At 44.1% G+C, this 138,859-nt stretch overlaps 15 protein-coding genes and 1 pseudogene across 20 annotated transcripts in view; 4 read left to right on the top strand and 12 right to left on the bottom strand.

The window, feature by feature from the left end:
- The window catches only part of LOC133911897 (uncharacterized), a 9,239-nt gene extending 8,052 nt beyond the window's left edge, over positions 1–1,187 (bottom strand). For both annotated transcript variants that reach the window (XM_062354355.1, XM_062354356.1), the window contains exon 1: positions 966–1,187. The gene's annotated coding sequence lies outside the window, so the exon portion shown is untranslated. The remainder of the gene's footprint in view (positions 1–965) is intronic.
- A 5,710-nt stretch (positions 1,188–6,897) lies between these two features.
- LOC133911896 (uncharacterized) lies at positions 6,898–12,677 on the bottom strand (annotated as a pseudogene).
- A 6,946-nt stretch (positions 12,678–19,623) lies between these two features.
- On the bottom strand, positions 19,624–23,687 carry LOC133911895 (uncharacterized). Its single transcript, XM_062354354.1, has 7 exons — positions 23,405–23,687; positions 22,178–22,532; positions 21,746–21,973; positions 21,310–21,664; positions 21,103–21,227; positions 20,846–20,981; positions 19,624–20,174 (listed from the first exon to the last, which is right to left on the bottom strand). Exons 2-7 carry the CDS (start codon positions 22,519–22,521, stop codon positions 19,935–19,937), a joined length of 1,428 nt encoding a protein of 475 aa, XP_062210338.1. The 5' UTR covers positions 22,522–22,532; positions 23,405–23,687; the 3' UTR covers positions 19,624–19,934.
- Positions 23,688–38,178: 14,491 nt separating this feature from the next.
- Positions 38,179–44,093, top strand: LOC133911894 (beta-glucosidase 6). 2 transcript variants are annotated; one of them, XM_062354352.1, is made up of 13 exons: positions 38,179–38,598; positions 39,767–39,833; positions 41,411–41,469; positions 41,579–41,654; positions 41,813–41,884; positions 41,966–42,053; positions 42,155–42,410; positions 42,512–42,627; positions 42,729–42,952; positions 43,175–43,209; positions 43,289–43,391; positions 43,486–43,594; positions 43,697–44,093. In XM_062354352.1, exons 1-13 carry the CDS (start codon positions 38,443–38,445, stop codon positions 43,869–43,871), a joined length of 1,536 nt encoding a protein of 511 aa, XP_062210336.1. In that variant the 5' UTR covers positions 38,179–38,442; the 3' UTR covers positions 43,872–44,093. The 2 variants fall into 2 exon arrangements, with proteins under 2 accessions (XP_062210336.1, XP_062210337.1); XM_062354353.1 differs by lacking the exon at positions 39,767–39,833 and having other exon boundaries at positions 38,511–38,598.
- Positions 44,094–47,335: 3,242 nt separating this feature from the next.
- Positions 47,336–52,142, bottom strand: LOC133911893 (probable mitochondrial-processing peptidase subunit beta, mitochondrial). The gene is made up of 9 exons (XM_062354351.1): positions 51,352–52,142; positions 50,378–50,542; positions 50,139–50,276; positions 49,903–50,054; positions 49,695–49,803; positions 48,728–48,826; positions 48,443–48,508; positions 48,249–48,356; positions 47,336–47,852 (listed from the first exon to the last, which is right to left on the bottom strand). The coding sequence occupies exons 1-9, from the start codon at positions 52,015–52,017 to the stop codon at positions 47,766–47,768; spliced, it is 1,590 nt and encodes a 529-aa protein (XP_062210335.1). The 5' UTR covers positions 52,018–52,142; the 3' UTR covers positions 47,336–47,765.
- A 10,421-nt stretch (positions 52,143–62,563) lies between these two features.
- Positions 62,564–66,562, bottom strand: LOC133911892 (microtubule-destabilizing protein 60-like). 2 transcript variants are annotated; one of them, XM_062354348.1, is made up of 8 exons: positions 65,475–66,562; positions 65,326–65,377; positions 65,156–65,233; positions 64,070–64,189; positions 63,670–63,768; positions 63,406–63,560; positions 63,119–63,184; positions 62,564–62,962 (listed from the first exon to the last, which is right to left on the bottom strand). In XM_062354348.1, the coding sequence occupies exons 1-8, from the start codon at positions 66,413–66,415 to the stop codon at positions 62,851–62,853; spliced, it is 1,623 nt and encodes a 540-aa protein (XP_062210332.1). In that variant the 5' UTR covers positions 66,416–66,562; the 3' UTR covers positions 62,564–62,850. The 2 variants fall into 2 exon arrangements, with proteins under 2 accessions (XP_062210332.1, XP_062210333.1); XM_062354349.1 differs by having other exon boundaries at positions 62,564–62,949; positions 65,475–66,561.
- A 4,818-nt stretch (positions 66,563–71,380) lies between these two features.
- On the bottom strand, positions 71,381–77,127 carry LOC133911891 (SNAP25 homologous protein SNAP33-like). Of its 2 annotated transcripts, none has more exons than XM_062354347.1 (6): positions 76,962–77,127; positions 75,251–75,625; positions 72,238–72,328; positions 72,040–72,164; positions 71,857–71,954; positions 71,381–71,746 (listed from the first exon to the last, which is right to left on the bottom strand). In XM_062354347.1, exons 2-6 carry the CDS (start codon positions 75,581–75,583, stop codon positions 71,647–71,649), a joined length of 747 nt encoding a protein of 248 aa, XP_062210331.1. In that variant the 5' UTR covers positions 75,584–75,625; positions 76,962–77,127; the 3' UTR covers positions 71,381–71,646. The 2 variants fall into 2 exon arrangements, with proteins under 2 accessions (XP_062210331.1, XP_062210330.1); XM_062354346.1 differs by lacking the exon at positions 76,962–77,127 and adding an exon at positions 76,536–76,757.
- Positions 77,128–77,270: 143 nt separating this feature from the next.
- On the bottom strand, positions 77,271–80,198 carry LOC133911890 (uncharacterized). 2 transcript variants are annotated; one of them, XM_062354344.1, is made up of 4 exons: positions 80,042–80,198; positions 79,347–79,477; positions 79,071–79,280; positions 77,271–78,964 (listed from the first exon to the last, which is right to left on the bottom strand). In XM_062354344.1, exons 2-4 carry the CDS (start codon positions 79,468–79,470, stop codon positions 77,598–77,600), a joined length of 1,701 nt encoding a protein of 566 aa, XP_062210328.1. In that variant the 5' UTR covers positions 79,471–79,477; positions 80,042–80,198; the 3' UTR covers positions 77,271–77,597. The 2 variants fall into 2 exon arrangements, with proteins under 2 accessions (XP_062210328.1, XP_062210329.1); XM_062354345.1 differs by having other exon boundaries at positions 79,071–79,268.
- A 2,350-nt stretch (positions 80,199–82,548) lies between these two features.
- On the bottom strand, positions 82,549–84,001 carry LOC133911889 (B3 domain-containing protein Os03g0212300-like). Its single transcript, XM_062354343.1, has 4 exons — positions 83,773–84,001; positions 83,393–83,656; positions 83,169–83,312; positions 82,549–83,063 (listed from the first exon to the last, which is right to left on the bottom strand). Exons 1-4 carry the CDS (start codon positions 83,854–83,856, stop codon positions 82,773–82,775), a joined length of 783 nt encoding a protein of 260 aa, XP_062210327.1. The 5' UTR covers positions 83,857–84,001; the 3' UTR covers positions 82,549–82,772.
- A 3,300-nt stretch (positions 84,002–87,301) lies between these two features.
- Positions 87,302–91,876, bottom strand: LOC133911888 (plant intracellular Ras-group-related LRR protein 7). Its single transcript, XM_062354341.1, has 9 exons — positions 91,669–91,876; positions 90,029–90,098; positions 89,511–89,557; positions 89,255–89,363; positions 88,965–89,050; positions 88,568–88,658; positions 87,988–88,073; positions 87,659–87,745; positions 87,302–87,576 (listed from the first exon to the last, which is right to left on the bottom strand). Exons 1-9 carry the CDS (start codon positions 91,765–91,767, stop codon positions 87,463–87,465), a joined length of 789 nt encoding a protein of 262 aa, XP_062210325.1. The 5' UTR covers positions 91,768–91,876; the 3' UTR covers positions 87,302–87,462.
- A 5,214-nt stretch (positions 91,877–97,090) lies between these two features.
- LOC133910472 (uncharacterized) lies at positions 97,091–97,540 on the top strand. The gene has a single exon (XM_062352860.1). The coding sequence runs from the start codon at positions 97,091–97,093 to the stop codon at positions 97,538–97,540; it is 450 nt and encodes a 149-aa protein (XP_062208844.1).
- Positions 97,541–100,574: 3,034 nt separating this feature from the next.
- Positions 100,575–102,232, bottom strand: LOC133910471 (UDP-glucose flavonoid 3-O-glucosyltransferase 7-like). Its single transcript, XM_062352859.1, has one exon. It carries the CDS (start codon positions 102,081–102,083, stop codon positions 100,575–100,577), a length of 1,509 nt encoding a protein of 502 aa, XP_062208843.1. The 5' UTR covers positions 102,084–102,232.
- Positions 102,233–102,727: 495 nt separating this feature from the next.
- On the bottom strand, positions 102,728–106,773 carry LOC133911887 (UDP-glucose 6-dehydrogenase 4-like). Its single transcript, XM_062354340.1, has 2 exons — positions 106,604–106,773; positions 102,728–104,428 (listed from the first exon to the last, which is right to left on the bottom strand). The coding sequence occupies exon 2, from the start codon at positions 104,396–104,398 to the stop codon at positions 102,956–102,958; it is 1,443 nt and encodes a 480-aa protein (XP_062210324.1). The 5' UTR covers positions 104,399–104,428; positions 106,604–106,773; the 3' UTR covers positions 102,728–102,955.
- A 5,748-nt stretch (positions 106,774–112,521) lies between these two features.
- On the top strand, positions 112,522–116,901 carry LOC133911886 (probable leucine-rich repeat receptor-like protein kinase At1g35710). Its single transcript, XM_062354339.1, has 11 exons — positions 112,522–113,017; positions 113,656–113,803; positions 114,462–114,533; positions 115,047–115,118; positions 115,371–115,442; positions 115,532–115,675; positions 115,832–115,912; positions 116,039–116,110; positions 116,211–116,282; positions 116,394–116,465; positions 116,589–116,901. Exons 1-11 carry the CDS (start codon positions 112,927–112,929, stop codon positions 116,677–116,679), a joined length of 987 nt encoding a protein of 328 aa, XP_062210323.1. The 5' UTR covers positions 112,522–112,926; the 3' UTR covers positions 116,680–116,901.
- A 9,139-nt stretch (positions 116,902–126,040) lies between these two features.
- LOC133911885 (probable galacturonosyltransferase 14) lies at positions 126,041–131,993 on the top strand. The gene is made up of 6 exons (XM_062354338.1): positions 126,041–126,695; positions 127,804–127,862; positions 127,974–128,129; positions 128,901–129,488; positions 130,463–130,765; positions 131,108–131,993. The coding sequence occupies exons 1-6, from the start codon at positions 126,407–126,409 to the stop codon at positions 131,441–131,443; spliced, it is 1,731 nt and encodes a 576-aa protein (XP_062210322.1). The 5' UTR covers positions 126,041–126,406; the 3' UTR covers positions 131,444–131,993.
- A 799-nt stretch (positions 131,994–132,792) lies between these two features.
- On the bottom strand, positions 132,793–136,822 carry LOC133911884 (heparanase-like protein 2). The gene is made up of 10 exons (XM_062354337.1): positions 136,532–136,822; positions 135,924–136,147; positions 135,779–135,815; positions 135,456–135,636; positions 134,871–135,019; positions 134,489–134,722; positions 133,963–134,152; positions 133,739–133,864; positions 133,556–133,655; positions 132,793–133,312 (listed from the first exon to the last, which is right to left on the bottom strand). Exons 2-10 carry the CDS (start codon positions 136,137–136,139, stop codon positions 132,923–132,925), a joined length of 1,623 nt encoding a protein of 540 aa, XP_062210321.1. The 5' UTR covers positions 136,140–136,147; positions 136,532–136,822; the 3' UTR covers positions 132,793–132,922.
- Positions 136,823–138,859: the final 2,037 nt, after the last annotated feature.

Here is a 138,859-nt window from a genome sequence, read left to right as displayed (position 1 = left end):
GTAGCATCCCTCACCTCACAAAACACTGGGAAGCTGAATAAGCAAGCAACAAACAAAACTACCCCTATGGCCCCAAACAAAGAATGGAACACTCGGGCAGAACAACACCTACATCGGAGGGTTCGCAAAAGGAAACTACACATATACAGCACTACTATAACCTCATTGGACTACACTTGACAGCCAGCTTTAGCTCACAACACAGACCCCATTCCCCTTAGGGCACAAAATCAAACAAATAGAAGAGAGTTTAGCTACAAAATGTCGATAGTAGCAGAAACATCACTCCATATACTTGCTAAGGCCAAAGATCCAGCCTTTTGCCCACCAGCGGCTGTCTAAAGCTTTGAAGATGCACAAGAAACAGCAATGAAGCAGCTTGAACGTTGCGGCATCCACTTGATCAAACACTTTAAGAGCTGGAAGCTCAAAGGAGCAGTGGAAAAAGTAGGTGAAAAAATAGAAGGGGGGGGGGGGGGGGGGGAACAGGAACAAAGTGTGCCGCATCTGCGAGGCATCCCAAAATCCCCACTAGGAGATCCCCGAATCCCGGAGCACGCAGCAAGGAGCAGCTCAAGCTAAGCAAGCTCCAACGCTCCACGAGCCACCTTGAGCGAGCAGGAACATGAGCTCAGGCGAACTGAACCCCAAGCTTGAATCCACCAAACCCGACCTTCCCACACAAATTACCCACCAGAAACCTAAAATTTAGCATCTGGTTGAGCACATGCGACCAAAGCACCACGAGATCGAGCAGCACTGAGCTCTCAATTTCCCCACCCACACAGATCCCCCGGAAAAACAGCCGAAAGCATTCACACCCCCCCCCCCCCCAAAAAAAATCCCCAACCCTCATCACGCCACGAACCCTCGGCGCGAGCCCCCGCCCGCCCGATTCACGCCCAGCAAACGAGCGCCCGGGGAGAGACCCCGCGAATTCCGGGCACGATTCGGGCGAGACCTACCTCAATCGGCGCGGCGCGGCGCGATGGTGTCAGATCGGGATCGGCGGCGCAGCGCGAGTCCGGCGCTCCCGTGGCCTCCCACGGCGGCACGGTAGCTAGGGTTAGGGTTTCCCGCGGCGGAATGGCGAGGGTCTCGAGCTCCGGAGCGCGAGCGAGCGAGGAGAGAGAGAGAGAGAGAGCGCAAGCGAGCGAGAGGAGAGAGAGAGAGGTACCGCTCGGGGGTGCAAGATAAAGCGTGGCGTAGTGGCCCTGCGAAGGTTTCAACGAAGGCGCCGCCGGTCCGGTTCGGCACATGGGCCCGGTTCGGGCTGGGCCGGTGGAGAGAGATCTCGACCGTTGCTGTGTGGTCGGGGCTCATATGGGACGTTGGATAGGGAGGGAGGTGACAACGGGCTGCGGCATCTCTAGCATATATTTTAAAAATTCATTCTTTACAATGTTATTATAGTATCTTTTATTTTTTAATCTTTAATAGCTAACTTATTTTTTATTTTCTATTATTTTTTATCTCTCCTTAGATCCACAATCATCTCCTAGCTACAGCTATACAGTTTGCTTTTTTTTCATAAAGTTGTTGCCGCCCCTCTCCATTCACAACCCTGTAGAAGTCAATAGTGACTCTGCTAGAGTGCTTGTTGTGGCCTCCTGATCGGCATCCAAGATTGGCACAATATTTTGCGGACACTTTAGCACCAAAAAAAACTTCTACTGGAGTTGATCTTAGAGAAGGAAAGGGACGGTAGGGACTGGGGTGGTGGGTAGGAAAGTGAGGAGTGAGAGCCATGGGGATGCGTACCCACTGTGAAAGTGGTTACATGTGAGTAGATGAAGGGGTTGATTGGTTTTACTTGTTTAGTGGTGTGAAATACATGGGATTTTACTCGCCATACATGAAAGTGAATTTTGATTATATGTCCCAAAGTTAATCAATCTTTGATAATTAGTAACTGCAAACATGTTACACACGTAAAATCAATCTAGTATATAGCAATCCAAAAAAATATGGAAGACAAATAATAAAATATTAAAGAGTAAATTTTACAAATCTACAACTATTTATACCTTTGTAACGTAAAATTACAACTTCTAAGATCTATTTCACAAAACTACAACTACTTGTACACTTAGTAATGCAAAACTATAACTTTTTAGCTTGTAACACCCATCAGCCACACACTTTTAGCATAATAGGAAAAATGAATAATGTGTAGCTAATGAGTGGGATCAGGCAAAAAAGTTATAGTTTTATGTTACTGAGGGCATAAGTAGTTGTAGTTTTATGAAATATGTCTTAGAAGTTATAGTTTTGTGTTACAAATATATAAATAGTTGTAGGTTTATAAAATTTACTCAATATTGAATGTAGTTTTAGAATATATAGAAGACAAATATTGGATGCGTAGGTATGGAAGGCGAATAATGAGAGATTAAATATACTTTTGGAAGAAGAAACGGGGTCCAACTTTGCACAGTGACCGTTTGATCAACTCAGATGGACGGTAGAGATTGTCTGAATTTGCCACAATTGATGAATTATATAGGAGTATAGATATGTTCGAAGTTGATTATCCTTTTATCATATGTCTCGTAAGAACTAATTTGTACTAAAGTGTATCCTTCATCTCTCTTATCTAATACGAAATTTTGTTACAAACTAATCCTTACAGGACATATGATCAAAGAATGATCAACTTTAGATATATTATCAAAGGTTGATAAATTTTGTGACATTAATCAATTTTCCTCTACATGAAATTTGTTGGATGTTTTATACTAGTTCATGTTTCACTCAACAATATGTAGGAAGGTCATGGAAATGTAGTTAACTCTCTCTCTCTCTCTCTCTCTCTCTCTCTCTCTCTCTCTCTCTCCCTCCAAATTGATATACTTTGAGTGTTATCAGAAATGTCTTACAATGGCGGCTAAGAGGTACATGAAGTTATCACATTAGTCGTATGGATAACATGAATATTAATTAAAGACACATGCAACATGTTGTTGTCACTAAGTTGGTTCCATAGGCCACTGAGTGTGACTTTCAAGCTTGGTGGTTTGTTGCCATTTTGTATAGGTATGTTACATGTGCTTGCATCTGGGCTAGAATCACTCATTGCCTTGTTGGAAGCTGGCTTAGAAATGACATGCATTACCTTTTGACTTCAAATAGTTAGCCAATATCACATTCATCATGCAAGAGCAACTAGATGATTGGTGTCACCTCTTTGCCAGTGCGAAACTATGTAAGTTACCTTAAGAGGAGACAATATACATCAAGTCCTCCCTACCATCTTGAACGCGTGCATATATAGATGCATAGACCCGAATAGGAGAGACCATAATTGAGGACGATGAGCGTGAACAAAATAACGCATGAAACCATCTTTAATTTTTGAATTACGAGCACGTACAAGACATGCGAAATGTTATCGTGTCTAACCAAGCAATAAAATTGGTTTGGCATGTAAGCATTTTCCTTGCAAGTGTAGAAGTAAATCCACCCATGTCTCCCTCCCACGGTCCACAGTAAATGTGGTAGATGAATTTCAGTTAGATAGGAGTGTAAATTAGTGAATCTAAGGGTACCCACCAATCCTTTTTAATTCAACTAATAATATTATTTTTCTCAAATTAAGTAAATTTTCAAAAATAAGTATAATTAATTAAACTAAAAAGATTTAATAAGTACTTTTAAATTCACCAATTTACACTCCTACTGTCAGTCATACCATTCAGCAATTTACACCACTGCTCCGGAAAGACTTATATAGTAAGTTCTCACTCACCATCGGCCTGTAGTCCCCACTTTGCACTACTCAAAAGCCAAAATAAGTGTACGGCGCTTACCCAAAGTAAAAAAAAAGAACAGAAAAAGAGAGCATGGCAGCATGACACATTGATACTGCAGCCAGAAGCCGTATGCAATCTGTTAACGAAGCAGCCAATGGGAGTAATTGTCGCACACATTGATACTGCTGTTCCCGGCGGGCACTTCTCCAAAAGTACAGCGCTTTCCATCTCGTCATGAAGTCTCTCTCACACACGCACGCACGCACGCACGTGCACATGACCTTGGGACTTGGGAGACCTGCCGGTACTGGTGGTCTCTGCATTTGGAACATTCCCCGGAGCCGGTCCATGCCAAAGCAGCACTGATCAGTTACCAACAGTTGGTGATACAGCAGTGGTAGTACCACCACTACTACAAGACAGGCATGCCATGCGTGCAGATAGATGCAGGATGTGGCAGGTTCTGTTGCCTCTCTGCAGGCTTAACTTTTCTTTTTGACTGCATGCACGTACTGGCGCCGAAACAAAAAGCAGCACGAGACAAAAACCGCACGCACTGCAAACCGGCAGCGTAGCGTCTTCGCAGCTCATTCCGATCCATGCCCCTTGTCCAATCCAATGGCTGGAGCAGCCCTCGCGTGCGTGCGTGCGTCACATGCCACTGCATGCCCGATGGCCATCACGAGGGCGTGCATGCACTTGCTCCAAGACTCTGGGGGCAAAGCGACACCTGCCTGCCCGCCTTTCCATGGAAAAACAAGACCTCTCTCACACTCACACAGATATACATGCGTAGATAGATACTCTTTCTCCTTTCCATTTGTTGTACAAGTGCATTGATAACGCTGACTTAGCTAGTACTCCTAGTGGGCTGATCATTGGTCACATCATGAGTCATGGGCATTCCCTTTCTGGTACTTTGTGCAAGTGATGAGAGGATCTATCCATCTGTTCTCATCCACCCTTTTTTCCCCTCCCATGTCCCAAAATTAAAACTGCCTGAGGTTGACTTGAGCTGCCCTTTTCAAAATCCTTCTGATTTGGACACAAGTGACTCCATCAACGCATCTCCTGGTGTACAAGTATGCAAAGGAACGCGAGGCCTTTTTAGTTTTAAAGGCCCTCTCGTAGTTAACAACGGATTATTCTTTGCAGCACCCGTGCGTGCACTAGAGAGATGACGACGTGGCTGCTGGGGATCTGACGGCGACATGCCGATCGACGCCGGCGCAGGTGCGTGCTTCGCTTCCCGTGGCATCAGCGGCACCTGGGTGTTGTTTTCTTCGAAAGGAACATTGAAAAGGGCCAAGTGGAGGTCGAGGCAGGCAGACAGGCAGGAACATTCCCGGTGTTGATTGGTGGTGGTGCTACTAGTGGTACGGCTGTGATTGACTGACTCGTGATGGGGGTACATGCGTCCGTCCGACCGTCGTCGGCTGCTCGTCGCCGCGTCTCTCGGCATCTATCATTCTCTCTCTCTCTCCTCACGGTCACGGAATGTCTGGACAGAGAGAGATGCGTCTCGGTGTGTGGTTGGTAGGGTGGTCTGGTCATGTGACGCTGGGAAAAACTATGCTTTGTTGTAGCAGTGTCTCTCTGACTCAAACAGATCAGAGAGAGAGAGAGAGAGAGAGAGTTAGGCCAGACCAGTTCCGAATCGGTTTCATATTTTTTAATGCAAGGCAAAGGCTCTGCAAGGTTCCATACTTCCATTCCATAGTGCTACTAGTAACTCGAGGGAGCACAACAGCACGTGTTTGACTAGTGTCCTGGGGAGGAGAATAATGTACTACTAGCATAAGTCGACTAGGATTCTCAGACAGGAAAAGGAGCATGCAGGCATGCGGTCCATACTCTGGGCCATCTTTTTAATCCATATCCACCCTTTATGAGATCTTCCAAGTTCCAACCATTATGAATGGATATGGGCATGCTTGGGAGTTGGGTCCGTAGTACAAGTTCTAAGTGGAATTGAGTTGCTCCTGCATCGAGTGTTTGCTTGGGTTAATCTCTTGAGTCTTGACTAAGCAGGGCACTCTCACACGACGCAGTCCTGGAATTATTGGATAAAGCGCAGAGGCACTCAGAATGTGGAGGATGAGATGGATCATGCCTATATCAGGGACAATATGGCTAAGAAACCAGAGTTATGGATCATGCCTATAGCAGGAACAATGACTAGAAAACCAGAGTTCTTCAGCGCGTAATTTCGGCACTCGTTGTCGATGGAAAAGGTACTTTTGATTTCCTTTCCAGATACATATGTTCGAGAATGCTGCACTTTGTAGTGTAGGACTGTAAGTAATACTGTACTGCCTCTAAAATCAGCAGAGCTCATCGTCTCAAAAACGGGAGAAAGAAAAGAAGGCAAAAGTTTTTGATGGGCTGCCAGGCCCAGCCTGGTTATTGGACACAGCAGGCCGACGTAATGCAGTACAGACGGGCAGCAATCAATCCTTCGAGCATCAATCAGTACAGACGGGCCGCAATCATGCATAGGACTCAACGCTACCGACACAGACACAGGTATCTATCGCTCCCTTTCTCTGGGTTTGGTATTGACTTTGGTGTAATAGCACCAGAAAATTGCCATCCTGATAGGTACCGTTGTACTAGAAACAACATATTTCACTGAAAACCACCTACGGCAAGTCATGTTTTGCGCGAGCATGTCAGCAAAATAAATACTGCATCTGAAAGAAGATTGTTTGGTTAGAGGATGAGATGAGATGGGATGATTTAATCTACTCTCTCCAATTGCAAATGTAGATCGTTTTAGATTTGTGCATAAAAATTAAGAAAGTAGATCAAATGACCGTGTTGCTTTTTATTTATTCTGTATTAGAAAAGATAACTCATTCATTTGTAAGAGTGGTAGTATTTATTAAACAAGTGCAAGACAGGAATAAAAGAGAAAAAAATACATAAAAATTTAAAAATGATTTATATTTAGAGAATAGTTGAGGAGGCTAAAACGACCTATATTTACAACCAGATAAAGTATGTATTAAGATATAACGATTTAAAATACTTGTTTAGTGAGAGAGGTGAAACGAGCTCATTTTAGGACCTCGAGCCTACTATCATCCTCACATTTAGAGTAGGATAGTTACATTTTGGGATGTTTTTTAAATCCCCTCATCCAGCGTCTAAAATAATATTCCCATATCAAACCATTCTATTTTCTCGTCCTCCAACCAAACATATAAAGAAAATATGACAAGTAGCATCTCACCAACCAAACGCTATCTAATATTATACATATACAATAGCCAAGAACAAACTCAAAGCTAGTGCTAATGATCCTCATAACTCGGAAGCAATCTGATGTAGTTTGAAGAACGGATGGTGGCCAATGATCTTCTACAAATGCGATTCCAGGGTGACCCTCCATTATGTAAATAAGATTGTTTTGTTCTGGCCTAGACCTGTATGAGGTTTTCAGCTACTAAAAATCTTTATGGTCTGAAGCATTTTCAGAGTAGTGCTATATTCCATGAGCTTAAATAAGCTTCTAAGACTTTCGCTAAGGCAAACAAAGACACTAAATAGGAAAGCAGATGAATCATAAACTAATTTTTCTTACCATTTCAGTTGTTCTTACTTGAATAGTCCAACAAGATGCATCAAAACGATTTGATTGGCATCTCCTCCCCAGCAAGCTCAAATATTTCATCAATTCTGAAATAACAAACGAAACCATCATTGTTATCACACTATTTCTTCAAAGTCCAAGGCTTCAATTCTGATATTGTTAGCATATAAAATTCAGAAGTTACAAGATACAACAAAGTAGTTACCTACTCATCTTGATGTTCACATTAGCAAGCCAACTGGTTAAACAAACCTGTAAAAGAAGTAAACAAGATAGAACCCTTGTTTAGGAAGTATGACAGCATTAGCTAGCAATATTTGATCTAATCCAAAGATCTTGTTGTACGAATTGCGATGATATGAGTATAGATTTTATTCCATATATACAAAGGCATAACAGAGTGTACTCAATATACAAGACCTTTGAAAATATTGACAATAGAGCATAAAGATCAATTTCCAAAGTCATGTAAACACTAAATTCTAGACAACAGGAATATAATTTGTAAGAAATTACTCTCAGGAAGTAAAAGACAATTGGCCCTAGGACTAACAAGATCCTACACCCTAATTGTCATAGTGAAAATATCACTGATTGGAATGATTTATAAGATAACAGCTAGCTATAGAACCTGAGCAATTTCTCTAGATTTATAACATCATCTTGGGTGATGTTATTGTCCCAAAACAAAGCATACATGTGGTGACCAGATAAAACAAAGATAGAAATGTAATTGATCAGCTACTGCAACTAGAATCAAAATTGACAAGCACACTCTGTACTGACAGCAACATCCAACCAGGAATCACCCAACAGGTAGACCCCTGGAGTTCGGAATCAAACATATGTCTCGGTGCACAAGAACAGTTCAGGAACATACATCGACTAAAACATCCAGGGCTACCACAATGCTGAGAGAGTAGAGAATACACATGTCTATCTATTGTACTCAGAAATCATGTCCGATCTCAGTATCAACATACATCATCAAGCATCTACAAGTATATAACCATGTTGTCTAGAATAGAAAGGAGGAGGAAAACTCACAAAGTAACTTGCTGAAATGCACAAATAATCGAGGCAGAGCACGACTTTACAACCAATGTCCCAGAAATACGATCACCATCCAGTTGCCGCTAGTGAGAGGGAAGATGGAGATACAAAGCCTCAACCGCACAACCACTGCAAGTGCGGGCAAGCCTCGGTGTTCACAGCTCCAATAAGCGCCAACACAGGAGCTCCACCACCAAAACACCCGAGTACCGAAGCACCAGAGCCAGAATTAGAGCCACTCTCCAAACAAGCTCAGAGATGCAACTGAAAACAAGGAGAATCAGTGGAGATCCAAAGGAGGGGAAGTTTTCTACTTTACTCACTGAGAGAAGGAGTCGACCCTCTAATAGCCGCGGCCTCGGCCTCCAATCCCCCACAATTCCCCAAGGAATCGGGGAAGGCGGTTGTGCCGCTACTGCCATCCCAGAGCCGCCGCTAGCTCTCCTCTCTCTTTCTCATTTTCTCTTGATTTTTCTTAACCCTAGCCGAGCAACAGCTGCTGCCCCATTTGCGCAACCAACCCCTCATGGGCTTGGGCCACATATCCACCAACGGGCCAGCAAAACCAAAGAGAAAGAGCTTAAAAAAAGAAAACATTAAATTTTCATATTTTCTTCAACAGATCCTTCCATAAATCCTTTGTTTACACGTGACAACTTAGTAGTCACTAAGCCCACCAAACAAAAGATAGAAGATACATCAACCATGAAAGAAACGGTTTCGTATGTAACATGCAAGAGTCTAGAGAAACTATTGAAGAGAATTTCGCAAAAGTTTGCTAATTATAAGCAGATACCTGTAGAACTTCATGCGATGGGGCATCGCCAGGTCGCTGAGTCCCTGAAATATCTGCACGCCAACTTTCAGGGAGTGGGCAAGTCTCTTCTAACTGAAGGCCGATACTCTCAAATGTGTGTGATTCCCCATCATATAGCTCATCCTCCTAATCTAATGATTCCTGATGTTCTACACCTTCCTTGAAAGTAATTGAGAGGAGTTCCAAGACAAGCAGTCTCTAGAAATGCAAATGAGTTCCATTGTCAGGAGTAGGGGTGAACAGTCTCTAGGAATGCAAATGAGTTCCATTGTCAAAAGTAGGGATGATAACGGGTCAGATTTTCCTCACCCTCCTGAGTGCTTGAACCGTTTTAGATGCCAATCGGATCTCGAATATTGGATATAAAAAAATCTCAAATATCAAACCAGATCTAGGATATCGAGTCCAGATATGGAGAGCTTAGTATCCGTTGGATATCCAATAAAATTATCAGATACATCCGATGAATATCTAAAGAGGTATCCGAAGCCTAGCCCGAGTAGTCGAGTGCCTGGCCCAAACCAAGTCGCCATTCAGCAAGCGGCAAGCCCACCACCAGTCCACCACGCCAAACAAATGAGCACAACCCTACCCAGTAGCCACCGGCCAAGAAATCCCCAATCCATCGGTTGTCTCTGTTCTCAAGCCGCCAGGAGCACAGATCTCCTCAATCCTCAATCCTCGTTGGCTGCTGCTGAATGGAGCCACCTTGACCTCGTCGTCGACCGTCTCAGCCTCGACCTCACCGCTGGTCGTCCCAGCCTCAACCTCGCTATCAATTGTCCCAGACTCGACCTCGCCGTGAATCCCTCCTAGGCCGCAGCCTCGACCTCTCTGTGACGCCCTCCCAGGCCGCAGCATTGACCTCGCCGTGACGCCCGGCCAAGGTGAGCAAGAACAATCTCCTCCACGCTTGGTGATTGGTGAATTAATTAAGTCTGAATTAATTCCAATATCCTCTTCATTTTCCATACTGGCTAATCACATTGTCTATTTAGTTTCCATGTTTTTGTTATCAGTTTGCTTTGCCTAATGAGTTTTGTTGCGATCTTTCTCTGCGCTCACCAATTTTTTTTGGGTTGAAATATCTATGTCTTGCACTGGGGAGGAATTGTGAAACTCATTCAACGGTGTTGATCTCTGTGTTTCTTATGTCTTTTGATTGGGTTTATGGCCGGACAATTAAGAGGTAAAAAAGTACTTGTATAAACCAGTGTTATGTTTGATAGACTTCAGACTTGTAGTTTACTTGGGTTGATATTCTTTTGAGCTGATGCTCGGATGCTCCTAGTTGAAATCGTATTTGCTGCTTGTGGAGCAGCAACTTGCTATTGCAATCCTAGATGAGCTTGCTTGCATATGCTGATAAGTGATGTGCCTCTTAATTTAGATGACTGAATGCATGCTAGCTATAAATCTGTTAGGCTGGCTCACCGCTCCGCAGCACAACCAGTTAATTGCGGTGGAGCTATTCTCAATGTCAATATCTTTTGGTCATCCTTTGATTTGGATTCCTGATGCCTCCTTGTGCTTTTTTATTAGGATGGCTGCTGCGAGTGGAAGTGTATGTGCAAGCACAGGAGCATCCCCTGCTAGTGCTGCTACATCCATTGGCGTGGGCCATTGAGCTACTGAGTAGTGAGCACTTTGTTGTGGACAGCCTGTGAGGCTATGATATGTGAGTCTGTGACTGAACATGTTAAATTTGTGGTATGTCAAATTTCATATTGTCCTATATTGCTAATTTGTGGTATGTCAAATTTGATATTGTCCTATATTTCTAATTTGTGGAATGGTCAAATACTCATAACATATGTAATATATATGCTTGTTACTTTTACTTAATATGCAAAGAAATACTCATGACCGATAATGTTCGCATCCGACATGTCACGATCTAAATCGATCTGTATCTATGACCGAGACTATCTGTATTCGTATCCGACTCCGAACTCTATGAGAAAATATAGATAGGATATAGGATCAGCGATATCCGTTCGTATCTGACCCGTTTTCACTATCCATTTTCACCCCTAGTGAGGAGGTTTCCCAAAAAGAAAAGAAGAAAACAGGCAAGTAAAACGAACCTGATTTCTTAAGTGCACAAGCTAAAACAAAGCTAAACTGAGTGCACAAACTTTTTCTGCGATCAGAAAACATCACCATAGAAAGCGGGATGATGTGCCTTCAACTTTAACTCCGAAACAAACATCTCAACAAGCTCCTGGGCAAGACTCTCTGAGATAACTCAAAAGATAAAAGGAAATTAAGCATAAGAATTGTATCATGTTGGATTAGAAACATGTAGGCATGAATCTGAGCAGCAAAAAAAAAAAAAAAAGGTCGGTATTTTTTTCCTCAAACATGAGAAACTAGAGCGGTTTTGCTACACTGGAAAGTGTGTCATAACTCAGAGTAGTTTTGCTAATACATCAAACTCATTTACCTCTTTAACCTTTTAGAAGGCAACGATATAGGTTACAAGATCCTTGAACGTCCAGCAGAGGAAAGGTCATAGTGACTTAGTAAGTTAATCCAGATTCCAGACATGCATGAAAAAAGAAGAGTAGCTCACCAAAGTCTAATATGGAAAACCATTTGACAACTGGTGCTCCTCCACCATCCCCTGAATCATTCATATCATCTTGAAAGTCAGAAAGTCAGAAAATTGTGCAATGGGACTATTGGCGGGCACTTTGGAAAAACAGCGCATAGAGCGGGAAGCTTCAACCAAGTCGGACAAAGCAAGGACCTATCAAGAGGGTAAAGAAGAAAATATTAGTACTTCTCATCAAACCACCGCCTTATGGTTCAGAATTTAGGACTTGAAAACACGCACTCCTTGTAAATTACCATTTCCTTGTAGGCCGACAGAAGCAAGTTACGGCATTGCTCCAAGCCAAGCAACAGGCAACACAATCACACCGCAACGGAAAATTGAACCATGAAGCTAAGAGAAGGTTCACTGAATTGCTAGCCCAGGTTTCACTACCTCCCTGCGCGCCAACTTGCCGCTGGCCTTGTCGCAGATCCCCGGCATGTCCTTGAGCGCCCCAAAATCCATCCCCGGCCTGTACCTGACCAATGACCAAGTCCACGCACCCATCGGTTACCGAAATCTCGAACATGTGGCGCCGCCGAAACGAAGAGAATGAGAGGGGGGCACCTACCTGCGGGAGAGGCGGGCGTTTACGAGCGCGGAGGCGTGGGAGCGGCCGGCGGCGGCGGCGGCCAGCCACCGGTCCTTGGCTTTGAGCAGGCGCGACCACTGGTTGCGCAGGTTGCGCAGCGCCGCCTTCCGCCACATCCGCAGCGACGAGGGCGACTGCGACGGCGACGGGGAGGCAGCAGCCGGGTGAGGCGGGCGAGCTGGGGTGCCTGCGGAGGTCTCCATTGCTTCGTCTGCCAAGGAGGGTTTTGGGTTTGCCTTGTCTCCCGGCCCGCTCGAAAGAGAGAGAGGTACCCGCTTCCTCCTGGTATCAAAGGGCGCTATTTTACGGCCACTCGATAGGAAATCAACGGTGAGATAAAAACTGAAGCATTTCAAAATTATTGTTGAGACCATTTCACAAAACCAAATGCTTATGATCGTAGTGTTCTTTTTTTCTTCTAGTGGCACCAAAATCCAAGTTTTGTTAGAAACAGTATGAGTATAAAATCAGGGCTAACTGTAATTAGCCAAGGAACATAGGGTTTTCTGCAACTATAACAGCAAAAATATCCAAAAAAATACACGCAGATTCGGCTAACATGACTGTCATTGAAACCATGAAGGCAAACTAAACAGGCTATAATTTTTCCAGTTACAACCATAACAGTCGGCCAATCAGTGTAGTGACTCGCAGGTTCAGCTACAGCCAAGATACTCTTCTGCAGCTACTGATTAGAAACCAAACAGACTGTATGATGGTCACAGGAAGTGGTACACCGGTTCCTGAACGGCTGAACCAATTGCACCCATGGAATCAGCTAGGACAGTCATTTCGCCAATGCAGACTCCGCAAATGCAGCAGCAAGGGAGCCATATCTGTTCAGTTACTACATGATAGACTACCATAAAGGCTACATTCTATCCATGATGGATTTTACAGAGTCCAAGATTAGAAGAGGGCAGAACGCTCGCCCTCAAGGTCATCACGGTGGCGACGGTTGCTCCCGGCAAGATTGTTGCACGGGCTGCCCCCAATCACGTCGAAACCACCAATACTGATGCATGACTCAACGGAAAATTAACTATCAGGAAATAGTTCCTCATCCTCATCCCTATCCCTAAATAAACGAAAATTCTCCGTTCCGGTCCCGTTCCCGCTCGCGGGGACTATTTTCTTCCCATCCTTATTCCCACGTGGGGAATGTGGACCCGACGAAAAACCCGTCCCCGCTAATCATTGAAGAGTCAACCGTCCACATAAGCCTCTCTCATATCCGACCGCCCACCTATCGTTGGGTCGTAGTGCCTTGGCCTAGGCTGATGCAACCTATTGGGCCAACCCGCACTATGCTAGGCCGTGCCTGGCTGGGCCATACGCCTGGGCCAGCCGCACACGCCTGGGCCACCGTCGCGCAAGCTATGCTGCTGCCTGCTAGACTGCGAAGCCTACTATTCACTTACCGAAATGGGTCCCCACGGGGAAACAGAGACGGAAAATGCTTCCTCGTACCCGTCCCCGCTAGATCCAATAGAGATATAATTTCTACCATTTATATTCTCGCGGGAATAAAATCTCCACATCTCCATCCTTGTTCCCTAATAAGAGAATTTTCCACGGAAAATCGGGAATCGGATCTCTATTGACATTCCTACTCGAACGTGTCGGAAGTTAGACTACAAACAGCGGCAATCTCAATCAAAGTGCCCGCTTGGTTTTGATCCCACCAACTCCTCAAGACAAACCTTCAACAGCTAGACTTGATTCGTTCAAGCTAGCTAATCCTAAGCTCTCCTCTGCTATATATAAATATATATATATACACACACACACTAGTGCATCAATATTATTATATCTTGCATTGTTTACTGTTCAAATGGATCCTATACCAAATGATGGCTTTGTGAACTTGTTGAATGCCACCAATCCCCCATCCGAAAACCCAGATCCTTTTCCACTTTCACAATACACAACTAAATTTTTCGTAGCCTCGTGTGTCCCCAACCCAATACTATCCAAAAAAAATCGTCGATTCATATGGTTTTAGTTCATACTATAAAAAGGCATCATCTTCGAGGTCTATTCCAACACGCGCAAAACCTTCTGCATATGTGGCTTCATAAGTTGGAGGTGATGGATGTGGAGATGAGGATGACAAAGAAAACAACGAAGACGAGGAAAAACGAGGCATACGCTTGTCTTGGACAAAAGACGACAGCATTAGGCTTATAAGTGTTCTTTTTCTAATTATTGCATGTTGCTTTTCTTTAATAAATATTTCCTCTTATAGTTGTCATTTTGGATGCAGTTTAGTGCTTGGCTCAACAATTCAGTTGATCCTTTGGATGGCAACTGCAAGAAGGATAATGTGTATTGGAAGAGCGTTACTTAAGATTTCAATAACAATTGTCCGCCCAACAAAAGGAGGCAACCCAAACACTACAAGGACCATTGGGAAAAGTCAAATAAAAAAGTTATTTTTATTTAAGGGTTAATTAGATTCATACCATTATAATATATCACGGTTTTGAAATATGCCATTACAAATCCGGTATTTGGAAACATGCCAACACAAATCTCTTGAAATTATATTCATGTCATTACCGTTATAAATCAGGAATATCTCTTAATGGCATGGATGCAATTTCAAGAGATCTGTAATGGCATGGATGCAAATTTCAGGAGATTGGTAATGACATGGATCCAATTTTTAGAAGATTTGCAATGGCATGTACCCAATTTTAAGAGATTTATAATAGCATATTTTCAAATATTGAATTTGTAAAGGCATATTTCAAAACTGTGATATTTATAATAGCATGAATCTAATTAACCCTTTATTTAATGGTATTTGGTGTAGGCTTCGAGACATATATGTCAGTGGTTAATCAGATGACCAATTAATGGAGAAGGCCTAGGCAATGTACAAAGTCAAAGCAAAACAATATTTCACGCTTGTGTATTGGTGGCAATTGGTGAGAGACCAGCCAAAGTGGACCAGAAGCTACAATGGGAATAAGAAAAATAAGAAAGATCTAGTTCCACTGCAAATTGCAAGAGAAACTCATCCTCTAGGAACAAAGGCTACAAAAACAAAGGTAGCCATGCCTGATACTTATTTGTCACATGATCTTCAAATGTATTATGAAACACAGACCTTACGAGCTTCAACCATAGAAAAATTCGTCGATGTACAACTCTGATTCACCAAAGAGAAGCTAGAAGAAGCTCAAGTATATGAGAGGACATCAATGGCCAAGATGTACACGTACCTCCTAATGGTAGACCTTAGTGTCATGACAGATTTGCAGCGGATTTAGCGCTAGTGGGCACTATGATATTTTGGTGACAAAATACACGGTTCAAATTATACCGATTGATAGTCTTAGCACTTTTGCTTTCAAAATTTTCTTTGCTACTATCATGCTTGAAGCAATCACCACTCACAACCTTTGGACATGGCATGCGTTTTTTGGTGTTGCGGGATCAAACAATGACATTAATGTGATGAACCAATCATCATTGTTCACAAATGTCTTGCAAGGGCGAGCTCCTCCGGTTCAATTTGCTGTGAATGAAAGGCAGTAGGGATGAAAACTGTATAAAAACGATAAAAAAAAAGACCTAAACCACTTTTAGTTTCATATTTTCTCTAGGAAACAAAGTCGATAAAGATAATGTTGGAAACGAATATGATGTCGATAATATGAGAAAACCATAAATGGTCTTGTCGGGACGAAAACATGCTGGTATCGACCGGGAATCAATAACTCAAACCCGAAATCACTGAACTATAGCTCTGAGCGCTAGCTCAGACTCATGGTGCCTTGTTTCTGTACTACTAAAAAGAATCCCCAACAAGCAATTCAGCAGTAGCTTCTTCTATTGCATCATGTGGGCTAAGTGATAGGTATTTGTTAAGTGATTCTAGGATCCTAGCTTCAGCCTACCACCGGCGACTGTGCGAATAGACAATAGGAGGCTGAGCTAGGAGGGTGGGAGCCTAGGAGGCTTGTTGCCTGTTGGGCTATGGGTCATACCTGAGTTGAGATAGACCACGAAAGTAGAAACAAGAATTCCATGTGGTAATTCCTGGTCGAAAACGGAAGAACTCAAAAACGATCAAAAAAGGACTAAATCGTTTCCACTATCGTTTCCGTATAGTTTTCTCATTTCCATTTTTGTTTTTTTTCGATATATCGTTTCTGGCTGCTACGGTTGGAAAAGTTCAAAAACAATCTCCAAAATATTGAGAACTACCGTTTTTGTTTTCATCCCTAGAAGGCAGTATAAGATGGGTTACTACTTGGTGGATGGAATATATCTTGAATGGGCAGCATTTGTGAAAACAATTAGTGAACCTCAGAGTGTTAGAGATAAATTATTTGCAAGAAAACAAGAAAGTGCGAGAAAGAATGTTGAACGAGCATTTGGAGCTTTACAATCTCGCTTCGCCACCCTAGGATATGCGGCCCGCTATTGGCACCGGTCAACCCTTAGCGAAATCATGTATACTTGCATTCTATTGCATAACATGATAATTGAAGATGAACATGATTCATATGCTCATACTGGCAGGTATGACTTGAATTATGATCAGGGCAGAGATCATCCTATACCAGAAGCAGAGTACTGCTAAGGACCTATTGAATGGTTCAACAATTTGCTAGAAAGAGATGATGACATCAATGATAGATTGAAGCATATCCGACCGAAAAAGACTTAGTTCATAATATTTGAGATAGATTTGGAGTTGGACAGCTGAACAATTAGCTACTTCTGAGGCATCTACTACATAATATATGATTCAATTTACTCTAGGAAACCTGTTTTAGTTTTTATTCATCGCATTCTTGTAGTAAAAGTACATGGGTTCCTACGTTGAATTTAGTTTTTTTTAACTCATTGACAAAGTAGAATCATATTGCATTCGGTCAACTTAAGCATGCTTGGTTCTAAACTAACGCATGAAAGACCTGAGCAAAGCTACTACTGAATTTGTGGTTGAGAGTTTGTCTTGCTTTGGCCTAAGATGGAACTGGTACAATACAATTGACTAATGAGCGGGACTCGATTCCCTGTAGATTTTCCATCTGAGTTAATTCATGAATAGTAAGCAACAACACCGTAGTTATAAACCAAATAGCAAGAAATCATTCATGAATCAATCAGGCAGCATGAGCTGACCTCGATTTTACAACGTGGAGCTCGATTTGGCATGAGGAGGATCTCCAATCATCTGACATCGAGGTTGATTTTGTGGTTGCCGCCACCAAGCTCGTCCATGGACACTCGATGTTGAGACCTACCACCGCTGGGTTGGATGGCGATGGATGCACCACCACTACCATAGGGACTTCAAGTTCTCCGCACGCGCAGGCGGCGTGCTTTGCCGTGAGCTCTTCCTCGCCTGAGGCTATTACTCCTCACAGGCGCGTGACTCGGCAGAGGAGTCGGTGGTTGCCGCGGGTGCTGGGAGCTCGGGTTGGGAATTTGGGAGAATAGGGGAAGCACTGAAGAAGTGAATTGTGGAAGAGACAAGCAGGTCGGTAAAAATGTGCATGATTTTTCATGTGCATTGTAGCCAAACATACGCTTACAAATGCTCTTAGCTAGTTAAGCATCCTTAAAATAGTTATTTTCATTGTAGGTTTAGTCTCTTGTACAGTTGCACGATGATTGTAGCATTTTTCTCTCTTTAATAGTCTGTATAAGTGTCTTTGCATTTTACTTGCCCTAAGAACCTGGAGTCCACAAACTCGGGCTGGATGTCATTCAATAACCGTGATATCGTCGTCCAGACACCTTTCGGAGCAATGGCCACGTTCTCATAGTAGAAGAAGGGTGACCCGGTAGCTTTTGCAGGTAGACGTCTGTCCACTGATCTTGAACTCTCATTTGGCGGGTTGAATCCAACCATTGGGTTTGGGAGAGGCATCGGTTCGTCACGGCTACCATCTAAGGGCCCTCTGCTTCCTTGTTCTGTACCTCCTCTATTTCTCTTTTTCGTTCTTCCTTCATACGAATTATCCTGCAGAATTACGAATACAGTTCTAGTGTCATTTTATTAAATTAAAAGGAACCAAACATTTTTGCTGATTGAAATGGACAGTTATACCAAAAGCTACCTCATGGTCGGAGAAATCGCCATAATAACCATCTCCTTAAGTCTCTGAAGCGTAGATTGGATCGACCAAAACAGAGATGCATCCTGCCATCAGTAATTGTAAATCAAAGTAGACAGAATAAGGTACATGATCGGTGAACAAGACTTTTGGAGTATGTCTAACTGGAAAGTTAGAGGAATAGATTCAGAAGATAAGTGGAACTCAGTTAGAGACAAGGCACTAAAATCTGCAAGAGATATTGTTTACTTACAAGAAATAAAAATGGTTTCATTTGACAGCAAGTACATGCTTAAATGCTCTCTTCAGATGTAAAAGAGTAAATTTCATAAGACTATAACTATTTATACCATTATAACATAAAACTATAATTTTTAAGTATATTTTACAAAAATACAAACTACTTCGATCCTTCGTAACAAAAAACTACAACTTTTTGACATGATCTCACCCGTCAGCCACACATATACCACATTACCTGATCCCACCCGTCAACTACACATATGCTAAAAAGCTGTAGTTTCTAGTTAACAATAGTCGAAGTAGTTATGGTTTTATGAAATAGATTTTAAAAATTGTAGTTCTGTGTTACAATATTTTAAGGTTGTAGGATATAATAAAATAATTTAAATTACTATTTTTAGTTTAAAATATAAATAAAATAGGTCACTTAAATATTATCGGTATACTCTAGCTCTAACTCTACAATTTTTTAGTGCTAAAGCTCTATTAAACTAGCCCTTTACATCATCACTAGTGAGTGTTTGTGTGTTGCAACAAAATCTAGGTAGATAGTTTAACAAAACGTGAACTCAAAATTTTCGATCTTCACGGTTTAGATCTCTCCTTATAGAACTGGACGGCAGTGAAACTTGTCTTAATGCTTATTCCGTCGATGCATATAACAAACGGACTGCATGAGATTCGGATAGAAATCGATAGCAATATAGACATGTAGTCATATTGGCCCTTTGTTTCAACACTACGGATTTTACCAAAGAAGCAAAATCGAGTCTAATAATCAGTCTCGTACATAAAAGTGACATTGTATGTCAGACACTGTGGAGCTGAATCAGCATCGGTCAGGATCTCGAGTTCTGGAAGATTAGTAACAATAAATGCAAGCAAAAGGTGACGTCCAAAAGTGTCAGCATCGAGAGTTTTGAACATGTTCAACTCAAAAGTAACTAAATTGATCGCAAAACATGAGCAGACCGCGGAGGACGGGTCGATGATGGCACGACTGCTGTACTTAGACAAGTGCACATGCCACCAGACTGGCCGGAAAACAGACGCAGATTCTACATGACTGTCACTGTAATTGAGAAGGCAACCTAAACAGGCTAAACATATCAAGTTATAACCATAACAGCTGGCCAAGCGGTACTGCGACTTACAAGAAGATTCAGCTATAACCAAGACACGGTTCCGCAGCTACACTGATCAAAAACCAAAGAAACCAAGCTCCGTCGCCCTTTCTTTCTCGAATGTCTCAAAGTATTGGTATATGATGGTCACCGCAAGCAGTATACCGGTTCCTGAACCAATTGCACCCATGAAATCAGCTAGGACAGTCAGCGCACCAATGCATACTCCACCAAATGCAGCAGCAGTGGGGATATATCGGTTCAGTTCCTTCTGCAAGTTTGACTCTCGATGGCCTGGCATCACCATTTGTTGTTCCTATTGAATTATCAGTGTCAGGAGTTAGCAGGTAGCTGTTGCATAATTAGTTTGCATGTGTGAAACAAATATAAACAGCAGATCAGCATGGTCCATTCGTTGCTATAAATGACAGTCAAATGGCTGGAGATTATAAGAAAGAGAACAATTGAAGTTACAGAAGCACAGAATAACAGTTTCCTGAAAAGATCCTAGATCAAAATATTAAAAGTTCATACTGACAGTGCATGAATGCTAATGTGCCTCAAGACACTAATGTTGATGGCACACAAGTCTATGCCAAGAATAAGCTCCAGCGACTTCATTAGGACACATTGTGTCTCATTAAATAAATGAGGATGGTCTACTTCTCTCAACCAATAGCATGTTCTTCCCTCCAGAGTTTCATATACTGATAATACAGATCCCAGAACCAGGCAATGTACCACCAGAACCAGTCGACCATATACAAAATAAGCATAGATCTGATGCCATAAAAGGCAAATTTGTCCATGCAATGTTATGAGGCATTCTATTGGTAAACTATGCATTGATGCACTGGACCTAAAAGCCCTCAATGATTATATATTTATATTGTGTTAAATATACTGTGTGGGTTATGATGAACTAGCCACAGTCTGGAATAGAAATTAGACAAAAGAAATTACATCATCTATATGAATTGTTTTTACCTTGAGCTGCTTAGCAACATCTTTCGCAGATGAACCTGAAACTTCAATCCATGTCTTTGAGAATAGAGCGCAAGCTGACAGCATGAAAACCACATAAAACAGTGCATGGAATGGATTTGCAAGAACATCAGCCAAACTGCATAGTTTCCAACATGTTATGGTTAGTCAAAAGAGCAGCTGATTATTTTAAGAGAAACAGAAGCAACAACCACAATCATGAAGAAAAAGACTTCACATCGAAGAAACTAATTTTTCACCTTGATGGGGCAGTAACATAGTAAGCAAGACCACCAACAGGAACCGAATGGCCAGAGTACTCGGATTCCTTCCATTTCCCAAGAAGGTTAACAAGGAAATTTCCACTGTACTTCCTGTAGAGAAGCTGCGATAGCAATGAAATATGTTAGCACTTGCACACAGATGGAAGATTTACCTTACTACCGCACTAGAATTGATGTGTGTACCTGCGATATGAAATAGAGGTTGGTAATCAGTGCAGAGTGTAGAATGATGGGCATGTTTGAGGTGTAGAACAGCTTAATTGGATAGGAGCCTTGCTGCCCACGGGCATTCTTTGATCTCACTGGAAGCACAACACGGAAGCCTTGGAAATAGATAACTATGAGAAAGACCAAGACAGTAGCAAGCAAATTGGTCACATTAGGAAGATTCTGACGGTAGAAAGCCTCACGAAGAGCACGGACTTTATCAGTTCTAGTAATCAACAGATGGAACAATGCAATGACAGCCCCTTCGAATTCAGCACCACGACCACTGTTGATGGTTGTAGGGCTAAATGCCTTCCAGATAATACTCTCACTACAAGACAGCATTTTCGCCATAAGCCAAATAGTAGCAGAATAGCACATCAACAAGAGAAATTAAGTTCAACATGCTTACCAGATATTGGTAGCAATGAACAGAGAAATGCCAGAACCCAAACCATAACCTTTCTGGAGAAGTTCATCCAGACAGATGACAATGATGCCAGCAAAGAAAAGCTGAAGTATGATAAGAATAGCATTTCCTGTTCCAAGTTGGCTTACACTGCCATACATTCCAGACAGAACATATGCCACAGCTTCCCCGATGGCAATCAGGATACCAAGCAACTTTTGTGCACCGTTCCTGAGTTAAAAAAAAAGAAGCAATATGCATCACAAGACAGTTACTGGATATAAAGAATACAAATCAGAAGGCTTTACAATTTCCTTTGACAGTTCACTGGGTAGAGGATAAGCTACAAATCATACTATGAGCAAAAAAAATCCACCAACATTTAGACTAGAGTAAATTGGAGGCTCTGATATTTCTGTAAGAGATAATACTTACAGCAGAGCACGATCCTCTCTCACACTGTTGTCAACTTCAATGATCTTTGATCCCACAAGAAGTTGCATTACCATCCCAGAAGTTACAATGGGAGTAATACCCAGCTCCATAACAGTACCACGGTTTGATGCAAGGATAACACGCATCCAGTAGAAAGGATCAGCTCCAGTAGTTGAATGAATGCCATAGAGCGGCAGCTGGCTGCACACCAGGAAAATGAAGAGGGAAATAACGGTGTAGATCACTTTTTCTCTAAATGGTATTTTCCTATCCGCGCTCTGCACTTCTGGCAAGAACGCCAGAAAGGGCCTGGCAAGATGCAGTACCCTAAAACCGCCAGCCATCTTCCTGTGCTCTGGAAGAGAACATCAAACAACATTTTGTACAATGAAATCAGGAATATAAAATTATGTATGGAACTTTAAAAACAACATCGGCTTTGTACATATAGTCCATCATGATTACGATGAAGAATATAACATGCACCCATTTCACTAAAGCATAAGTGAGCCTACCAAAGCTAGAAAAATCTTTCATATACAGAAACAGTAAACACAATTTTGAAATCAAATGAAAACAAGAATCAACATGAATCATCATAAATTTCTTTCTTCAAAAAAGCACACACAGGATTTAGTGTTCAGTCACATTCGCAACAGAAGAAGATAGTGTCTCATTCTACATCAATACTAAAAACAGCAAAACAAATCCTCTTTTCCTCATAAAGATTAAACCAAACGAACTTCGTTAAATTAAAATTGAAGCTGCACAAAAGGATGCAGGTGATCTGCAAATACGTATAGCTATTTTCCTGCCAATCTAACAACATGCAGAGATGTATCAACTTACAGAACTGAATGGCTATTTACTTAGTTCATGTAACCCTCATCTATGCCATGCCAAATAAAAAATCTTCTTTTTTCGGTTAGTTTGGATCCCAATAATTTAGCTAGTAAGTATCAATTCTACACTTTATTCATACCGCATGACCAGCCACCCCCGATTTGGTCAACCACCCAGATCAACCCCGGAAAATTATCCACGGCTCGATACCAAGCACAAATCAACAAGAAAAACTACGCATCCATCAATCATACCGCTCATCGATGGGAAACAGACGCGAATAATCGTAGCAATATTACGAACAACCCCTGAATCTGGAACTCCTGGGGAGTCGAGATCCACGCTGGAAGGAGGTTAAGGAACAGGAGCCGCCGCCGGCTTTACCTGGCCGACGACGAGACGGCGCCGAGGAGAGCAGAAGCTTCGCTGCCGCAGCCGCTGACGACGGTGAACCCTTAGGCAGGGGGGGAGAGAGAGAGAGAGAGAGAGATGAGTACGCGAACAGCGGGTTTTAGAGAGAGGGGGGAGTTGGGAACGGGGACGAAGCGAACGGCACGTTGTTCTCCATCTCCTGGGGCCTGGGCCTAGCTCGCCGCTCGCTGCAGGTGGAGCTGCGTGATCCTGGACGGAGTCGGAGCCTTCGGATCTGGAGCGGGCGGCCAAGATGGGCTCCCGTGACGTGGAGAGGGAAACGGTCAAGGTAGGATATGTGTGGATGGCTGTACCAACTGGTATGGTTCAGCTGGATAAGTTGATTCTAGATGTGTTGGTATATATATAATATTTGATTAGTTATATGAGATAATATTTATTTTTATTTGGTTAGTTATATATGATGATATGAGTTGATATAAGATCATTTTTGATTGGATGAATTTATATATATATTGTTACTTCTTTTCTGCCTTTAGTGAGTATACCTCCTTATCTCTGTTTGCTTCATGCTTCTTGTTGTTGCATACTGGTATCTAGTGATAACTCTAGTAATCTCTAGAAAAATGATTGTTTTATCAAGTTGGAGAGTATATGTATATGAAAGATAAATAAAAAAAATACAAAAGGAAGATGAGTCAATAATTTTGGCAAACTTTTCAGCATATCAGAATCTGGAGAGAGCGTCGATACATTAACCAAAATAATTGGAAAGCAGACTAATCGATTCATCAATTATTTTTTTCAGCAATAAACTTAACTCTAAAACAACATGATTGTGTTATCGCTCAAACTTTTTGATCTATTTTATGAAGATATTCTTATAGAAGGCTTTAGCTTGCAGCTTCTCTAGAAGCAAGAACAATACCAATGATCACAAAAACAACAAGAAGAACACCAGTTGCAATTTCTAAAACAAGAAGCTAAGATAGTTGATCTGCTCTTTCATCCTGATGTCCAGAACTTATATGAGGACTTCAAGCCAAACAAACAAACTGATTTGCATCAGGAATCTAACTTGAAGCCAAATACTATATACACATCAGACTCACAAACCAACATCAAAACAAGGATTTGCATGGAGACCACATCAAACTCACAAGTCAACAATCAACAAGACAAAGCTTTTTTTTTATCAATCTACAAGAAGAGATAAAACTGCTTAGCCTAGTAGTCAATACTTCAAAAAAATCGTAAGATTTCCAGCACAAAGCACCTCTAGTGCAATAACTCGAGAACAAGAAGTACCACAGTTCGTGTGTAGTTACAAAGGGTAAGAGTAAAAGCAACAGAGCTTTAAGAGCTTGGCTTCATGCAAACCAAAGGAGGAAAGAAAAAACCTTCCAGAATTCAGTCAGAAATTCAATTCAAAAGGGAATAGAGCTTTACGAGCTTGGCTTTCATGCAAACATCAAAGGAGGAAAGGAAACACTTTGAAAATTTAGTTAGAAATCCAATTCCAAAGGACCCTCCCCTCATAAACAAGCTCAAATTATAAGCCAAAATTCCAAAAATGAGTTAGTTGCCAGTTTGGAAAGAGGAGGTAAGAAACAAATAATTCAAAGGAGGTAGCGATGAGTTCTGAATCGAATAAAAGAGGTTCGCAAGCAACAGCAGTCAGTACAACAGGAAAGGGAAGAACTTTGGTGAGCGCATGTCACCTCAGGGTAAAAAAGGACCATCATTTCTCCTCAGCTTTTGTTTCTATAAGAAAATCCAACACTAGCACAAGACCACCTCATCATCCGTATCCAACTAAAATCCACAAACAACAAAAGGAACTGAAATTCTCCACATTCAGAGGGAACAAACAACAACACCCTACTCTAGTAGTCCAAGAAAGCAAGAGCAGCCCAGTAGTCGAAGAATGACTATATGAGCACCACAATTCAAAGCCTTTTGCAACCTGAATGAATGAGCTAATCTAATCCAATCCGAACCCAACCTCTAACTTGCACTACACATGGAAATCTACCCTTTTGCAAACTGAAAGAATGAGCTAATCTGCCCTTTTGACACCTCTGTCTCTATGTACAAGGATGGATGCATCCATGGAACAACAAATACACAAGTAATGTGATGGTGATCATACGAGGCGACCTCACCTCGCGATGGGAAGGATCTGATAGGTCCGGAGCAGTTGCGCGTTGCTCGGTGGGACAACACCTAGGCTGGTGGCGATGACGGTCAACAAGACAAATCCAGAGCGATGGCGGCATTGCTCGGTGGGACAAGACTGAGTTGGTGGCAGTGTCGGTCGACAGGATAGGAGCGGGGCCGGTGTCGACATCTCTGGATGGGATAGATCCAGCGCGGTGGCACATTGCTTGACGAGATAGCACATGGGCTGGTGGCGATGTCACTTGGTGGATGGCATTCGGGACGGGGCCAACCTGGACGGTGTGGTGCGATTGATTTGGCTGCACCGCGTCATATAGGATCTCTGGAGAATATTCTACGAATATGGATGGCTCGGTCCTGGATTAGATGGTTCAATTCAAACAACCAAATATGGGACATGGGCATATTTAGTACCATCTGGTATGATACCGGTTGGTACAGCCAACCAAATACATCCGCAGTGGTCACGTCGAGCACAAGACACGATGCACAAGGATAATAAAGACACGCTTCGCAGTTAGGCGATGACCTGGACTCGTTCATTCAGATAAAAAGGGGTGCACAATACTGAGCAAAATGATGGATAAACAAATAAAAAAGGTGACATGTGACAAATCTGAGTCGTTCAATCGTGATCGAACGGTCGAAAGACTCCTTGACACCAACTTGCTCCCCCCACATCCATATGTCTCCAACAACGCTCCTGCTGTTGCACTAACCCAGCTCCACTGGGCTGTCTTCACTCGCCTCGACACCACCCATCAGTCGTCCATGATTGACGGTATCCTCACCGCTCCGCTCCTATGCCCACCTCCTACGCCGGGCTAGCCCCCCTCTCCAGGAGCTCTTGTAAGCCGGGAAGCCACCGCCAAATCAACTTCCGCCACTAAATGGTCGCGTGATCGCATATGCCTAAATTTCATGATCTAATATTTAAGAAGTGTGAGAAAATATTAGATAAGCACTTTTTTGGATTATATGTCAATGCACATGCATAAATCTCAGCTCGTTAAAAGCTCGAGTCAGCTTATTTGGCTCGCGAACCGGTTAATGACCATTCACTCATACTCATTTCTCTATAACAAACTTATCATTATGCAAGTCAATCGTCTCGGTACACATACATATATCATATGTCCATATTCATATATGTATACGAGTGTTCAGAATTTGATTCATACAAAACTAATTGCATCAAACTATAAGTTCTGATCTATGACCGTAAGGCAACTAGCAACTGCAGCTTCAACTTGGACTTGGTTAGATGTTGTTGGTGTTGCTACAACTTGCAACGAACTAGTAGCTGATGTCACAATTTTCTACAACCATGTGCATCTCAAATCGGTACATCAGTTACACTAGATCTAGCATGACTAGCACGGGAAAAGGGACAAAAAGGGTTAAAGTGTACCTCAGGATGTAAGACGACATGGCCTGGCTGTCAGAGGGCTGATGATGCCGAGCAACAAAGATGAATGAGGATCTGGGTGGCCAATGACATAGATGTCGTGGATGGGGGACTGGGGACTGCTATAGACAGAGGTTGGCGTTACCGATTCACCACTCACCGAGTCGTTGGCAGTTGGCGGCTCGGCGCCTGGGCCTCGCAGCCCTCGCGCCCATGGCTCGAACGGTCGAGCCCTCATCCTTGAGCACTAGTTGCGATGGCTGTGAGAGAATAAAAATGAAATGTTGCGTTAGGGTTCCTAGGAGTAGGCTATATATTTGCTTATGCAAATAGGCTAATGAGCTGCACAATATTATATGAGCTGTCTCTTGGCTCGTTTAGTTTGTGAGTTGTTTGCGAGCTGGCTCGAGCCAGCTTGTTATCTAAATGAGATAAATCTCTGATTCGGCTCGTTAGATTTTGAAATGAGTCAAGTCGAGCTAGACACGAGCTAAGCTAGCTCGCAAGCTTAGAGTTTTTCATCCAACCCTACCTATGCACGTATACTGAGATCACTAGACACGCATGTTGTACCCATATACATCACCTACTAGTGCACCGCTATCTTAAGTTTAATTTCGTCGAAAGTGCTCGCATTGTAAATTATGGGCACCAGGCGTTAACTTTATCCTTTTCTGCTTTACTTCGGGAGTTTTGATGTGTTATAGTTTTTCAGTCTTTGACTTTACCTATCATAGAATAATTTCTTTGTCAAACTTTGTTTAAAGTGTGACAAGCAATTTATTAGGTACGAATTTTGTCAAAGATGCGGCAACCGATTGTAGTGAACCAAACAAGCTCTTAGTCTGGGCTCCAGTGAAGAGAGGGTATCAGGATGCGTGACGTTTTAAGATGGAGGTGAATTAGGATAGTTAAAACTAATCAACTTTAAAAACTTTAGAAGATTAATATATTTATCAATTACTATCTAAATATGTTGTACGTTTATTTAGTGTGTCTACTCTACTGTTCAAAAAGATTTGCACATATAGTCAATGCTAACAAACTACTCTAAAAATATAAACATGCTATCGGTGAATCAGGAACCAGGGATCCCCGAATCCCGAGGCCATGCTAGCATTTTGCCACGTGGCGCCTTCCCGTAGGCTTCATCTCCGCGAGGTATGAAAAGACTAAGTCCCAGGAGAGGGCGCTCGGGGCCATGAATAGTGGTCCCCGAGTACCCGGGTTCCTGATGCTCTGCGAAGACCAAGTGACCGGAAAGATAGTGCTCAGGGTTATGAACAGTGCCCCCCCCCGAGCACCCAAGTCCCCCGACGACCAGAAAAGCCGAGTACCGAGAAGGGTGCGCTCGGGGCCACGAACAGTGGCCCCCGAGCGCCCGAGTACCCCGAGGACCCAAGGAAGGCAGTTCCGGGAGAGAGTGCTCGGGGCTGCGAACAACGGCCCCCGAGCACTCGGTTCCCCGAGGACCAAGAGAGGGCGTTTCCAGGAGAGAGTACTCGGGGAGGTGAACACTGACCCCCGAGCACTCGATTTCTTGACGGCCCAAGAAGTCCTTCGTCGGTGGCCCCCACATGGGGTCCAATGGTGAGGTGTCAGTCTGTGAAAGGCCCGATACCGCATTTAAGAGGGTGCGTGGCATGTCACCTCCAACTGCGCCTGCCACGCTCAGTGTCAGTCCCTGCCACATTCTGGCAGAAAGGCGTGGGGACATTTAATGCACGGGTCCCATCCCGCGTCATCCGGCGCACCTTGGGATAGCATCGCAAGGCCTAAGGCGCCCCGTCTGCCGCCCTGCTGTGTCAGACGAACAAGACCGGGCGGGCACGCCGGGCTGCTCTGCGACTGCCCGGTGGGCCCTCTCCACGACGCCCGTTGCCAGCGCCATCATGACGACCGAAGACAGGGCGGGGGCGCGTTTTCAACCCCCCGTCACTTCGCGCTGGCGAGCCCATGATGACTGTCTTTCCATTATGGCCCCTTGGAACTCATGCCCTCCCTTTCGGGGCACGCTACCGCCGGTGGGTATTTAAGGGAGCCGACGGGTACGGACAAAGACAACAGAGGAACTTTTAGAGAACTCGGATACACATTTTCAGAGGCTGAAGAACATCTTCGTACTAGCACAGAAGCTGAGACCACCGAAGAACAAGGAGCCCAAAGCTCTAGGATAGACAAACATTCTTGTAACCAGTACATTCCTGAGAGACATTCTCACGGCATTTATAGCATTTACACAGGAGTAGGGTATTACGCTCAGTGCGGCCCGAACCTGTCTAAAAATCCCTCCAGTGCATTTACTGCGTTCTGCATTTGATCCTTCCACCCCACCTGCCATTGCATTTACACAATTTATTTCTCTCGCAAACATATTCAGAATCATCCCCCGGTCGAATCTCAAAAAGGGGTCCTTCAGGATCCCAGCGATAGGAGTTCACCCTCCGACACATGCAAAGGTAGGTTATAAGTATGTAAATACGAAAACGTAAAGATGACAGAGAGCAAACTCAGTGCAAGAGATTTTTATCTTGTTACATCGATGGCATAAATATCACACTTAGTCTACATTGGAGCAACCACCTACGCTATTGCTCCCGGATGGTATCCGGTCATGACCTTTGAGCTACTTAGGTCTCAAGTAGGTTGAGCCACCAAGCCACCAAGATAAGGCCTCACTATAAGACTCTCTTTTGGTCACTTGTTGTCATCTTCACTTCAAAGCTTGAGCCACCAAGACAACGGTCTCCGCGTTCCCATACAAAAGTCTTGCCGCAGCTCCATACCAAGTTAGAGAGTCACAAGTATGAGTCACCAAGGCCCACGATGTCGGCGAGTCGTCAAGATTCTAAGGCGCTGACGTACAATATAGGATCACTACTTGATCCCCTCTCTAGACAGTAATACCTAGCAATAACTCTCTCTATGGCTAATAGCACTAATAACTCCGTAATCTTATGCTAATTTTCTTAAATAATCACTTTTAACATTTTTTGTGCCTTAGATATCTCCTCAATTATATGTGAGTTTCTCTGGATTTTAGCATACTCAAATGACCGAGTGTGAGGTCTTTATAGCTTCAAACCTATAAATTAGCCATTATTGTCACAGTTTTTCTCATACAAGATGACCTGGTGTGTATCCTTTAATCATAATTTGTCATTGCTACCTATCACTGGCCGTTAACTAGGTGTTACTGATTTGTGAATTTCACCGGTGATACCTCTTTTCCTCATAGTTCAGTTCACACTTCTGTTCAGAGTTCATGCCAACCATTGCCCATTGGACACGTGGGACCGGCGGAGAATATGCATGCAGGGTTGGGCCGTATGCGGCATGTCAGTACGGAACACGGAGAATAAGCGAGCGAACTGGTTTAGGACACGACACGCGTGCGGTTTGTTTGGCAAAATTGAGATGCATGATACCAAGCGGGGTAGCCGAGGTATATCCGTCTGCATTGGAATAAGAAATTTTGGCCAACCCTTGTGTATGTAAATCCGCTAAAATTTATTTATTTGCGTTGAGATTTATGTTAGAAGAATAAGTAAAAAAATTATGAGATATGTAAGGATATTATTAGTGAATGAAAATTTCTTTTATTAATAAAGTGTGATGAGAGTCGGCCCGTTAGAATTGCTAAGTTTAGAGAAAAAATGAAGAGAAAAAGAATGCCCAAATTAATTATGTAAAGATTCCCCCTTACACGGTTAGTAGAAAAAAGAAAAGCCATGATGACCATAGGTTAGTATTTATATTGTCATTCAAAATGTAAGTGTATAAGTATACCCTTACACAGTTAGTAGAGATACATGTATTCACTTTACAACGAGGACATAAGACCAAACCTATAAAATATTGCCACAGCTGGTGGTAGCGAGTATTGCGACAAGTGACCCTGGTGACACAGTGCTCAGCCAGTCGTCTGTTATGGTGCCACTCTGGCCTGTGTGAAGGTCGGTTACCGATTAGACCGGTATTAAATACCGCTCACTTCGTGGCAAGTAGAGGGTGGTCAATGGGCCACCCTCTGGCTGATCTTTCTGAAGGGCCGATGGGTCCCCTAAAACTTCGAGGGACAACGACCTTCGGGGGTTCACAGACCTCGGAGGCAGGGCCTTCGAGGTGATTCAAGAGCCTGGGAGCTCCAGAGGGGCTCATAGGTTAGTGGCCCACGGGCATAGGCTGGCGGAGCCAGGGTGTTAGGGTACTTGAAGGTGACCCCAATAATAGCCCCTTGCGAAGGTGGCCAACAGAGCGACTAAACTTGCGGTCTTTTATAGCAGGACCTCCTGTGATCCTTGGCTCCGTTGCTGAGGGGGACCATGGACCTTCGGTTGCTTTGAATCGTTCGAGTGTCGGTCCAACGATCGGGCTAAAGGCCTAACGTCACCTGTGAGAGCGAGCATTTAATGCATCCTGCTGTTAGTGGCGTAGTCATATCTTGCCAAGCAATAGTGGGTCACGTGGCGTCTCGGTGTTAAAGGGTCGTGGAGAGCATTTCCGCTTCCTCATGATCATGAGTGAATAGATGGGGCATTCGGAGCCCCTTTTTGCAGGAGGAGTCAATAGGGCCTGTAAGGACCCTGCTTGTGAGGATGACTCCGAGGGTTTGACGTGGAGGGCTATGGTAGAATCCATGGCCTCCCGACGGAGCCGCTTCTCCTCCACACGTGCGTATTCCTCAAACTTGCACATGAGGGTATTAACTGTGCGCACTAGATGTCGGTGAAGTCGATCAAAGAGGGGCCAAGAGGCCAAACCTTAGATTTTCGTATTGATGACCGACGACTCCGAGATGTCTTTTATCTCGACCTTGGTTTGGTCAAACATCTGGAAGTACTCTCGAAGGGTTTTGCCCGATTGTTGCCTAGCGGCGAAAGAGTTCACAGAGGTCACTAGTTCGACGAAGGTGCTCTTAAAGTTGTTGCAGTAAGCGTCCCGGAGTTAGGCCCATGCGTAAATGACCCTAAGTTCCAGCGCCTAGAACCACTAGCGGGCTACCCCTTCTAGGGCGAGAGGGAAGCACTTGGCCATGATGGCTTCTCCACCTATGTTGACCTCTATGGCGAGGGCTTATGAGTGGATGAACTCATCCGGGTTCGAATCACCCTTAGACTTAGGTAGCTTGGGGGTCTAGAACTCGTTGGGAAATGGTACGGCTTGTAGGCTCGCCTGCAGGGGAGAGTCAGAGTTTAGTAGTGGAACCTCGTGCCGATGGGCCCGAGGCTCATGTGCCTACGGATTGACCGTCGATGACGCTTGTGGGCAATGATGAGCTAAGACGATTCCCTTGCTGGCCCCCAATGCCCAGGCCAGTGTGGTGGCGACCGTTACGGGAGCATTGACGGTTATGTCTGTAGGTTGCTGCGCGGCACGTAGGGCAGCCTACAGCTCCTCCAGCTAGGCTCGAAAGGCCGCCATGTGTGCCTGTTGGCCGACTGTGGCGGTATGTACAGTTGTAACCCCTTGGGTCACAGCCAGATTCTTACCAAGCTGCTGCTAAAATGCCTCAGAATCAGCGGGACCCCTAGTGCCAGCCACAGTCGGTGCCGCGATCGGATCAATAGTGGTCGGGGGGTGTTCGCCTGGCTAGGGCTAGTGTCGGCGTAGCATGTGCTTGTCTGCGGCTACCACGTGTACTTTCGCACCGACGTTGCCACAGAGTTAGCCGCTTGGGTTGTGGCCTTGGTGGCATTCTTCTTCGGTGACATCCTACCTCTCCTAGTGCTTCTCGGTCCCCACGGAAGGTGCCAGCTGTTGGTGAAAGAAAATTTCTTCCACGAACAAAGTACAGCGAGAGCCGACCCACTGGAATCGCTCAAACTTGGAGAAGAAGGGGAGAGAAAAAGAATGCTCAAATTGATAATGGAAACATCCCCCCTCGGCATGATAGCCATGGCTCAGCATTTATATTATCATTCAGAGTGTAAGTGTACAAGTGTATCTGTCGGAGGATTAACTCCTGTCGCAGGGATCCCGAGAGACCCCTTTTTAGAGATTCGGCCGGAGGCATGATCCTGAATAAGTTCGTCGGAGAAATAAATGGAAGTGGAAGTAAATGCAACGGCCGGTGGTGGGGGATGATCGACCTAGTGCAAAGGGAAGTAAATGCACCAGAGTTTAGACAGGTTCAGACCGCACGGGGGCGTAATACCCTACTCCTGTATGGATGCAATAACTTATCCTGAGGGGGATCCCTCAGGGATATATCTGGTTACAAGAATATAGTGTCTAACTAAGATCTTGAGGCTCCTTGTTCTTCGGCAGGAGCTCTGCTCAGGCTTGCTTGCAATGTTTTCGTCTGAGTGTGGCACGGTCGACTGCTTGGGCTTGTCTTTAATCCAATCCTTCAATCATTGTTTTCTTCTCTCTGTATGCCGATCCTTTTATGCACTCGCCGCCCGCGACATACCCCGAACGGGAAGGAAGGGGCACAAGTTCCAAGACACCGCGATTGAGAAAGGAGTCATCATTTCCTCTGGGCGAAGTGACTGGGGCGGTGGAAAAACGCGGCGCGCGTCCAGTCACTTGTCACTGTGGGCGTCCTGGCAACGGGCGCCGTTGAGAGGGCCCACCGAACAGCCACAGAGCCACCCGGCGTGCCCGCCCTGTCTTGTTCCTCTGCCACGGCAGGGCGGCAGGCGGAACGCTTTGATCCTGACAACGTTATCCCGAGATACACCGGATGATACAGAACGGGACCCGTGCAATTAATGGCCCCACGCCTCTCTGCCAAAGCATAGCAGGGACTGACACTGCGGCGGGAGCAATTGGGGATGTCAGGCCGCGCACGCCCATTAAATACGGCCTTGGACCTCTGACTGGTTGACACCTCATCGGTGGGCCCCTCGGGGGCCCTTCTGGGTCGTCGGGGCACCGAGTGCTCGGGGGTACTGTTCACCTCCCCGAGCACTCTCTCCCGAGCACTCTCGCACGAACCTTCAGGGAACCGAGTGCTCGGGGGCTGCCACGTGCGACCCCGAGCACTCTCTCCCGAGCACTTTTGCATTGACCCTCGGGGAACCGGGCGCTCGGGGGCTGCCGCACGCAGCCCCCCGAGCGCTCTCTCCCGGAACTTAGCTCTTCTGATCGTCGGGGGACTAGGGTGCTCGGGGGTGACCGGGCACCTCCCCGAGCACTTTCTTCCTGGTACTTGGACTCTGCGGGTCATCGGAGAACTGGGGTGCTCGGGGACCAGAGGCTGTGGCCCCGAGCACCTTCTCCTGGAACTTAGATTTTCCTCATCTCGCAGGAGGGACCTCGCGGGATGGTGACACGTGGCGGACGGCTGGCCTGACCTCGGGACTTAGGGACCCCTGGTTCCTGATACACCGACAGTATCCCTACAGGATTAGTAGGGATACAGGTCTTCACTTTACAATCAGAACATTGGGCCAACCCTAAAAAACATTGCCACGGTTGGTGGCAGCGAGTGTTGCAGCAAGTGGCCCTAGTGGCACATTGCCCAGCTGGTCATCTGTTACGGCGCAACTCTGTCACGTGCATTAGGTCGATTACCGATTAGATTAGTATTAAATATCAATCACTTCATGGTAAGTAAAGGGCGGTCAGTGGGCCACCATCTGGCTAATCTTTCTAAAGGGCTTATAGGTCCCTCAAGGCTCTGAGGGCCAGCGGCTTTCGAAGGTCCGTAGAACTCAGAGACCTCCGAGGCGATTTCGGAGCCTGGGGGCTCCGAAGGGGCTCGGAGGCTAGTGGCCCACGAGCGTAGGTTGACGGAGCCAGAGACGTCGAGGATCCTTAAAGGTAATCACTAACCGATATCAATTGGTAGGTAAATATAAAATATGAGAAATAGATGAACTAGATAGATTGTGTATTCATAAAGGACATGTAGAATTGTATTTTTCTGGCTGGATGCATTGCTGTCCAGGTAACGAGGTAACACAAAATGACAACTATTAGCTTATAGTAATTCGTTGCCGACAAGACGAACCTGTCGGTAGTACCAATCCAGAAGTAGCGTGTCCTGGTCTTCCCTCGATGATCCGTGCAAGGAATGCTGTATACCAAGTGTCCATTTGTCTATGGCAATTGCAGCCATGAGTGATTGAGCACAAAGGCAAGAACGACAAGCATGATCAGATTCAGATCGATCATGCCAAAAGACTGAAACGGCGACGTCGAAAAGTAGACGTGCGATTAATGGGAACATGTGAGGTTCTATGTACAAGGTAAATGAGTGACGATGCAGAACCCAGAAGCAGTCCTTTTCAACAGGTGAGACTGCGTGTAGAACCTCAGAATTGGGTAGATTCCTTGCTAAATCAGGCACAACTGATTATGCAAGTTTTTTTTCCTCTCTCTCTCCAGCTCAGCTCAGCTCAGACCGTATCTCTTACTACATGTAGAAAGATCATTTCAATTCCCATTCAAATTTCCTCCTGGGTATTCTTCATCGTTATCCCTTCGGAAGTGAACTTTGCCTGCAAACTTCTCCACATCTTTGCTTGCCTATCCATCTTGGATAGGACATGTACGTGTATTCAGAGGGCAAGAGGCTGTGGCTGGTCTTGACAAAAGCACAGACGACAATGCAAGCAAGCATTGAATTCATACACATTTGTACATTAATTTCAGCTTCCGAACCTATCAAATTCAATCCGGTCCTCGTACTTGTCATCTGCGTGTTTTTACATCCGAAACAGCTAGTAAGAATGCTCGATAATAGTACTATATGCGATTGGTTTGTAGGCCATATTTTTTCAGGTCAGGATTATAATAAGCGGTTTATAGCCGATAGATTATAATAAGTTGGATTATAATAAGTTAGAGGGAAATAAGCTATGAATTATTTGACGATCTAGATTATTGGAGTCTGAATTATTAGCAAAAGTCTGCAATGTCCTCAATAGTGGGCAGGGGATTCAGGTGTAAGGTGGGGAGAGTGACATTGACGGGTAATTTTCCCTAAATTTGATGAGTAATATAGTAAAAGACCAAAATAAGCTGAAATAAGTTCCTTTTCACAACTTATGGGATTATTATAATCTGAGCTTCAGCTTATAATAATCTGGACAAATAAGCTAACTGCTTGTTTCAGCTCAGAACAAATAAGCTAGTTTATTATAATCCTGAGCTAAAATAAACAGGATCTTATTATCTGGTAATGAGTCGATCAATCATGGGACAGAAAGAAAAGTTTCCAGCTGTAGTAGCCACCTGGGCACTGCCCCTCCACACTTTGCTCCTCTCTTCTCTCCCCTAACCACCAACCTCCCACAGTTGAACAGCACATTTTTTTTCTAAAATATACACGAGAGCTGCGTACCTTTGTATTAAGAATGAGCAAAATAAAGTTTAGTACAACAACCTGAAACCGGTCAAATTACACAAGCGGGATGCGGCAAGACTAGCTAATGCATAGGAATTAGCAGCAGCGAAAAAAAGGGACTAAGCGACATCAGTAGCTAGGCAATCGAACCATAAGCACGAAGGTGTTCACATAGGATGGCCAAATTCTTCGCCCCTGCAAAGCACCAACGTGCAGCTTCTTCCCTTATAAGGGTCACCAAAGCATCAGAGGTGATGCGGTGGTTATTGAAAATGATATCATTCCTCGACAGCCAGATGCACCAAGAGATGAGAAGGACAAAGGAGTCGAGACCTTTGCGGAGCTCACTGTCAACTCTGACACAGAGGTCCAACCACCAGTCGACCAAGGAAATCCCCTCAGCAAGGACCTGAACGCCAAGCAACCGCCACCAGACCTCGCGAGCCAGAACACAATGGAGGAGCAAGTGTTCTGTGGTCTCCGAAACTTGCAAGTAATGAGTGCAGGAATCCTCCATCTGAAGACCATGACGCTTCCTCTTAGATGCAGTCCACAATCGGTCATGGATGCTTAACCAACCAAAAAACTTCACTTTGGACGGAGCCCCAAGTCTTCCATAGCACTTGGCGCCAGCCAAATGTGCGGAGCCGTAGAACAGTCTCTGGTACGCCGACTTGGATGTGTAGACACTAGAGGAGCTCCTTCTCCAGGTCGCGCGATCTTGCTCATCGTTTAGGTTGACATGCTCAAGCTTCACCCAGAGCTGGATACTGAGTAATGGCAGGAATGGAGAGGGGGGGGGGGCATTGATATCTCGAACCCATCAACGATTGTGTAAGGCAGCCTTGACTGTTCTATTGACGGAGGACGGCACAATGCAAACAAGTAAGTCAGGTGCCCAGGATTGAATGGCCCATCCCTCAAGCCAAGCATCTTTCCAGAACGTGGACTCCCCATTTCCAATGTCGAACTTGACGGAAGCGTCGAAGAGGGCCGAGATGACATGGTCATGCTGGAGGGGGAGAGCAGCCCACGGCTTCGAAGGATCGGTCCACTGCCACCATAAACACCTAAGTCGCAGGGCGGTGCCGGCCAAGCGGAGATCCTGGATTCCCAATCCGCCGTAAGGGACCGGTCGGCATACTCGTTGCCAAGCGAGAGCACAGCGGCCGTCGGACAAAGGTAGGCCTTTCAGATCTTGTCTAATTGTTTGATCACCCACGGTGGAACGACAATGGACATGAGGGTATGCAGCGAGGTTGAGGAAAGCACTGATTTCACAAGAGTGACCCGACCGAACTTGTTTATAAGCTTTGCTTGCCAAGTCGTAAGTCTGGACACGACCTTGTCTACCAGAGGTTGAAGGTGGTGCTTGCAGAGACGACCAGTAGAAAGTGGCACCCCGAGGTATTGAATGGAAAAGGCCTACACCCCACAAGGTAGATGCATGTTGATCAAATTGATCTCATCATCACCACAGCATATGGGAACGGCCTGACATTTGCCTAGGTTCGTTTTGAGACCAGACACCATCCCGAAGAAGCTGAGAATGTCCAAATGGGCTCTAATGTCATGGGAAGTTGGTGATAGGAAGATAATGACGTTATCAGCGTAGAGGGAACAACAATGTGTGATTGATCCATGTCCAGAGGAGTCAATGAATCCCGCTTCACCCACCTTCGTTAAGATGCGGTTAAGAACGTCTATAACCATCACAAAGAGAAAGGGGGAGAGAGAACCCCTTGCCGTAACCCCCGGCGTGGCGAAGAGGCGACCTAGGGATGAAATTGAGGAGAATCTGGATGAAGGAAGATCCTAGAATAGCTTCGACCTAGTCGCACCATGGCTGCCCGAAGCCCCAAGCATACTAACACCTCCATGAGAAACGCCCATCTGACGGAATCGAGATGCACATCACACTTCCATCGCTTAAAGCAAGCGACCACTACGCTGCAGTGACATGGTATCATCCAAAGCCCCAACTTCCCGGTGAAATTGGTTAGTGGGGTGTGCATTGGTCCATTGCTTTCCCTATAAATACCACTCGCACAATGGCAGTTCGGCTTCGGCACTCGCCGGACACATCCACTGGGCGGTTCTTCTTTTCCTTGTACTTTGGAGGCCACCTCTCTCTCTCTCTCTCTCTCTCTCTCTCTCTCTCTCATGGGGAGGATAAAGAGTGGGCGACGCGTGACACTGCCGCTGCTTCTCCTCCTTGGAGTGGCGCTGCAAGGATGCACTGCGCAGGGCGGAGGAGGGCTCACGCGGGGGAGCTTCCCCAAGGGATTTGTGTTCGGCACCGCCTCCGCCGCATACCAGGTTGGTGGTTTCTTTCGCCATCTCTCTCTTCTTCCCAACTCATCCCTCTCTAGACTGGTAATGGCGATTCTTACTTCTAGCTCCATCGCACTACTGCACTGACTCGGCTTCAATCCTATGATTAGTTTTTTGGATTGATCCAGGCTCGTCTATGTATTTTCTAAGGCATTACTTGGACTTGCGGTACACCTGATCCTATTGTTTTGCTCTTTAGTTGTGGTTTAATACACGCCAGAAAACTAGTGATATGGTGGAACCAATCAATTGCGCTACAAGGGGGAGACGAAATCATGGGAGCCGGGAACGGACAACAGGCTGCAATGTGTTTTCCCTTCCCTTACCACAAAGTTGTATTCTTGTCCTGTGTCCTTGGGTTTGCCCGTTTCCCTTTGGACAGTGCCATTTTGGATCTTCCTCCTGGTCTCTGCAGTATAATAGTATCCAGGAGCCCTTTCAACCACCTCAAACATCAGTTTCAGGCTTTCACTATGCACGCACGTATACGGCAAAGCTGCGCAATGAGCTAGAAACATTGCTATCTCGAGTCTAGAACTGAAGCATATGCTACATCTGGCAACAGAAACTCTGCTTCAATTTTCAAATAGTGTGCAACACACCAGGCTTTTAGGAAGTAGAAACACTCTTGTATTCATGCACGATGCACACCTAACTTCAGGTTGCTAATGTCATCACACTCTACAGCAGGCTCAATATAGCATAGATTGATCATCCTGATCAAGCAGGGCAGGCATGCACCCACCTGAGTGAGTTCTTTTTTCGATAAAAGAAACTTTATTGATTCTTATCGAGTTGATATAAACACCTCTGACTCTTGGATGCACACTGCCAAAAAAGAGAGAGGAAAATGCGGAATCCAGTGGAGGCGTCCTGCTGCACCTCTGACGGTCTGCCCACACCGACGAGCTTCTCGGTGGTGGAAAAATGCGGCGGAAACGACCGAAACCTCTAGGAGTTCAGCTCAAGTTGGCTTATAATAAACCTACATTTTTTTGTTAGACGATGATAAACCTCAACCTGCTGCCGGAAGGAACGAACGAACGTACCAGCTGATTCGTTCTCATGGAAGTATTTGGCAGATGTGGATCTGCTCTTGCTAGTTGCTGCTACTATGGATCGTGCCCTTCTAATCTGAACAATTCTTTTGCAGTACGAGGGAGCCGTGAAGGTGGATGGGAGAGGACAAACCATCTGGGACACGTTTGCACACACTTTCGGTATGTATGCCGAACTTCCTCTAGTTGCTCAAACGCATGGTTCTTCGTACGAGGGACAAACGCCAGGGTTAGTTCAGGAGCCTGATACCTTACGGAAAATATATTCCATTTAGACCACCCACAGTGTGGTAAAAAAACGATGCTTCAACGGGAGAGAGAAGATCCAGGCATCGATTTTTCCATTGTAGCAGCGGATGCTGAGATGAAAAAAGTGAGCTACGAAGAAAGTAGTTGGCCAGATACCCAATCAATAAAAAATGATTTCACAACTGCTATCATGCCTAATATAGTAACCATCATGGTCTGTCGCTTCAATTCTCGTAATTGGAAAGTTACGAATGAGATTCATTATTTTGCAATGAAAACAACATTAAAAAACTCTGGACAATTTTGAAATCAGATCGAGCGTCATATATACATATGCAAAAAATTCATTATTGATCCACCGTTGATTACAAGATTTAGCTTTTAGAGAAGAAAATAGCCACATTATCTTTTATTTACTTAGTTGGTCCTACGCTCGATGCTCACACGCTGCATCCTCCTCAGCTTGATGCCGAATTATTAAGCATGGGGCCCATTTTTTCTTGTCATCGATGCCGATGCTGTGGCTGCTTAGGGACGAAAAACTAGAGCTATACGCTTAGAGCCAGTGACACGTGGTAGATACTGCAGTACCGCCCCCACTAGGGAGCAGGGGCAGCACATGTCAGAAACTTATGGCAGTCAAAGGAAAGATGGGAACTTGACAGGTTGATGGTCAACGACAACTCATAAGATCATGTTATTTTGATACCTAGATGCAATTAATCTCGTTGATCCAAGTCTTTCGATGCGGAAATTTCCGAGTCTCATAAACAGATAAACTTGCAAGGCGCAAGCTTGTACGCTTGCGTTCTTCTCCAGCTTCCGTCCTTTCTGCACAGTTTGCCCTTCTTTCGCAGTCGCTTAAACCCTGCCTTTTATGGTAGAATTTCATAACCACAAGAAAAAATTTCCTATGGTTAAGCATAAACAGCTACATTTTTACCATGCGTGCAAGCTTTGGCATTGAGGCTTGAGAAAACTCCCACTTCTGTCGAATAATATGCTTGTCCAATTATTGCCCCACAGGCAGCACTTTGCAGCTGCGTGCGATACTGCGATTGTCTTTGCAGGCAGTGACGCATGACAGTGGTCCTCCTGTGACCATGGCATGTATTCCAAGTTTGATGCACGATTTCCTTTCGTAAAGTTGGGCACATAGTGGAGCAAACAAGGGCGCAATTGGGCTTGTGCGAAGTGATTTGCCCCTACCTACCCTTTGCAATGAGTACAATATCGATCTGTACTCCAGTGATTGGGACTTGAGAGGAATGGGTAAAATGCATACGCTTTTAGCTTCGTCATTTATCTGGCCCAAAACTGTGGGTTGGATTTAAATGGACTTAGCATGTGGCAGCTGTATTAGTTGGCATTTGTTCAGACTCTAGAGTGGTGGCTGTTCTACTGATGCTCAACAGAAGAGGCTCCCGGATTTGTGGTTGCAGCAGCAGTCAGAGCCTTAACGCAAAAGTTTTGCCTTCTCCATTTTGCAGGCAAGATCATCGACTTCAGCAATGCTGATGTCGCAGTCGATCAGTACCACCGTTTTGAGGTCAGCAGTACGCTTTAAGAGTGCACGTATACATATCTCATGCCTGCACCTCGCGATCTCTATGACCTATGATATGATCTCTGTGACGTTTTGGAATTGCTATTTTCAGGAGGATATACAGCTCATGGCAGACATGGGGATGGACGCGTATCGGTTTTCGATTGCCTGGTCGAGGATTTTGCCAAGTACGTGATTTGGAACGGAAATGCTAACAATGTTGTCCTTGATGTCAGACTGATGTTGCTGACTGATGCAAAAAAAAAACCAGTCTCTTTCATTTCGGTTGTCTTCAGTTACTATTGTCATTCTCATTTTAGCCTTGTGCCGTTTCTTGTTGCTTCAGATGGTACTGGTCAAGTCAATCAGGCTGGCATCGACCACTACAACAAATTGATTGATGCACTACTATCGAAAGGTGAAAGGAAACCATGCAAACAAAAACTGTAGCACCGAATCAAATAAATGGTTTGAGCTGCTTACATTTGAAATCTTTCAGGAATTCAGCCATATGTCACCCTCTACCACTGGGACCTCCCCCAGGCCCTGGAGGACAGGTATAACGGATGGCTTGACAGGCAGATAGTGTGAGCCCTCACCCTTTAGCTTTTACTCTAGCTACACTCTTCACAATCTTAACTGATCGTTAAGAAGTAACCAATTGTCCATTTCCCTGCTCAAAATTCAGTAACGATTTCTCCGCATATGCCGAGACATGCTTCAAGGCATTCGGAGAGCGTGTGAAGCACTGGATCACGCTCAACGAGCCGCACACAGTTGCCATTCAGGGCTACGACGCCGGGCTGCAGGCACCAGGGCGATGTTCTGTGCTGCTCCATCTGTACTGCAAGTCAGGGAATTCAGGCACCGAGCCCTACATTGTCGCCCACAACCTCATCCTAGCTCATGCCATGGCTTCAGACATTTACAGGAGGAGATACAAGGTGATCACCTCTTTCTAGCCTTGTAAATATTTCATACTTCCGATTCGATTCCAATAAGACCATGATAATGAGTCAGCATTGTTTTCCCCATCAAATTGTAGGCGACTCAGGGTGGCCAACTTGGGATTGCATTTGACGTCATGTGGTTCGAACCGATGACGAATAGTACAATTGACATTGAAGCTGCCAAAAGAGCACAAGAGTTTCAGCTAGGATGGTGAGCAGCTCGACTCCATTTATGTTGCACCATTCGTCTTCTCGTGAATTATTTTTGTGAAGCTATACATGGATGGTTGCTAAGTCGGTTTAGTATGGAAGGTTCGCGGATCCGTTCTTCTTTGGCGATTACCCGGCGACAATGAGGACGCGGGTTGCAGACAGGCTGCCCAAGTTCACAGCAGATGAGGCTGCCCTTGTCAAGGGGGCACTGGACTTTGTGGGCATAAACCACTACACCACTTACTACACCAGGCATAACAACAACAGCATCATCGGAAAACTACTGAATGACACCTTGGCAGACACCGGAACCATCAGCCTTCGTGAGTTCTGATCATCTTTGCAAAGTTTACTTCACCTAAAAAGGAGAAAAATATAAGCTACTTCAGATCTTTCAGAGACATGCCAAGTCGTTAAATTTCCTAGTACTATTGTCTGATTGTAATGATCTGACTTATTCAGTTCAGAAATTCTAACACCTCGTTGATCGTATAGCTGATATAGCATGGATGCTGATTTTCTTTTTATTCTTTGCATTTTTACAGCCTTCGACAAGAATGGGAAACCGATTGGAGATAGGGTGAGTTCGGCACCACATTCTTGCATTAGCATAGCGACACCATCTCAATTTTTTTCTGAAGCTTGGTGTGGTTATGCAGGCCAATTCGATATGGCTGTACATCGTACCCAGCGGGATGAGGAGCCTGATGAACTACGTCAAGGAGAGGTACAACAGCCCGCCGGTTTACATCACTGAAAACGGTAAGAGCACATACAAAACCTGGTTACCTGGATCGATTATCCTGCTAGATTACTTATGAGTTCTGGAAGTGTTATACCGAATACTCTGATCCAGGGATGGATGACAGCAACAACGCCTTCATCTCCATCAAGGACGCCCTCAAGGACAGCAAGAGGATCAAGTACCACAACGACTACCTCACCAACCTCGCTGCCTCCATAAAGTACAAAAGATACTATCTCACATTTCCATGATCATAGAACATAACGAGAGCGTGCAGTTTGCCTCAACTCCTGGCCTGATGCTGCTGCTGCTGCGGCTGCAGGGAGGACGGGTGCGACGTGCGTGGGTACTTCGCGTGGTCTCTGCTGGACAACTGGGAGTGGGCGGCCGGATACTCCTCGAGATTCGGGCTCCACTTCGTGGACTACAAGAACAATCTCAAGAGATACCCCAAGAACTCGGTGCAGTGGTTCAAGACCCTGCTGAGCTCCAGCTGAAGGCGGCACATATCATGCTTGGCCTGGCCATCTGATATCATATGTATTCAGCTGTTGTGTTCTGCCCAAGCACATAGGATAATGCGCGTCAAGCTTCACTGTACACGTTGGGAACGGTCTGTGGTCAGCCTGTAATCCTGATTCCTGATACGATACACACGCATACAGATAAGACCGCAAAAGATGACTCGATGAACGTGCAAACAGCCTAGCCTTTCCGGCCCTCCTTTGTTCTGCAACCTTCCTTGGAAAAAACCGATAATGGTCTTCTGATCCAGTGCAGAAACCGTTTCGTCAGAAAACCATCCAATTGATTTTTTGCCACCGCCAAGAAATAGCTTTACTTATTTGTTACTTTGACCCACCATTATTAACTCAGATGGTTCTATGTTTTATTAACATAAGTGTTATCATAATTAAAAGATAAATCTTTTCAGTGGTAAATCATCAATTTATTCGAAAACACCAGCGTTACGGTTTCAATCCGTGGCTGTGTGCAGCCGGCGGTTGAATTGCGTATTTACTTGCTTGGGCGTCAGCCGACGGGTTTTCGCAGGCGCGGCGAACGCAACCCAGCGTTCGAGCGGAGCTTGCCGCGCGCGCGGCCCACGATGACGGCACCGCACGGCGCAGGCGGGGCGGGCGCCGTGCACGCGCGACTTCCACACCAAGCGTGTCGTGACTCCGCAGCCGGTCGACGGCCGTGACTCCCCTGTTCCCCGCGCCCGCCGCCCGTGGCTTGCGGCGGCTCTGCCTTTTAGCTTTAGCCCCCTAGCGCGGCGCGGCTTACGCACGAAGACCTGAAAAACGTCCATGGGCCGTGGCGCGGTTGATTTGTTTGCAGATTATTACCCTGTTTTCCCGCTGACGTATTTCCAGTTGCGGCGCGCCCAAGAGCCGATAGCTGACGAGCTAATTCGAGTGGACCTGCTTGCCGGCTTGCTTGCCTTGCAGCCCAAAAGACGGAGGGCTTCCGCAAGGCCGCGCCACCGCGCGTCGCACGCGAGGCGGATTCGGCCATCCAAATCTGCAGGCACAGACGTACGCATGGCTTCTACGGATGGACTCCCGCCTCCCCCTCTACATCACGGCCTAGACAGGCCTAGCGAAGCGAGCGAGGATCGAGCGTATGTGTGTATATATATATATATATATATTATGAGTGCATTATATATTTAATTTATCTTGTATTAATTATCTTTGTATGTATTAATAAATTACTTATTTATACTATGAGTGTATTGCTAATATATAGAAATAATTTAATATAATTTAATTTTATATTCTTATTAAGGACTCGGTTCACACAAAATTTCTCACGTGAATAGAGATGAAAGAAGATTTCCTCTCGATAACTAAATAGGGACATAGATAGAAAATTAGTCCCATTACCATTCCTTCGACCCTCACTTTTGAAATTAGATCTCGGACAAATTATAGTTGCACATATATGCTCAATGATACTATACGTTTGCGCTGAGGGTATGAAACACTCCAATCTATCCCTACCGTAAGGGTGTTGAGTATGGTGTGCGTTGAGTACGGTGTAAGTGGGGTGTGCGTTGAGTACGGTGTGAGTTGTGTGCGTCCTTCTCTCTCAAAAAAAAAAGGAGCGAGCGAGGTGCCGCCTTGCGTCGCGCTCTCCGCGGTGGACGGCCGCAGGTACCCGGTTTCCCACATGCCAACGTGCCCGCGGAGACCCCACACACACTCCAACCACGCCCGCGCCACCTAGAAACACGCCCACTGCGCACGGCGCCAAGTATATACGTGCACCTGACCGACGAGCGGGTGCATCGTCGTCATTACTCGCTTCGCCGCGCCGCGCGGCGCGTATCTCTCACGTGATTGGCTCGGCTGCCAATCGCGTCGCCCGGTAGCCGATGGCTCCCGTGCTGTGTGCTCTCCACCGGCGCATGGGGCGCGCTACATGCGCGATGGCTGCTGGCCAATATAGGGATACGTCCGGTCAAGCACCACCTCGGCAGCTACATGAGCCGGTGCAGTGCGCCAGTGCGAGGAGGGCAAATACAAGGGGAAAATACAAAAATTCCCCGAAAAATTAGTCTGATTTTGAGATTCCTTCTAAAAATTATTTTTTTGCAAAACCCCTCTAAAGGCAGTCTGATTTTAAGATTCTCCTTTTGCATTTTTCTTACATATACACATACGTATATAGGGTTGCACACTATTTCTTTCACAATTTCCGTATATTTATATACATGTGTGTATATATACGTATATAGGTTTGCACACTATTTCTTTCCCTGTTTCTGTATATATCCTTAATTATTAATTATCAAAATCTCATTAGCTAGTCCTCCAACTTTGCTAAGAATAAAGCAATTGGATTATATACAGTAGAGGATTCGACTATATTAAAACTCACCTAGTCGGAAATGTTTCATGCTATTCTTCCTGGCTGGGAATCTTCTCTGACTAAATAAACCTTTTCTAGTAAAAAAAATTCTCCAACTGAATTGAGTTCTACTTGCAGAGATCAGAAATTACATCCCGACCTCATAAGCCCAAATATAACCTTCTTATTTTCTGTGTCATCAAATAATATCAAAATAAATTGCATGACTTGTGAGGAGAGTTGAAGCAGTTATATTGTCAAAGACAACTCCAAAGTTTGAAATTTGTTAGTAATATATATATATATATATATATATATATATATATATATTATATATATATATATATATATATATATATATATATATATATATATATATTCGCTTATGATTTTTTCTTTCAAGATTTTCTCATACGAGTTTACAACAAAGCAATAATCAATATATATTATATTTTTTCTTTTTTTCTAGGTTTTTAAAAGAGGTTTAATAGCATATTACTATTACTTTCATCGTATTTTTCTTATATGGTTTTTTGATGAATTCTCAAGATGATATATGTGAATCAACATTGATCAAAGGAAAGAGTTAGAAAAATAGTAGTAACTAATGCTGGCAACCATTTGATAGTTGTTCAATCGGCAACTACCCGATGGTTGCTCATACACTTTAGATTAACCTCAACAACTTTCACTTTCTTTCAAAGGTGATATTTTCGTCGTGAAAGGATTTTCGTTCCCTTCAGCACTCCAACGATTTCCCTTCATGATAAAATTCTCAGAATCATTCTCTTCAGGACGAAATTCTCAGAACATCTATTCCAGAGCAATGCCCCGTATCTATCTCTTTCTTTACATTGCAATCAACTTTCAACACCGTTGCTGCAGAATGCGGACAGTGTTGAACCGGCTGACTCATTGCCAGGTGGGCACAAACAGAAAACCCATTCGCGATCGCCAACCACAGCAGTGTGGAGGCGAGCAGGGCGAAATGTGAGCCCAGAGCCGCCACTACACCACACAAGGTGAGCCCGCCACTGCACCTCGACCAAGCCACCTTCCGTAGCACCACGAAATTCACATCTCAACAAAGCTAGAAGATAACCCATTGAAACAATCACCGAACAAAAGAACTTCATATAAGAACAGTTGCACCTTTGCGCAGTTACCAAAAGGGCAACAAATGACATGGAAGCTAAACTTTACTGTACCATCTTTACATGTAACCAGCTTCATAAAAATTATTCGCCGAATGAAAATTACCTTCCAACACAAGATGGAAAGGTAAGAGTCATGAGTCATCGTAAAAACACCAGGTGGCCACCAAAAGTCAGCCACGTCAGTTGAACCCGCCTATCATTATTGACAGATTTGTGGGTTTGGGGCAAGGAAGATGAGCAATAAAACAAATACTCAAAAAATTCCTCCGCTTCAGCACATCATAATGTGCGACGCTGAGGCCATAATATACTGATACCAAAAGGGGCAATTTTATCTTGCTTTTGCAAACTGTAAACACGGTACACTGGTTGATGGATCTAGTATCGGAGCATGTAGGTCCGGCGCCTGAACCAGTTGTAGTCCGGAAGTCCTTGGATTGGTCCCATTGCAGCAATAGCAACATCCTGAAAGGAAATGGGTAGCGAGACAGTGAAGATTGGTTTACGCAACATAGCAAAACATAAAGAAATAATGGTAATATTATGCCTATTTTTTCTCAAGCTATCAAACAATTCAAACATATTGGTTGTAGGCGCGCGCGCACACACACAAAATGAAATAGCATGCTCCTATCACTAGAGGTAAATCACAATAACCAGCATGATAGATGATATGATAATAGCAGCTTCACAATAAAGAGCGTTCATCTGCATGAAATGCAGGCTCAAGTGACCAAAATTTGCCCTGCTTTTAGCAATTTAAAAGACCGTGTAGCGATGATAGTTGGCATTGCTCATTGCTCGACATTAACAAATGTTGAAAATCTACAGAACACAAGGCTGTAGGTTGGAAAACAATACCTGGTCAAAGATGAAACGGTTTGCAACACGCTTGACAGTGCTTGCATCAACTGCATCTATTCTTGCAAAAAGCTCAGGAATAGGAATTCTTCGGCCATAGATAAGCAGCTGACACAACAAGGGAACAGAAATAAGTTATAAGGGCCAGCACCGATTATATGGCGTAACATCACATGATTAGAGTTCATTAATACCTGACGACCAATATCCTCAACTACAGCAGTGGAACCATCAAGGTGGAGTTGGATACAGGATTTCAGCTGAAAGTTTCACAACAAAGCAATGAAAATGCAATACCATAGGCTGTAAAGTTCAATGGCAGAATAGACCAGCAACAGGAAAATTATCATGAGACAACATGATTGTCCCACAAGCTCGCAAAAAACACACAGCACAGAAGTACGCTTTTTACTATTCAGTGTCTGAGTTAATTGACTACAATTAAAGGTGACCCAAATCAGAACTGACTGAAAGATTACCTGATTACGCGCACGGATAACATCCTCTTCCGTAACCCGGTATGACAATTTGCTCATCTCATGCATAATTGCAAAAGCCAAATCATCCAAGCAATCAGCCTGCAAACCAAGGCCAAGTACAAGTTCACAAACAAGGTATACTACCGCATAAGAAAACCATTACAGCAAGATCACAATACTACTGTGTATGCTAAGGAAGGTTGACAGGAGATTAGTAAGTATTCAAAAATCCATTAAAAGTCAAATAAGATAAGCATAATTAACAAAGGCATATAATTTAAGGGCAATGGACCACTAAATTGGTACGAACTTTAATCCTTCTGCACATATCCATCTCTTGCACTAAAAAGATACATCGAGTCTTGTTAGTTGGATATTTGGAGCAGAAAATCAAGCTTGTAAAGGCATTTGAGTCCAGATAACAAAAAAAGAAATGCAAAACAAAGCTCCCTATTTCCTTTTGTTCACACTGCATAAACAATAAAACAAAACCCTTTGCTCTGGCTCTCCAAACAAGGTCTGTTACCACCCATTAATGTTGAGAGCTGTAGATAGAAGGAAAATGCAGCATGCTATTTAATTTTTTCCATCAAGTGTAAAGAGGCATGCTATTTACTTCTTTCCATCAAGTGTAAAGATCATGTTCTCCATCCCACAACATTGTCATCACGAAAAGACCCAACTGCCACAGGTTGTGGAACTTTCTTAGAAGTCACGGAGGGTTGGAACAAAGCAGATGCTAAAAAGGAAACAAGGGAAGAAAAGCACTACATCATTATTAATATTTTCCGAGCAACCCAATGCAAACAGTACACATTTTAGGCCTTTTTTGAAACATCCCTTTCAAGGATTTTTTAATAACTATTGTGGTTTTAGGTACACAGTTTCTTCTAAGGATTTGCACTCAAGCTGTATGTCACTATGCAAAAAGCGAGCTTTTACTCAAAAGTAGAGATGGAACACTGACCTTGGCGACAGCGTAGACACCAAATAAGCCAGTGTCCTTATAATTCGTATTGAATGCCATTACACTCTCAGCTATGTCATTGATTGCTACCCTTTGTACAAGCTCTGAACTGTAACAGTTAAGCAGAGGACAAAAGTAAGGTCCATGGGATAATGCCCATAAAAGGCAGACGCCAAAAAGAAAGAATGAAAGAGAGAGAGAAACCCACCCCATGTGCTTCCCTCCACCAACACTCTTGTTCCATGAACCAAGCATAGATTGCATAACCATCAATGCAATAGAATCAGGATCTAGCCAGGATGCTCCATTGAAGGCAACAGCAAATTGAGCGAGGGCCATGTCATCATCAATGATTCTAACCTGTTATGTAGCATAAAATGGTAATATCAATGCGCACTCATGATGAATAGCACGTATAAGTGTAAATCAAACTGCAAAACACACCTCAGAACCAGTAAAAGAGGCAGGTTCCTTAGCAACCAACATGCTAGTTGTTGTAGGGTCAGTTGATAGCTTGCTGAACAACTTTGTTGCCTGCTCTACAATATCCTCATGTTTAACAGCACCGGCAGCAGTAATAACCTGAAAACATGCAGAAGTAGCCCCCAAATCACACTACAGCAATAGAGGGATCATGAAACAACGTAAATGCATTACAGTTACACATTTTTAATATCATGTACCATTCTAGAAGCTGTATAATGAGTAGCGATGTACTTCTCGAGGTCTTCTTTGGTGATTGACCTCACGTTATCTGCAGAACCCAAGATTGGTCTGCCAAGGGATGTATACTGGAATGCGGTAGCATGCAGATGATCAAATATAACTTCCTCCGATTGTCCCTCAACCTATACAAGATAGAAACAGATACAGAAATAACATTAGACAAATTTTCAAATACTGCCAGCCCCTTGACAGGAAGCAAGGCTAAGTAGAATTTGCTGCATAGGATGCCTTGGCTAATCAGTCAAATGAGTAAATGAGGATTTCCCATTAGTAAGAATGGTCAAGCAAAAGCAACAAGTGCAACAACAGAACATATCGGAAAATGGTCCAGCAAAGGACTGAAGAAATTGAGCATAACATCCAAAAATAGATGTTGCACAAAAACTCAACAGAAGATGATATACTCTATTTTATACATTATGCCTTCATCTCCTTGCAGCTTGTCCCACTTATAGTCATTCATCAAACCTCATGTTCTGCAAAAGGTTTTCCATTCTACTAGTTTTGCATAAGTTTAACAAACGTTTCACATGCTAATCACTACTCTCTTTTTAAAAATAGAAAAAAAGAAATCCCGAATCAGTTTGCAAAAGGCTCATATTTGATACTAAACACCTTGATGCAGAAGGCTCAATGTAGCCAGCACTTCTGAATACAGATATATGTGTTGTCATGATGAATGTACCAGTTCATAACAAAATGCATAGTCTTAGGAAATCAGGTCGTTGTGAATTACTATTTCTTTTCTTTCCAAGATAACTTTATATTGGTACAACAATAAAGAGTAACAATCTGTTCATCACACTATAGAACACTTATGCATCTAATCTAAGGCCAACCAAACGATATCCAACTAATTACTTAAACTGTTCAATGCATCAGAAAAAGAACCTACTAAAGCAAACGGATATCTACGCATCAGGTGGCATACCTCCTCCATCTCTCGCAGGATCACATCGCGCTCACGTTCAATGCGGGCCTGATCGAGATTAGAGTTCTGCAGAATGTCGGCGAGGACCTCCAGCGCACGGGGAACATCCTTGTCGAGCACCTTGGCGTAGTAGGTCGTCTGCTCCCGCGACGTGTAGGCGTTGAGGTGTCCGCCCATGTCCTCGATCTCCTGCTCCAGCTGCGCAGCGCTGAGCTTCCCCGTGCCCTTGAACAGCATGTGCTCGACGAAATGAGCGACGCCGGCCGCCTCCTCCGTCTCGTACCTGCTGCCCGCGTCGATCCACACGCCGACCGTGGCCGTGCGCGCGGCGAGGGACGACTCCGTGGCAACGCGCAGACCGTTGGGCAGCGTGGTGACGCGGGTCTCCGGCGCCGCGAGGATGGACGTGTGATCGGCGTGGGCAGGCACGGGGCTGGCGTAGCGGAGGAAGCGCGGGTCCGGATGCTCGAGCCGCCGGATCCGGGCGTTGACGGCCTCGGCGATGCGATCGTATGGCATCACGGGGGCGCGCACAGGGGTCGCGTCGGGGGTGATGACGCCGGGCCCCGCGGCTACGGCAGTGGAGGCCACGCGAGCGTTCCCGGCCGCCGCGGCGATGGCGGAGCGGTGGCGCACCGCGGCCGATAGGATGCGGCCGAATGCCATCGCGGCGGATTTGGGCGGTGCTCTCGCCGGCGGCGGCGGAGGCGGAGATCTGGCTGTGTTAGGGTTTGGAGCCGGATGGATGGATCGGGTGAGAAATAGAGAAGAGTGGGGAGGATGCCTGCCTGCCAAGTGGGGAAGGAGAAGGGCTGGGTGTGCGTAGCTTACCGCGCTAGGGCCCACGTGCCATTGAGTGGAGGTTGTTGAAGCGTGGAATGTACTTGCTGGGTCGCGCGTGCAATGGGTTTTGATTGGGCTGGGCCTAATCAAATTCTAACCCAGAAAATGAATAATACATTGTGAAGAGAGTAATTTCGAGCAGAGTTCCTATTACTAGCTAGTACTTAGGCGTTGCACTTGTATATTATAACGAAAATATAAATATAAATATTAAATATGTTAACATCAATTATAAATTTAATGTATGGAGATATAGATACGTCATGAGAGTGTCACTGAACAAATACGTTATGAGTTATATCATAGTTTGATTTTATATGAAATTCGAAAAAAGGAGAATAGATTATTTGTTAATTTTTCTTTTTATTTATTTATTTATTTTTATTAGTAAAGTAGGTCATATATCGGTATGGACTTTATTACCGGTTTGCCGAAAATCTCTCAAGGGTATGACTCGATTTAGGTCATCGTGGATCGGCTCACAAAGTCAGCACATTTTCTCCTGGTGAAGACTCGATATAGTGTCAAGGACTATGTCGAGTTGTATCTCACTCAGATTGTTTGTCTTCATGGGATTCCAAAGAAGATCATTTCTAATCACTGCACTTAGTTTATTTCTCATTTCTAGAGGAGCCTTCATGACGCAATGGGAATCAAGCTCTTCCATATAACTGCTTACCACTCTCAGACTGATGGTCAAACCGAGAGGGTGAATTAGATTCTAGAACATATGTTGCGAGCTTGTGTTCTCACATATGGGAAGAAGTGAGGGATTTGCTTACTATTTACGGAGTTCACCTACAACAATAGCTACTAGATGAGTATTGAAATGTTGCCGTTTGAGGCTCTCTATGGCTGAAGATGCTGAACACCGTTGAATTGGTCTGAATCCGATGAAGGGCATTTCTAGGCCCGGATTTAGTCAAAGAGGCAGAATAGCATGTTTTGGCTATTTGCAAGTGTCTCCTCACATCTCAGTCCCGATAGAAGAGCTATGTAGACAGCCGCCGACGAGAACTTGTGTTTGATATTAAGGACTTTGTATATCTCAAGGTATCGCCTCTCAAAAGGGTTCGACGCTTTTAAGTCTGAGAGAAGTTGTGCCTCATTATGTAGGGCCTTCCCAAATCATTGCTCGACGTGGAGAGGTAGCCTACCAATTAGACTTGCCTCTGTCCCTCTCCAGTATTCACAATGTGTTCTACGTCTCGCAACTGAAGAAATATCTTTGAGTCCCAACCGAAGTCACTGAAGTTGCAAATCAAGAATTGCAAGCGGATCTCTCATATTACAAGTGACCAATTCGAATCTTGGATGAAGCGAAACGCAAGACTCAACGACACTCTATTAAGTTCATCAAGCTGCAGTGGAGCAACCACACCGAAGATGAGGCGATTTAGGAGCGTGAGGATAAAATCCGCTCTGAATATCCTAAACTTTTTGAGAATGTGTATCGTTGTAATATTACATATTGGAGCATATCACATGTTTATAATCATCACCATGTTGAATAGAAAGTTTGTTCTCAAATGATTGCACTTAGAAACCTTTCGAACTAGGAGAACAAACTCCTATCGGCCTGACTGCTATTTGTCTGCCAGTCTGACCATCGGAGTCATTTAGAGCCCGAAACTCTCTGCATAGATTTCAGTTCAACTACTGTTTTCACGGTCTAATCAAGCCTACCTGCAGTCTGACCGAGCCTAGCAGCGGTCTGACCGCCAGCTCTTGTGAAGGGCCAATAGTTGTCTTTCCATTCTGTCGATGGATTTCGACGAAATTCATTTCCATTTATGGAAAAATCTTTCCCGTTCCACCACCGTCATTTTCTTCCTTAGTTTGCCGAATCTCGGGACAAGATTCTTTTTAAGGGAGGGGGAGGTTTGTCACATCCCAAAATACTAATTGCATAATTAAGCATGCATAAACATCATGGCCCTTTAATATCATATTTTAAGTGTTTAAAACATTTTGGAAACGTGTCTTTATCTTATACACGTTCCATCATATGTGTTGGGTCTTCCTAACCAATCTAAAACCCTTTAGGAAGGAATTAGAAAAAGACCCCCCTGGCGGTCCAACTGCACCACCATCGGTCTGATCGCCAGAGACGAGCAGAGCCACTTTGGCCTCTATCTCGGGGCAATCTGACCGCCCGAGCTTTCCGATCTGACCGCCATTGAAGCCATCGACCAAACTATTATCCGCTCAACCACCCACTCAGTCGTTTTTCCCCATTCGATTGAGAGAGAGAGAGAGAGAAAGGAGAAAGAAGGGAGAGAGAGAGAGAGGAGGGAGAGAAGATCCTCCACTCGAGCTTAACAGAGGCCGAAAATCAAAGGAGGAGATCGTCCACGAGTCCCCTATGTCGTCCCCGAGCTTGTCCCCAAGCCTCCCCTTCGCTGGAGCATGCCTACCTTGGGGATGTCTAGCCACTTAGAAACCTACCGGGCCGACCGCCACCTCTTCTATGGTCCAACTGTTGTTATACCCCAGTCTGACTGCCATCCAGTTCAAAGCTTTGTGCACTTAGGTTATCTTATCCGGGATTTCAAACTTCAGAACCCTAATCATTTGGCAGTCTTTTGCAAATATTTTCAAAACGCGGCATTGTATTATTATTCAAGCATACATCATTTGCACATTTTTTCATCGTTCATTTGTTTATGCAATGCATTATTGTTTCGTTTAGAGAGTGTCACGCCGGCGATCCAAGCGAGTGAAGGTGACGTCAATCTACCAGAGTTCTGTGAGTGTTGCGCCGGGAGTATCAGGCAACCGTCGGAGCAGCAAGGTAAGCATCTAAGCATATTGCACCTTTTTTTGAATTGAATGGAGTCTAAATTGATAAGTTGTCGCTTATGTATCATTGCATGGTTAGCGAGTCGATGTCGGGATTATATGGGTAGGATCTATATTGAATTCAATTACCTCTACCTTGAGTTGTTGATTATCCATATTCTTGTAGTCTTGATAACATTATTGATGTCTAACTTAAGAGTTATTCTAAATGCTTAACCATGCATAGGTCTCCGGTAGAAGTCGAGCGATGGTGCAACTATTGTTCACGAGCTTAGGGCTTACTTACTGTTTACAAACACAATAACAATGATGTAGGTTGTATGATAGGTGAGGATGAAGCGAGATGTGGGTAGTGCTAGAGGTATCTTCTACAATAGAGGAGATCCCCAGTATAGTTTAGGAGAGGAACCCGCTTGCATCGTTTAAGCACTGTCTGTTGGTGTTGTTGGCTTTAATACTTTCCGTACAACCATATATTCGGATAATAGACGAATGAGTTGAGTATCATATGTCGTGCTGATGCTTGCCGTGTGTCCCTATGACTGAATGTACTTAAAGATGCCTAAAGGGGGGTGAATAATCTTTTCTGAAAATTAAAACTAACCAGCGGATTAAACAGATGCCGGATACTCCGGTGAAGATTGGATACTCCGATCGGTCCGTAGTATACGGTCTAGTCCGGAGTCTCCAGTCTATATAGAAACTGAGAACAACTGAAGTCTAAAAGGTGAGAACAACTAAAGTCTAAAAGGTGATACTTGATCTAATAACAGCACAAAGCTTAAACAACAATAGATACTAGCAAGATGACCACAAAACTAACTGAATGGGAAAAATCCCAAAACTACAAAACTAAATGAAATTGCATAAATGATGAGACAAGAGATTATCCCGGAGTTCGGCCACCTCACAAAGAAGTGCCTACGTCTCCGTTGAGGAGCTCACAAAGAGCCGGGTCTTTTCCAACCCTATCCTCTTCTAGCGACCACTAAGATCAAGCTAGAATTTCCTTACTCAAGTCGATGTCGATTATAAACTTCCCGTGGTACTCCACAATGATTGGGTGCTCTACGGGCGACGTCTTGCCATTTAGGAGCACAAGACTCCAAGAGAAATGATCACAACGAATGCTTGATGATAAACTCAATGCTCAAATATCTCAACTTCACTCCAAACACAATTTCACGAATTTGGCGCAAAAAATAGGCACTAGAGATGTTTGGAGGGCTTTTAAATGCTCTTGGAAGGCTTTATGAATGTGGAGCTCAGCAGCAACAGCAAGCTTTTAATGCTTGGGGTGTGGGAGTATATATAGCTCACTCTCAAAAACTAGCCGTTACTATTCTGACACACTTACCCTGGAGTATCCGATGAACACCGGAGTCTCCAGTCTAAAATCCAAAACGGCGTCAGAACAGTCTCAGAACTATGTCACAACTAGTCGTTACGGTTCTATTAAGTTGCCGGAATCTCCAGTGAACACCGAAGTCTCCGGCCCAGGCTTAGCTACCACAGAGACAAAGTCCGGAGACTTGCCGGACTCTCCAGCCTCTCCAGGTGCTGGAGTATCCGGTGAACACTGGAGACTCCGGCCTTTTAAAATAAATACTAACCGAGCGACCCTTGGCGGAGTCTCTCTCGGAGACTCCGGTCAAAAACATCTTTCCTACCGGAGTATCCGGTGAACACCGGAGACTCTAGTCTTTTTCTTCCAAAAATAAATGCTTAACCGAGCAACCTCTGGCGGAGTCTCCCTCAGAGACTCCAGCCTAAAAACTCACCAACTACTGGAGTGTCGGGTGAACACCGGATACTCCGGATAATTAAAAATTTGGAATCGAGGCTCTTCTGGTGGAGTCTATCTCGGAGACTTCGGCCTAAATACTGAGGACCGGAGTATCCGGTGAACACCGGAGACTCCGGACTCATTAAACATCTGCCAATATTCCCGGTGTCCATGGGTGAATGTGTCTCTCAACTTATTGGTTCTAAAGGTTACCTTGAGCATTGAGACACCATGACAGTAAACAAATACAACCCTCTTAATAGTACGGCTAACCTAGACTCAATTTCAAAGATATAATAATTTAAATCCTATTGAGTACTACTCATTGCTTCTCTTTTCTTTTTGAGGGGCGTCAATCGTCGTGAGTTTTCATAATTAAGACTAAGATCTGTTCATGGCTTCGATAAATATATTAGTTCCTTAATAATTTTGTCATCAATAAGCCAAAACCCACTTAGGGGGTCTAGATGCACTTTCAATGACGTGTAAGAAAAATAAAGGAGAAGTAAGGTGATGGGGAGCTGAGGTGTTCGGGACACGCTTGCGGTAAGCCCGGTGCCATAGGGACATGTGTAAGTGAGTAGTTCTGGGTATAAGAAATGTTGTCTCAGGGGCCAAGAGGATAGTCCCGGGTCATGTGGGTAAAGTTGTACCCCATGCAAGGTGTAAGAACAATTCAAATTGTCGTATTCTCGGTCATGAGCATGCTTATGTCCATCTGCATCGGTCGTAGAGTTTCTGAATTTAGGGATATGTTATAGTATGTTGGGTTTGGTTGTTGAGGATTGTTGATTACATGAGATTGTTCCATTTGCATTTATGTGCAAGTAGTTGGTTCATGGTAGGAAGGTATTTTTGGTTAAGTAGAGGTACTCACATATAAGTGGTAAGTTTGGTTATGCATAGGAGTTTACTTAACCTTATGGCCTACTCTTTGCTAATGACTTATATGCATAATCCTTAGAGTCGGTTATTATATGCACTCATTATGGATTAAGTCTTGCGAGTAACTTCGTACTCACGCTGTTTTTTCAGGTTCTACCGGTGAGGAGGAGCTCGTGTTTGGCTACTTTACGCCTATCGATGTAGGTGGTAGGAATGAGTAGTGCAAAATACTTGTGTGGCGTGCTTTTAGGTGGAGCCTAAGGGCATATGACTTTACTTTGTTTTTGGGTGTTGATAGGTGTTAATCTTCCGCTGTGTAATTTCTTGTTTAGTTAGGAGGTAATGTGTTCTTTATCCTTCTAGCTCCCTTTTGATGTAAATAATTATAAATAGTTAAATATTTAAGAACTTGTAATATAATTTAATTATCCGCTCTTTCTTAAACTTTGTTGTAATGTTATATATTGGAAAGACATGTGTTCTGATCTTGAGCACAAAACAAGTGTCAGGACTATCAGGATGGTATTCTAGTTAATCATCGTGGTCGTGATTAAGCAAATGATCATCCTGATGATTAATTGGAATACTATTTAGACGGTTCCTCACATTCCTCAGGCGCTGCCCCTCGCCAGCAGTCCACACCATCGCCATCCGGCTAGCCCATTGTAGTGAACCCATGGATTGGGTTATTCCAAGCCTGGCCACTGCCTCGGCCGTCGCCCACTTCGGTTAGTCTGCTGGCTCAACCTGGTGCATTAGGATCGCCATAACTCCTAGCGCCCCACTCTCCTTCTACGGCGCTGCTACACCAGCTCCACAAATGTTCGCTCTCAACATGTCCAGACCTTCTGGCTCCCTATCACCCTCTTGGGACCGGACACAGCTCATTCGAGCACTCAATAACATGACTATGCAGTCTCCATTGCATGATGGTGATGAGTGGATCCTCGACACCAGCGCCTCCACACATATGTCATCAACCAGTGGTAACATCACATCCATTTCCCCCTTCCTATTTCTTCACATGTGGTTGTCGGCAATAGCTCGACATGTCCTATCTCTCATATCGGTTCTTCTCACATTCCTACATATTCTCGCCCTCTTTCTCTTCCTAGTGTCCTCATTGCACCGCATCTCATTAAGAACTTGTATCTGTTCAATCTCTTATGCGTGATAACAATGTTTCTATTGAATTTGATCCGTGTGGATTCTCTATCAAGGATCTGCAAACCAAGGAGGAGATTCTGCGTTATGAGATCTCAAGCTGGCTTCCTCTTAAATAACAGCATCAGTGGCTCTGCTCACCTGCTTGGCCAATACCTAGCACCATCGCCTTGGGCATCCCGACTGTGATTCCTTTCATAAGATTTTGGCATCTTTCTGTTTTCGCTATAATAAACAAGGCTCAAGTCCCTGTCACTCTTGTCGATTAGGAAAACACAGCTAGACTCCTGTTTTCTCGATCTCATTTAGAAACAAGTTTTCCCTTTCAGTTATTACATTGTGATATTTAGACTTCACCAGTGCCTAGTATCTCCAGGTTCCAATTTTACTTGGCAATTTTAGGTGACTTTACTCATTTCTCATGGAATTTTCCAATTCATCATAAGTCTGATGTTGCTCCTGTATTGATGCAATTTCATGCCTATGTTGCCACTCAATTCTCTCGACCCATTGTTGCTATTCAAACTGATAATGGCCGTGAACTCGACAACAATGTCATGCGATCTTTCTTTTCATAGCATGACATCAAATTTGAACTCTCATGTCCCTATATGTCTCAGCAAAATGGGAAGGCTGAGCGAATTCTACGCACTTTGAATGACAAAATGTAGACATTGCTCATTCATGCCTCAATGCCTTACAGATTTTGGGCAGAAACGCTAGTCACTGTGACCTACTTGATTAACAGGTGTCCCTGCAAGCACAAACAGCTCACCACCCCCTTTGAACTGTTGTATGGCTCTCCTTCCTCATATACACATCTTTGCATTTTCGGTTGCCTTTGCTTTCCTAACATGATGGCCACCACAATACACAAACTTGCTCCTCTTTCAGAACGTTGTGTTTTCCTTGGCTACTCATCAGAATACAAGGGATACTAACGTGTATAGAATAGCGGGTCCCCTGTTCTGTGAACCCACACCGGCCAATTCCAGTTGGCAGAAGGTTTTTCCTGGACCGGGGTCCCACCACGCGACCAGTCTACGCTCGCACGACCAGTTGTGCTTTCGCGACCAAGATCCTTACCACATAAGGAAATCCTACGACCAGTCTTTGCTACTTGCGGAGCTTATACTCACCAAACTAGTATAATCTTATTAAATACTTTCCACTCAAGTGTCTTTCCTTCCCAGCGGACAGGTCATGGTCAGTACAGAGATGTCATGCCCCACCCCGTAGTGTTAAATGCTACGGGATGGACTCGCATGCGTGTGTGCAAGACCGGTGAGGAGATAGGGCAGATCGACTGACCGGAGTGAGGTGAGCATGGAGATGTCTGACGGATGGGACGGTCTCATCAGTAACATCAAAGATAAGGGGTCCACTTGCAATTTCACCCTCTCTCTCTGGTATATAAAGAGAGGGAGGAGTCGAAAAAACTCATTGGTAACCGGTTTCAAAACACTGATAACCAAATACACAGGACATAGGGCTATTATCCTTCTATAGGTCTGAACCTAGATAACCCCTGTATTCTTAAGTTCATAGCATACGCACCCCACAAGCGTTGTTCACGCACCCCTCGACCGATACACCCCGAAATCATTATCAGGAATTAACCATCAATAGATACTGTTGCTATATCCTTTCCTCTCATCGCATCATCATCTCTCGTCATTGTTTTCTTTGATGAAACATGCTTTCCTTTCTCCTCTTCTTTAGCCACTATGCTCTAGTCCTCTGCGTTGCTCCTGTTCCTGGTTGTGATGCTCTGGATAAGCAAATACGTATTGTCGCTCATCTGACAACTCTCAGTCCAGTTAGTTCAGGCCCTAAACCTCGCGTTATTCCTCCAGCTAGTCCGCCATCTCTTGCTCCTTCTTTGCTGAGTCATCCTCTACTTCCAGCTTTTGCGGATCACCACCTGCATATGATGATTACGCCGATGTCTCCAAGCCGAACCCACGATACGCGCACATCTCCAGCACGCCAGATATCTCGCCACTATCTTCATGTGTGCGGGCTACCCTGCGTGATCCACATTGGAAGGTAGCTATGCAGGAGGAGTATGATGCTCTCATCGACAACAACACCTAGCGCCTCGTTCCTTGGCCTCACCATGCCCATGTCATCTCGGTAAAATGGATATTTTGACACAAATTGAATGTCGATGGATCGCTCAAACGTTACAAGGCACAATGGGTGGTGCGTGCCTTTCAGCAATGATCGGGGATCGACTTCGACGAAACTTTCTCCGCAGTTGTTAAGCCGGCCACATTTTGACAATCCTTGCTTTGGCGGTGACTCACAATTGATGTCAATCAACTTGATGTTAAAAATGCTTTCCTTCACGGTGTTCTTGATGAACAGGTCTTCTGTAACCAAGCAGCGGGTTCTACTGATCCCTACAGGCCTGATCACATTTGTCTTATGTCAAAGTCCTTATATGGACTGAAGCAAGCGCCTCGGGCTTGGTTCACACGCTTCGCACAATTTGTGCAGTAACTCAGGTTCACAGCTACACGTTCTGACACCTAGCTGTTTATTCTTTGCCGCGGGACCTCCATGGCGTATCTCTTGTTTTACGTCGACAACATTTTCCTCACTGCATCCTCCACTGAGCTTCTTTGGTGCATCATGGACTGGCTCCACTTTGAATTTGCCATGAAGGATCTGGGCCCTCTTCATTTTTGTCTCGATATTCAGGTGACCAGGACGAAGGGAGGCTTCTTCCTCTCACAGGCAAAATGTGCTAAGGAATTGTTGGATCGCGCTGGCATGCGCCATTGCAAGCGGGCCAGTACTCTTGTTGACACCAAGCCTAAACTCGCTGCTGGCAATGGTGCTTCAGTTGTTGATCCATCGGAGTATCGAAGCATTGCAGGTGGCTTGCAATATCTAACGATGACAAGGCCGGATCTAGCTTATGTCGTTCAACAAGCATGTTTACATGTGCATGACCCAAGGATTCTCACCTTGCATTGCTCAAACACATTTTTCGGTATGTGAATGAGATGACAAAAGTTCATCATCAACAGCTATCACTGCTTATTTTGACATCGATTGGGCTATGTGCCCGGATACTCGACGCTCGACTTCAGGTTTTTGCGTTTACTTTGGATATTCTTTGGTTTCTTGGTCATCAAAAAGACAACCAACAGTTTCAAGATCGCGTGTAGAGGCTGAGTATCGAGGTGTTGCAAATGACAATGTTGTTGGTTGTCAATGTTGTTGGCTCCGACAATTGCTAGCTGAACTTCATCATCCTATTGGAAAGGCAACAATGGTTTATTGTGACAATATCTCGGCTATATATTCATCACAAGTGCATGTCTTTAACCTAGTTCATCACAAGCGCACTAAGCACATTGAATTGGGCATTCATTTTGTCCGAGAAAAGGTGGCTCTTGGCGAGTTCACAATTCTGCATGTTCCAACTGCAATTCAATTTGCGGATGTCATGACAAAGGGATTGCCGTCAGCTACATTCAATGGTTTTCGTTCTAGTCTATGCATCATGTAAAGCAACGATGCAAAGACCGCGGGAGGGTGCTAACGGACATGTACACGGACTGACATAGCTCGGTAGACTCCACGCGTTGTGCTGTCTATATAAGCTGTACTGATGAATGAATCTACACAATATTGCATTGTCTTTCCTTGCACTCTCACACTCTGCACCCACAAGAAGCAAGAATTTTTCCATATACTGAGTGGTATCTCTAGTAACTCATGAATACAGTGAATAGCAGGGGGCGAATCAACATTTGGAGGCAAGAATATATCACAGAAATTCGTCTTTGAATTTCTTTTGCAGTTTCTTGCACAACAAAAACTGAACCTTGGTGTGATTGCATCTGAAGCACAGAGCTACTGATATGCATGCATGTACAAAACAGAACTTGGAGGTAATCCAAGCTAGAAAAAAATGAATCTTATAGTATTTCTTGACGCACGGGAGGAGCTGATGAATCAAGAAGGAAAAATAAGAAGAGGGGGAATGGAGCTAAAATGCTAAATCATGTGTGGCGATGCTCTGTGTTTCTTGATAGATACAGTTGGCGTTGACACAGCTCATGAGGCGGTGGCTTCAGCTTTCCAGACTCCATGCACTGCCGCTGTCGACAGTAACTGTCAGCCACCACCATTGACATAACCAAGCATGGTGAGCATGCTTTGTATAGATAAACTAAATATAAGGTGTATTCCTATTTCTGCTCAGGAAACTGCAAATTTTGTGGACAAATATTGAAACCTGCTTAGTTTATCTTGACAGAAGAAACTCACCACGACTGTTTTTCTGGCCGGGGGTGAAATTTTGGTTCCATGGGAACTGTAGCAGGTTTTGTAGATCTTTAACAGAGGAAAACAGGTTAAAAATGAACAGTTAGTAGCGTAAATTGCAAGACATCTCTCAAGTATGCAAAGTAAACCAACAGCACTGACTAATTAACACAACGCATTGAACTGAGACTGAAACATTTCAAACAATGGCTAAGTGGAAGGGTTACAGGAAAAACGGAACTTGTTGAGCCTTCTAAGAATCAAAATTTGGTAAGAAGCACGATGCTCACCTTTTTGGGATGAAGGGACGATCAAAGTATGGCATCGGCTGTGCTTTAGGAACAAGCTCTTTCCTCAGTTGTCTTATCCTTTCTTGATCCTCCAGCTCCTGTTGCCGCTCCCTCTCAAGTCTTAGTTGCTCAGCGAACTTGTTCCTCTCTGACACCTAATTCTCAAACAGAAATGATTAAATATAGATTCAATGATTACAAATTGTTTTGCCGAAATTAGACCTCACATAATGTACTATATAAAATGGGTTTTTAGAGGCTTACATATTGATCGAATTCAGCACGTTCAACCGAGCGTACATCACTATGGAGAACAAGGTCTATCGGCTCAGTTCTTTCTTTGATAAGTGGCTTTATCAAGCACTGAAACGGAGACAGAAAAAAAATCTATCATTTTATTATCTGAAAAGTGAAAACAAATTTCCCTCCATAACACCAAAGAAAGAAAATTAGATCAGAGAAACTCTGCAATTATTTCAATAAAATTTTGACACTGTCAATTTTGCTAACAAACTAACAGATAGCAATTGACACTTTGTAAATTTTTATGATCTGGCGCCATGAGAAGAATAAGAACATACAAAGATAGCAATTTCCCAATTTGCTATGCTCACATGGCATATGCAATATCTGAGTAACTTCTGAAGAAAATGCTAACACAAACCTCTGGCTCATCAGTGGTCCATGGCAGTCCTTGCGCAATATGTATCCGCTTCTTCTCTTCCTCCATAAGCATTTCCTGCACCTTGTGGACAAACTGCTGTTCCTTGGCTCTTCCTCTTTGCTGTCAGGGCATTGTGATTGAATATTCTCAAATTAGCTCAGTTAAAAAATAAAGCATCTGAAGTTTGTCGAGTCATATGTGTTTAGATGCAGCATAAGAGCAAGTATAATTTGACAAATTACAGCATGGCATATTTATGATGGAGCAAACCAATAAAGATAATCAGAAACAAATTTCGGAAACCATTCATTTTGGTGCTACCATTGGATTAGGGACATTTAATCTATTATGCTAGAAAGTATTCACTCAAGTACAGTGAGTCTATAATTCAGAACATTTAACACATCCAGCTTATATTTTTTCTAAACAACAAACCCTTGACATCTAGGAAACACCGCAAGTGAAGAACAGTACACAGTGCAGTTTGCTTGTGAAGTGTACAAGCTAGTGTAAGCTTAACTGTGGCTTTGGAGAAAAAGTCACAAAGAAGTATGCACAGATATAGACTGTGGAATTATAGAAAGCCAGCTCTAAATGCAAGTTCTAGAAGGCTCAGCTAATAAGAAAAAATTATAACTAACTACTCTTGCCACTATAGAAATACATGACGGTTTCAAATCTATCATATAAATTACTATCAAGCAAGGGTTAAGCTAATGTAGTGCTTTTCTGATACCTTCCCTCATAATGTTTGTCAAAATCCTGTAATCTATCATTTTTTTCCTAAAACAAAAATCCTACATGCTATGATGTTTCTTTCTAACAGACAACAGTTCGTTTCCATCAGTGCAGTTCTTGTATCCTAATCAACTTCTAGCGGTATGTTACACACTTCACACTCTGATCCACACGTTATACAGTGTATGTATAAAGATGTATTCTGCCATTGATTCAATTTGCTGATGCAAAGCATTTGACTACCTGGCTTGCCCACTAGTGAACACAACTATACAATATGGATCTCGTGGAACATTATACTGTAACTCGTAGGACACGTCTTTGACGGCACAAAAGCTGTGTTATTACCTCAGTCCTTAGCTTGAATGGATGTTGGCTTGTGACCTTGAGTTTTTTGTTCCAGCTGTTCCTTAGCGACTCAGATGTCTGACGATCGCAGAGCAAACATACATTCTCATAAGAAACCAACATGCTCGATCCCAAAAGGGAAAAGAAAAAGAAAACTATGATATGCTTACATTTCTTCTGCTCTTGCGGCCTCCATCTGACCTCCTACTGCCCCAGCTCAACCTGAAATGAGGCACAAGCTTTGGTCAGATCAGAACATTGCATTGCCAAAAACCAGAAAACACTTACTTGTCCCGCTTGTTGGTCAAAATCAACCGACCTGTCGTTGTTGCCATCGAGTGACGAACAGAGCCTATTGGGTCCTGCATTCAGGAAATCTGCGGACGAGAACACCGACACCGGTGGGAGCCCCAGATCACACTCGCCCTCCTCCTTCCACGGTTGCAACCCGGGCAGCACCCAGGAGCCCTCGCCAGCCCTGTCGGCGTCAGAGGTGGCCCCAGCGATGGTGAGCAGGCTCTCGAAGGCCTGCACCAGATGCTTGACTCGACCAGCGCCGGGGTCTGGAACGCTGCTCATCGCCTTCGCCATCGCTTTCGTCCTCAGCGCCCTCACCTTGCTGCTTCCCTCCAATTCCGCCTCACTCCCCTCCTGCCCCTCCTCGAAGGCGCCAGCTTTCCCATCCTTTTCAGCCGCCTTCTCCTCCTTCCCCTCCTCCTGATGCGATTTCTCCTCGGCGGCGGTGGACGCGGCTCGCTCCTTGCGGAAAAACTCCTCCTGGGACGCGCGCAGTGCCTCGCGCGCGGCCTCGCGGCACTTGTCGAACTCGCCCCCACCGCCGCCTCCCACACTCCCGACGTTGCGCCTCCGCCGCGCGCCCTTCTTCGCCACGAGGAATCGCCGCTCCAGCCCCCGCGGCGGCGGCGGCGGCGCGGCGGGCGCGGGCGTGGATGGCTTCTTCTTGGCGGACGCGGACCTGGCGCCGGTGGCAGCCGGGGACTTTGCGGACTTGGGCGGCGTCGACTGCGGGGGAGGGGAGCCCGGGATGTTGGGGTGGGAGTTCTCGGACGCGCGGGAGAACCGCGCGCGAGAGGATGAGCAGCCGCCGGCGGCCTTGGTCGGAGTCTTCGCCGCCGCCACGGGGCCCAAGGGCTTGGTCGGAGTCTTCGCCGCAGCCGCGGGGCCCATGGGCTTTGTCGGAGTCTTCGCCGCCGCGGGAGCCAAGGGTTTGGTCGGAGTCCTGGCCGCCGCCGTCACCATCCCTGGGGTTTGGAGCTCGCCGCGCGGCGGGATTCGACCCTAGGGTTTGCGTTCCGCCTGTGCGGTGGATTCGCTTCGGCGAGCTGTTACGGTGGGGATGGGAGAGCAGAAGGGGATGGAAAGGAAGGGGAGGACTGAGGAGAGGGGAAAGGGAACGTTGGGGGCGTAACGGCTAGTTTCTTCCGAAGGCGCTCCGCCCGAGGAGTTCGAATAGTGCTGTGAGTTTTTACACTTCGTCCGTGTCTACTCTGTCTCTGTCACATGTGGTCCAGGGTCCGTGGCCCCCGGCGCCATAGACATGCGTTTACCTCCGTGGGTGACGGATGGTGTGTGGTTGTAAATGCGGAGGCTTGCGTGGAGATGCAAACGATCGCGATATGATTCCGGGATGATGGAATTCTCGCGATTAATGTTACAGTAAGCAGGTCAGTAAGTCACATGATTCCCAAACATCACATCGCATTGTGTATAGATCATGCACCGATGTGGGAGAAAAACACGAACGAGCTCAACGATGGACCTCCACGTCGTGAGAGAGGAAGAGGGAACAAGAACGCGGCCGGCATGCCAATTTGATACCCACTCGTCCATCTTCTTTGGGCGCAGCCGGTTTTCTCGCACGTATTACGACTATATGAGTGCAATTGAGTATCTGATAATAATTGATATCATTTGGATGGAAACTTATAAATGCATTAGTTGGATTTAAATACATAATTATATTTGAGTTGTGTTCAAGCATTTATATATACTCTCTATACTTGCGGTAAGCAATCTGATTAGATATTGGTTTGTTTCTGTTACTATGCATGGCAATATGGCATGTTACACCGTTCTTTAGGCTTTCTATAAAGATAAAACCAAAGCAAACAGTTCCCCCCATCAGATGCCAAGCGGTGCTTCTCCTAGTTAAGCTGACACAGAAGCCTCAAAGCAAGGAGCTAGCAACACAGATTTGCACGCGCACGCAGAGATCGGGAGGGAGACGACATCACGTACACTACAAACCACTCATCAGCCACCTCCTCGCCGGCCGCCAAGAAACGCGTCCTTGATCTTTCTGAAGAGCATCTTGGGCGCGGCGAGCCAGCTGCCCCCGTCCCCGTTCAGCAGCCGGTTCAGCCGCACGACCATCGCGTTGAGCTCGAACGAGTCGTACAGCGTGCCGCGCGCGCTGCCCGCCGACCGCCACGACGGCGAACCCGACGTCGCGATCGGCGCTCGGCTTCGTCGCGCGAGCTTGGCATCGTCCGGAAACATGCCCGCTCGCGGAGCGCGGTCGGCACCGTGTTGCCTTCGTGCAGACCGCGGAGCTTGACCGGCGCTCGTAGGCCGTAGCCTATGGAATACTGTGCACCGTTGCTGTTCGTGCAAGATCGATGCTTGCAAGGAGGAAGCTGACAAGGGCAGGTCTTGGGTTTCTATGTGGCCGAGCGTCGAGTCCAAGAGCATGGGCACCTCAAGAACGACAAAAAAACACAGAATACATGTCCCATGGAAAACGCTACGCATGCGCGAGCCTTGTGATGTGCCGATGATTACCGTGTAAGGCTCTGGCAGGTACCTATGCCACTTGAAGCCAGGTCGACATTGTTGCACGGGTTCAAGTAAGAATCGAAGTGAATTCTCCACGCAAGAGGAAGAAGCAACTCACATGCACGACATGGAAATGGCATCAAGATAAATACAAGCAGCGGACACAGCGCCTGCATACAACGGGTTATAGAACGTTCACAACATTTCGGGGGTCCTCCGCGCGAAGAAACATGTCGGCAATCGTGTGTGGCTATACCGGTACTTCGTTTGAACGGTCGGGACCTCGAGTGATTGAGAATTGTTGAGGATACATTAGGCCGGCCCAGCCATGTCCTTGTGGGCAAGGAATCCTCGGAATGCAGCCTCCTTGAGGTGATCACACGGCTGGCGTGGAAATAATGGTATCGGTTCGTCATCGTGCAAAGGCAACATGTAGTCGTCGATCTGAAATAAAATGAAAGCAACAAAAGTTAACACTACATAGGGTACGGAGATGAAAGTTACAGCAAAATGTACATGAACATGCACTAATATGCTCCTCGATATATACTTGTGTGATGAGATTACTCGTAAACCCGCTACTACAAGGAGAAACCAGAGCTTCGAACAAAAAGAAACTCTACGTTACTTACATTTAGCTCAAAGTGTTGCAGAAATTTGGCAGCTTCTGTCACATGAACAAGGCGAAGAATATCGAACCTTGAATGCTCGCTGAGGGATGTGGTCAATCCGGAGGCTCCGGCTTCCACCTCCTCTTGAAAGCGCAGCGGCTCCGGCGGCTCCGGTGGCCGTCTCCTTTGCAGCTTCGAACCTGCAGAGCCAAAGTGAAACCCATGCTCAGTCGGTTAGGTACACAGTTAGCCTCACCTAGAGATTTCTAGGCATGGGCGCATGCCGTCGACTCTCGGATCCATTGTTGCTGCCTACTTAATTGATTTTTTTCTACCGCAAAGAAATGACTTCGTTTATTTATCATTCTAATCTATAGTTATTGGCTCATATTATCTCATATTTTATTGAATATCATAATTAAAAGGTCAATTTTTTAAGTGACAAATCATCGTTTATTCCTACTTACGGAGCAAGAGATGCGATGGCTCCTCCTCCGACGTCTCCGGCACCACACCAAAGGAGGGAGGGAGAGGTCACGTAGGCTATGGTACCCACGTAAGGAGAGGAGCGCCCAACTCGGCCGCTGGCCGCCAGCGACCTTGCTGGACGGTTGTTCCCTACCTCATATTAATCGCTTGGTCAATTGGGTTGCTCAAATGATTTGTATGGCACGACTAACCCTTGCTCGCCTCACTCCTTTATTAGGCCAAGTTCTATTACTCTACTAGCCTCGGTTTAGACATTAGTATATGTTATTAGAGCAACTCCAACAGCAGATACATCACACCTTTCATCTTAACTGATAGATAAATAAGACAAATTTAGTGTTCCAACAGGACCTCCATCACGCTATTTTGATAGGCGCACTATATCGCTCCTCCCGCACGCCAGATATAGTCTCCCTCCCACACGCCATCCTCCAACCATCCGCTCACCCCTTTAAGCTCCCGCCACGATTTAGGCCTCCACAGCGTCGGCCCAGGAGAAGAGGCGGAGCACGTGCGGTTGCTGCATAGCCCACTCACCTTCCCTCGCTCTCTTTCCCTCACGACGCACCTGGAGAGGAGCACAGATCCGTACTGGCCAAGGACTGGAGGGGCCTGGGTAAAGCTTGGCGAGGTCATCTCCGCTCTATCGTATGGCCTTTGTCGAATCGAGCCGCGCTGCCTCCCTGTCTACGCCAACTTCGTCGCCGGTAGGAGGACCTCACCGTCAACAGGGCCACTCTTGTCACCACATCCAGTCAAGGTACCGGTCACCATCGCCTCTTTCTCCTCCATCCGGCCGAGCTTTTCTGTTGCATCGCCGTCGAGACCCCGTGCGTCGTCGCCGTTGTGTTGCCCAGCCGTTACCAAGCCTCGATGTAGGGGAAAGAGCCCTCAAATGGGACCACCTCTCGCTGCAGGAGCTCCTGGTGCCGCCCACCGCCACCACCTCACCATCGGTTGCGCTGGTGAGCTCTTCAGTCGGCGGCCAACAGCCATCCCTCTCTGTCTCTCTCAATTTTGACCGAAGTCAAGATCCAGTGTGTGCGTTAGTTAAAAGAAATTACTAAAATATAGAAAAGTATAATATAGAGGGTAAAATATAGATAGTTTGTTGGAGTGAAAAGAGATATGGAAGGGGATTTTTTTTGGATAGTCTTTCATATAGAGATATGAAGAGTGAAATTTAGCTAGACTGTTGAAGTTGCTCTTACTATCAGATGCACAATCGAACGGCCTATATGCTCGCTAGAAGTTGATCGTGTTGACTCTGGTCTGGTAGAGTAGATATACTTACGATAAAAGAAAGACACATGGTAGCCCTAGGGCAGGGCGTGAGGGGCGACTGCCCCAGGCCTCCAAAATCCAAGGACTCCCAACAAAGTATATATATGTATTGGTCTATCCTCCTACCTACCAATCTAGTCCAAATTTATATGTTGCGTAGTCTGCTAACAAGTAGCAACTAAGCTCAAGTGAGTCTCCAAATCTTCAAATAGCTTAAGGCTCAATATTACGTTACCTAGTAATCCAACCCAACCAAACCATGGATGATGGATCATTTCTAAATTAACGAAGCATCATGGGTAAGCCTGATCGTGCGATACTGCAATCATGTCATCATCGACCCTAATCAAACTGATCCTAATTCTTAGCAGTAGCAACGATCATGATCTTCGCTCGTTCCCCTCTCCTCCTCTCGATCTCTCCGTATCTTCATCCAAAACGACATGTTGCATCAGCTCACCTGATCTTGTTTCTCCCGAAGCTCAAGATCTACCGTCCAAAATTGACGAAGGCCTAATCCCCAACCTCGATCACGGTAAGCCATTGTTCACCCACTCTCCTCTCATCTTCTTCTCCTAATCGCTAGCATGCATGGTCTCCATGCTTAATCGAATCAAGGGGCTAATCCCCAACTAGACGATTTTATTTATTTGATTCAATTTTTTTATAGCTTTGCACTAGTTGTCAGTTATTGATGATATTTTTTAATTTTAATTTTCAGGACTGTTTGTACCTAATTATCAATGTGTGATCATATGGCACCTAGAAAACATGTATCTAGCAGCGGAAAAAGAAAAAATAAGTTGATGAGTTGCTAGAGTCAAAGAATGAGCTATTGAAATTTTTTTTAATGCTCAGAATATTGTATTTGTAATTAATATATAAATATCTTGATATTTATGTTCAATAGAGCATATGTTTTAGTTTTACTCAGAGCCCAAAAAATCTCAGAACCGGCCGTGGAAAGACACAGACATCAATCATGTATTCATGTATATCGCGAGATCAACACAGCACGAGCTATAAGACTAGTTTTCCACATCGATCGTCTTGTCAAATACTACTTCTTATTTCCTTTCACTCAATCAGTATTGACCTAGTTGTTATACAGCACTTGAGTTTGGATATTTTCTTCAGAGATAACAGCACAAGGATCTTACTATTTGCTCTACAACAACTAAACAACAACATTCTTAGTAATCTTCCGAACGTGGTAGGCCTCCTAGCTGCAGGAACATGCTCTGGAAGGCTTTGGGGCTGTTGAAAGCATTGCAGTAGTGGTTCCACGGCATGAATCTTAGTTTTTCGGTATCACTTGCCCAGCAACCGGCGTCCCCGTTGATTCGCCCCTTTCACTCTGAAGTTCAGCTCATCGACATCGTCACCGAAAGTATCCAGAGCTTTGTTTTGCCTACAAGCAAGATAGAGGTCTCCATCAAACTGTATAAATAGCAGAGAGCACATGCGAAATGTGGCGTATGTGCTATGTGCCAGTGGAGAGATCTTTACAAGAATTATTACCTTCCAATTTCTGTGCCCATATCGAGTGCCATGTCCTTCAGCTGTCCCAACATGTTACTCAAGTCCGAAAGTGCATCATCCTGCTTTGCTTTCTCAGCCTAATAGAAGAACACGACGTCAACTTTCAGAACACGTCACTTAGTTATATAACTCATACTTCATGGTTAACTGAGAAAGACAGACCTGAACTTTTTCCATTGCAGCTGCAGGCGAATGACGTACAGGACTGGGGCATTCTTGACGTGTTGGAGCAATTCCTAGCCTCCGCCTCTGTTCCATGTGGTTTGCTGTACTGCTGAAAGAATTATCTGCCACAACACACAAGGATTAGTTAAGCAAAATAGAAGTCTGAAAAATTATTCAGAATCTAAGCCACCATACTTTCTGAAATTGGTCCTTTTATTGGTTGATTTCTCTTTGGCCTCCATGTCTTGGAAAATAGGCCCCCCAGACTTCCCAAAAGCTTTTCACTCTGGAGACATAATTTTGGCATATTGATTCAGTGAAAGTTCAGACCAAGATCAAACATTGAAACTCGGTAAATAAAAAATAGGCAAGCAAAGTGATTCATCTATATTTATGTAGAGTTCACCCAAAAAGGTAAATGAAACCAATTTAACCAATTACCATGAATCAACAAGACAAATAGTATTAGCCACGGAAGGAAAATATGTACAATAATACCACTCAATGAATGCATAGTTGTGCTAAATAGTAAGATTCTAAAGATTAGCATCACTCCAGTTAATAATTATCATCCACAATTGGGACTAGTCGAGTTGTAATGCTTCGCGGGTGACGGAGGCGGTGCTGGCAGGGCCAGCTGGGAAGGGTTTTGCAAGGCCAAGTGGTCAACTTAGCGGCCCGCCGCTGGTCTACGGCCTTCGGGCCACTCATCATCATCCCTCTCCACCGTCGTGCGTGTTGGCTGCCTCCCGAGGTATTCCTCTCGGAAGGTTATGAGGATACAACAATCCTCGGTGTGATGGCCACGTCCGACTTCGTGCAGAGTGCATCAGTATCCCTCCTCAGGGTGCCAACCAGGGGTGCGATGTTGCTCCAGGAAGGCGCCGTAGCATCCTTAGCCACAACCCCTAGAACGGGGCGGGTTCGGAGCCCCTCGACCTTGATTAATATTGTAGACACCACGCCGCTGTCATGGTCGTACCTTGCGAACTCCGGAGCCATCAGCCTCTTTGGAGCCCCTCTTTACTGATGAAGGAGGAGGAAAGACGTGTGAGGACCCTGTTTGTGAGGTTGATTTCTCAGGTTCGACGCTGGGGGTCGGGGTTGTCTGCACGAGCCCTGTCAGAGCCACTCTTCCTCTGCATGTGCATATTCCTCGAATTTGCACTTGAGGGCCTCCACCGAGCGCACAGGGCGCCAGTGCAATCGATCGAAGAGGGGCCCATCGACCAGACCCTGGGTTGTCGTGTCGATGACCGACGACTCCGAGATGCCTTTAATCTAAGTCTTGATTCAGGAAAACCTCCGGAAGTAATCCCAGAGGGTCTCACCTGGTTGCTGCTTGACGTTGAACAGGCTCTCGAAGGTCACCGATTCGACGAAGGTGCCTTGAAAATTATTGCAGAAGAGGTCTCAAAGCTGAGCCCAGACGTAAATGGTCCTAGGCTCCAGCGTCTAGAACCATCGAAGGGCTACCCCTTCGAGGGCAAGAGGGAAGCACTTGGCTATGGCGGCATGTCCGCCTCTGTTGGCTTCTAAAGCGATGGCGTACGAGCGAACAAACTCGTCTGGGTCTGAATCGCCCCTAAACTTAGGTAGCTTCGGGATCTAGAAACCCTCTGGGAAGAGTGTGGCCTGTAGGTCTACCTGCAGGGGAGAGTCGTAGTCTTGTAACGGAGCCTTGCGACGACGAACTCGAGGTTCCAAAGCCTGCGCACCAACTATGGGGGGGTGCCTTGTGATGGGTCACGAACGAAACCTTCGTCGGCCCCCAGAGCCTGGGCCTGGATGGTGTTGGCTGTTAAGGGAGCGGCGGTGGTTACACGGACAGGTTGCTGCGCATCCCGCAGGGCCGCCTGCAGCTCCTCCAGCTGAGCCTGGAGGGCCACCACGCGCAACTGCTGTTCGGCCGAGGCGGCTTTCGCAGCGACAACGCCGGCTGCAGCCCCTAGGGATGCAACGGGGCCCTCGCTATACTGTTGTTGTTGGGCCTTCGAGGTGGGGGCCGCTAGCGTCAATCGCAGCTAAGGTCATGATCGGGTTGGTGGTGGCCATAGGACCCTCATTCCCTTCGGTTAGGCGGCTGTCGTCGGCGTAGTGTGCGCTTGGTCGCGGTGGTCATGTGGATCTTCGCACAGGCGTGAGCGGAGAGTTGGCCGTCTGTGTTGTGGCCTTGGTGGTCTTATTTTTGGGTGGTATCCTACTTCTCTAGTACTTCTATGTTCAGCCTTTCCCATAGACGACGCGCTGTTGGCGGGAGAGAAAGATGTATTCCACGAATAAAGTACGGTGAGAGTCTCTTCTAGAGAGGAGACTTAAGCTTGGAGAAGAAGTAAAGAGTAAGGAGAACCAATAATGTGTTGATAGTAAAAAAAGATACGTCATCTGGTCTGATGGATATGAGTCTGTATTTATAGTGTCGTTCAGGGTGTAAATATGCAAGCACACCCTTCAGAGATAGCGATACAAATTATCACTATACCACAGGGACCTATGACCGGTCGAATTGCATAGCATAGGTCTAGGTAAGATGCATTTATCCCTAATCAGAAGATATTATCTACTATGACAATACAATAGTGCAAGTGACCCTAAAGACGTGGTACTTAGTCGGTCGCCTATTGCGATGCCATACTATCTAAGGTGTCAGTCCGGCTCCTACTTGCACTGGGATGTCAGAACAGCCTTCACTTGCATTGGTATTAAATGTCAGTCACTTACTTGCAGGTGGAGGACGGCTGGCGAGCCTCCTCAGGCTGATCTTTCTCCAAGACCTGATGACTCGATCCCCGTGCTTCGGAGAGCCTACCCAGGCTCCGGAGGACTGGAGCTCCGGAGAGTTCCAGAGCTCGGAGATCCGCAAAATCTCCAGGGACCCGTGGTTCACAGGCGTAGGCTGACAGGGCCAGAGGCGTCGGGGGTCCTTAATAACGACCCAACACTTATAAAGATAGATCTATACAAACTTAGGGATAGTTTCTGTTTTAAGAGGTGCACGTAGATATGTCCTTAGACAGCATTTAAAAATCTATGCATCGCCTCCAAGTATTACAGAAAGGCCAAGGTTTGGACAAGGTGCCTAATGACTGAATTTTTGTACCACCGTATCTCAATATCCTATAGAAGTTAAACCTATTTTGTGAGAATAGTTGTTGGAAGTAACTACAATATACTTGAGCTATCCAATATCACCAAGTGGAGAACTTACCACACTGAGGTCGCACTCAATGTCAGCTGCTACATGATGAGACTGCACAATCTGTTCACCTTGACGGTGCAAAGTCAGGAGGATTTGTGTAGCATCCTCCCTGATAGCTTCAGCAGCCCTGACACAATCGTTTACTTTATGTGAGGTTTCTTCCGCTTTGGTTACAGCATAGTCTTCTAACTCTTGCACAGATCGATCGGTGCGTTGCACGGGGACAGACTGTGCCCTTGATGGTCTTGAGGGAACTTCAGAATCAGAGTCGGAATCGAAGGGGTTTGTCTTATGGACAGGAGTGCCTATTGAGTTTTGCTTCTTATACATTGGTATCGACATCTCAGTTTATTCACTTCACGCACTGGAGCGATGGCCAGAGACCTGCAATGAAAAGGTAAAGAAAAGGAATGCATCAGGAGCTATTACAACAATCAGGCGCTGATGTGCAATCTTCTTGACAAGAAAGCGATCTGTTTAAGAAAAATGTCCCAAGTGGAAATAACAAATGAAAGCTAAGCCAGCATACAAAAGCACATGAAATGTTATGAAAAAGCACAGGGAATCAGAGAATATAGCATGATGCTCTCTACATAAGTATATCCAACAACACAGCAACATGAGGTGTAGTTGTACACCAAGATCTAACTAGCAACATGAGGTGTAGTTGTACACCAAGATCTAACTACCCATGACCAAGGCCATGTCTTCTTGGACTAACAACTATGAAGCTTTCAGTCAAGAAATTTCTGTCAGCAGGAACAACAAACTACAAATAGAAGATAGAAAAGGCAATCACGAACGAAATATCCCGCATGATGATCATGAGCTTGAAAGCGATAATCATGACTCCTTCCCGGTACCAAGAGGCCAGCTGCGCTTGATCGACAACGTATGCATTGAGCCAGGCCGGATTAACTGCCAGTCTGTGATTAGGCCAGTCTGATGGAAAGGGCATGGCAACCTCTGAGTTACATGTGCGCTATCTACCAACAAATCATCGGAACGTGCGGTTAGTACTAACTCAAAACTCCACAGTAACACGCCGTTCTTGGCTTCTTGTGTGCTCGGTTAAATATGCCGATAAAACCTCACTCACTTGGCGATCTAATCTACCTAGTTCCCGATCTAATCCGCTCGCACCCACAGCCGCCCATGCAAGGGCTCGGGAGTCCGATTAGGGGCTAAGTGGGGGCGGATCGAACGATAGATTACTGCTAGCTTCCGAGTTTGACGACTCCTTTCAGTTACGTTAGGGACGATGGGGAAAAGGGGGGAGAAGGAGGGTACTCACTGGGCAATACGTGCTAGGCGAGGACTGCCCCGCTGCTTTCCCCCGCCGCCGCCGAAGCCTCCGGCGCTTCCCCGTCCGCTGCGGAGAAGGAAGCGGGGAAGCAAAGCCGCAGAGATGCGATGCGAGGCGGCGCGAGGGAGGCCGAGGGGAATATGACCGTTGGGTTCGGCGTGGAGTGGGAGGCTTGCTTTGCCGTGTCCTAAGCGCGCAATTTATACGAGCCGTTCCGTTCTGCCGCTCATCTTATCTGCCCGGCGGCGGCGTGTACTTATTCGGTGATAATTAATTACTTCAGGATACCCCCCCCCCCCCCCAAAATATTAACTTCATTTTTCTAAGGAAAATCACGGTGCATTTGGGGTTATTGGCGTACTGTGTACGTATCATAAATTTCACCGAGTGTAATTGAAACATGATGGAATTCACCTGGAGGATATGTTCACAGAGCCAACAAATCCAACACACAGCAAGGGGGGACCGAAAATTTGCACAATCCAAGATCCCAGTTGTTTAACTTCCATGATTCCATCATCCTCCGATCATTACCGGCAGCAGGTCAACAAAAGCCCCCTGACCAGGATCAGGCCTTCAAGAACGACTCCAACGCATCCACACAATGTCACGACAAAGAGCGGGCATGTTCTCCGGTTACATGTTGTAACAAGGATATCATCAATATGCCGCCAAACGGACACCTACTTCCGGACCATACCATAAAGGGAACAATATCTCGGCTCAAGGAACAATAACAGCTTTTATTACATGACCCTCGCTAGCACATGGAAAAAATGCTCAGGTCCAGAGACAGTGTCATAACAATACGTACAGGCTACAGGCTACAGCAGATCATCGACAGATGACAATATCATCTACGGATTTGATTTGCATTAATCATCATGAGACCGAAATCTCGTTTCTCAAGCAGATGTTCCAGGGACAAGGATGAGATTCCTATAAAGAAGCGAGACATCGAATCAAAATGAGGAACTACTGCTGTACAAATTTTGAAAGCAGGTGGAACTGCTAAGGTTTCGCTGATGAAAAGAAGCCTCCGCCTTCGGCTTAGATAATGCCCTGACCACCAGCAGCGTCACTTCCATTTTCCCAGGACCCCTTTCCAAACACCTCTTCTATGACATTGTTTGTTGACAAAAATTCATCCTTCTCCCACCCGCTGGTGAAACCAATTTCCCATACTTTTGTGTCACAATGGTCACCAAAGAATCCATGTTCCCCAACACCACCAAAACCGTCGTTCCTGTAGTGATGATCTTCAGCAATGTCAGTAGGTGTCCCATCTTCAACGCCAATCTGATGAGCCTCGAATGATGTGCACGAGTCATCCTGTGCATCTGCATCCAACTTGAAGGCCTGTTGATTATGGTCCATAAAAGGCATGACAGGAAGACCCTCTGACAACATGCCACCCCCCTGCACACCATCATGCTTGTCTCCATTTGCATTATCAAGCTCATCCTCCTCATCGGAATCTTCATAAAAATTCCCCCCTGGAGGAACTTGATTGCATGCACCATCATCTTGATCGGTAAGGGACTCAGTAGGCAAATATTCATCAGCTCTTTCTTTGATAGCAAACTCACCATCACCACCTACCTGATATTCGTCATCGTCACTGTCAATGTTCATTGGATCAAACCTGTTCTGCTCAGCCCTCTTCCTCAACATGAAGACATTGAAGTAGTAGCTCACTAACTCTTTGCTGGACTTACATGGGAAGGCAAGAGGGAGTTCATACCAAAAATTTCTGCGCAGAGAAGCAGGATTTGACGAGACCACTTCCTGGAACAAATGCTCCTCTTCTTCTGTCCATCTCGAGGCTATCTCCTCTCCCATATCATAGAATCCCAACTCCTTGAAGGTATCTGCGCCAAGGGCACCTTTCAGTTTTTCCCTTGCTTCCCTCACATGTTTCCTCACACAATTGATTGAATCTTCATCAACACAATCACAATCTTCCTTACAGTAAACATGTTTCCGCATCAAAGATAATGCATCAGTACCAGGCATTGGCATGACACAGTTTCTGATCCACTTGTCACTCTCATCTTCTTCATTTCTTCCATCAGACATATAAGAGGGTGCTGAAACAACAACTTTATCACCAAAGGAGCTGCTCTTTGTACCAGATGGTCTACACTCCGGTAATTCAGCCTGATGATTTGGCCCAATTGGAACAGGTTTCCTAGTGGGGCAAAGACCAGCAGATTGATGAAAACTGGCAGGCCATAGGTCGTCTTCGACACAAGTATGAGCAAGTGAAAAATGGACAGGTGAATCTACACCCTCATCTTCACTTTCCTCACTCTCGTATGCCGGAGAGTCGAAGCTTCTTTCACATGTTGTGTATGTGGGATACTCACAAACATCCTCATCAGCATCTGCTGTATAGGTGTCCTTCTTGGATATAACTGGAATGAGCAAAATATAAATCCATTATCTAACTGTCTCTGCATACACAAACTTTCAGAAAGACAAACCTATGTCCAGAGAAAGGTTGCAGGTTAGCATTCTTACTCTGATCTTCCAGCTTCACCCGCTTGCATTCAACTATGTCCGGCATGTCAACGGATGCAGGTCGCTTGTTATGATCCATCATCGTTGCTTCTCTGACACCACTTTCCATCAATGGCGGGCAAACAGCAGCATTGGCTACATGAACACCATGTACCAACTCTTCATCGCATGGGCCAACTTTTTCGCCCCTTTGACAAACTTTGGGACAAACTAAGCCTGTATTAGAATCAAGACAAGTGTCTTGCATAGGTCAAAGGAAAGCTGCTCGGTCATTACCTGCAATCTGGCATTTCTCAAGAAGGAAATTCGGACGACCATTCTCTGGTCCCCTCATGTTGCCACATGCAAGCTGTTCGGAGTGGCGCCTCACAAAAGTCTCACTGTTTTCCTGATGCAGCATGCTTGCCCTAAGAACATAGAGAACAAAACTATCACTACTATGATCCAATTAATTAGTAACAAACAGTCACTGCACGAGACTAGAAAGTAGAAAGAAAAACACCAATTATTAAAGGGGCAATTATTGATTTAAGCCATCCTAGTCACATAAACATTTCAGTAAGGGCAATACAGGCCTAATGAAACGCGCGGGTCCAACTAAATAAACTAAAATGCACAAAATTATTGCCCTGTCTAATGACTTAACAACAATTTGGCTGGCTCATGCAACACTTGAGAGTAGCAACACGCTCGAATATCGCAGCATAGAAACCCTATCGAAGTTTGCGAATAGAAATCGAACACCTCAGGGTCCAACGAAACCCTAGCCCCGCATCCGGCCACCAGAACAACCACGCAAAATTGACGCAACAAATCGCGATAATCCGAACCGGAATCTACAGATCACCCACAGATCCGTCGCGCAGGGGTGGAATCCCGCCTTAATCGAGCGGATCGAGGCCCGATTCCCACGCTCGCAAACCCTAACCGCGTGACCCTAAGGAATCAGAGAGAGGGGGTAAAGCTTGTACCGATCGAGAGCTCCTGTCGAGCTACGAGCAGATCCGGGGTCGGATCGGGGAGCCGCGGAGGAGCCCTGCAGGGATCGGGATCGGATCGAGTGTTCGTTGGTTCTGGGTGAAGGGGAAATTTTGGGGAAAGGTTTGGTCCACGACCGCGTCCAGTCCTTTTTCGGGCGATTTATTTATAAAAACGGGAAAAGAAAAAAAAAAGCAGCGAAATCGCGATTCGCCACCGTGTCGACCGCGAGGCAGTGTTCTGGGCCGCTACCCACCCACACAAATGGGCCGAAGCCCAAGGCCCGATACAGCATTGTAGTTTTGTGATACTTCTTCTCAAAACTACATATTTAGTTTTGATTTTTTCACACTAAATCTGTAGTTGTGTGATACTATATCTTAATATGTAGTTTTGCAATACTTTGATATATTAAATCTGTAGTTTTGTGATATAGCTTCTCAAATCTATAAGTTAGCGATATAACTTATTAAATCTGTAGTTGTATGATGATTTCGGCAATCTACCTGTAGTTTTACGAAATTTACCGTTGTTTCACAACGGAGAAGTAATCACACCAGGCACCAACCGTGCTCTGTTGAGCGGAACTGGGTCTGTGGCCTCGAGGCCCAGCTAGCAAGGGAACCCCTAGGCCCAGCTAGGCAAGGGAACCTCGTTAGTGATTTTTTATTTTATATTTTAAAAATCAAAACATTATAAAACTAGATGTCTATTTAAAAAAAATAAAAAAATAGGATATTGTCGCCTGTTAAAGGGTAACAACTTACGCCCTTCAAATAGGTTGAAAAAATAAAGATGTGTTTTTATTGCTCTCAAAATTTAAAACACTATCGAAATAGTTATGAATTTTTTTTGAAAAAATGCATATTGTAGATGATACTATGATCTAGCTCTAAAAAATTCAGACAAAAATATCATATGTACAATGAGAAAAAAAATTAAATTTTATTGTACACAGTCAGATTATGTACAATAAAATTTATGTTTTTTGTTTCTCATTGTAAAAATAATTTTTTGAGTTTATTTTTTTAGAGATAGATTATAGCATCTTAGAGCATTTTTTAATTTTTATAACTATTTTTATAGTATTTTGGATTTTGAGAGTGATAGAACGTTTTTTTTAAACCTGCCGTTAGTTGGAAGGACGACATCCTTTAATTTTTAAAATCTATCACTCTTCTAATAGCAATAGTAGCCTTTTTTACAATTTTTTCAAACGGATGTCTAGTTTTATAATTTTTTGTTTTCGAAATATAAAAACGAAAAACTCGTTGTTAGTTGTTACTCAGTGGCCCAATGAAGGTCCCCACGAGCTACCCCCAGGCGCTGGGCTAAGCCGCTAAGCCTAAGCCTCCAGCCGCCGGAATAAGAAGGAGGCCCAAGGTTACTTCGTATGTAGAGATGGCAACGGGTAAAATACCCGCGGGTAGATGATGTTTAGACCCGTACTAGTGAGTGGATTTCTAAACCCGTGCTCGCGCCCGTTACCTGCCATGGGTAATAAATGTTACCCGTGCCCGCCATCCGCGGGCATCTTATACCCGTGGATGGCCCCGTATACCCGACTGCTAGGATAATTGGAGCAGGTTTGTGAGTAATTGGAGCGAGTTTATAGGTAATTAGAGCGAATTTATATACCTAGTGACGGCTTGGGTCTACATATAAGATGATTGGAGCGGGTTTACGGGTTTACGGGCACGCGTATGTATTTTTCTTGCCCATGACCTTTTACCCATCGAATTTATGATCAAACATGTACCCGTGGGGAAACGTTGAAACCCAAACCCGTACCCGTCGGATTTCTTATCCACGGGCACGCGGTTAATTCCTATCCGTTGCCATCACTATTCGTGTGCGCATCCATTTTCGGTTCAGCCTCTCTCTCTCTCTCTCAAAACTGAGACAATTGCGTTACTCCATGGGCTCAAAACTGCAACTGAGATGGGCATTAGTAATATTGTCGTTGAGGTGGATGCATTGACGGTCAAGATTCAAGAATGCAGTGCTTTCCTTTACCGATATTGATCGATCATCTGTTGGATGCCTTGTGTCTTAAGTTAATAGTTTTTTACATATGCATTTTATTAGTGCTTGTGTTAAGTTTAATCCTTGTGAGTAATAGGGTGGCGCATGCTCTGGCTGCGCTTGGTTGCGAGTGTCCTGTGGAAGCTGAGCCTGTGTTGGCCCGTCTATCGAATTTTATCCATGATTTGGTTGGCAGCGATTTAGAGGCACCTTCGGTTTAATGGAATCGTCTTTCCATTAAAAAAAAGGTTTTTTTTAGTTCGCTTTACACCTTAGCTAATTACTGGCGTCCAGACCCAGCATTGTGCAGATACTTGTTTAGCTCGATCGGTGACAGTCCAGGCCAGGTGCTGTGCTGCCTGCTGCACAGCACAGCCGAATGGACAGGACAGCCCTCTTCCTGAAGTATCTTCTTTGAGCTGCACAATCTTTTCATCTGAAGTCTGAACAACACGCTAACTTTTAAGTCTTCCATGAACCAATAGCCAAGCCAAGATCGTCAACCATTAGGAATTTAATCACCAAGGCACTTGCTTTTATGATGTTCATCTGATTCCATCAAGCCCAGTGACGCATGCATGGATATCAGAGATCATCTTACTCGCAAACAATTATATTGCTCTTACAACACAAGGGGCAGTTCGCTAGCTAGATTGTTACTCATCAGCGTTGGTCGACGTAAGCGATCGATCGATCCGATCAAGCGACGAAGGTGCCGTCCTTGCGCACCTCCACCTTGAGCACGTGGTCGTCCTCCTCCTCGCCGTCACCGGCGCTGCCCTCGCGGATCACCCGGAAGAAACAGGTGTCCCCGAGGTCGAGGCCGTTGTCGACGCAGAACTGGTGCCACCCGTACTTGAACTCCGTGCGGTCCCCGAGCACCCGCTTGCCGCGCTTCCGGTTCACGGCCCACGACCGGCCGCCCATCCGCGGCAACACCCGGCGCCGCCGCGCGTACCCGTGCGCGTCCTGGAACTCGACGGGCACGTTCTGCGCCGCACGCGCGTCGCACGAGACACGAGTGGTGTGATTACGATCTGCGCGAGCAAGAGAATTGATGTGCTACTGCTACGAACGAACGAGCCTACGTCTCACCAGGTACTGGTTTTGCTTCGTCCCAAGGTTGCACTGCCTCAGTGTCACGGCGAGATGCGACGGATCGGCGATGGACGGCGAGCCTCCGCCAGCGCCGGCGCCACCGCTGTTGCTTCCGCTACCTGGTGATGGGCAGAAGATTTTCTGTACGTTCTCTTTCTTTTTCTTTGATCATGCTGCCTGCTGCGAACAGAAACCGTGAAGGAATGAACAGACGTGCCGGCGGCGGCGGTGTGCGGGTATTGCTTGCGGCACGTGCTCCCGTCGAAGACGGTGACGGTGGACACGCCGGCGCCGTCGTAGCGTAAGACGAGCAGGTGCCCCTCCAGCAGGTCGTGGGCGCTGGCGAACTGTCTCCAGCTGCGGCCGAGGTACACGCCGTCGCCGCTGGAGACGACGTCCACGTCCCACAGGGGCCCTGCTCCAGCGAGCCGCAGCTTCGAGTCCCGGTGTTCCCCGAGCTCCCCCGCAAACTTAGCGGGCAGCCTCTGCGCACAGGGCGACCAAAGCAGCAATCACTCGCTCTTCACACCACGGCTTCCATGCATCTCGTAAGCTACTCAGAGCCGAAGATAAAAAAATCAGCACGCAGCAGGACGCTTACCAGCTTCTTCTTGGACATCCCGGGGAGCAGGATCTTGAAGAACTCGAACTCGCCCAGGTGCAGATCAGCCATCCCCTGCTCCATCGCCCCTGGGATCGGCAAGGTAAAGGTAAGGCCTCAAGGCCACCTGTATTGGGTCTAGAATAACAGGCAGAGATGGAGGAGAGAGCACAGAGATGTTGCAGAGGCCAGAGGGCGAGAAAGAGAGCTTCCAAGGGAGAGAGCTCTGTTCCTATTCTTATTTCTGAAGCATGAGCTAAGGGTATTTTTGGTACAGCTCCAATTCCTAGAGTAAAATTAGTGGTAGCTTTATCAAATGATAGTTTATAGTTTTCAACTTCTAGAGTGATTTCGTGGAAGTGATTCTTTAAAATAAACTATATACTGGTAAGCCGAAAAAACGGTTTACTATGATTCATTTCTCGAATAGAATCACTTACTCTACAGTATTAATCTTAAAGAATCACTTTAAGCTACATAATCACTTTATCTAGATAATCACTCCTCCTAAAGAATTTGGATAAGAGAAACTCTATCAAACATGTCCTAACTTTATTGGTGATGAGCTGCAGTTGTAAAATTACCAGAGCAAGCTCTCAAAAAAAAAAACATACCAGAACACATCGTATTCTTATTTCTGAAGCATGAATTCCCATTCTTGAATTTTTTTTACTGGTTAACCCCATCATAAGTAGATAAGACATTAAAATTTACTGTTCCACTTCAAATAAGTTGGATTCCTATTCTCGGAGTTCTTGCACAAGCTGCAATCCACATAGCACAAAGCATGAAAACCGACGTCTTGATATAGATTTATAGCTGCTATCCATCCAGTCAGTAAAGCGGAGAAACCCCAATCTCAGCCTAGGCATTGTGAAGAGTCTTCAGCGTAGAAGAGGGGGTCAGGTAAGGGGATCCTTTGCCCCCTCTCCTATTTGTTATTGTTGCTGACCTGTTGCAAAGCATTATAAACAAAGCATTTATGCAAGATCTTTTGGGAGCTCTAATACCTCAGCCTAGTGATGTTGATTTCTCTATTGTGCAATATGCAGACGACACTCTTTTGATCATGCAGGCTGATGCTAGGCAGCTTCTATGCCTCAAGGCCTTACTCCATACATTTGCTGAATCAATTGGATTGATGTTCAATTATCATAAATCTCTCATGATACCTATCAATGTTGCACAAGATAAAATGAAGAGGCTTGCGTCAGCCTTTGTATGTATAGTAGGATCCTTTCCATTTACTTATTTGGGTCTTCCTATAGGAACAACAAAACTAAGAATACATGATTTGACTCTTATGATGGACATAATGGAAAGGAGATTGACTGCAACTACATCGTTGTTGTCTTATTCAGGCAGATTGGAAGTTGCTAATACCTCCTTGTCATCAATGCCAACATATGCCATGTACACACTGAAGCTACCTGCTGGGTGATTGAATACATTGATTCAAAATAAAAGCAATGTCTCTGGAGAGGTAATGCTATTAATAAAAGGGAGGTAATCTTGCAGCATGGAACATGACGTGTTTGCCAAAACACAAAGGAGGCCTAGGAGTAATTAACTTGAGATTGAAGAATGATGCTTTGCTCCTGAAGCATTTGCATAAATTCTACCAGAAGAAAAACATTACATGGGTTAATCTTATTTGGAATAAATATTATCAGGACAAGATTCCCCATGCCTCAAAGGAAGTTGGCTCCTTCTGGTGGAAGGAAGTTCTGAGATTGAATGTGATATATCGTGGAATTACTAGATGTGATGTGAAATCGGGTGACACAGTGCTATTCTGGCAAGATGTTTGGCTCCATGAACCCATGCAACAAAAATTCCCATGGCTACATTCTTTTTTATTAAGGATGATAGACTTTCTATGAAGGCAGTGATAGGCGAGGAGGATATAATAGCCTTGTTCAACATCCCTCTAACTGAGCAAACCTATGGTGAGCTGCAAGCTCTGTTACAAGAGGAACAACATATACAATTGGATGACCAGCAATCTGACTGTTGGGTCTTCATATGGGAAAATCAGACTTATTTCCAACATATTAGCCCGCCCAAACCATTCATTTGGATTTGGGAATCAAATTATTTTCCTAGCTGCTACTTGTGGATAGGCTAAACACGAGAAATATTCTGAGAAGGAGAAATTTTAAACAGCCAGACTATAATTATGTCATCTGTCATCAAGGCGTGGAAGAAACAAGGGAGCATCTTTTTTTCCAATGCCCGTTCAGTGTAAGTTTCTGGCAGACCCTGGGCATACAATGGACGATAGCTACAGGTGTTTGCACTATGATCTCCCGAGCGAAGTTGTCCTTTCCATACCCTTTCTTCATGGAAATATTTATGATAGCAGCTTGGGAATTATGGAAACGAAGAAATGAATTCATCTTTGAGAACATGGCGTCATCGCATAGTCTCTGGCTCTTGAAGTTTAGAGAAACAGCTTTCCTTCATTTGATACGTGTAAAGCATGTAATTAGTCCTTCCATTGCTTCTTGGCTAGATTCATTTGTTTAGGTTCCCTTCCCAGGTAAGATCTTCTTACATTTTGTTCTTTGTACTCCCTAACCCCTAATCTTTAATAGAAAATTGCGCTGTGGGGATTTTCCCTACAATTCCGCGTAAAAAACAAAAGTATCTTCAAGAAACAGGCCCGGTCACTGCTTCAATTGGTAAGCAGTGCTTTTGGCTTGGCTTACCATTTACGTGCAACGAACAAAAGACTTGTAAATTCCATAGACTGGTTTGACAAAATATCACAATTATTGGTGGCTGTAAAACTACCAAAGTACAAGCATTTGATTTCTGAAAGCCTGATTTTCTTTTACTTCTGAAGTTACAAATTGTTGCATTAGTAAGTAGGAAAGTATTGATGCTTTGTAGTTACATCACCCAACCACACGCACGACACACACAAGAGAGAAGAACAGGCATCTCCAATAGTATAGCTAACAGCTATCTATAAGAAATATAGATATCACCTAGAGATATAGTAATAAATAGCATCTCCAACGGATTAGCTATAGCATTATCTTCAAAAGTAATATGGGTCCACAAATCATAGAGTTTGATAGACTGTGTGCATAATAGGAGGCGTGAGTAGACTTTTATCTCTAGTTAGTAGTCGACTTTTATCTCTATTCATTAACTTTTCCTACCACATAAGAAAAAACTGATGTAAGCAAACTTATAGCTAGCTGATTTGACACTATTGGAGATGCCATAAGGCACTCTCGCCCCCACATAGCTGACAACCGACAAGTGAAAGCGCCACTGATCATGTCCTGTTCACATCTGATTCTTTTCTCCTTTGCATCATCTGAGCCAATCCTGTGTTGGTGAGCACTCCAGGCTCAGTTGCCATTTCTTAGCTGCAGGAAGCAAAAGTGATGATAAAGATGGCCTTTCTCACAATCTCACTAGTAGCAGACAAAACGATGGTGATGTGCATCAAATGCAATCAATACATTACCATTGGAACACAAGATGTACAAGTCCACCGTCCACATATTGCAAATGTTCAAGCAAAAATCAGGGATTCAATTCATTTATGTATGTCATGCATTTATTGTTTTTCTTTGCCAAATCAGAGTATGGAATAGACTGATATATATACACAAAATCTACAATCAGTTCAGACCAATTAGAAAGAATAGAAGCCAAATAAATTCTAAGAAATCATCGCAGATCAATCCCTTCATCCAGGGCCGTGGAGCTCATCATAACATTTGAATCGATCTGCTTGTCGAATTTCTTCCTTCTGCGCGCCTCAAATTCTTTGAATCCATCCATCTGCAACAAGTGAGAAAAGGAAATATAATCAGAACAAGATTGACTAGGGTGCAGGAACCTGTATAGGCTTCATGTCACTTACTTCTTGGAACTGGTCCATTGTGATTGGGTTGTCGTGCAGCGATATGTTCTGAAGAGCCTTGCAGTCTTTCAGTAGGTTTTCTGGAAGCTGCAAATGCAGAGTTGAGGTTGGGTGACAAGATGCTTCTTATTTTGCAACAGCATAACAAAAATCAAGTGCATAATAATAAAATCAAATATCTCATAGTTAAACCAATGATCCTTGCCCTCGGGTGGTTGGTTCCACTAACTTTTCACCATAGAGGTGTTCAGTCCAAACACAAAATATATTATGTATGGGAAATTAGAAGTTGTTGAAGGGGTCAAATGAGTCCCTTTTTTCATACATACCTGACGAATTTTGTTGCCATTCAGAGATAAGGATTTAAGGCAAACAAGGTTGCAAATTGACGAGGGCACATCTTCGATTGAATTTCCTGAATATTTTGCTTGAAGGTTAGTGCTAGAGGTAGAGGATGCTTCCGAAATGAAAAACATGATGTAATTTGTATCTGTTTACAACAATATCAATGGCTAGATCTTCTTCAATCTATTTCACAAAAGGTGTATAAAAGTGGATGTGGTATCCCTTGCAAAATGGAATGCTGAAGCTAGCATAGGAGATAGGAAAGTGGAATGCTTCTGGAGCACTCATGTTTTGCTCTGGTGCATTGCTCTGTTTGTGTACCAAACAGAGTATGGGCCAGCTTTGCTCAACTCAGAAAGGGGAAGAGCATCCTAAGAAGCTATGGCTGTGGCATTCCAAATTTTTTTTAAATTACCAAATGGTAAGCAGGTAAAAATTCCATATGGGTTAGCTGTGCAACAGTATAACAGTCAACCTGAGTGCATGTGCACATGCAAGCAAAGAGGGAAGAAGAGAGAAATTGAAATGAGATCATGATAGCACTGCAGAAACTGATGAATTTACCATTGGCTTGCAATTCTTCCAGGGAATTGCAACCTCCAATTGATTCTGGAAGTGCCTTTAGTTTGTTATCAGATACATTAAGTAGCAACATCTGCATCAGGCAAACAAAAGATACTAACCCAGTGATTACATAACGCATTGGCCATTACAAGACAGAACTTCAGAAAACTTGCTGTTAATGCAGATAATTGATGGAATTTATGAAACTGAATTAGTTTCAGATAATGAACTGTAGGATCAACCTTTATTTTATTTTGATAAAACAAAAAGGTAAGAAAGACTTGCTCTGTTGTGATGCCTAAATTAACATCCATTACATCTGTAGATACTTTTGAGAGAACCATACATGAATTTTAGTGCTCGAGATGAGAACTTCCAAAAATAATAACAAACTTACATTGCGCAAATCCCCTAAACTCTTAGGCAGGCACAATAAAGAATTCTGACAAATAGAGAGTTGCTGAAGATTTGACAGAGAACCCACTGGATGGGACAAAAAAAAGGTTAGAAGATGGATGAAATACTAATTAGAATATCACAGAAGTTATAACTCTCTGCTTGCTAAGATGAGGGTTGTGCACCTAGAAAAATGCTAATAATCGTTATCATGTAAACATACAGTAACATCTTGCATGAATGCATGTTTCACGCTTGTTGTTAAAGAAAGGTAGGACTGCAGGAACTAACATTCTTCAGGCAAGATAGAGATCCTATTTCTGTCAAGTGTGAGGATTTTAAGGTTCCGCAGGTATCCAATGTTAGCAGGGATGTTTTCAATCAAATTACCAGCCAAAACCTACAGAAACAGAAAGAGACAACATAGTTCACTTCAAGCCACCATTATCAAAAAGCAAAAGAAACATCGGAAGGAAGAACCATTTCTTGTAAATACAGATCTCTAGTAAGATAATCCAAGGTGACTTCTAATAATGGAAACTCTTACAAGTCTTTGCATATTCACAAGTCGGCCAACTTCTTGGGGAACCTCAACTGCAACATAAAAGAGAATCAATTGATACTGCTCATGAGAAATATAAACATCAAAAATATAAAAACAACGCATGCAGTTTATATCTGGTTGAGTTATTGGGATTCAAAGTACTAAATTATGCCCAGGAGAGGTGCTAAGAATAAACTTTCCCAGTTCCCAAAAAAGATGAGAAAATTTTCTGCACAAACTGTGAATGAATTTCTTGCTGCGGGAACCAAATTGTAGCAGTTTTGCTTGCCCAAAGAGGCAAGTGAAAAAGAAGTTTCCTGCATCTTATACTGCTGTGCATAATAAAGGAGAAACAACAGATGACGCAGAACCAGTTCCTTTCTAAGTAAGTAGTAGCAAACGAGAGAACATCAAGTACTAATGTTGGAGATTAGTAAAGTATATGAAAAGCCTTTTTGTACTTGTAATCTTTCTATTGAACACTGAAAGGAACAAATAGCTACATAAAAAAATATGACTACCTAGCTTGTTGTTCGTCAAATCCAGAGTTCTCATGGAATTGCCCACCTGTAGAACTTCATTTGGTACTTCCTGCGAAAGAACACTGATATTAAACAACCCTGGCAGAGAAAAGTGTGATATTAAAGTAAAAGAAGTTTTCAGAGGCATCCTTGTGCTTTTAGAGGAAGCAACTATAGGTTGACTGTTGACATATATGCTATATGTTTCAAATATGATAGCTATATAACACAACAGACTCATATGGAAAAAAGACTGAACAAGTGCTGACATAATCTTGAATATTTCATGTTGTGCACCAGTGTAATATATCAGGAATTCAGGATCCCATATTCTTAATCTATCTTCTTCACCAAAAAACCCGCATTGAAATCTTACAAGCGGCATGGCAGGAGCTAAAGGGCTGAGCGCCTTATGGCCTTGACTTTTTCTTTAGCTCCTGGGTCGTTTATGTGTGTTTCTTGTTCCTGATGCCCCACCCCCACCCCTCTTTTGGTTTTTTCAGTTTTTGTATGGACCTTTTATTCCTTCTATAATGAAATGATGCGCAGTTCTCTTGCACGTTGAGTTATTTTATAAAATCTTACAAGCTGGCGAGTGGTGATTACAGGTTAATCACAAAAAGCCCCTTCAAATGCTAATAAAGAAGTACATCATTCAATAGTAATCGCAGTACACAAACAGAGGTGTGGGGAGCATAACAATGATTTGCAATACTTCAAGGCCAATACTGTACATCTTTAGCAATAGACCATGCTGCCTGCCTGAGTTATGAGGGGAGTTGCTTTTGTAGTTGTGTTGATAGCATATCCCTAAAATGTTCAGTTTTGGAGTGCAATGTACCAAAAATTTCCTACTTTTGCAGTTCTTCATTAGCATTCCTTTGGATCATCAAAACCTACCATTTGCAAATAAAAAACAATGGTTCCACAGAGTACGTCAAATGCTCCTTTTAGAGGCAACAAATGCTTATTAGTTAATGTCGTCGTGTACAAATTTCCCACAAGAAATGAAAAGGCAATACTCCACTTCCTGCTCCTCAGAGTCCAAACCTAATTCCCCATGGCTCTGCTCCTGAACAAATACAGTCAGCAGTCACACACTAATACACCATGGCTTTGTTCCTTTTCCTATTCAATTTGTCATTGGACGTTTGTACCAGTCATCACTTCCACTGTGCGACCTTGTTGTGACAATTGAATTAGGAACCAGCGGGGAAATCCTTGCCTTAAAAGAACATAGTCCAGAAAGCATAGTACAAACTGAAGTGAACTCATCACCGCAGAAGATTAGATGCTATCACTTGCAAGCCCGTTCGAAAACTATCACTTGCAAGATTAGTAGATTACACCTTTGTTCCACCTAGCAATCCTATAGAAGCAAAATAGGAAGAAATGACCTAGCTTTGGTTAACTTGACGACGATGCAGTACTATATCTTGAAAATCCCCAATCGAGGCCAGCAAAGAACGGCACCATTTCTAATCCTTTCACCATCGTATATTCGATTACGAATCGTACTAATTCAGAGGAACTAAGCAGGCACAAAATTGGGAATACCTACAGAACAATTGAGATAATCGCACGCAGGAGAAAATATTCTAATTTCTACAGCTAAAGGTTGGGGCAGAGAGCGCACGAACCTTCAATCTGGCGTCGCGGAGGGCGACGATCCCGGTGGAGCGCCACCGCGCGACGCGGCTGGCCGGGGAATCGGAGCTCCGGCTGCTGCAGCAACCCATCCCTTTCTCTTGGAAACAAAGGTTTTGCCCTTTTGCATGAAGTCGTCGTCGGCGACTTTGGAGGCGGGGCGGATGGCCAGACTGGGGCGGTGGGGATCTACCAATGGGGATTGGTTTGGTACCTCGCGCTCTCACCGCCGTGTGGGACCCTCGCAAAGCTGACTCTCCTCGCCGGACGGCAGGCCCGAGGGTGCTTACCTGGCGTTTCGGTTTTCTGAAGGCCGTCAGCGTGTACCGGCCAGAAAATTGGCAAATTACGCCTCCTAATGCATAATTTCTTAGCTTTGATGTTAAAAAACAAGCTTGTAATGTATAGTGTTTGTGGGTTGTTTCTTAGGTGTTATAGAGCAATTAATTGTTGCATGTAGTGTGATTAAAACTTTCATTTGGTTCATGTGGCCACTTGTGTTTCTTTTTTATTGTAGAAGCAAAAACTAGATAACTGATACATGTAGAAGCGAGATGATTTTTTATTGTTCCATATCAGTGCATCTCTTTCAATTAAAATAACACATTGACAAAAGATATGATAATCAAATAAATATTAATTTTTAACGTTCATACCAAATGAGATATATTACATAAAGAAATAGATAGCATCGAAATGATATAGTAATCAAATATATAAGTTACAAAGTAACATCATTCAAAGTAATTATGGTATTTTAATTTTGTCTAAACTTTTGCCAAATATGCCCAACTAAATCCTTTTTAAGTTGAATATGAGTTGGACGATCTCGAATCTTGGAATATTTCTTGGAATATTTCTCTAGTACTTTCGTAAATGCGAGCATATCCTCATGAGATATTTCTGTATCTTAAACGCCAATGTGCTCAGAGTCTCATTCAAGTCCAAGTCATGAGTATTAGCTACCTCTTCTTTCTCATCTTCTACTATCATATTGTGTAGAATTATGCAAGCTAGCACGATTTTCTCAATATCGCCTCGTTGCCTCACTCATACAAATGTACTGGTCAACGCAAAATACTCAAATGAGCTTGCAAGACACCAAATGCATGTTCAACATTCTTTCTTGCACCTCCTTATTTTTTTGTGCAAACAACTTATCCTTATCTGTTTGTGGCTTGTATATTGACTTGACGAATGTTGCCTATTCCGGGTATATTCCATTTGCATGGTAGTAACCACTGTCATATTGCCTCCCGTTAATATAGCTGCACTCGAGGAGCTTGCCCTCTCAACTCTCGATGAACAAAGCCGACTAGCTAAGAACATTGATATCATTATTAGATCCAGCGACAAAAAAAAAATGCCAAATCTAAAGACCATACGAAGCAATCATCTCTAGAATGATTGTAGGAACACCCTGATCACCGTGAGTGAATTGACCCTTCCATGCTACGGGACATTTCTCCTAATGCCAGTGCATACAGTCGATGCTTTCTAACATACATGGGAAGCCATGACTCTCGCCAATTTGCAACTATCGCTCAACATCTACGGTAGTGGGGCGTCTCAAATACTCACCACCGAACTTATCAATCACGCATTGTACGAACATCTTCAAATTGACTACAATTTCGTCGGTGATGGAATCTAACATGTCTACCTTGGCAAAGCAGATCTTCCAGGGTGTACAACTCCATTGGATCCATGGACTCAGTGCCACCGCGGCCGAATGTGGAAGCCTTGCTGCTTTAAGCTTCTTGGTAGACATATGTCGCTGCTCCTCTGTCACTATGATGTTGTTCTTCTTCGCAATGGTTTGACCTCCAATGGATTTGTCTATTCTCTCACCAAGCAGCACAATAACTTCTAGATCTTGCACCCTAGGTTTACCATTATGTTTGGCCTTGGCTTTATTTCTCCCAATTGGCCTTTGTAGATCTTGTGGGCTGACAACAGGTGAAGTGCTATCCTCCCCCACCACCAAGTTTTTACCCTTTTCTTTCACCATTTGTTCTGCATGTGCGCACCATTTCGGTTGATCTTTGAGAGTCCTCCACCAATGCACCATAGTAAAAGGTCTTTTATATTGTTCTGCATACAACTCAAGAGCCTTGTTTGTCCTTTGGTCGTCAGACATACTGCTTGCATAGGTTGTATTATCCGAACTCCAACAGCCATTGAATTCGTTGATTGTTGTCTTAATGCACTGCCAACAGAGTTTCAGTTGGCTAACTTCTCATTTGCGATCTGTTGGGTGGTGTTGTTGTACACATCAATAATATCTCCCTAAAATTTGTTATTCTTCTTATCATTATCATCGATTGGGTTTGTCGAATTTTTAACCCAAGCACTGACCTACAAATTGTAAAAGAAGCAAACTGTTAACATGGAACTAAATTATATTGTATACTCAATCTTTCAAAATTAAAACAAGTATTACATTACCAATCTAGCATCTTCTTCAGGTGTATAATTTAATTTCTTCACAGTCCTACCAATATCGACATTGTCCGCATCCTCAATGTTGATGGTGTTTTTTTTTTCATTTTGTTGGCATGGAATACCATTGACCGAAGGTATTGTTGGTGTTTGCAGTGGTGAGAATGTTGCAAAGGACTGTGGAACTCCAACAAAATGGAAAATTTCCGGTGTATTAGCTCCTTGACTAAATGAAATTGTGGTTGTTGTAAGTAATTCACGAAACCACCTGGTGGATGAAACCTACAATAATACAATGCACCAAAATTGGCTAATTTACACCAAAACTGAACATATGAAGCATCAATAACACAGAGTAGTGATATCCAAATTCAGAAAAAGCATGAGCCATTCCTTTTCAAGCATGAGCTATTTGACTCAAAAAATCACAATGATGCATCTATTTCTAATATATATTTGACAATTCGGTAAAAAGCATAAGCCATTCCTTTTCAAGCATGAGCTATTTGACTATAAAAATCAACAATTATATATCTATTTCTAATATATATTTGACACCGAGCAGTTATATACTACAATCAACACCTCCAAAGTCTCACTGTCACTAGCCTCTTTTCTGAATTATCCTTTGTATTTTAAAGTACAATTTCTACCCTCATGCACATTGCTGCTCAAGCAGGGAACAACCAATACTTAAAAGATAGCAAATATGAATCACAATGAGAAAGAGCATTAGTGGTTTTCAATTCAGAGAAGTTGAATACATCTAGTTCTTGTAAGAATCTATCTCTATTAACATCAGAAGTGTTCTTGTTTTCCTATCATTAGCACACAAAAAAATGTGTTCCAAATCACTAGAAAATCTATCTCCATTAAAAATGTGCTCATGCAATCTCACAACGGTACAAGACTACACTATAATACCAATCACCACTAGAAAATTTGGGAAAAAAAGAAATAAAATGCACATAGTTACCATTGATTTAGGGATTGGCTGTTGTGGTAGGAATCCAAAGCACAAGGACTGTTGCTTGACGCGATGACCCTCAAATTAGCGTTAGGGCCTTGGCTGGAAGTGCTATGAGGCTGCGACGGTGGCGACAGCCGAGCAGGTAGCGGAGGAGATGCCTCCTCACAGTCTCAACGTTTCTTCTCCCGACCACCCATGTGAATCAGAGGATTGCAACGGCGGTGGATCTTTACCCAACGGTGGCAGCGACGGAGCTTCTCCCAGGGATGGCGACAGAGGCGAGCTTCTCCCAGCTCTACGGCAGCGGGCTCAACTCTTGTCCAAGGATTGACGACGACATGGGAGATGACCATTGGATGGAGCAACAGATTAGCACAGATCAACAGGAGCGCATGAAGAGGTAACCGCAATGCCCCAACGCGGCCCCGTGCGATGTATTCGATGTTGATTTTCACAATTCGCTTGTTTCTTCAAGAAGACATCAACTGGTTCTCTCTCCTCATTAATTTGGTTACCACATCAGATTTTTACCTACATAGACCTCTCTTAAATGCCTAAGACACTAGCCAGGGTGGAGCCTTGGGAGAGGCCTTACTCTCTCTTCTCTTAGACATCAGCTAAGACATAATGCATTAGGAGTAGTCTTACAGAAGAAAGGAGCAATTACTTATATGCCACCGGTAAAACTCACAAATCTCTAATATGCCATCGTATGTCTATGACGCGTGAGGCTACCTTAGTCACTGACGTGTGGGGCCAAATGGTATATCAGGGATTTAAGTTTTAGCCAATGGCATGTGAGGAATTATACCTAGAAGAAATTAGCTGGTTGAGTCTTGAGATGTAAGACACCGCGTTGGGGCACTGCAGTTTCTTTCTTATGCTCTCTCTCCCTCTGCATTTGATCATTTATGCCCTCTGTGACACAAGCACTGCTTACCCCTCCTCTCCCTGTAAAGCAATATAATTGACCACATGACCAAAATGGTAGTTTTGATCATACTATATGCAACCATTAATTGTCTTGAAAGACCTAAAGAAATAACATATAGACACCATACATTGAAAGATTGTTTTTTAACACAAATTTCTTACTCTCCTTTAAGATATCACCTAAGAAATAAATCATTGGGAGTGACCTTATGAAACTTGCTTTGTTTCATTTAAAAAAAAAACAAATTTTCTTTGTTTTGGATGGCGTGACGTACTACGTAGGTCTTCGATTGGGGAGTTTCCACTCTAACAAGTCTCATCTGTTGAACCCAGTGGGAGTTATGGAGCGAGTTGATGAAGAGGACGAAAGGGATGGCATAGGCCAAATTCTAAAGGAGGATGTTGCAGAGGATGACCGATCTTCACAAGAATCCAAGCGCATGAAAAAAGCAGTTGCACCACAATCCGAAAACCCAATTGTTGGATCGGCAGGCTCCCTTGAGGAGTGCCGCCGCTCGTAATGAAAATCATAAGTTGGAACTGTCGAGGAATGGCCAGTGCCCTGGCAATTCTTACGCTTCTGGAGGTCTAGAAGCAATGGCAACCGAAGGTGTTTTTCTTGTCCGAGACACATCTTAACAAAGCAAGAGCAAAAAAGTTGAGGAAGAAAGTTGGGATGGACTTCATGGAAGTCTACGAAAGTGATGGTTTAAGTGGTGGTCTACTTTTGCTATGGTGTAGCTTAGTAAATATTTTCATTTGATTTATTCACTTGAACTACATTGATGCGGTCATAAACGACCCATACACCCATGTTTGGCGCTTCACATGCTTCTATGGTGAACCGAGGTGGGAGGATAGGGACAAGACTTGGGATTTTATTCACGATCTCCATCAACAAGGGAATATCCCCTAGGTGATTGCAGGTGACTTTAACTAGATCTTGTCCTAGACCCATACGAATGATGGAGAATTTCCGTAACACTCTGGCTGATTGTGGACTGGAAGACCTTGGCTACAAGGGTGACTTATTCACGTGGCGACGTGGGTGAATTTGTGAAAGATTGGACATGGCCGTCTACAATTCAAGCTGGGCCAATCTATTCCCTGGTGCCGTTATGGTCAATGCAGAGCATATTAAGTCTGACCACATACCACTTGTTCTACACATGGAGTATGAGGTGAGCCCGATTGTCCGGTCATCTGGTGGGCTGAAATCTTTTGAGGCCAGATGGCTTAGAGAGGAAACAATAGAGGATATTATTAAGACTGTGTGGGACAGAGCTTGCATGGAGCCTACGTTCGCTGCACGTACATTGTCTGTCCATGCAGAGTTGCATGCTTCGGATCGCTCAACGTTGAAAGCACCCAAGAAAAGAATTGAGGAGCTAAAGAAGGATATGGAGTCTTTTCGTGCTGGCCCACTGACATATGACTCCATATTCCAGCTAAAAGAAATTCAATTTACAATAGAAAGCCTCCTTGAGCAAGAGGAGATTTATTGGATTCAAAGAGGCTGATCCAATTAGTTAAAACATGGTGACCACAATACGGGGTTCTTTCACAACTTTGCTACCACGAGGACGAAGAGAAATCAAATAAAAAAGTTAAGGAATAGTGAAGGGGAATGGCAGGAAGGTAATGATGAGCTTAGGAGATTAATTATTGCTTATTTCTCTAACATGTTTACTCTTGAGGTTTTAGAACCGATTGGCAGCATGTTGGACATGGTGAAGTCGCGCGTCACCCCTAATAAGAATGGGGTGTTGCTTGCACCCTATACAACTAAGGAAGTTAAAAAGGCACTCTTTAATATCGGGGACCTAAAGGTGCCCGGACCAAACAGTCTTCATGCAGTCTTTTACAAAAAAGTTCTGGCACTTGATTAAGGATGATCTTGTGCACAAGGTTCTCGATGCTATCAACAGCGGGGTAATACCTGCCGGATGGAATGACACCACAATAGTTCTAATCCACAAAGTTCATAATCTAGAGGAGATGACTTAGTCCCGTCCCATCAATTTATGCAACATCGTGTACAAGGTTATCTCTAAAATCCTTGTGGCACGATTGAAAATTCTCCTACTGGAGATTATTAGCCCCACTCAGAGTGCTTTTGTCCCGGGTAGGATTATCATGGATAATGTTCTTGTGGCTTATGAAAGTCTACATACAATGAAGATGAGGACGATAGGGAAAATTGGACTGTGTGCGATTAAGTTAGATATGCACAAGACATATGATAGAGTGGAATGGATTTTTCTGAAAGAAATGTTATTGAAGCTTGGTTTTGCAAACCAGTGGCTAGAGCTCATTATGGCATGTGTTACCTCTATCCAATACAATATCCGGTTTAACTCAAATATAACTGAATCTTTCACTCCCTCATGTGGACTGAGACAAGGGGACCCTCTTAGCCCCTACCTTTTCCTGTTGTGCACCGAGGGCCTCATAGCGCTCCTAACAGATGCAGAGGAAAAAGGAGAACTATCCGGTGTGAAGGTTTGCATGGATGCTCCCGCTATTTCAAATCTCCTCTTTGCAGATGATTCATTAATCTTGATGAAAGAGGATACTCATAATGCTCAATGCCTGAGGCGCATTCTTGATGAGTATTGTAGGGCTTCTGGATAGATCGTAAGTGAGTCCAAGTCAAGCATATAATTTAGCCCAAACACAGATGTGGAGGTGAAGACAGAGATTTGGACCATTCTTAATATTTTGATTGGGACTTTAACTAACAAATATTTGGAGCTGCCACCCAGAATCGGTTGGGATAGATCTGACTGCTTCCAACATCTCGTGGATCAGGTGTGTCAAAGGATAAATGGATGAAAGGAGAAGACCTTGTCCCCTGGAGGCAAGGAGGTGCTACTCAAAACGGCTGCTTAAGGCATACCCGCATATGCGATGTTCGTCTTTAAGTTCTCTAAATAAATTTACAAGGGCATAATAAACGTGATGTCACACTATTGGTGGGGTGATGATGACAAACAGAGGAGGATGCACTGGTTTGCGTGGTGGAAGATGTGTGTTCCAAAGAATCGAGGAGGTGATGGAGAGCAAATAAATATCTGGGAGGACCCATGGATTCCAAGTAGCCCTTCTCGTAAAATCATCACTCCAAAGGGGCCAAAAATTTCGTCCAAGGTTAGTGAGATTATCAATCCACACTCTTGCCAATGGGATGAAGAAATTAATACGAGATATCTTTTGGGGAGTTGATGCGGATCGAATACTTCAGATACCCTTACCCAACGGGGACATGGAAGATTTTCTCGAACGTGAAACCGTGCTGAGCTCTCAAGCAGTGGGAGGGGAAAGTGATCCTAAACGAGTCATGAAGGGGATGACGAACATATCTTGTCTCCACATTGGATCCAGAACAGGATCAGAGGGATAAAAACCGCACAAAGATAGGAATTTTTTTCATGCGCTCTACATACCATGTCAAATGGGAGCATCAACATGGTGCAAAGCTCAGCAGGACACATGGCAATAGTGATTCCTAGGCCCACCCCATTTGGCGTGCAGTCTAGAAGATGAAAAGTGCCGAAGAAGGTAAATATCTTTGTCTGGAGAAGCCTCCATGGTACTATTCCTTGCCTAACTATCTTGAGGAACATGCACCTGAAAGTTCCTTTGTTGTACCCGATGTGTAATACATGGGAGGAAGATCTTCGACACACTCTATTTAATTGTCCCCGTGCGGCGGGGGTGTGGCAGTCTTTGGGCTTGCAAGAGGAGATAGCACAGGCTTGTGACGTTGACTAGGCAGGGTAAGCGGTTCTCGAGTTCTTACTTTGCAATGACCGAGCAAAGCACTCGTATCTGGGCAATGTGTTGGTACAGGAGATCGTGGCTATTAGCTCCTAGTACATCAGGTGGGAGCGACGGCAATTGGTAAACTCTGAACCGATCCAATCGCCCCTCAGAACCGCGATGCCAGTTCAGGTGCTTGTAGAAAATTTTGTAAAAGCTCAAACGAAGGAGTGCAAGATTCGGCGCCATAATTGGATTTAGCCAAAGCACGAGGCTCTTGCACTCCGCGAAAGCCTGTTGCCGGGTCGGAGGATTGGTGGCCAATCAATTGTAGTACACTCGAACTACCTGGAGGTCATTGACACGATGAACAGCGGACCCGATCATCTACAACTGATGTGGTCATTTACGATGATTTTTCTACCTGGCGAAGGAACTTGGGAAGGTTGTCTACGAGCATTGTCCGCGCGAGGCGAACTGTGTAGCTCATTAGTTAGCTAAGAAAGCCTGGGATCATCCGCCGGATGTGTGGTTGGAGATCCCGCCAGATTTTATTATGCCTTTTATCATGAACGATGTAACATTATTTGAAAATTAATAAAGCTAGGTGGATGACCTTTCCTTAAAAAAAGTTCAACAGGAAGTTCCAGATGTGCACATTATCATCGAACAATACACATATGAAATTGATAGCACCATGCTTCGCGGGCATTTCGCGGGAGCACCAAGTCACCAACACAACACTGGCCATCGCCTTCCAAGTTCCAACACAGAAACGGAGGCCCAGCTAGCTTAAATTAAAGCCGCCCGCGCGGTACCCACTCCGCTCTCCCCACGCCGACGCCGACGGCACCGAAGCACATCCTCCAGCAGCGCGCCCACAGCCTCGTACGATGACCCTCCCTCCTCCACCGCGCGCCGGGCGCGCTCGCCGACCTCCCCCGCCCTCCGCCGCAGCGCCTCGTCCGCCATTGTCGCGCGCACCCGCTCCGCCACCGCCTCCCTGCGTACCACCACACCGCCCAGTTCCTCGCATCCCCACACGTACCCCCTCTCCGCGCCCACGGCCACGCCCGTGCCCGCGAGCCCCACCACCAGCGCCTCATTATAGAACTGCTCCGCGAACACCGGCCACGCAAGCACCGGCACCCCCGACGCAGCAGCCTCGGTCACCGCGCCCCAGCCGCAGTGCGTCACAAACGCGCCCACCGCCGCGTGCCGCAGCACCGCCACCTGCGGCGCCCAACCCCTGATCATCAGCCCGCGGCCTGCCGCCGCGGCGTCTATGTCATGTAGCAGTGGCACGTTCTTGTCTCCGACGACCCACACGAAATTCGCGCCGGAGTCGGCGAGGCCCATGCCGAGCTCGGCCACCTGCTCGTGCGGGAACCGGGTGAGGCTGCCAAAGCAGACGTACACCACCGACCGCGCGGGCTTCGTGTCGAGCCACTTCAGCACGCGCGCTGCCTCGGCAGCTGCGCCCACCTCCGCGCCGCGGCCGCGCTCCAGGGTATCGTCGCCGTCGCCGTTGATGAGGCAGACCGGACCGACGGCGAACACCGGCTTCCCCGTGTCCTTCTCGTAGTGCTCGATGAACCTCCGCTCGAGGTCCGCGAACGAGTTGACGACCCACCCGGCAGTGGCGCGCTCGACGTCGAACATACGGTTCAAGAACTCCCGCGAGTGCGCGCCCGGGAGCGTCGCCTCGGCGAGCCTCGACCTGGTGAGCCGCACGGTTTCGGGGAGGCCCGGCACGAGGAATGGTTCGGTGTCCGATGCCACGCCGTCCTGTGGGCTGTGGAGCAGCAGAGCGCGTTGTACCGAGAGCGCGAAACACCCCGTGCCGGTGAACGCGTACCGCGGGATGCCGAGCTCGGGGGCGGTGGTGGCAGCCCAGGGGAGGACGCCGTCGAACACGACCGCGTCGGCAGGGTGGCGGCGCAGGAGGTCAGCGAAGAGCGGCGCGAGAAGGTCAACGGCGATGGCGAAGGGCCCCGCAAGCTCGCGGTTTGGGAGGTCGTCGGCGCTCTCGTGCCCTCCGGTGAGCCCAGCTGCCTCGGCGGGCAGCGTGAGCGCGTGGATGCGGATGCGCAAGCCCGCGGCGGCCGCGCGGGCGACGGGCCCGCCGAGCCTGGCGGCGTTGGCGCGCGTGAGGACGAGCGTGGCGTCGGCGCCGCGGGACGCGAAGAGGCGGGCGAGGTCGGACATCGGCAGGGCGTGCCCCGGCGTCGGGAACGGGATGAAGTACATACGCGGCGCCGCTTCGTCCCCCGAAGACGCCACCGACGACGACGACCGCATGACGCAGGTAGGCGCAAGGAGAGCTGCGATGGCAATGGCGATCGGACGAGTGAAATCTTGGCGGAGGTCACACTGTGCTGCACGGTGGATGACACACGCAATGCGCAAGCTTATATGTATGCATCGCCTCTGAAACGCAAAGATGGTGTTTTCTGAGGAGAACAAAGATGATGTCGATACAGAATGGCGGGAAATACGATTACCGTCTTAAGACTGTCGGTTTTAGTTTGCAAACCAACATGACATGCGTATGGCATTTCTTTGGCTCTACCAACCTGACTATCCGAGTTACAGAGACTTGTTCTATTTTTTCAGACACTGTAGAGATTAAATATTTTCCTCCTTGCTCTTATGCTCTAGGTCAGAATAAGTCAAGAAAGATTTTTTTTTAAAAAAAATTGAATGAATAAGTTCTCTCCAGGACAGCCTTGACTATCCTTTGCTGGTTTGTGCAGTTCTCTCCAGGACAATATTCTGCACTAAACACATAGCAAGGGTTCATCTGCTACTCTGAAACAACGAATCTAACTAACAGAAAACAAGTATAACCTGAAATAAGTAGTACTGACTGCTGAGTATTGCATTGCTGATTTTCTGCATTAAAATGACTTCAAATGCACAAATACAAGTATACCTTAGTCAAATTATAGAAATCATCTGATAAATCTTTCTGTTATTCATTTATCTGTAACGAGCCAACAAAGGCAATCCATATGAAGTGTACAGTCAAAACAAAGCGGGGCAAACGACCCCTGCCCACTGTGATCTATATAGCTGGCTATAGCAGATGAAAGGTAGGATGTTGGAAGTAGTTTGTAGAGTCCTAGAACAAAGAAAACGACCAGCAACGACCTGCCTAGGATTGTTACCACTTAAGCCACGGCAGGCATGTCCTTGAGCCAGCGGTCAAGGGGCTTCCCGATGGAGTAAACAATGAAGCCGATCTCCCGTATCTTCTCAGGGTCAATTACATTGCGGCCATCAAACAAGAACGCCGGCTTCTGCATGTTGTCATAGATCTTCTTGTAGTCAAGTGTCTTGAACTCATCCCACTCGGTCAGGATGCAGATACCATGCGCCCCCTTGGTGGCTTCATAAACATCCCAGGTCACAGAGACCTGCTTCACTGCGGTTGGGCTCATTTGCTGCAGGTGGATAGGGTGGTCCCAGTCGAACTTGTTCATTGCAAGGTCACGCTGGATCTGGTCCTCAGTCACCTGTGGGTCGTAGATGCTAATCCTGGCCTTGTCTCCAATAAGGCCCTTGCAGACATCAATGGCAGCGGTTTCCCTTGTGTCACCGGTATCCTTCTTGAATGCAAAGCCAAGCACTGCAATCTTCTTTCCAGAGACAGTGTTGAACATGGAAGACACCACACGGTTCACGAATCTGCTCTTCTGGTAGTCATTGATCTTGATAACCTGCTTCCAGTAGTTCGCAACCTCAGGCAGTCCATTGCACTCACAGATGTACACAAGGTTGAGGATATCCTTCTGGAAGCAGGAGCCTCCGAAACCAACACTAGCATTCAAGAATCTGGGTCCAATCCTTGAGTCCTTGCCAACAGCATAGGCCACCTCTGCCACATTGGCACCAGTGGCCTCACACAGAGCAGAGATTGCATTCACTGAAGAGATCCTCTGAGCCAAGAAGGCATTTGCTGCAAGCTTCGACAACTCAGCTGACCATAAGTTGGTAGTGAGAATTCGATCCTCAGGGACCCAATTGGCATAGACATCCTTCAGGGCCTTAACAGCCTTCTGGCCTTCTGGAGTCTCCCGACCACCAATGAGCACACGGTCAGGCTTGAAAAGGTCCTCAATCGCTGTGCCCTCCGCAAGGAATTCTGGGTTTGAGAGGATCTGGAAGTTGATTCCCTTGCTATTGTGTGTCAAGATCTTCTCAATGGCCTCGGCAGTCTTGACAGGGACAGTGGACTTCTCAACAACAATCTTGTCAGACTTGGCCACATCAGCGATCATGCGGGCTGCACTCTCCCAGTAGGTTAGATCCGCAGCTTTGCCAGCCCCAAGACCACGGGTCTTGGTTGGTGTGTTCACAGAGACAAAGATGATGTCAGCCTCAGCAACATGCTTCTCAATGTCATTGCTGAAGAAGAGGTTCCTGCCACGGCACTCCTTGACCACTTCATCAAGGCCTGGTTCATAAATAGGGAGTTGATCGCTGTTCCATGCTGTGATACGCGCAACAGAAATGTCGACAACGCAGACTTCAATAGCAGGGCATTTAAGCGCAATGACGGCCATGGTTGGGCCACCAACGTATCCAGCACCAAGGCAGCATATCTTCACCATTTTGCTAAATGCCTAAATCTATTCAAGTGACTGCATATGGAAGATGAGAATAACATCATTAGTGTCTCAGTAAGCATGGTTCACGGTGACAAGAGTATCATTGTTATGACATACATTATGCACAAATGCTAAAGGATTCTAATTATTTTTTCTTTCGGATATTTTGACAAAAAATGTTGGGAGCTGCAAAAGAACTACTAAGGTGATGACATTGAAGCAGTTATTTCAGATGCTGATATTAAGGTGTACATGATTTCTGGTTTTCTTCAGCATTAACAGATCAGTTTATTTGCTGAAAAGCTGACAGCAACCAAATAGTTAATGACAATGCAACCTTAGTTGTAGCTTGAAAGTTGATATATGATACAGTACAAAGCAGTATATGTCGTATATCAATTTGCAGCTGACATTTACACTATTGAAGAATATCAATCTGATGATACTTGTTTGAACAGACGTCAGTGAATAAGTTCTTGCCACAAGCCACTGATTCTGTAACACCCCAAAATTTCATAATTTGGAATGTTAATAGTTAATATTAGAAAAATAGTAATTTCCTAAAAATTTTGAAACTTTTACAACAATGAATTATGAGCTATGGTTATTTTCTAAAGACAACAAACATTTTCATAAGCTAAATATAATTTTATTAGGCTCGGATTAATCTCTATTGCATGCTAGAATTTTCTTAGATTTAATTAGTTATTTTTGCTATTTTATTTAGAGTTTATTGGCTTTCTCAGCGCACACCATAGAAAGTGTGTAAGGTATTAAAGGGTACCGATGGACAAGTTGATCATGTCTCGTGAGTAAAGTATACAATCTCTGTAAAGTGTAAAACTGATTAATCAGCAGTGCTCACGGTCAAGAGCGGTATGTAATGGCACACATGATTAGTATTTAGGATATGTGGATGTGTTTTGGGAAACGGTGGTGAGAACTATGGTTGGGTGGTTGGAACCCTTGGATATGATTTGGGTGGTTGGATCCCCCGAATAAGGCAAGGTGGTGGGAACCTTGGTCTTTTGAGGATATTTAATTATTCATGTTTTTAACTTATTGCTTTCAAAGTTATTTCTAAATAAATATCACATTAACACAAATATGTCTATATTATGCCTTTCTTGAATTCGGCTTTCATAGTGCATTTCTACCATAACTTGCAGAGTACGACATATACTCAAACTTGTCGATTCTCCACAGTAAATGTTGCTCAGTTGAAGACTACGTGGAGTATGTTGAAGATGGTGTTGTGCTCTAAGATCACGTGTTTCCAGTCAACCGCATGTGGGATCGCCCAAGGGGCAATTGAAGATTTTATTTCAGTTTCCGCTGCAATTTTCTATTTTGACCCTTAAGGTCCCTTTTGTAAGACTCGGATAATTCATGATAATAAATCGATATTGCTATGATTATTCATCTATGACATCATTGTGTGTATATGATTGATCTTGGCTATACACATAGCAGAATCTGGACTGGTTTCTTGGTCCGGGTGTGACAGATAATGCCGAGAGCCATCTTGTTGGGCATGTTAGTTGATTTACATATTCCATTTTTTAACCAACAGCCGTTTGATACCATATATAGACAAATAAGGAACCCAGGTCACATGACATATCTTGGAAAATTAACCACATAAAAGCCATCAAATGATTTCATTGCGTAGTTGACTAGTTGTGTATGGCAGAGATTAATGATCAAGTACATTTTTTCAGTGCAGTAGTTTGACATATTGATGCCCACAGGAGATTATTTTTTTTAGACTCTGCGCACTGGAGATCTAGCATTTCCTGATAAACAAAACGTGCCAGTTTGACCCACTTGTTGGCAGTACATCTTATGGCGACCATTTTCTCACTGATTTCATAGAAAAAATCACCAATTTTGACACACTAGGAATACTAGACGCAGCCCGGATCCAACAGTTTACGCGAACCAAAATACGTCTGACAGTCCCCCCGTTGCCCCCCCCCCCCCCCAAGCCCCCAAACAACGAAAGGGAATACACTACTCCGCGTCTCCGCCACGCAGCAAACAAATCCGCATAGAACTGTACGGGCTGGCGTATCCATTCCAGAAAGAAGATCTTGGATTTGAACGCTCACAGTCACAGCAAAGAGACGATTTTCAGCAGAACAAAGCTGCGCTAGCTAGGCGGGATCGCCGGATCAGGAAAGAGAACCGCGACGGAGAGAGGCGTACCTCCTGATCGATCCGGCCCCGGCGATGCCTCCCCGCTGTCGCCGCGAGATCTGGATCTGGCTGGGGAGGGAGTGGAAGAGGAGTCTCCGGTCCCTGTGGCCCGTGGGGGAGGAGGGAAGGAGCGGCTTAAATAGGAGGCGCGAACGCAACGAGGCCTGACGCCACGCGGCGTCAGTTTCTCGGCGTTTCTTTCCACCTCGCACGTCACCCAATGCCTGGACTCTGAAGTGCAGGCTTCCATGGCACGTCTAGTCCGTAGCAATGGCGTGCAGCCCAAACCACCGCTGAGAAAAGATAGTGGTACAACCAGCAAAAGTTACTGTACCATTAGATAAGGTTTTTTTGTTATTTTCAGCAGCTATTTAAAATATTATTATAGTATTCTCTATCACTATTATAATATCTCTCATTCCATCTATACTTAACAGTAATCTTATATTTCATCTATTATTTTCTCTCTTATACTAAACGATTTTTTTTAACCATTATAACCGTTAAAGCAACATTGTTTTTTAAATGTTCATCTGATCCTGCATAGTAAAAAAAACTTGCTGCTTCTATACTTCCACGACGTGCACATGAGATATGAGATAGCCAGGGACTTTCAGCCGCTACATTTGCCGATCGCTGAAGTGGGAATAGCGTGTCTACAGGGATGCCGATCCAAATAGCGTGTCTGCTGAAGTCGAGTATTTTCATACGGTCGGTAAAAATACCGATGGCCAGTCGGATGGCGTCTCCGCTGGAGATGCTCTATACCGGAAGCTTACAGCTCTCCTGTCCTTCTTTAATATTGTTCTTTTAAAATATCTACTGAAGTTCAGTGGTTATTTTCAAAATCTAACACGTAGGATCAGATTTTTTTTAGGTTGTTTTGTGTTTATTTCTTAAACTTTTACAGAAGAAGAATGTCGTGAAAGAAAAAATCACCATCGATGGTGGCAGATGGCGGTGCGAAGAGCACTGAGCAGCTACGGCCTACGGGTATGGGGCTAAGGGCCCACTGGAAAGAAGGAATCCAAGTGAAAACAAGTTATAGCGCTAGATTTGTATTCCAATCTATATTCAGCAGTCGTGATTTTATGATCGATAATAATACTCCATCTGTCTATAAATATAAGATTTATTTTATTTTTTAAAAAATAAATTTTATAAGTTTTAATCAATAATTTATTAAATCGTATGTATGTTTAGTATAAAAAATATTCTAACATATTCGTATTTCAAAGTAATTTTAAGATGATATTGATTTTATAACATTTCACAATATATTGAAAGAGAAATTAATTATTAAAGATTACTTTGGATAACTTTTTCAAAACAAAATAGGCTTTACATTTGTGGAGGGAGTGCAAGAGAAATATTTGATCAAATTTAACTTATGGCATTGATTTTCAAAGTCTATTTAGTATTAGATGGCCATGGATGTGCTTATATACTCGTGGGAACCTATCTTATAGCATTGGTTTTCAAAGGCTGTTTAATTTTGTGTCAATTTTAGTTTAAAAAGAGAGCTAAATCAATTTTTGGTATTCCAAAATTGTGTGGTCAAGTAGGTCGGTTAAGCGATCAGTGACATTCTAAGAGGGGAGTGAATTCGGACGCTTAGAATCTATTCGGTTAAAAACTACACAAGATAAATATATATCAATTTATATATAAATATACTCTAGATTTATCTAATATGTCTACTATACCAATCAAAACGCTTGCAACCTATCTAAGAAGATAATTACAAGAATGTAAATATGGAAACATAAATAAGATAGAGAGAGCAAGGCACAAGGATGTTTATCTCATGGTATTGATGGCATGAATACCACTCTTAGTCCACGTTGGAACTCCACAAAAGATATGCTCTCGATTGGCACCCGGTCACGGCTCTTGAGCCACCAAATCATAAAGATAAAATTTTCACCGGATGAGCCACCAAGCTATCAAGACAAGGTATCACCACTAGCATCTCTTCCAGTTTCTTACCGATGTGATCACTTTGAATCTTGAGCCATCAAGACAAAAGTCTTCACGTCCCCGTACATGCTTCTCGTCACCGCTCCACACCAAATCGGAGAGTCAACAAACTTGAGCCACCAAGGCCCAATATACCGGCAAGTTACTAAGACTTTAAGGCATCGACATACCACTTGGTATAAGGTTGGATCACTTCTTGATCCACTTTCTAGGTAGCAATCACCTAGCAATACTCTCTCTAAAACTTAATCGCCTTGGATAATCACTTTAAGCACTTTAGTAGCTTGTATATCTTCTTAAGTGTGTATGAGCTACCTCTAGACTCCAGCAGCATACCCCACCTTCAAATGATTAAGTGGAGGAGTATTTATAGCCTTAAATCCGCGCACTAGCTGTTAACCCAACAGCTCAGAAAAGTTGTTAACGTCAGATAATCGGTGAGAAAATAGTACTAACACCGGATTTATCTGGTGAATACACTCTCATAAACTAGTTGTTGGAACCCCAATTAAACCTCTAAGAACAACAGACACTCCGGTGTATAGTTATCTCTATCACCAGACTATCTGGTGAGTTATCCTAAGCCATCCAAGCCAACTGCATCATCTCTGTGTAATTGCTCTGGTGTTAGCATCCGGTGCACATCACTTCATCACCGGATTATCCGATGCCTTGAACTTCGTTCTGTCTCTTTGCACTGTTCATTGTCCTGTGTATTGTCTGGTGTAGTCTTGTTTTATCATTGGACCTTCCGGCGTGTTGATCTTTAATTTTCCACGGCTGCAAACTTCTCTGGTGAAAATGCTCCGGAGTGTATCTTCCTCTGATGACCAGACTTTCCGGTGGGTTGTTTCATTCAGCCTTCTGGACAGAAATACTCCGGTGTTGCTATGCTTTGATCACCGGACTATCCGATGAGGTTTAGCCTTCTGGTGAAGTCTTCAGACCTCTCTCTCCTTTTGTGAAATATTCTCCGATGAGTTTAATACCTATAGCACCGGACCATCCGGTGAGACAAATCTTTATAAAACTTCTTCAATTCGATCAAATTTTGTCTTAGCTACAGTGATTTCTTTATGTATTGCATCTATAAGACTTACTAATATATATTCTTAACAAACATGTTAGTCATATTGACTATATTGTCATTAATTACTAAAATTATAATCATGGTCTAATAAGATTATTTTTGCTACAATCGGTTACGTTTTGGGCACCTTTTTGTTGAAAAATAAATTGAGGTGCCAAGTAAGGTGATATACTTGCCAACAAAATATTAAGCTTGGTATTGGGCCAGACGACGAACAAGTCTTATCAAAGCTGAGCAGAAAAGCATCAACAGATTTTGACTGAACCTAAAGGTTGGCGTGTGACCTAACCTAAAGGTTCGTTTGGTAGAGCTTTAGATTCGGATTCATTTTATACTGCAAAAGAGATCAATGGGAGAGGGCACGGTGTAGGGGCAGCGAGCCAGGAGGGAGAGTGTGCGGCTTGAGAGTTTTGACTGATGGCAATTGCAGGTAATAATCAGTGAACTAGAAGCCTATGTAGAAAATAGTCGGCTGGTTTCATCGGAGAAGCGATGTTTCAGTTGATTCGCTCAACCTGTGTAAATGAGCAAATCGATTATTTCTGTAATTAGACGTATCTGCTCATACAGGCTGAGTCTTATCCAGGGAACAAAACAGTATATATAGATAATCAAACATGCTTCTTTCTGAAATTATATGTATCCGCTCATACATGCTAAGTCTCATTAAGAAAATCAAACATACTCATAGATATCAGGAGGAGCCGATGCAAAAGTGACCATTTAGTACTGATTCGCCCGATTCAACCTAGAATCGGCTGGGTGAATCAGTACCAAACAGGCCCTAGCACTTCCCGTCGATTTTGTTTTGGTGTACTGTTGCCAGTGTGCAGACTGCAGTGTGCTACCACGAGGCCTGTTCTCGACTGCGTGGTTTGCCGTTGTGGTGGCTAGCCTGTTCCGATGGACCGTAGAACAAGCGGCTTCGGCCGTTGTATGCATGCGAGTGCGGGCGGACGCGCAGCCGGCAAGGCAAGGTACGACTGGCAATTTTTTTAGGAACGAGCTGAACTTTATTGATAACTAAAAGTTACATTTCACCCCTTGCAGGGGGATCCTAATAAAAAAGAAAAATACATTGAAGCCCTTGACAGATCCTCCGTAGCATCTTTCTCCTGAGCGACTTCGAGGCCATCGAACAACTTTGACCCTCCTCAAACTGCCACACCGGAATTTGACGGAGAGGAGCGTCTAGAATGTAGCCGGATGCTGAATCCCAAACCGATGGAGACACATCAAGTTTTTTAAACGCCACATGAGACAGTACGTCGAACTCATCGATGAACATACGAATTGTTGAATGCACAGGCAATGATGAACGGTCGTCGACCAAATCTCCATCGGGGAAGACATGATTCGGAACCTCCAGCATGAATTCCGCCGTTGATGGCCCAAAAGTCGCTTCTCTTGCCAACGAAACGAAGTCCACAAACAAGATAACCAAAACACTGGAAAAGGGAATGAAAACCTAATCCGCCCTCATCGGGTTGTAGCAAACTTAGAACTCACCGATAAAATGTAAAAGCAACACCATCACCGGAAAGAACCAAAGAAGATAAACCCCAAACGGCGGCCAGCCATCGGGAAAAAGAATCCTAACCTATCTAGTTCTACTCTACTTCAACCACTGGAAAATAGAAACTATAGCTAAAATTCTATTGGCCATCGAAGGTGGTAGACCACCCTCTACTCCAACGTCGGGAGGACGTCGAAGGCGAGGAGCTAGCCGAATCGGCGGCTAGAAAGACTTCCGCCTCGAGTCGCCTCTTTCGCCTCCGCCTCCACCTCTGGAGAGTTCTCCCGCACAGCCGGTAGTTGGCGCAAGGCAAGGCGAAAGCGCAAGTTGGGCTCCCGGCGTCTGCTTGGCCCGTGGTACATGAGCGTCCGTCGGGTTGGTTTTCTGAGAGTTTTTTTATTTTTATATTTTCTAACATTAATATTTAAATAAATAGATTCATCATAGAAAAGATTATAAAACTAGACAACTACCGCCCTATGATCAAGTGGTTAGGCTCTTACCAGTCTGACACGGCTAACAGCCTCTGTTCTGGAGTTTAGCTGCCGAGTGAACAGTGTTTCGTTGAAATCACTATTCATAGTAATATTTTTCACTACTACTTTCGTTATACAAAATTGTGGTCTTCTATTGCTCCAAAAATCCTAATTTTTTTTTTATATTTTATAATTCATGTGCAACCCATTTTAATTGGATTCACCGGGAACCCAATTCATGTGCAACCCCTGCACAGCGTGTCAGACTGCTTACCGAGTAAGAGCCTAATCGCTTGATCAGGGGTGATAGACATCTAGTTTTGTAATTTTTTTTCTATCAAGAGTCTATTTATTTAAATATTAATGTTAGAAAATATATAAATAAATAAAACTCGTTTTCTGATGCCGGAGTCCACGCACGCCTGCCCGATTGGCGCCTCGCTTGACGGGCCGGAGATCGCAGACCACCATTGCGTGATGCGCCTCCCCCCAACTCCGCTGCTTCTTCGTAGCGTCGAAGGTCCAAGCTGAACACGTGAACATCATATTTCCTTTTTATTTTCTTTTTATTTTTGTTCCATCCAGTACAAACGTAGAAAGAGAGTTGGAATCATTCAAGAGTATCTCCTTAACACACCTTCTCTGCCCCCTCAAACAACGTTGCAAACGTTCCGCATTCATCATCGCTACAAAGAATCGTTCCGCGTGATATATATCGAAGTCCACCGGGAACCGACCGTGCAAAATTGTTCTCGATTCCAATCGCTAAACACTACTCACATCCCCGTGATTTTTTTTTGGACGCACTCAAATGTAAACTCTCAGCGGCGTGACAAGCTGAAACGGAAACGGGCAGTGGCATAGATCGGGAGATCGTGGCAGCAACCGGAAGGCTGCCTCGCGCGAACGCGAAAAAGCCACGCGACCACGTGGATTTCCGTCCCGGTTCGGGGCTCTTCGGTGGCATTTCCACCCACGTTCTCCGCCGGCGGCACGAGCAGAGAATCGGGCCGGCGAGCACGGCCGCACCGCCACGGCGCCAAGCAACGCCCCGCCCGTCGTTCGGTGCGCCCCTACCCAACGCAAGCACCGGCCCTGGCGCCCTGCCCAACCCACCGACGCGGCAAGTGAAATGCGCGATTGCGGCTGCGCCGGTGCTGCACTATGACAGTGTGACTCCGTGAGTGCCCACTCCATTCCCCTTCTTCTCTTATGGTGCTCCGCCGCGCGCCGCGCCACCACTAGCGCCCTGCTCGTTCCCCGTCCGTCCATGGCCGCGGCGTCGTTCGCCCGCCCCTTATCCCTCGTCCTCTTCCTTCTCCTGGCCGGCGCCGCGCGGGGCAAGACGGTGAAGAGAGACGGTACGTTACTGGTCTTTTCTTCCTCCCACCCGTTGCACCTCCGGTCTCACTCGGCGCTCCGGGCTTCTTGATGCGAATCCCGGATACCAAATGCTAGAAAGATCGTTTCTTTTGGTCGTTCCGCTTGAGATCTGACCCAATCTTGCATCCGGGACCATGCGTTTTGTTTCTCAGAGAAGATGAATTGGGCGTTCGATCTATTGGTTGCTTAATTGGGCTCTCTTGCTGTCGTTGGCTCGACTCCGCCTCCGTGGAGCTGGGTGATATTGCATGAACTCCGGCGTTACAGTGGGATCCATCTTTAGTTTCTCCACTTAAACTGTAACTGGCGTCAAATTTGGTAGTTAAGATAATAAGTTTTCATATTTGTGGGGAAAATGGGGCTGAATGTGTTCGAAGCGATAACCGTTGAGGACTTTGTGATTCAGTTGTAGCTGACCAAATGTCCACTAAGTTATGTATTATCATGCAGTATCTATCTAGCGTGTCATTTCTTAGCTGCACAAGAGGTCGCTATGGTACCTGAGTGCGTCAAGACTCAGGAAAATAGTTGTATCGGCTCGTAGACATTAGTCAGTTACCTTTCAGTAGTTGCTTGATGCTTAAATCTTGGAACTAAAATTGGTTTTTGAATGCAGTGAAAGCGTTGAATGAGATCAAGTCTTCACTAGGCTGGAGAGTTGTATACTCATGGGTCGGCGATGACCCTTGTGGGCATGGTGATCTACCCCCCTGGTCTGGTGTGACATGTTCTCAGCAGGGGGATTATAGAGTTGTGACAGAACTGTAAGAAATATTTCTGCCTTTTCTTGATTTTACCTTTTCTGCTGACATACATAAGGATTTCTTGTGGTTATTTTATGATTGCACATTTCCTTTTTAAAGAGAAAAAACATTTAATTCTTGAAGCCAAAGGTTGAAACTTTTGTCTTGCACTCTTGTCCCGCGTAGGAGACTCCCTTTTACAACCTAGTAAAATGCTGGATACAGCATGCCCTTAAGCTTGCAAATATTGGCACAAAAACTATTTGGCTATATGCTTCATCATCTCCATGTCACAGCCATCTGAGATAGCTTTTGTCAAGTATACACAAAAATTTGTTCCTTTCTTAAAAAAAGAACCGTTGGAATCAAGAAATGCGACATCAAATCTTCGTTTGTATTTCCTAGCTAGAAGGGTTTTGAGATAGTTGACCAGAGTAACGTTGACCATTCGAGTCCCAGATTTAAATGCAACATTACCTACTTCTCTTCTATGGAAAAATTTCAATTTTTTAAAGGTTGTAAATAAATAAGATGATTAGCATCTATGGCCAATACATGCCTGCTGCTTATGGATCTCAACTTTATGAATCGCATAATCATGTTTGCTGCTTTTCTTGAGCTTTATGCATTGTTTCTGCATATACATGCCTGAGTAGCCATATTGTGTATCATATTTCAGGGAAGTCTATGCTGTATCTATAATTGGTCCTTTCCCTACAGCAGTAACAAACCTGTTGGATCTAAAAAAATTGTAAGAACTTTTCCCTCTTCAATGCTGCTTTATTCTTATGTTCTGTATTAGCATCTTGAGGCACATGGCAATACGCTGTTGACATTTCGTACTTATTTGGTGAAACCTGAATGAAGTTCATGTTTGTCATATAGTTATTGTTAAGCTTCTGTTTGTCTTAAGATAACGGGTAACCATTAGTAAGGGTACATGACTAGGCAACCACGTTGTATATATATACTCTTGTAGAAAAATTAAAGTTCCATCTCTGTTGTGTTATACTCCCTGAATTTGTCCCTGTAGTATCTCCACTTGTTACTTATGTCAGCTTTTGTATTGTCTATTTGTCTCTGAGTTGCACATTTCATTTCCCATAAAATAAAATAAAATCAGAGACTACAGGTGATCCTTTTATTGAATGGTCATGAGAGAGGCTGCGGTAAAACTTCTTTACAACTTTGACCTTATCCTGTAACATCTTTAGCATATCTTATTACCTTTGAACCATGAGAGTAATGGGTTATTCAATGATAGGGATCTCCACAATAACAAGTTGACGGGGCCAATTCCTCAACAGATTGGACGGTTGAAACATCTCAGGATATTGTAAGTATGGAATATCTTTGTTCATACTGAGGTACATTAGGATACACCTGGCATGTCGAGATGCTAGCACTTTAGAGCATTTCAGTTGTTGCTACATAGAACATAAGTCTCTCATTCGCTGCAATTGTCCAATATCCTCAGATAATGCTCTCTTAAATCAGTATTACACTATTACTATTTTCTGCCTTCTGGCTCCATGTCTATTTTGAATACAGTTGCTCTTCATCTAATCAATTGTGCTCATCATCTTAGGAACCTGAGGTGGAATAAGCTTCAAGATGTGCTTCCGCCCGAAATTGGTGAACTAAAAAAACTGACACACTTGTAAGTTCATTTTCAAAATGTACTGAAATTATCTGGATAAATAAATGTTTCACTTCTGAGTTTTCTAAATGTTATTGAAAATGCTGCAGGTACTTGAGCTTCAATAACTTCAAAGGTGAAATTCCGGTGGAGCTTGCAAACCTACCAGAACTGCGTTATCTTTATCTTCATGAGAACCACTTTACTGGGCGGATCCCCCCTGAACTTGGAACTCTGAAGAACCTACGTCACCTGTAAACATCGTACCTGGTTCCTTTAATCTCTTGTTCACTGGAAAAAGAAAATCTGTAGTAGCAAATGTCCTTATACTAGAAAATGTTTACTGCCTAACTTACAGTTGTCCTGGTCTGTTGAGGTGTTGTAGTAAATGATAAATTCTCCTTTTGCAGTGACTTTGGTAACAACCACTTGGGAGGCACTCTCAGGGATATTGTTGGCAATGGGAATGGCTTCCCCTCCTTGAGGAATCTGTAAGAAGAAATATAAAATGCTACATTTTTGTTCAAAAAAATTGCTACCAGATTCGTCCTTCTATACTGAATGGCGAATGCTGTCTTCCTTAGCTGACTGCTTATCTGCTATATTGTGTTCCACAGGTACCTTAACAATAATGAATTGACTGGTGTGCTGCCAGATCAGACTGCAAATTTGACAAACCTTGAGATCTTGTATGTTTTCTTTAAAGTTGAAGACACTGTTGCATTACGACCTGACATAATTTGTTATTGAAAGAAGGATTAGATCTGATTATCCTTATACCCTCTGCAGGCACTTGTCCAATAATAGGCTGATTGGATCAATATCGCCAAAGCTAGTTCACATTCCAAGATTGACCTATTTGTGAGCCTTACTGCCTAAACTTTATAAATTCTATATGGGAGGGAATGATTAATATGGTTCTTTAGCGTTCATTTGGTTTTGATGTTCTCATGTTACAATGGTTTGTGGCAGGTACTTGGACAATAACAACTTCATTGGGAGGATACCTGAAGGGTTATACAAGCATCCATTTTTGAAGGAGCTGTAAGTTGGCTTCAGAATCTCAACTGAAAAAGATCTCAATTATTTTCATACAGATTTTTTTTTACTTAGAAAAATTGTTCTACTGTACTGCTATTGAAGCACATTGTATTTTGCTTGTTGCAGGTACATTGAAGGAAACCACTTTAGACCAGGAACCAAACCAAAAGGAACGCACAAGGTGTTTGAACTGCCAGATGCTGACCTTTTAGTTTAGCCAAGCTCGTTTGTGGGCTTGTTATTTATTCTGCAGTGTACTACGACATAGGTCACGATTCACCATCTCATCATGCAGTAGCAAAATGCCATGTTTTTAGGGGCATATATGTAACTATGTTTCTCACTGCATTGTTCAATGACAAATTTACATATGCAAAATGCCTCTTGCAAAAAAAGGGAAGAAAAATAATTCAGTGAATGGTAAAGTGTCATACTGTCATCATCATTGGATGAGTGCACAGGCTGTATTGTTTACCCTGTATCTTTGCTGTATGATGGAGCTGCTCTTCAGATGTAACGGCAGCACATTGCATGACAGTATGGCACCGACAGTCCTGGTACCGAGCCAATTGATTTTGTGACAGTATGGCACCGACAGTACTGGTACCGAGCCAATTGAGGTGGCTAGGCTAATGATATTTTGTTACACCACTGGATATGATCTGGCCTTTCTGGAGGCAAATTTGGTGTCATCAATACTCGAAAGCATGACCATGTGCGGTGGAGAATCTGCTAATACCAGGCTGGATCTGCCCAAGAAAACGGGCAGTCACATCTCTTTGTCATGCTGCAGCACATTCCCTTCTCATTTTCGCCCTGTTGAGAACACGAGATATTTTCCTCAATATTACTGTAATTGAGTTGTTTCTTGTAAAAAATAGACGAAATTCATGTGAAATCGCTGCATTCCAAACACGCCCTTCATTTCCGAATAGAAGTTGGGTTGATGCTCAACAAAATGGTAATGCAGTTGAGAAAAGAATTGAAGTGAAAAATGGTACATTTTTTTTTAGTGTACAAAGTGCCATGTCTTCTGCAAACTTGGGTACAGAAGATCCACTTGTTCTTCGTATCCTGCACAGTTTGATTGGATGAATGTTGCAGCAAAGAATACAGTCAAGGTCACATGCATTTCCTGCTCCATTTATAACTTTAAAAATATTACCTTTGTTGTTAGTGGTCCATGCCACTTTTTTTGGTACCCTGTTCCCTTCTAAACTCACACTGTAATATCATGATTGATGCATTTCAAGAACTATGCTACAACTGTCGTGCTGGTATCTGGCAAGGATAAGAAATTGGATGTATCACAGAATCCATGTCCGAGTTGCTGTTGCACTGTAGCATATGTTGATGCCTATATGTAGTATTTGGTCCATTTTTTTAAGGGGTAAACTCAGCAGGGGAGGCCCTAATGAGAAATTTTATTAAAAGAGAAAAATAATTACAAAGAAAACAAGACTAAACAAAACCCAAAAAATGAGTGGAAGTTCCAAGGCAGGAGCAGAAAGAGAGAGAGGGGAAGGGAGAGGCCAGCCGGCGATTAACAATAGAGATTTAACTTCAGGCTAATAGAATCAAGGACAACTTACGAACTGAGTTACTAGAATGGACCAGATTGTCCAGTTGAATAGATAGATATTCAAGGCAGCAGGGTAGAATATTGTACTTTCATCCCGTACAATTTTAATGTTGGTAGAAACCCAAGTATGATGCTAAATGTGTACCAAAGTTGGGAGCCCATTGGCATTGTACCATATGATAAGTTTCTGCCATTGCTCTCTGAATATGCTGAGTGACCCAATATATGACAGTACTGGTATTCTTGTTCTTTTTGCCTTGAGCGCACATCTCCCTTCAGTTTTTAGCCACATGAAGTGTCACTCTCCACCCCATGGTCCTTGCTTGTGCTGTTCTCCTGTTCCCATGCAAAATCTTTGTGCTCTCTTTTGCTGGATCAAAAGAGCTGTCTCAGACTGGAGCTGTTCAAAGGCACATGGAGGATATCAGGATAACCATCATTGTGATCGGCAGGGGCATGCACACAGAAGGCAAATGCTGGATGAGCAAAATCTTAGCTTCTCTTTCAAAATATGAACAAACACCTAAGCCAATGCCAGATTACAGTGGCAAGGCTTGTGATGCACTGCAGTCCTCTGATGCTCTCGTCAGGCCTGTGGTCCATCACATGACTAGTTGCTTCATCATACTTAACTTTACTGTAGTAGTAATAATTTTTTTGGAAGATAATCAATGTTTGAGCAAAAAATGCAACAATGTGACACTGTATGATGGTAAAAGATGTGATGAATGATGATGCATACACCGCATGTGATTTTCAGAGTTCAGCGAAATCTCCTGTTTCATCCGTTACAATAGCACGTCCGGCAGAGTTCGAGGATTAGGTTTCCCGACACAATCTCTTGTTAAGATTCTGGGTTCATGTTCCCTTGATTTTAGTTTCAGTTGACACCTTATTAAACTCTGAAACACCTGGATTTGACCACTTCCTTCGCACACAAAAAAAACATGTAAAATACAGTGGTGTATGACTGTTTCTGCCGCTGGATATGGTTGCCACGGCTGCAGCTCGAGGGACCTACCAACCGTTGTGTTTTCTCACTTGCTTTTGCCCCTCTGCAACGAATCGATCAGAACGCACACAGGCCAAGCTCGCCGCTGCGTCTGCATGGGGTCGCCTGGGGGCTGGAGCGCACGGCAGCTTTGCCCATTGCCATTGTGTGTTTTGCCACCGAACCCCATGGACGGTCGGTCGAGGCGTCCAGAGCTTTGAGCGAGACTGTCGACCCAGCGTCATCAGGATCTGATGATTCTCGTTTGGTTATTGCTCTGAAAATGGCAAACCATGGACATTACTTTCCTCTGTATATCCAGGCAGCCGGTTCCTCTCTGAGGAACAGTTTCGAGCTAGGAGATTTGGTTGAGTTCGTGGAGTTGTTTGGAGACAAATTAATAAAAAAGAATATAGAATGTGTTTTATGAGCTGAACAATAGCATATGAAGTTTGTTTATATTCATGTATAGTGCGGTAGTGCCCCTGCTTCTATTCAATGGCTGCTACCATTACCAAGTAGCAGCAGTACCAACCCAAAACCACCACCGCCAAACCAAACGGCCTCCCCTCATACAAGGAGCATAGGTCCAAAGAGAAGTGTGTTTAGTTGTTGATATATATTATTCTGGTTTGACGTATATAAATATACATCTACAGTTTGACTCAACAGATGTAGGCTCAACTCTTGCATCCATTTATACGGCACCAGATTCAGTCAACTAAACAGAAACTCAAATTAGCATATACAAACAGATACAACCAACCAAATATGACGAACATGACTTTTTTATGGTATGTATGTGATTTTAATGTTAATGATAACATAGTTAATGAGACTAACATATTTGTCAAGTATATGTTTTAGTAGGTTCCATGTATGTTATACATGACAAAACTACCGAAGTTGAACTCAAAAAAAATTGAATTGGACGAGTTCAAAGTAGATTATACTCATCGGATGGTCTGGTGTTTAAAAAGGATAGTACACTAGATGTTTCGGTGCTTAGTACGAATTCACACCGAAATATTTTGACTCAGAAGAGATGCTTTAAATCAACACACAGGATGGTCTGGTGTTAAGGTGTTGTGCACATCGGAGTGTTTTGCAGGAGATGTGTATTTCTTAGTAGATAAATTTATACATACCGGATGATCTGGTGCTCAAAGAGCATATAAACATCGGAGCATTTCTCCAGAAAACTGTTGAAGACTAAAATCTACACGTCGGATGGTCTAGTGCTCGGAGGTGTACACGCCAGATGGTTGCACCGGAGTATTTTCGAGGAGAAGGTCTCAACGGCTAGTTTGACGTGATTGTACACGCTGGATGGTCTGGTGTTCTGAAGATCTACACATCGAATATGAACAGTGTAGAAGATGTGGTTAGGTTAGCTCAAGTATACGTATTAGATAGTCTGGTGATGGAGCTTAATGTTACACCAGAATATCCGGTGTTCACAATGAGTTTGAGTAGGATTTCAATGGCTAGTTTTTTACTATTGTACACATCGGATGGTTCGGTGTTTGTACTATTATTAACACCGGATCATCCGATGTTTATAGTCTTTTGTGACAGTTGGAGCAACAACCAGTGTGTGGGTTTGAGCCTATAAATACCCCCTCACTTGGCTATTTGTATGTGCTGGAGTCCAGAGAAGCTTATAGACACTTGAGAAGATATCCAAACCACAAAAATACTTAAAGTGATCATCCAAGATAATTAAACATATGATTAGGGAATGATTAGTACTAATAGACCTAGAGAGAGTTGTTGCTAGATATTGCTACCTAGAGAGGGGGTTAAAGAGTGATCCTTCATTGTACCAAGTGATACGTTGAAAATGCATCTAGGCCCCTATGTGAGTTTTGGCTAATCGATGACAAATGATTAAGGGACTAATATGTTTATTGAGGTTATGTACAGGTTTTAATCTCGATGGAGAAGTTAAACGACGATGATATCCCTCAAAAGAAAAGAGAATCGGCATATAGTTGCTTAGTAGGTTTTAATTCGCTTTATTTTTCGAATTTGAGTTTAGGAATGTCGTTCTATCAAGAGGGACGCGTATTGATAGTTTTTTTGGTGTCTCAGTGCTCATAATATTCCTGTAGAACCAAAAATTGAGAGACAGAATAATCCACAGACGCCGAGAAAATTCTGTCTTGTCTGAACCCGGGGTCTTCGGGTTAGGCCGGATACTCCGGATTCTGGACAACAACTTAGAGTCTCCGGGTGGAGCTCCAAGCTGAGCTCTCGGAATAGGTATATTGTTTTAACCCGGAGTTTCCGGATTAGCCCGGATACTCCACGTGACCGGAGTCTCCGGACTTCTCTCAGGCAGAGAGTCTTGGTTTGCACCTAAATGTTTAACCCGGAGTCTCCGAGTTGACTCGGATACTCCGGAGGTTCTGTGTTCATCCGGACCCTCCGGGTTGAGTTCCAGACAGGCTTTACACTGTGCGTTGTGTGCCAACCCGGAGTCTCTAGGTTGATTCGGATACTCCGGGTCAGTTTAAAAAGCACAGTAACGACTAGTTTTGAGAGGGTGGGTATAAATACCCCCTCATCCCTCCTTTATTTTCTGCTAAGCTACTCGTAGACAAACTCATTTATAGCCATTCAATAGCCCTTCTAACTCCTCTAAAGCCTTAAATCTTTAAAGATTGTAGAGTAGGGTTGGGAGAGTGAGATTAAAGAGCTAGTGAGATTAAATCCAATCTTGAGCACTTGAGTTCATCACTAAGCCGTTGATCCACGTTCTTTACTCTTGGAGCTTTGAGCTCCTAAACGGTTAGGCGTCGCCCAGAGAGCACCTAAGCTTGTGGAGTGTCTCGGGAAGTTTATATTACCCAAACGATTTGGGTAAGCAACCCTAGTTTGATCTTGGTGGTCGCTTGGGTGAGAAAATGGTTGAAAGAGATCCGGCTCTTTGTGAGCTCCTCAACGGAGACGTAGGCACTTCTTTGTGGAGTGGCCGAACTTCGGGATATAAATTCTTGTCTCCTTTACTTTGTGCACACTTTCTTGTTCTAGTTGATTTTGGCGATTTGCCCTGATCTATTTGCTTGTGAGTGTTTTGTTGCAAGTTGTTGATCAATAGGTCTTTGGACATCTATTAGAACATATGGTAACTCATAGACTAAATTTGGTTTGCTTAAAAGTTCTCAGTTTTTTGATTTCCTGATCAGGTCAAAGTATCCAGGTTCACTCGGAGTATCTAAGTCTGTATAACTCAGAATCTCTGGACTTACCTGGAGTATCCAGACATTTTAGTCCACTGTGAAGTTTTTAAATTTCAGAAAACGCATATTCACCCCCCTCTAGCCGACATCTCGTACATTCATATGTCAGCATCTTAGAGTTTTGGTAATTTATTGGCACTTTAGGCATTTGTGGCTCATACTTGTTGACCCTCCGATTTGGTGTAGAGTGGCGGTAAGACTCTTGTACGGGGACACAGAGACTTTTGACTTGGTGGCTCAAACTCCAAAGTAAAAACGATGGTAAGTGACCGAAAGAGAGGTTTGTGGTGAAGTCTTATTTTGGTGGCTTGATGACTCAATCTACTTGAGCCCTAGGTGGCTCGAGGGGCGTGACCGAATACTATCCGAGAGCTATAGCCTAAGTGGACGCTCTAATATGGATTAGTGGTAATATTTATACTATCGATACCACGAGATAAAATCTCTTATGCTGAGTTTGCTCTCTCTACCATATTTATGTTTCCATATTTACATACTTGCAATCCATTTTTGCATATTTAACTTTATAGAGTAGTTTGCTATGATTGACTATATATTTTTGAGCGGTAGAATAGACATACTAAATAAATCTATATTACATTTAGATAGAAATTGATATAGATTTATTTTATAATTTTTTTTAGCCATTTAGATTTAGGTCATGATTCATCCTCCTCTTACAACATTACCAATTTTTTTATCAAACATTTTTTGAAAAAAAATATAATTTTACTCAATCTACTTCCTCACGATCTACGTATATAGTATATACAAATAACAATCACACCCGTATTGAATTCAGTCCATGCCATTGAGATACTCGATTCTCTCCCTCCCAAAAGAAAGTTCACTGAAAGCAAGGACCCAGCACCGCTTGTTCAAGATCACAAGGCCAATGCACTTACACCATTGAGAACTTATTAATCCAGTAATTAAGCAGCAGGGAGTAGAGCAGAACTAGATTAGCTTAACTGGAGAGGCCTGGCCATTGGGGTGCTTAACCAAGAGCAGGCACAAAGCTAGAAACAAGAAAGAAACGGTGTACTGCAGCTGCATGCATGGGGTACTAAACAAGGCAGGCGGCGCTGTATTTCATGCCGGGAGCACGTGGTTAGCTCGCCGGTCTGATTAGCCGGCAGATCTGAGTGCTCGGAAACGGAGGAACGTGCACTTTGGTGTCTGCACCCACCAACCCTGCATCAGCAGCATATGGCTGCATAATCTCAGTATTTTAAAGCAACGAAAATATCTAGTTCGTTTCCTTCTTTCTTTTATTTGTCAGAGCGTATTTGTGCCACAGGCAGGTGCAGGCGTGTCACCGTGTAGTATGTAAGCAGGTGTAGCCGTGCAGTCGGAATGGGGTCTTCCGAGTGGGTCGCAGATAGATGGACATGATTTGATACTACAGTGATTTTGTAAATAGAAAAAATCACTACACCATTATTGCTACAATATTTAACATCGGAATATTGTTCATCTCCTCAAAAATTGTTCAACTCTGATTTCAACGGGATGAATTCAGAGGGTTTAGATCCCGTGCAGTCATGTAGACGTCACTTCTATAGACCGCAGAGGCCTCTTTGGGCACTAACGCCTGCACTGCACCGCAGCTGTAAGCAGTGAGAGAAGACATGCATGTCAATCAGTAAAATCTTACTTTCATAATTGTATTTATATTGGGCGTCCAATTTTGTTAGTAACATCAAACCCCGTTTGAAATGTTGGCATTTTACTAAATTCGTGTGGGAATTATACTGTTTTCTACAAAATTATTACGTTCCAAATGGGACCGTTACAAATGAATGCCACAAAATTTTTTAACTATGGTGAAATAAATTTCACAGGCAATGTGGTCGATTTTTCAAAATGGAGTACTTCTTTGGTCAACCTTGTTCAACCCCGATCGTCTAGTTTGATTACAGAGCAAAGCAATCACTGTTTAAGCACTTAAACATCAGTTACTGGTCAAATATCAAAGGACAAAAATAAATATATACCTGCAAAAATCTTAGGTGAGAAGTTCCTTCACATGTCAATTGGCAGCCTCGATCGATGCGAATTCACAAGTCAATTTGAGCTCCTCCAGACCGTTGAACTCAAGAGCGAAATCTGTCGGTGCAAAAATCCTCAGCTTTTATTAATATTATTATGTTCTCTCCCAGCAATCCTCACATTTTTCATATGATGGAGAAGTTCCATTGGATTGAAAATATTAAAGGATCGTTACGCAGAAATTAAGAGTTGCCCGTTTCTTTCTTTGCGGTCGATGAAGAGTTGTTGTCAGGTGGGTCAAGTTGACAGTGTCAAGCCTTGATTGTTTAGTTCCACCTGCTCTGACAGGAATGAGCGATGGTGGTGTGGGAAGTATAGGGTTGGTATGGCATGAACAGCCGAGTTTTCAGTTACATGGGTGGATCATTGAGCTGCACATGTAGACGAAGATGGAGTGGTGTGCCACGTTATCTGATGTGCTCACAATATGGGCAAAGTCAGCTAGAAAATGTTGCTGATTCAGTGTCACTAATTTCAACACATGGAGCGTCACTTTTGTGGAACATTGGATTATTATAGACACAATGTTGAAATATGTATGTTTATTAATATTTTTGTGTGTGTTTAGATAGATGTTTTTCTTTATCCTTTTTTGCGAATAGATATATGTTTTTTCTGATAGACTTTTATTCCATCCTTTTTAAGGAAAATTTGCCTAAGCTGACCTCACACTGTTGCATACTTGTAGCTGCAAGGTTGGCTTGATTAATACCAACATTAAAGTTGATGGTACCACGAGATGATATGAACAATTATATTTAGTCGGGTATATAATAGAATGGATGTTTGGAGCATGTTTGGTAGAGTTCTAACTTTAATTTCTTTTAGAGTTGTTATTTTTAGGTTCAAATTTTTTTAAAGCTGTAGCTATGAGTAGATTAAGACTCTTCGATTTGGATATCTTATTCTCATTTTAGATTAAAAATATATATTTAAATCACTTTATTTTACTATAAAACTTTAAACCTACACAAATCTCAGACCTAAAGCTTTACCAAATAAAATCTTAGACTAAGCATAGACGATGATACAAAATAATTTTGTTTGAAATAGAAAGATACTCACTTTTGATGAAATTATCCATATATGCACAAGTTCCAAAATTAATGTTGACACGATAGCACATCCAAAATGTAAATACGGTCATGTATTCACAAACATACACTAAACATTTTCTTTGAGCCAAACCATTCCATCCGTAGGAGAACTATCATGAATACAACATATCATCCTTAAAAAGGAAAATACCACTCGCCAGTCGCCAACATCTATACAATCCCGAGAACCAGAAAGCTTTAAACAAAATCACCCAAGAGAGGACGAAAAACCCAACCCGCCAAATCAAACATCAAACCATAATTCTTTAAAAGAAAGAAAGAAAGGAAAGAAAAGCAATTTTTTAAAAGGAAATGAAAAGAAAGAGAGAGAAGCATAAGACCATCTCCAACGGTTTCCCTTCAGGGATCAAAATCCCTTCACGACGGGATTTTCGTTCCCTTCAGCGCTCCAACGGTTTCCCTTCACGGTTCCCGTCACGACGGGATTCCCAGAGTCATTCCTTTCAGGACGGGATTCTCTCTCTTTTCCCTTCGCGATTCCCCTCGAGGAGAAGCTGTTGGAGATGAGAGGAAATAAAGGGAATGAGAACGGAGAAGTGAATCGGGAAGGGAACGAAATGAAGGGAATATGGTTGGAGATGGTCTAAGAACCAAACAAAATCCTCCCTGCTGTCTCTCTCCTCTTTCTCTCTCTCCGACGAAGAGGAAGGGGAGAAGCAAAGCAAGCAACCCACAGGCCATAGCCGTCCGCCTCCCGGAAGCCGGAGAATCCCCAATCCCTCGCCCCCAAAATCCCCTGCCAATTTCGCCGATAGGCGCCCGCGCCGCCCTGTATTCGCACTCCTCGCACGCGGCGACGCGCATTGCTATTGCTTTCCTTTCTTTCTCGCTTTCTTCCCTTTTAGTATCACCCGTGCGATTAGCATGTCTCTGCCCAATGCCACCGCCTCGCCGCCACCGTCGCCGGAACCCTAGTCTGCCGGAGTCGGAGCTCCCGTCGGCGGGGGAGGGGGAGGATGCAGCTGCGGATCTCGCCGAGCATGCGCAGCATCACCATCTCCAGCAGCAATGGCGTCGTCGACTCCATGAAGGTGCGCGTCGCGCCGCAGCCGCCCCCGCCGCCGCCGCCGATGGGGGCGAGCCGGCGCGGCGGGGGAGGAGGGGGAGGGTGGTGGGGCTCCAGGTGGTACTGGCGCGCGGTGGCGTTCCCGGCCGTCGTGGCGCTCGGCTGCCTCCTACCGTTCGCCTTCATCCTCGCCGCCGTGCCGGCGCTCGAGGACGGCGGAAGCAAGTGCTCCTCCATCGGTAAGATCGACGGGCGCGATCTCGCGGCCTTTTTTTTGTTGCGGTGGGTCGAGTTGTTGATTTGGTGCGTTTAGGGAGGTAAAGCTCGGATCTCGGCGCCCTTGGGCCTAGGATTTCGCCGTGTCGGTGGGAATGTGGAGATGCTTCTGGTCTAGATTCCATGCCGAGAACGTGTGATTTGTTCGCCGATGAGCTTAGATTCAAGTATCAAGCGTGGGCGATCTCATTTATTACATGTGCTGATTTGAATTGAAATCAAGAGAGTTGACTATTGGGTTTATGATTCAGTTTCCAGGTGAGTAAATCTGTGGATCTTAGGCATATGATTGGCATTGGCCAAAATGTGGGATTGATATTCTGTAGTTTTAAGCCATCACTTTGGTTAGATTGAGGAACTGGATTTAGTGGTATCAGCTGCAGTATTGGCTTTGGAAGAGTTTCTTATTATAGTTTTGATCTGATTCTTGCAAGACTGTTGTAGAAACCATAATGATCCCTGAAAGATACTACCAGTTCTTCCCTATGTACCGATCATATGTTGGAACTCGGTACCTGGTCAACAGGACTCCAAATTCTTTGCTCCTCATTGATTATTGGGGCATCAAGGGACGGATATATAAGTGAGAGGGATATAACAATGCCCTCCTGGCCAACTGATTAATTGTAGGTAAAAGTGCTTTGCTTCTTCACCATAGCTTTTAGGAAGTTCTACTGGAGTCACACCTAGATTTTGTGCAAAAAATTGGAACGTCAGTTTTGGCAAGTACCTTAATCGCCAGAAGCTAGGTACATTTGTACTAATAGCCTAAACAAAACAAAAGGGATTTTGCCACTCAAGGCTCAAGGTTTTGGGCTTCATGGTAAAAAATGTGACCCAATAGCAGCTACAACTCGATCTTGGCCCAATAGGCTCCAAGGGTACGTGGAATGTTGGCAGATGTTTCTCAAGTTCTGTGTGTAAAATTTGGTATGGTCATAAGCTATCTAGTTGGGGTATAGACATGGGCTCTTTTATTACGGTTACTTTTTTTTTTTTCCTACGGAAATAACTTCACATTTTAGAGCTTGTAACATCTGTTGTTGTAACCTTTGTAATCGTGTTTTGCAGATTGCTTGGGGAGGCGAATAGGGCCTAGTTTCCTTGGTAGGCAGGGAGATGATTCTACAGTAAGTTATTAAATTCCTTGTACTTTTCTTTGTTACTAAAGAATGATATTTTTTTACTGTTTCTTAAAAGACAAAGTAGAATTTATTTATCGTTCTTACTCAATTTGACAGAGGCTGGTGCAAGATCTGTATAGAATTTTCGGTCAAGTTAACAATGAGGAATTCCCTTCCGATAAAAAGTTACCAGAATCATTCAGGGATTTTCTTTTGGAGATGAAGGATAACCATTACGATGCGAGGACATTTGCTGTTAGGTTGAAAGCTACGGTATGGGACTAACTTTCCTTGTTTAATCTTGCACTGTTGCATTCGAATTTAAAAAGTTGTAATGTTGCATAAGCGTTTGAGCAGCTAACATCTAAAACTGAATTGGTTTTTGTGATGTGTATTTGGTGGCCCCAAATATGGTATGGACTATTTGTGTTTCTGGGCATAGCCATATAGTTAGTTTGTTCAAGAATGGCATATACATGAGAACTCCACCCTAATCTGTGACGACACATAGGGTCCCATCATGTGTTGTGCTTCGTAAAACTTAATGATGCATTTAGTTTCTTTCCAAATGTTCTCTGAAGGAATGACATGAGCTCTGTTTTTAAAAGAAAAGTGTAAGACATGATTGCTGAAAAAGTAGAGTTACAGAAGTAGCTGGCAATTACATAATTAAATTTGTACCATTTCTGGTATAACTTACTTAAGTATTGGTATAAATTTATCATTTCTTGAAGCTAACATACCTTTTTATGTTGGTCATTTTCTCAGCGGTGGTTCTCATCTCCATATAATTGTATATTATTGCTTGTTGTACACCGCTTAATACAATATTGATCTTGGCCCCTGCTACAACAACAACAACAACAACAACCACCACCACCTTTGTCCCAAGCAAGTTGGGTAGGCTAGAGATGAAACCCACAAGATACAACTAAAAAGATCTTGGCCCCTGCTTTATTCATGGCTCTTACTCCTAATAAGCTGCTTTAATGCACTGTGTTGTGTTTTAAACATGTATTTTAGTTACATATGCTTTGCTTGCAGATGGAAAGCATGGATAAGGAGGTCAAGAGGTCAAGATTGGCAGAACAGCTGTATAAACATTATGTTGCAACTGCCATTCCCAAAGGAATCCATTGCCTGTCTCTGCGCCTTACTGATGAATACTCCTCAAATGCTCATGCACGGAAACAGTTGCCACCACCGGAATTGTTACCTTTGCTTTCTGATAACTCCTTCCAACATTATATTCTAGCCAGTGATAACATTCTTGCTGCTTCAGTTGTTGTCAGCTCAACTGTACAATCTTCCTCAGTGCCCGAGAAAGTAGTCTTTCATGTTATTACTGATAAGAAAACATATCCAGGGATGCATTCATGGTTTGCTCTTAATTCTATATCACCCGCGATAGTTGAAGTAAAAGGTGTTCACCAGTTTGACTGGTTGACAAGAGAAAATGTCCCAGTACTGGAGGCTATAGAAAACCATCGTGGAGTCAGAAATCACTATCATGGAGATCATGGAACAGTTTCCAGTGCAACTGACAATCCTAGGGTGCTTGCTTCAAAGCTGCAGGCTCGAAGCCCCAAATACATATCCCTGCTAAACCATCTCCGCATTTATTTGCCTGAGGTGCGTTTCCATCAGAAACATCCTCTATTTTGGCTTTCTATCTGTTACACTTACTATACAGTTGTTCCAATTTATGGTTTAATGAATGTGCTCCGGCAACTCTATTCATAAGTGGGTGTACTTTGTCTAGTATTTCAAAGGTTTTCAATGGTTTTACCCGTTTAAGCATTTCAGTGTTGATGTGTCAACTAAATTGCCTGGTCATGACAAGCTTATGGTCATGGTTTTTTACATATCTTTGCACTAGGGCATTAGGTTGTGTAGCTGGTTGCCTTCAAGTCTCCTGCTGATCAATTGAGCTCACAAAATGTTGTGCTGCATGCTTTCTTGCACAAAGCTGAGGAGTGGAGGGGATAGTTTATACCGTTAAATGAAGTGGGACATACTCGAACCAACTCCAACATAGTGAATATACTTTGATCCGACATATTCACATTTGCATTTAATTTGAACTGAATAACCTTCAAAGCAAGCCAAGTCTTCTGTCGTCTTCTTTTTTAACGCCAGGGGATTATGAGAATACCTTTAGTATGGGCCGGAGCATGCAGAATTAGTCAGTATGACCTTTGCAGTTACTGACCAACTAGATCTGGTCTATCCTTCTTTCTCAAGCAATGCATGCTGAAACTGCTAGAATAGATACCCCACCAACCACCCCACTATAAAGATGCACGTTTAGTTTTCATTCTATATGTGATTAAAATCAAGACAATCAAGTGTGTTTCTGTTTTTTTTGGATGATTACCACTTGTTGGTTGTACACTTGTGCTTGCTGCTTAAATGTGCCATGCTGTCATATTCCCCCTTCTCTTTAAGTTTCCACTATCTTTTTGTCCAATTCTGGTAATAATTGAGTTGCATGAACCGCACCGTTTCAACTTTTAAGTTAATTTGTAAAATTGTGAAACACTATAGGTGTCATTTTGCGATGTTCAATTTTTTTTTACCTGATCCGTTCTCATTTTCTCAACCAGCTCTTTCCGAACCTCAACAAGGTTGTCTTCCTCGATGATGACATTGTTGTTCAGCATGACTTGTCTCCCCTTTGGGAAATCAGTCTTGAAGGGAAGGTGAATGGGGCTGTGGAAACGTGCAGAGGTGAAGACAGCTGGGTGATGTCTAAGCGTTTCAGGACATATTTCAACTTCACTCACCCCATGATAGCTCGGAGTCTTGACCCAGATGAATGTGCTTGGGCATATGGGATGAATATCTTTGATCTGGCTGCTTGGAGGAAGACAAACATCAGGGATACATATCATTTCTGGTTGAAGGAGGTAATTACCTTTACCCTCACAAGAATCTCCAAACCCCCGCCATATTCTATGCTCCATAGTTCTTTGAATATGTTCTGGTATTTTGCATGCCGATTTTGTACTGTGTTCAGTGTTCCATAATCTTGAAAAAAGAACTCTTAATTCAACAATCTCCTGGATAAGTCCAGCTGAAAGTCTAAATGTAAAAGGTGAGTTTCCTTCGTTTTCTGCTATTCTGCTTTGTTCACCATTTGCTTACATATTCTTCCAGGCATAGAAAAGTAGTTAGCCACCAAGCCTAAAACATGATAGACTTGTTGGTGCCATTATTTGCCTTCATAATAATTTTAATCTCTTTTGCAGAATCTTAAATCTGGTCTTACTCTCTGGAAATTCGGTACTTTACCACCTGCACTTATAGCATTCAGGGGTCATGTGCATGGTATAGACCCATCTTGGCACCTGCTTGGCTTAGGATACCAGGAAAAGACAGATATTGAGAGTGTCAGGAGGGCTGCAGTTATCCATTACAATGGCCAGTGCAAGCCATGGCTAGACATTGCTTTTAAAAACCTACAATCATTTTGGGCAAAGCATGTCAATTACTCCAACGACTTTGTTAGAAACTGCCATATTTTGGAGCCCCAATATGACAAGGAGCGACTTCCAACAAATGCTGGACACAGCGAGGGAGTATAGTTCATGATTCATTTGTTGGCTGGAGAGGCTGATTGCCGTTGGATAGGAATATATATATTGGTTAATGACGAAAGCAATCACCGCTGAATACACTTCTGACCATCCCCTGCATTGACCGGCATGCAAATACCTCAAGAGTTTTCATCTGTATCATATGGGAACACGATTCTTTTCATCTGTATCATATGGGTGCATCATTCTTTTCCATATTGTAACTGCGAAAAAGGAGCTTGGTGCGAGTCTCTCCCTCAGCGATTGGGCTAAATCCTTTATCGCAGAATAATGCAGCAGACCGGCTAGAAGATTGAATGATTGATTGATCATGGCAAAGAAAGGAGGCGGATATTATGAGGTCACTAGAATTTATATGCTTTTCATCCATTTAATTCTTTTTTCCTTATTGATAGTCCTTGAAAATTTTGTTCTGTTAGTTTTGTGGTTGCTTGGTAGGTTGGCGATGATTGTAGTAGAGATGCCATTGTTTGTGAGTAACCTACAGGATATTGTTACAAATTGTTGACATATTGAAAATGTGCAGATAATTCTTTCAGGTGTATTTGTACTAAACTGTGTGACAGAAATAGAGATCCAGATGCACTGAACAAAAGCATGGCGCTCCCATGGTTATGAACTTGTGAGCCTACGAAGAGTCGGGACTCTTGACGATTTCTTGTCAGCCGCTTGTAAATTGGCATTTTGCACCTTGATCCAAGTCAGATGCCTTTGCGTCTATTGTCGACAAATATGTTTTGTACTCTTTACCAAATTTAACCAACCCTAAATTAGTTTGCAGTTACTGAACGATCAATCCTCAAGTCACCACTAATACCTCTCCGATTTTTTTGGAGAGGTACGTATTACTCTCGGAGTTTAGGCTGTGAAAATGGGAGAGGATCGGAGCAACGGGCGAATCGGAACGCGAATGAGCACACGGCGACGTTTAGTATGGTCCCACATCGTCTGTGTAGACAAGGATGGGAGCTTGCTTTCGCCTTTTACCTCACTGAAGAAAACACCGCGTGCGTGTCACAATAAACAACAAAAAGACTGTTATTTTAAAATTTCGGGCTTGAATACTTCAAAGCAAAGATACAGTCCTGGACAAGAGAAGGAAATATTTCTTAATGTGTCGGGCGTCCAAGTTCCGAAATTTAAATATTTCACTCTGCAGGTCAAACTTAAAATTTCAGTGTTTTTCAGTGATTTGAATTTAATTATTCGCGGTTTCTGAGTAGGATGTTTATATTGTTTAGTGTTTTCTTTTGTAAAAGAGATTTGAGTCTAAGTTCCTAGATCACTCCTCAACAAAGGGTCTTTTGTTCATTCATAAGGTTAAATTGGAGAAGATATTAGTTCGGCAGGACTGCTTTCTGTTAATATAAGGCAAAATTGCCATAGACGGTACAATTTCTATCACAAAATGTGAGGATGGAACATTCTAAGGCATCTGCAGCAAACATGTTTGCATAAAGAGTACGCTTAAGAACAAGCCTTAGCCTCAAACTTTGGTAGAACAACAAAGGCGATTGATGTTGGTGCTAGGTATACAGGCGAGTCGACAGCAACAAGCACCGGATCCAGGGCCGGAACGCTGCCATCATCTCCCAGTTCCAATGGGACGCCGTTGAGCAGCATCGTCTTGCTCTGGAGGTCCCCATCCTTGGCCGTCAGATGATACTCCTCCCTCTTTCTGGTGTCGCTTGATGGTTTCCTCCCCAGCCATGAAACTGCTCTTTTGAGCCTGTGCGTGAAAGAACTGCGCTTTTTGAGGTCGGGTCTTTTGTCGAGGCTGACATTGATGTCATTCTGGAGAGTGACGTTGTATCCAGTAGTGTTGCTTAGGTTGATCAAGAGAAAAGTGATGCCTAGCTGCATTTTGAAATAAGCTGGCTCAGAATGGGCAATCTAGCATACTTCAACTAAAAAATAAGCCGATATCTACATGGAACAGATTCTCAGACAAGAAAAGCGGACAATTGTAAAACTCATGATTCAGTAGTAAAAAAAATAACCATATCACTTAAACTTTAGTAACTTATCTAAAATCTTCACAACTCCTCGAGCAATTTGCTTGAAACGTAATAGCCAAATTACAAAAAGTGCAGCTCATACCTTTTGTTTCCTACAATGAGCATAAGCACGTAACGGACGTGGTGCATTGATATCAACTGAAAGAACTCCATTGCCCATAAGCCGATGCCATAGTAGAGCACTGATAACAAAATAAGTTGTCACAAATATATATCAAACTGCATTCTAGAAACACCAAACCAAACTTTATAACTCTAGACTTGCCTGTAGTAATCAGGATTTGGCAAAAATGTTTGTGAGTCAAGCAGACCATAGTGGCCACCGATGAGAGTCTGCCTGCAGAACACTTTTGTATTGTACTTAGATGCCATTCCAAGCTGATCCAGATACCTGCATGCATTAAAAAATCCATCACAACTACTCACAGCATAGTGCATCACAGCATCAGAGTATACTAGTGTCTATCATGAAAAAGAATGAGAGCTGACCAGATGCTATTGATGAATGTATTTGACACCAGCAGACCACCATTGTTGAATACACCTCCACTTTCACTGACCCAAGCAGAAGCCCATGTTCCATGCCTTTGGATGGTAAGTTGCATGTCTCTATAAGTATCTTCAGCACGATCTAAGTACTTTGGATCTAAGATCTTCCTTATAAGATGAACATCGTCCCCTGAAAACGAAGTTTCATTTTTGATGCGCATTGTATATTGATTACATGAACCGGCATCGCTAAAGATAGTGTGCCTTTGAAAACAGAACTGGCAAGTAACTTATCATTTGACATCTCATCAAAACATAGTGCAGTCCCTAATTAGCAGGATTGTATTTTTTTTCCACATTAGAGAAGCATTAGATGATATATCGATTTCAGGTAGGTACAATTCTGCCTACAAAATGCTCAGTCATTTCTTCAGATTACTTCAGGATAAGTGTTGTGCTATGGTTTTGGAACACAGAAATGGGAGTTTTTGGGATGCCATTAGAGTCAAAAGAATAGATCACATACCTCCACCAAGATTATATACATGATGCGTTAAGGCACTGACAACACCATGACCTGAAGTCTGAAGTAGCTGAGAGTACCACTGTTGATCAAAGAATCCTCCAGGGGCTAACAGGAGTGGCTGGGACATTGGAGCCACATACAATTGCCGAAGGATAGATTTAAGTTCAACTACATCCTTTCCATAAAGTTTAGCATCGACTTTTGCCCCGATCCCATGCCCACTCAGCTCATTGCCTGAAATAACAAGAACTTGTATGAAACTGTAGTTCTCAAACTGCCTCACCCCTTCTTTCATGTGTCAGAATTTGGAAGAACTTCTATCTTGGAACAAAAGGAGTCATATAAAAGGTTTCGGTAGCAAACAGAAACTATATAGTATTACCGAATTCCCATGAGTCAACTGGGTATCCCTTTGAGATCGTGTATTTTACAAAATCATATGCATTTGTGGAGTTCCATTTGCCTGCCCAGACATAACGTCGAACATTATACCTTCCGTAGAGTGCATTCAGACCAAATGTGACAATTGCTCTGCAGATAGATGTTTCCTCGCTCATTAGCTAGTCGCCGCATGCGAAAATCTCATATAAGACGCTAAAAAACATGAGGGGCTTTTAATTTATTTAGGGAAAAAAAGAAAATTTCCTCTTTATGCACAACATGTCCCAAAACTAACATGTCATGTACACGTTCATAAGGTTTGAACTTATCATATCTCACCTATTAACAAATTAGCATTCTAAAGATGTACAGAAATGGATAGCAATTAGTTCAATTTCTCAACTACACGCAGGTTCCACAAAATTCATACACTGTCAGAACCCAAAACACACCAATGAACATGTCATATCACATGGATTCATACTATGTGAGCACAAATTTGTTAATGTCTGCAAAAGTTATGCCAGCTACATTTTCATTCTCGTGGCAGTGGTAACAGAATGAAGCTTAAAACTAGAAGTCTCACCCTGTTTTCTGGAATATATCATTCAGCTTGTCCCACCTATCCATAGTTAGGCAACCAATTGAGAAACCAAACAAGCCATTGGACATATTTCTGAACGGGGAGCATGGACTATCTGTTCCCACGTCATAAACCACTCGGTCTTGCAAGGATCCTCCCAGCCTAATCCTCAGATTATCAAATGCTGCAGATGAAATTAAGTAAGACTGCTTAAGACATGGAGCAAAACAACCAACCATCTGCCTTCCTAATAGGTCCTTATATAAAATTAAGGAGGATGATAAATATGGAACCAACAACCACTGAATGTAACTCCAAGGACATACCTTGAATTGCTTGAGCCAGAAATGGGTGATCCAAATCCTGAATGAACCCAGTTCATGGTAATACCACATTAAAAAAATAAGTCCAAAAACCAATGCGGAATTGTAGCCTACTAACAACAAGAGAAGAAAGTAATATAAAGCATACCAAATTCAGAATTGAAGACTGACCCCATGGACATTGATTGTAGTTGCACTTCTCCGGCGGCCACCAGTCAATTGTAGTGCACACGTAATTCTCATCGGTTTCAGCAATCCTACTTGATCCTTTAACTATGACCGTCGCGTCCTCCGGCTGCGGAGCCGAAGCCCAACGAGGAGCATGCAGACAGATGAGCGCAAGAAGCAGCAGCCTCAACTCCATTTTGTTTACTACTTAGAACATAAAAAGGCAAAATCACGATCCAAGTGTGGTGTTATGCTCTGAAGACTAGCGGCCCATTGTGAACAAACCCTCGGAAGTTGGAAGATTACGGTTTCATTCCAAAGCATGAAGAATTTAACCATCCACATGGATGCCAATGCTCTAAATTTACCAAAATTCTTTGAATTCAACAACAGAACACCAGATGCTAGGCAATGCAAAATCGCAAACCGAAGCGACCAGTCGAATCGGTAACAGCACGAGCAAATGTCTGTTTATGCCAAGAAAAGATCCCACTACTAATCCCGATGAAGCAGCAAAGATCAAACCTTGCGAGAGCAAGACTGGAAAAGATGCCATTTTTAAGCCGGAGAAGGAAGCGAAGTTCCCACCTGTCCCCTCCGCCGCCGATCGCACCGACGCAGCGCTCCTCCTTGCTCCGGCTCCCGGCAGAGCCGCGCATGGGAGGCCCGGAGATTAGGCGGCCGGCCGCGCGGATCCAGATTCCAGAGGGGGATTGGGAGCTGAGGCCACCGATTCTTGGGTTCCAAGATGCAAACAACGCAGATAAGCTGCCTTTTGGGATGCTGCTGCTGCTGCTACGCGGAAGTAGAGCGCCGCAAGCTGCTTGTTGGAGCAACGTGGGAACAGGAGGATAGTAGCCTCGACCGATATGCCTGCCCTTCTCGGGAGGATTTCGTATCTTTTTTAAGTAATTTTAAAGAATAAATAGTGTTATGATATTAATTAATTGTTAGATTTGAAATAGACGTACCAGATTTATTCAAACTTATTTTACTGTTCGGTTAAACTCATATTACTGTATATTTCGATGATTTTACTTCGGAGCCCTTCTATGTTCTTGAATCTCGATAGCAGAGCGGTTAAATTGTTCGATTCTTGATAGCAGAGCGGTTGAATTGTTCGATTCAGGTAGTCTGCCCACCAATAACTACGACTGTCTTGCCTAAGAAGATTATTCATTCATAATAGATGCATTAGTGATTCTGTTTTGCGTGTTCAATTAGCGTGAAATTGCAGTATTTTAGTGCAGGTAATGCAAAACCAGCTAGCTCCGAAACAGAGATGGTCTGACTGTACTTTGGGAGAGGATGGGCGTTAGGTGCACTGTGCACATGAGAGCAGCCAAACAGTGACAGTGTGCCCACTGGGGATGTAGTACTTTATGCGCTGTAGATTTGAAATTAGCTAGCTGTAACAGAGGGAGTTGGTTGGCCAATGATTTGTTTAGTTATCCTTAGAAGGTGGTTTAGGATACGTTTGTTTTAGTTTTAGATTATAAGAATTTAGCTTATCTCTTATAATTTATAAGAGCTTTTTCCTATTAAATTATAGGTCATAGGATTCTATAATACAGTTTAACTTGTGAATTGTGAAAATCAATTTTTATATTATAATTGTTTGTTAATTTTATATTATAACTGTTTGTTTTCTTTTACTTTTAAGACTAGAATTTATTATTAGAATAAAAAACAAACCGGCATTATAGCTCCATTAGCTATCATCTTTGTACTCGTCACCACCTAACCTGTAGTTGCAGCATAATTGCATAAATCCGTTGCTGCATGGCTACGATACATCACAACATGTTTCCGTATGATTTTTATTTTTTCTTGTGCATGAAATTTTGTGTGGGAAGACTTTGACCGACGGCTAACACGTTTAGATGAGCCGGTGAATGATGCATGGAAGAGGATCAAGGGATCCTCTGCAGTACTACACCGTTACTAACTTATAAAATTACACTCATGTATCAAATGATTGTTACTGTACCATGCAGTACTATAGAGAATCTATATATATGATATATGAATGCTGCACTAAAAGACAAAGGTCGAGGGGGTGAAAAACAGTTGGGTACTTTGTTGTTGCTTCAGCTTCGATTCAAGAATCCAGCTTGCCGGTGCGTGCACGGAAGTATTAGATGAAAAGACACTAGATTTTGGCAAGAAACATATGAACAACTGGTGGCTTGTCTAACAACACCTCACTTTGTTGTGGCTGCGGGCTACCGAATCCCGCATAACTAACATTGTTTTGCTGTGGATTTCCGGACTATGCTACATGATCATTTGGCTAGCCCGCCGTCGATAGAATCTTTTAGCTAGCCAGCCTTGAGGTAGGATCACTGTTTGCACCTTCCAAGAAATGGTAGTACATGGAGCAAGCGGGATAGATCTATGCGGAGATTTTTTTTTTTTAAGATAACCAAAATCTATAAATTCCACATGATAGCACCGACGCCATCAACTAAAGATGTCCAAATAGATCGTGCTTACTGGACCGACTCAAGGCAGGGCACGGCTCGAGCCGAAACAGGTCAGGTCGACACGAGGCCACGGGCCGTACCTGGGTCGAGCGCGCGGCACGGCCTGACTAAGTCGGGCTGGTACAGGCACGATCCAGTCCAGGCCGGCATAGGCACAACCCAGCTAGGTACGATCCGGCCTGGTACGCATGGGCCTGATTATTTTCTATATTTTAAAACTTTGTAGCTATTTTATCTATTTTCTATATTTTAATCTATTTTTTATATTTTTTTTAATTTTGTAGTTATTTTTTTATTTTATCAGGCCGGCTGTGCCGACGGGCCGCTAGTGTGCTGTTGGGCCATCTGTGCCTGTCGTGCCCACCGTATCGGTCGTGCCGTCAGACCGCAATCGTGCCCGGACCAACCTGGCATGGCATGGTGACCGACG

This window comes from Phragmites australis, chromosome 3 (genome assembly GCF_958298935.1).
Source record: "Phragmites australis chromosome 3, lpPhrAust1.1, whole genome shotgun sequence".
In the NCBI taxonomy this organism is placed as follows: Eukaryota; Viridiplantae; Streptophyta; class Magnoliopsida; order Poales; family Poaceae; genus Phragmites; species Phragmites australis.
The sequence above is the reverse complement of the archived record's forward strand: the minus strand, read 5'-3'. Positions and strand labels throughout refer to the sequence as shown.

What these genes read in the sequence shown, in the direction of transcription:
- LOC133911895 (XM_062354354.1), bottom strand. Translation starts at nt 22,521, where the DNA reads ATGGCTGGCGGTTTTAGGGTACTGCATCTTGCCAGGCCCTTTCTGGCG. An exon ending in AGAGAGGATCGTGCTCTGCT is followed by an intron (nt 21,974 to 22,177) that starts GTAAGTATTATC and finishes TTTTTAACTCAG; the next exon opens with GAACGGTGCACAAAAGTTGC. An exon ending in ATGTTGCTAAGCAGCTCAAG is followed by an intron (nt 20,175 to 20,845) that starts GTAAAAACAATT and finishes ATAATTCAATAG; the next exon opens with GAACAACAAATGGTGATGCC.
- LOC133911894 (XM_062354352.1), top strand. Translation starts at nt 38,443, where the DNA reads ATGGGGAGGATAAAGAGTGGGCGACGCGTGACACTGCCGCTGCTTCTC. An exon ending in TTTACAGGAGGAGATACAAG is followed by an intron (nt 42,411 to 42,511) that starts GTGATCACCTCT and finishes ATCAAATTGTAG; the next exon opens with GCGACTCAGGGTGGCCAACT. An exon ending in CAAGAGTTTCAGCTAGGATG is followed by an intron (nt 42,628 to 42,728) that starts GTGAGCAGCTCG and finishes TTAGTATGGAAG; the next exon opens with GTTCGCGGATCCGTTCTTCT.
- LOC133911893 (XM_062354351.1), bottom strand. Translation starts at nt 52,017, where the DNA reads ATGGCATTCGGCCGCATCCTATCGGCCGCGGTGCGCCACCGCTCCGCC. An exon ending in ATTATACAGCTTCTAGAATG is followed by an intron (nt 50,277 to 50,377) that starts GTACATGATATT and finishes GCATGTTTTCAG; the next exon opens with GTTATTACTGCTGCCGGTGC. An exon ending in TTGAGGATATTGGTCGTCAG is followed by an intron (nt 48,357 to 48,442) that starts GTATTAATGAAC and finishes TTGTTGTGTCAG; the next exon opens with CTGCTTATCTATGGCCGAAG.
- LOC133911892 (XM_062354348.1), bottom strand. Translation starts at nt 66,415, where the DNA reads ATGGTGACGGCGGCGGCCAGGACTCCGACCAAACCCTTGGCTCCCGCG. An exon ending in GGACCACTGATGAGCCAGAG is followed by an intron (nt 63,769 to 64,069) that starts GTTTGTGTTAGC and finishes TCTCCGTTTCAG; the next exon opens with TGCTTGATAAAGCCACTTAT. An exon ending in CGTCCCTTCATCCCAAAAAG is followed by an intron (nt 63,185 to 63,405) that starts GTGAGCATCGTG and finishes CCTCTGTTAAAG; the next exon opens with ATCTACAAAACCTGCTACAG.
- LOC133911891 (XM_062354347.1), bottom strand. Translation starts at nt 75,583, where the DNA reads ATGTCGATACCAATGTATAAGAAGCAAAACTCAATAGGCACTCCTGTC. An exon ending in TTGAGTGCGACCTCAGTGTG is followed by an intron (nt 72,329 to 75,250) that starts GTAAGTTCTCCA and finishes TTATGTCTCCAG; the next exon opens with AGTGAAAAGCTTTTGGGAAG. An exon ending in AAAAGGACCAATTTCAGAAA is followed by an intron (nt 72,165 to 72,237) that starts GTATGGTGGCTT and finishes GTGTTGTGGCAG; the next exon opens with ATAATTCTTTCAGCAGTACA.
- LOC133911890 (XM_062354344.1), bottom strand. Translation starts at nt 79,470, where the DNA reads ATGCTGCATCAGGAAAACAGTGAGACTTTTGTGAGGCGCCACTCCGAA. An exon ending in TGAGAAATGCCAGATTGCAG is followed by an intron (nt 79,281 to 79,346) that starts GTAATGACCGAG and finishes ATACAGGCTTAG; the next exon opens with TTTGTCCCAAAGTTTGTCAA. An exon ending in GGTGAAGCTGGAAGATCAGA is followed by an intron (nt 78,965 to 79,070) that starts GTAAGAATGCTA and finishes TGCTCATTCCAG; the next exon opens with TTATATCCAAGAAGGACACC.
- LOC133911889 (XM_062354343.1), bottom strand. Translation starts at nt 83,856, where the DNA reads ATGGAGCAGGGGATGGCTGATCTGCACCTGGGCGAGTTCGAGTTCTTC. An exon ending in GGATGTCCAAGAAGAAGCTG is followed by an intron (nt 83,657 to 83,772) that starts GTAAGCGTCCTG and finishes CCCTGTGCGCAG; the next exon opens with AGGCTGCCCGCTAAGTTTGC. An exon ending in AATACCCGCACACCGCCGCC is followed by an intron (nt 83,313 to 83,392) that starts GCCGGCACGTCT and finishes GAGAACGTACAG; the next exon opens with AAAATCTTCTGCCCATCACC.
- LOC133911888 (XM_062354341.1), bottom strand. Translation starts at nt 91,767, where the DNA reads ATGGGTTGCTGCAGCAGCCGGAGCTCCGATTCCCCGGCCAGCCGCGTC. An exon ending in TCCGCGACGCCAGATTGAAG is followed by an intron (nt 90,099 to 91,668) that starts GTTCGTGCGCTC and finishes GTTCTTTCGCAG; the next exon opens with GAAGTACCAAATGAAGTTCT. An exon ending in CTCTATCTTGCCTGAAGAAT is followed by an intron (nt 89,051 to 89,254) that starts GTTAGTTCCTGC and finishes TGTCCCATCCAG; the next exon opens with TGGGTTCTCTGTCAAATCTT.
- LOC133910472 (XM_062352860.1), top strand. Translation starts at nt 97,091, where the DNA reads ATGGCCGTCTACAATTCAAGCTGGGCCAATCTATTCCCTGGTGCCGTT.
- LOC133910471 (XM_062352859.1), bottom strand. Translation starts at nt 102,083, where the DNA reads ATGCGGTCGTCGTCGTCGGTGGCGTCTTCGGGGGACGAAGCGGCGCCG.
- LOC133911887 (XM_062354340.1), bottom strand. Translation starts at nt 104,398, where the DNA reads ATGGTGAAGATATGCTGCCTTGGTGCTGGATACGTTGGTGGCCCAACC.
- LOC133911886 (XM_062354339.1), top strand. Translation starts at nt 112,927, where the DNA reads ATGGCCGCGGCGTCGTTCGCCCGCCCCTTATCCCTCGTCCTCTTCCTT. An exon ending in CTGTTGGATCTAAAAAAATT is followed by an intron (nt 114,534 to 115,046) that starts GTAAGAACTTTT and finishes ATTCAATGATAG; the next exon opens with GGATCTCCACAATAACAAGT. An exon ending in TTGACAAACCTTGAGATCTT is followed by an intron (nt 116,111 to 116,210) that starts GTATGTTTTCTT and finishes TACCCTCTGCAG; the next exon opens with GCACTTGTCCAATAATAGGC.
- LOC133911885 (XM_062354338.1), top strand. Translation starts at nt 126,407, where the DNA reads ATGCAGCTGCGGATCTCGCCGAGCATGCGCAGCATCACCATCTCCAGC. An exon ending in TCCGCATTTATTTGCCTGAG is followed by an intron (nt 129,489 to 130,462) that starts GTGCGTTTCCAT and finishes TTTCTCAACCAG; the next exon opens with CTCTTTCCGAACCTCAACAA. An exon ending in ATCATTTCTGGTTGAAGGAG is followed by an intron (nt 130,766 to 131,107) that starts GTAATTACCTTT and finishes TCTCTTTTGCAG; the next exon opens with AATCTTAAATCTGGTCTTAC.
- LOC133911884 (XM_062354337.1), bottom strand. Translation starts at nt 136,139, where the DNA reads ATGGAGTTGAGGCTGCTGCTTCTTGCGCTCATCTGTCTGCATGCTCCT. An exon ending in AGTCTTCAATTCTGAATTTG is followed by an intron (nt 135,816 to 135,923) that starts GTATGCTTTATA and finishes GGGTTCATTCAG; the next exon opens with GATTTGGATCACCCATTTCT. An exon ending in CCAAATCCTGATTACTACAG is followed by an intron (nt 133,656 to 133,738) that starts GCAAGTCTAGAG and finishes TTTTGTTATCAG; the next exon opens with TGCTCTACTATGGCATCGGC.